The sequence below is a fragment of the Archocentrus centrarchus genome, chromosome 10 (genome assembly GCF_007364275.1).
Source record: "Archocentrus centrarchus isolate MPI-CPG fArcCen1 chromosome 10, fArcCen1, whole genome shotgun sequence".
NCBI lineage: Eukaryota > Metazoa > Chordata > Actinopteri > Cichliformes > Cichlidae > Archocentrus > Archocentrus centrarchus.
This window is the reverse complement of record NC_044355.1, coordinates 6449484-6592711: the sequence shown is the minus strand read 5'-3', so window position 1 is coordinate 6592711 and position 143228 is coordinate 6449484. Positions and strand designations below refer to the sequence as shown.

Sequence of the window (143228 nt, the reverse complement as noted above, 5' to 3'; positions counted from 1 at the left end):
CTTTTCTACACATGCAGCAACATGTCGTGAAAGCTGAAATGCGAGTTACGCCTGTACACCACATATAACTTGGTGAAAATGATTGTTATAACAATCAATTACTGTGACATGTAGTTTTCCAGAGTCTAATGCATCACCTCGAGTTGGCTATTTTGTCACATGAACTTCAGAATATGCTGTAAAACAAAAAACGCTACCAAATTTTTGCATTTGGAAAGATAAAAAATGTTATTTATAGACTGATACTTCACCCTGCTTTTAATAGCGGTTGTACATTTTCTGTTCTTCCACCAGTTTCTCTAATTGTTTAAGCATCAAACAGTTTTTATACAAGAACTCTGGACAGTGTTGGGAAAATAAGGTCAGGAACTTTTCTAGACATTACCTGACAGAGGCAGCAGATTCTTTAACCCACCAGAGTCTTTAACCCTACCTTTTACAAAGCCTGCATGTATCTTGGGGATAACTTGGGTAATTATGCAGTAAATTCACAGTAAACCACTGGGCATCGCAGGTCTGCCTTCTTGCAAGCTCTACCCAGGCAGCTGCCTCGTCTAAAACACCTATGGAGTATTTATGACAGTGAGAAAACGTCTGAAGCTGACTGTCTCCTGTTGAAGGCAACATTTATGTAAGAGAACTTCAGACAGCGCTCCAGTTCCTGTGTGAAAATGGCTTCACTTGTACCACAGAGACACAAGGGTAATGTCAGGGTTGTAGTACATGTATGAAAGCAGCTTTAGACTCCAGCTTCATCCCAGCTCTGCTTGAAATGGATGATCTAATAAAGCAAAGTAGGAGAAACCAAGAAACACAATAAGAGGTTATTAAATCACACATTATTATTTTTATTTGGATAGAAGATTTTTAGGCCAGGTGTTTATGTGAAATATGATTTTAATACAGTGTGGTGTTTACATCCGAACAGTGTTAAATACATGCATCACGTATTAGTCTTCCTCAACAGCTGTCTTATGACTCTGGCTAGTGTTCCCACATGCCACTAATTTTTCCCGTTAATTCTGTAAGAGTTTCTTCATATGAAGCATTTTTCTCTATTTGGACTTTTAAACCATTTAAGCTCCATTTAAATATAGTCATTGCTTATTTACTGATTTTATTACTGAAATATCTCATAGTAAAGTTGGGTGCTTATGACTGTTGCTCATGTCATTCCAGGCTGTGAAATGACAGCCACCATCAGAATATATCTTGTTTTGTTTTTTATTGTTCTTCCATGTATCGACAATTAGAGGACTAATAGTAATAATAATAATAATGATGATGGTCGGGGATCCTTATTTCCACAAGGATCTCCACAGTAGAGACCCTCGCATGTTTGATTTGGCACCAATTTTTCCCCAGATGCCCTTACTGGTGCAACTCTCTCATTTGTCCAGCCTTGGGACTGCCATTAGGAGTACACTAGTGGTTCTTAAATAGACAGTTACATGACTAATGCTCCTCCCAGCCTTGATCTGGGAATTTTTAGTAACATTAATAATAATACTTCTCACTGACATGCAAAAACTACTTACATTTTTCCTCAGAAAGCTTCGTCTTGCTAACCTCCAAAACATAGAACTAGGGGTTGGCGTATTCACCAGTGATGACCACAGGGTTATTCAATAATTTATCCATTTGTTTTGTTGCTCTCCTTCTTTTCCTTTTCCTCTTTCTTTAAATGCTAAAGAAAGGGGAAAAGGTTGTTTTGCTTGCACTGACTGAATTTCCTGCTGAATGGGTATAGCTTCAAACCTGTTAAAAAGGCCTGAACAAAGCACCTCACACACACAAAAGTGACTGCAAACTATGGATAATGGACTTGAGGATGCCAATTCACGGTGGATGTGGCAAGGCATCCAGTCCATTAGGGATTACAAAAAGAAAAATAACGCATAGTACGCACATTCCAGCAGCTCTGTCAGCCTGGCAGAGGAACTCAGCAATCGCAAGCCGATAGGCAGCAACCCAGGGACCCCTTTTCTTCTTATTCATGAGATGTGGTGGTCTCTCTGTGCAGCATCAACACAAGCAAAGTAGCTGGCCCTGATGGAGTGCATGGACATGTACTCCAGGCCTGTCCTGACCAACTGGCAGAGACATTCACACACATTTTTAACCTCTCTCAGACCTTATGCACAGTACCTGCACGTCTCAAATCCACCATCATTGGGCCTGTGCCCAAAAACTCTACAGTAAGTTGTCCCAATGACTATCGAACCGTTCCTCTTACTTTGATTATTCCCAAATGATTTTAATGACTGGTACTCAATCACGTAAAGGACTGACCAGTTTTCCTACCAAGCAAACACTGAAGATGCCATCTGTGACGCTCTCGGTACAACACTTCGATCAGGGTCATATTCATGGACTTCAATATCTAACACCATCAGAAAGCTGGTGGATGAACTTCATCCAATAGGACTGATCCTCCTCCATATGTCACTGGATATTAGATTGTCTCACCAACTGCCCTCAAACTATTAGGCTGGGCAAAGCACACTGGCGTTCCCCAAGGCTATGTGCTGAGACCCTTCCTGTATGCTCTGTACACACATGACTGTCAACCCATCCACAACACAAACACCACTGTTAAGTTTGCAGATGATACGACAATCATTGTGCTCGTAACTGACAGTAACGAGGATGCCTACAAGGAGGAGGTCACAATTTGATGTCCAGCTGTGTTGTAATCCAGGTGTTGTGATGACAACACCTCAGTAGTTGTGGGTAAGGCCTTTATTTCTTAAGGAGGTTAAGGAGAGCCAGACTGCCCCCCAGAACTGCTTATCAGCTTCTACAGATGCACAGTAGACAGCATCCTCACAGCTTGGTATGGCAGCTGCACCAAACCTGGCAACAAGGCCCTCCAGCATATTGTGAAAACGGCACAAAACATTCTGGGCACAGAGCAACCATCATTGGATCATTGTTACACCACTTGGTGTGTGAAGAGGGCCAGACAAATCCACAAAGACTCTCCATACCCCAGACACCATTTGTTCAAGCTTCTCCCATCAGTCAGGCGCTTACGTTATCCACACGCACAAACAGACTGAAACACAGCTTCTTCTCATAGGCTGTTCCACTGCTGAACTCAGCCTGTCAGTAACTGATGTGCAACCCTAATGTGCAGTATTGCTCTGCTCAGTTCTACACGTTTACACGTAGTCAACCAAGTGAGTTCTCAAAGATCTTAATCTGAACGTGCAGGTGCATCCTGCACCTGTTCAACATGCCTTTTTTTAGTAAACAGGTAAGTGTCCTTATTGTTTACATCCTCAAAAACACATATGCTATTATTATACATATGGGCAGCACAGTGGTGGGGTGATTAGCACTGCTACATCACAGCAAGAAGGTTCGAGTTTGAGTTCAAATACACGACCTGGCTGGGGCCTTTCTGTGTAGAGTTTGCATGTTCTCCATGTGTCTGCATGGGTTCTCTCCGGGTACTCCGGCTTCCTCCCACATGCATTTAGTCGTGTCCAAGACATGCAGTTAGTCATTTAGGTTAACTGGTAATTATAAATTGCCCATAGGTGTGAATGTGAGTGTGAATGGTTGTCTGTCTCTCTGTGTTAGCCCTGCGACAGTCTGGTGACCTGTCCAGGGTGTACCTGGGATAGGCTCCAGCCCCTGCAACCCTGAATTGGATAAGTGGAAGAAAATGAATGAATTATTTCTTTTCTGTAATTTGACAAATTGTATTTATGTTATTGAGCTATTCTTCATTATTTAAGCTACTTTGGTGTAGGTTGCATTTAATGTTTTGGCTACAGTAACACTGGGATTTTGCATCTTATGGGGTAAAGCAAGTGTCTCAGTAGGTGCCAGCAGCCAAAAATCCAATTCAATCCTGAATGGGATTGTTATAAAAAAATTATCAAAAATTATTATTAAACAAAAAATTTTATTGTTATTACTTAGACAAATAACACACAGAATTTTTATACCCAAATTTCAGGCTGCAAATTTAAGTATAAAAATGTAAATATTACATCTATTTTTTCTGTTTAGGAGTGCAAATAACTGTAACTTGGCTTTTTAATCAAAAAATAATAATGTGCTTTAAAATTATTTTTGTTTTTTGTTAAACAGCTAATTTCAGAATTCATGGATAACAATAACAACTATATTTTATTAAAAATTAAAAAATATAATTTAGATTAAAGAGCTTGCATATACTGGTGAATTAGCCTGCATGTTAGAGAGGGGGTAATAACTGTAATTTCGTTATGTTTGCATAATGTTGAACGTCCTCAGAGTCAATGCTTACACCGTCCCACCAGATGGCAGTAGTAAGCACTGAGCACATTCTGAGCCGACTGAAAAAAAAGACAAACAACCACAAGAAAACCACAAAACCAAGATGGCGGTGCAGGAGACAGCATCTCAACTGTCCATGGCTCTCAAAGTCCAAGAATATCCCACCCTGAAGGTAAACACAAACGGAAACTGGTGTATATTGATTGGCTAATGATTCTGCTGTTGCAAAAATACACAGTGCGTGTTGTGCTATTTGGAAAAAATCGTAATTACTCGTTCATTAGATAGCGAGACAACTCGTCAGGGAGGCTAACGTTAGCTGAATTAGCTTAGCCAGGTAGCTAGTGTGTATAAATTACTTGTATTTATGAATGGATGTAGAAGAATCTGTGGTCCCCTAAATGATATAAGCTGTGGGTTGGTTTGCTGGCTTCCGGCTGTGCTAATTCGTTTTATTATGGTGGCTAAGTCCGCCAGAGGCCCCACAGCTGATAACTTGACTTTTGGTTGGTTTTGGCCAGATTATCCTAACCACGGCTCGTCAGCTCACCTAACTTACCTATCAGCTACCTGCCTACCACTGCTTTGTCTTAAAGGTCGCTGGCTTGGTGGAAGCACGTTGATTTGTAGCGTGTGTGTGCGAGTGTACAACTTCTCTTGCGCTGTCCTGGACACTTGAAAAGTACAGAGGGATAGGATATTTAAAGGTTACAGTATATATTTTTTTTGATGGAGTCTCAAAGAACACGGTTGCTCGCCCCACCAGCAGTCAGATAAGTGACATGCAAACGTGATTGGCCTGCTAACTCGGCTGTTAGCTCGGCTGCTGTGCTAAAACCCGTGTTGGACGTCTTTAACGAGCATCCTACCCGATGCATAACCTCAAAGCATGCAAAATCCGTGCATGCAGAGGTGGGTTGAAATCGGTCGGGGGAGGAGGAGGAAAAGCCCGTAACCCGGCGCTGTCAGGCGGAGAAGCAGCACTGAGAGTTAGCGCAGTGTCATCAGATTGCTACTGTTCACTCTCTGTACTTCAAAATGGCCAGTGAGAGAAATCACAGCCTGCTGCCGCCGCACACACGCACGGTTTTCCTCCATTCCACATAACGCTGCTGCTGCTGCTGCGACACCGCTGCTAAAAGACGAGCTCAAACAAGTCCGGGCTGCTTCCTGTGCTCAGGAGAGCGTCGTCATATAAAGAAAGCACGGCTGTGAGTACCAACGCATTGACTGCTTTTGTGTGGTAACTAATTGCGTAATGTTGCATGATGGATAGAGGCATTTCGTGCTGCAGCTGATGTTAAAAATGTCTGTGTTGAGCATGAATGGCTGTGGTTTGGGAATGTCTCTGGCTGCTATGGTTGGATGCTGCAGTGAGATGATGGGCACCATTTTAAGACAGGAGTGATGGTTATAATTGGCATCAAATGGGAATCTACAGCTGCAGGACAGCAGTGTTGATCACATTTGGAGCTATATTGAGCAAAATGTGGCACACAAACAGAGGAAGCTCCTAATATGCATTACCACATTAGCAAATATATATATATATATATATATATATATATATATATATATATATATATATATATATATATATATATATATATTAGTTACTAAGGTATTATTATGTTGGAAGCGCCTGACTCTTGCATCAGTTATTCAGTTATTACTGTGATTATTATTAATATGTAATGTTCACTGTTTGAAGTGGGGTTGCTGCTGTCTCTAACAAGGCCTGACCTAAAAACAATTATGAAAGATAACCACCGTATTCATTTCATGGATAGCTTTTGCTGTGATAACAGTCTGTTGTGTGCTCATGGCTGAAGTACATGTTCACTCTTGACTAAATCAAGGTCACATAACAAAGATTGACCCTAACCTTAACCATTATACAATCTAATAGCCAGTTACATTCAGAAAGGAGATATTTCAGTTTTCTCAAACTGCAGCTAATTTTATTGCTCTTTCATGCAGATGTGGACCTCATATATTAATTAAGAATTTTTGATAATTATTTATTTTAAGAAAATGGATCTGAAAGCTGATAATTGGTGAAGCACTTGCAACATTTCCTGAAATTATCAGATAGTTAACCACTTCCACAAAGGAATGCAGTTTTTTTCCTCTAAAAAAAGATTTTGGTATCCATCAAAGGGAAATAATTGTCACCAAAAATGATCTTAATCACTATTTTTTAAAGTATGATTAAATTTACTTGGCTTTAAACTATTTTTTTTGTTTGTTTGTTTGTTTGGTTTTTTGTTGAGCAAATAATCTGAAAGAACAGGAAAATGCATAGGTTGGGTGCTGGTTTAGCTCTCTAGGTTGAGCAGGTGACCCATATATTGTAAGGTTATTGCAGACACCGCAGTTCGAATGTACCCCGGGCTATTTGCTGCATGTCTTCCCCCTCAAAGTCTCAAGAAATATTTAAAAATGTATAGGTTTCTCTTAAGTAAGGTGACACAAACTCTTTGGCAAAGCCCTCTTCTTGAGCCAGAAAAAATCCCAAAGTAGCACAGTCTCTACCAGCCGGGATGCCATGGACATGACCCATATACAGATAAATGTTTGTTTTTGAGTGTTTGAATTGCCACAGGGGTGAATCTCTCACTGAAAAATGATCTAATAATTTCCATGCAGCTTTTAAATTTAATTGGGGGGAAAACAGCACTGAATTTTGTAAAAGTTGGATTGGAACATTCCAGTTTAACATTCAGCTATTATATTACTATATTGCCAAAATCTACTACATTTTTTCCTCAAAAGAAAGCCACAACACTGAATACACTGATGTTTTTTAATCAGTATTGTGTTTGCCAAATGGTCAGAAACAACAGGAAAATGCGTAGATTTCTGTTAAAAATGTAAGACAGACCTAACATTGACCTAATGTGAACTAATTATGCTTACATGTATAGCCACTTCCCAAAGACCCATTCTGAGCCAGGAAAAGCCCTTTACCTACTTTATAATATACCTTGGCTTTTCCTTACAGCTTGCTGAAATCATCACCGTCTGTCTTGGAAAACCTTGAGTTATGAGTACCGGTAGTTATTTGTCCTGCTGGACAGGACAGATTATTAAAAAAAAAAAAAAGATAAAAATAATGACTAATAACATTGTGGCAAACCCTGACCCTAATGTAGTCACAGGCACACTTTAGGGTGTGGAGGCTAAAGGTAGTGCCCTTTCACTGTTATACACTGATAGGACCCATTAGGGTAATAAAAAAAAAAAAAAAAAAGGACAGCAAAGAATTTTTGAAGTGCATACCAGTATGTGGTACAGTAAGATATCTGAGAAATGAAGCCCATTTGGATTTTGCATCTGGTGCTGCATTTTCCAGGTTTTTTCCCATGATTCTTTCCTCGCCATCTTAGTAATCTGTGACATAAATTTGGCTCTGTATTAAAAGAAACAAATCCTTTGAATGGGTCAAAGCGCTCCTCTTGTTTATACAACATGTCAGCAGAGGGAATCACAAGGATCACGTAAAACTAGTTAAGTACTTTATTGCTGATCAAAGAAAATAAACACATAATTTACAAAGCAGGGTTTCTGTGAAAAGGGTGTAGAAATGAATGCTGTTTTTGTTGCTTTTTTCAAGCTGTGTTTTCAGACGAGGTCTCCAGATTCTGGCTACATGCCAGCGTGTGCTAACTGGTTAGGGGAAATAGCCATTTTATTTTCCTCTCTTTGTGCTCTGGATGAAGTTTTTGAATCTGTTGTGAAAGATAACTTGCTGTTATAAAAATGTATGTGCACAGATTGATAGATGAGCTGTATTTAAACTGAAATCTTTGAATTTCATTTGTGGAAAGTAACTTTTTTTTTTTGACTCATATTGTTGAAACTGAAAGGCATTATAGTTCCCTCATATGCCAGTATGGAGGAGTCTGCTTATATAAAGGGTCAGTGACATAAATGCATCAGTAATTTGAATTTGTCCGTGCGGGTACTGTAAATTATTTAAGCAGGAGTTTAGAATTATGTGTATGGTCTTGATTCAAGCTGGTGCAGTATAATTCAGAGAAACATCTCAAATGAAAGGTAATGATGGCGAAGCACTCTGTAGAGGAGGGAAGAGACTTGAGTATTTAAACAACCTTCTACCTTTATCACCTTAAGATAATCCACATGTTGAGCTGTGATTGCACTGAGATGCATTAATCCCCTTTGCCACTGCCAAACATATCTGTCTGAAATGGCACATTTACGATCTCTACAGGTGCCATATGAGACTCTGAACAAACGCTTCAGAGCGGCTCAGAAGAACATCGACCGAGAGACGAGTCACGTCACAATGGTGGTTGCAGAGCTGGAGAAGACACTGAGCAGCTTCCCTGTGGTCGACTCTGTGGTGTCCCTGCTGGATGGAGTGGTAGAGAAACTCAGTGCCCTGAAGAGGAAGGTAAGGGATACAGACGTACACATTTTCCAAGTGTATCAGTCGAGTCCTTCCAGGCTGGTGAGAGATTGCCAAGTTTCCTTTTAGTTTTAGTGAGGGAGTAGAGTTCACAGCTCTTCAAGATGATGTTTTTGAAAGCTGACTACCCACGCTTAAACAGCAAACAGACAAGGTTCAATCTCACCTTCTTTCAGTTCAATTAACAGTGAAAGACAAAGTCGAACTTTGCCACCACCTTTTATGATAACATTTCATTTCATGAACAAACATAGCTTTGCACATTTTCTCTTCGTCCTTAGCAGAGTAAATCTCTGACACCGTTGACTGTGGTTGCTAATTTTGTGTTCCAGTGAAGCTGATCTCACAATAGAGGTTTTGTCAGTGTCAACTTTAGCCCTTTTCTGGAAGCAGTCTGGAGCAGTGCTTTTGTACAAAAAGGCAATTACAGAGATAATCGGGGCCAACAGGAAGATGGCTTACACATGTAACTGTGCCATCTGTATTTATGAAAGTTTTATCATGTTAGTCATCCCTGTGTTTTTATATTCCTATTGCTACTCTTAAAGGCCAGTGTTTTCAAATGTTTTGGGGATTATTTCCAAATCTGGCTTTGGAAAGATAGGAGACAATTTCCAGGAGGCCAGGGAAATCTCCACCTTCTTCACTTGGAAGCTGTTTGAAAGTGATTGAGGAAGGAAATCACTTGGTGTTTTTTGGAAAGAGATAAAGTGAATGCCTTAAACTCGGTACTTCAACTCATGCAGCTGAAGTTTGGTCATTCTCTGGAGTTATAATGTGATCCTTTCTGAGTTACTTACCTCAAGCATGTCCCTTTCTTAATGATGCACCCCTCATTTTTCCTAATTTGTAAAATACAGTGAAAAGGGTAAAGCAGAACCAGCCACCTAAATCTCATTAAGCTGGAGTAGAAAAGCAACATGTAGTATCTTCTTTCAAAACAAGATCTCACTTCATGTGTAGCCAGCTGTGGAAAGCTACAATGACCACCTCTTTTAGTGAAAGCACCTCATTAGGTGGATTGCATTTGTCTGCCAAGGAATGCTGCAAGGTTGACTTTTGTATTGAGCTATGAAATCACACTTTAGGATTTTTTTTAGCCTCTATGTTGACAAGTTTATCAGGTATTAGAGGTTTGTGAGGAGGAAAATAGTGCCTCCATTGTGCGTAAGACTATGTCATACTAGACACTGCACTGATTTGCCAGGGGTGCGACAAATCTCAGGAGTCAAGAATAAAACTTTGAAATTGAGCAAAGCAGAGTCAGCCTGGAAAACAATGCTTATTTAAAACAGTGTTACACAATTTTGTATTCAAAAAATTTACCTTAAGAGGACAGGATGTGCTGAAAAGTTAGCCTAGGACTGTAATTACGTGCTGAATGGTCACTGTGTCCTTACTGGAGCCGTGGGAAGAAAGTACTCCTTTGTGGTTGCGATGCATATTTTATATCCTGTCCTGTCTGTGGAGCAGGAAGCAGCAGTTTTATTCCAAACAAACTTGAACACTGTCCAAGGTTTCTGACCGCTTAGTTTCAATGTTCATGATTTGTTCCTGTTTTACAGTCAGCCACGTTATATGTCATAAATCTAAATCATTTTAGTTATATTTCTTAAGAAAACAAGAAAACCTCTTTTAGGAAGTATTTTGTAACTATCATGATTGCGTTTGTGTCCCGTAGGCTGCAGAGTCCATTCAAGCAGAAGACGAGAGTGCCAAGCTATGTAAGCGTCGCATCGAGCACTTGAAGGAACACAGCAGCGACCAGCCTGCTTCAGTTAACCTATGGAAGAAGAAACGCATGGACCGCATGATGGTGGAGCATCTTCTGCGCTGTGGCTACTACAACACGGCTGTAAAACTGGCCAGACAGAGCGGCATAGAGGTAATTATAGGGGTACTGAAGTTCATGTACAGTAGAAGGCAAAGGTTTAAGGTTGTTTATATTTCTGCGTAAATGTGATCTGAAACAAGTTGAAAGAGAGAACCTAATTTTAAAAAATTGTTAAGTGTTAGACTTACTTATGAAGAAGAAATTGTTCAATATTACATCTGGGGGGGTGGGTGTTATTAACCTTTATTTCCAGTATGTAGTGTGAGTCCTTGTGCAGCAATAATTGTAACTTCTGCAGTAAATTCTGCACATCAGCTTAAAGGAATTTTAACCGCTTCTTCCATATTTAATTCCAGGAGGGGTTTCCTCATACAGGCCCCTTGTACAGCTCTATGGCAGATCCTTGCTAGATCTCCATCTGTTCCTTGGCTGTTATGAGATTTAGTGAATGCTGCCCTGACTCGTAAGGCAGAATTTATGGTACTGCCCTTGTGTTAGTTTGGATAGGCTTTTGGCTACTGAAAGTGAAGGATTATGGATATGCAGCCAGTGGAGATGTCCTCGCATACGGTCGTCCAAAACTGCAACAGCATGCGGCAATACAGTGTTGATGCTAGGCTAAGGTGGAGTTCAGCATAGAGAGGAAGAAACATGAAACAAATCACCAAAGAGCAGCTTGAGAAGCAGTCTGTAGTTACACTGGACAGTTTTCATTGTTTTTAACACTTGGTTTCACTACACTATAAAAAGTTATTTGACATTATGATTTAGACTTCTCTGTAGCAGAAGGTAAACAAAAAGGACCAACAGCTTGTGCACTAAGAGGAGCCCACATACTGTTTTGTTTTTGACGCTGCCCTCTGGTGATGGAAACAGCTAAAACATGTAGAGGACAGTCTGCAAAGCTCTCCCAACACAACCATGCCAGTCTTTGAAAACCCCTAAGCAGGAAAAAGAGTTGCATTATTTTGTTTATGTGGCAGGTAGCGCAGTGATAATGGAAACGCACATATATTCCTATCAGCAGCTGTATTGATACGGTTATTTTTTTGGGAGCAAATCTAAAGAGGAGGTAGTTCAGAGTGTGCAAGGCTGAAAGAGATCATACTGCGGAGTACTGCTTCTGTAATGTTAAAGGACCAAAAATATTAAATGAACTGCACGATGTTTTTAACAAAAACATGAGAGTACAGTTTAACTAACTGTGAATTAATTAGTGTTTTTATATGTGATTGAAAAAGAGAGATGAGAGCGAGTGCTTGGATTGCACAGCATGTGTATTCTGCAAGTAGCTGTGCTGTGCATTAATCAAATTTTTATTTCACAATTATTAAAGCAAGATAATCGAGATTAAATCATTATTGTGCCACTTTCTGTTTTACAATAATTTGCTCATTTTGCAGTTTAGGACAGCACTTTACTGCCCCGTAGCAGTCTCTATTCACTCCACATCATACTATGGCAGGTTTACTTTAATTTTCTATATTGAAACGACAGCCTTACTGCTGGCCTTTCTTTTTTCCATTAACATTTTAACGGTTTTTACCTACATGGACAGCATTATTTGCTCTAACTGTGCATGTCTGTGTATAGCACTACTGAAAAACAGGAGCTACAAGAAAGGACACATAATTAAGAATATCGAAGGCTTCTGTTTAAACTGTGCCTAATCTAGACAATATTTTGGACACACCAGAACCATGATTCTACCAGTGTGACGCTTTTCAGATGGGATGAGGTTCAGATGCTGGAATGCCGTCTTTTTCTTTCTTCAAATGTAACAAAAAGTATCCGTGTTTTTCAGATGGACAGCTGTGTTCTTTTTGAAGAGCAGTGGCCTCCATTAAATCGTGACATGCGTAACATTGTTGTTCAGTGTTGTCCTTAATACTGATTCATATTTGTAAACCAAGTATTGACAGAGAGAATAACAATGAATTTCCCTCAGTTGTGCAGCGTCTGTCAGATTCTTTAGAGATCGCTGAGTAACCTCTTTCCAACCTAATGAGCATCAAACCCCCCTTTTCTGAGGTTCTGGTGATTTCCTTTGTTTAAGCCATGATTAACTTCCTGAAAAACGTGTCGTGAAGATCAGTCTTTAATAGATCCCTCCCCTTCTTTCAATTCTCACACTCATAACGGTTGATTGAAAAATTCAGTTTCTCATTTCTTCTTTAAATTTAATTTTAATTCTTGTGGTTCACATATTTTTCCCACCTCACAGATGTGTAATATTGGAATGTAATATTGCCTTATTTATTGATCAGATGTGACCTTTTAATTTCATTAGTTTCATTTGATTTTCTTTAGCAGCTTTAGGACCATTTTAATTCATATTTATCAAAAAATGCAAAAAAATCTCTAATGGTTAACAATTTCCTGCATCTGTAAAATAAATAAACACATGAAGGCAATTGATGGTGTACATGCAATACCATGAATGTGAACATTGTAGATAGAACTAAATAAGATATTCAGGTAACCATAACTTGATTGGTCACTTTCCTTGTGCTTTTGTTTTGGATCGCTTGATAAATGCTTTTTTTTTTTTAAATTAATTAATCACATCTGTATGGCACAAAAAAGTAACTGGGTTTCTTTTTCAGTAATTCTCCAGCTGTATAATTACATGTGCTGTTTTGATGTTCTACAACATGAATAATTGAAAAGACGCACTTCATGTGACCATCTAACACATTCCTTCTCTTTGATCTCCATCTTTTTTTTTTTCTTTTTTTCTTATTCCTGTATTTGTTCTGTTACCACACTGACTCTGTTGCATTTTTAGGATCTGGTGAACATTGAGATGTTCCTCACAGCCAAGGAGGTGGAGGAGTCTCTGGAGAGGCAGGAGACGGCCACTTGCCTGGCCTGGTGCCATGACAACAAGTCCCGCCTCCGCAAGATGAAGGTAGAATAATTAATGATTTTTCAAGGCATTGTTATTATGTACAGCTGGGAAGTAAAAAAGCACTGTATAACCAGCGTAGCATCTAATGTGCTTTTTAATGGTGGCTTTGATACCAGTAAAATCTATAAATCTGTGAACCCTGAAAAAAAAACACTGCTGTTTATCTGTATTACATCGTTCTACCTCTAGTAAACAAGAATCAGCAGTCCAGTAGTTTCTTGTGCAAGAAATTAAGTCTTAATTGCTCATCTTTTAGGTTTTGCCCTGCTGAGAATGGCAGAAAGTTGCCCTTTTAATCCTAAGATTATTTTACCAGGATGCCTGTTGTGGAAATTTTAGTGCATTCTATTAAAAAAATTAGTTTACTGCCTGAGTTGTGTTTAGAAAATGTATTCTTGCAAGAAGGAATTTGGTCAATACAGAGCATGCAGTGATGCAATGAGGAATTCAGAGACACAAAGGACACAGACCTTACTAATAGAAAATCTTAGAGTATCACATTACATTGTTCAGCCCCTTCCAGTCATCCTATACAGGTCACACACAGTTCAGAAAGATATATGCAGCACTTTTTGCAAACCGGTCTCATTGGCGTTGGAGACAGAGGTACCAAGACAGAAACCAGAACTCCCTCTGTTAGGGAGGCCCCGCAAGCCTGCATCTCCACTACCTGCAGGGTCAAGAGGTCAAACGCCATAAAGCATGAGAAAGGAAAAAACCTGAACCCTTGGACATAACAAAATTATCCTTAACAATGCCCTCGGTAGAATTCATAACTGAAACAAGAGTCAATAATCTGACCTGTTAGCTGATAATTTGATTATTTCTATGGATGTGGCATTGGTTTTCTTTCTCATGAGCACATTAGTGAAATTTGGTTTTGTTTAGCTTCAGTTTCTTGCCAGGTGGGCATTGTGTAAATCAGGGAAATCATAGTTCCAGGTGGTACAGGATGCCGTTTGCCCTGTCTCAACTCTATGAACAGTAGAAATTAACCGTGGGGTTTAGTTGTTTGAACTTGATGGCATTTTTCTCTTTTATTTTTTTGGTAGAGTTGTCTTGAGTTCAGTCTGAGAATCCAGGAGTTCATTGAGCTCATCAGGCAAAACAAACGCATGGATGCAGTGCGGTACTTGAACCACAACACACACAAATTTTCACCTGAAATCCCCATAGTTGTGTATTTCTAAATTTGCAGTGTGCGTCTTACTGAGCTTGTGGGTCTCTTTGTGTGTATTAGACATGCTAGAAAGCACTTCAGCCAAGCAGAAGGAGGACAGTTGGATGAGGTTCGGCAGGTGATGGGCATGCTGGCCTTTCCATCAGATACACACATCTCCCCATACAAGGTAATATTAGTGATCTTCATCAGTGTGAATATCTGCAAGGACGTCATTGTATTTGGTCAGACCCCTGTGGCACACATACAGCAGGCAGGAAGAATAATGAAACCCTAAAAGTGTCTCACATAAATCTTGACATATGGAAATGTTGGAACCATTTTGGGCAGAGCTGTTAACAAACCATCCTGACTTCTCATGTGTTTGAATTAAAGACAGAGTGTATAGCAACAGACCAGCCACCAGAGGGCCCCTGTTGTCTTTGACAAAAATAAACTCAATTCCCTCTTTGTGCAACGTTAGGCTTTCAGTAGCACCGCTAATTTTAATTTTCCACTCCAGCGTCCTCTGAGTTGTACCATGGCGCACTGTTACCAGTGTTTTATCTCAAAAAGCTTTTGGCTTTTTCTGCTTTTAGGAAAGCCAGACTAGTGTAGTGTTTTTGCCAGCTACTTGTGCCAGTATTACAGAAACATAAGTGACAGCCTCGCTCCCCTGCCAGTACGCTACTAAAGGGAGCTTTCATTATTATCATAGTGCAAAAGACTGCCTTTATTTCTTCTACTTTATAGTCCTATATAATGGTTGCGTTACATGTAAATATAATAATTCTCAATAAAAGCACACTCAGGGTAAGTAAAAAGGATTAAACTTAAACTGTAACTAGTTCAGATAAGTCTTATCAGTACTCAGATAGGATTTTGTGGTGAAAGCACCCCTCCCTCCTACAGCCTCAGCTATTCTTGGGAAAACTGTTAATCACAATTCACTCCAAATCAACATCGCTGATTAAAGAGCACGTCAGCGTCTGAATAGGCAGATGATTTATAGCAGGTACTCTAAACTCGAGGTACTGGTGTAACTACTCCTAGACAATATAGTTTTTGATCTTTATCATTACATGGTTAAATGTACTTCCTTATATGGTGAAAATATGGTTAAAAAAAAATCATTTCATTTACCATGAACCAATTATTGTAGTCTCAAACTGAAGATTTAAGTTTTAAATGAGCTATTCAGGTTATACAGGTTGCAGTGGTGAGTCACACAACCATTTTCCAGAACTTCACTGTGTCAGAATCATGTTAAAGGCAGGTTGTTACTCTGCACATGACATATCAGAGTTGGGCAGTCTGATCTAGTACCGTCCTGTCTCTTGTTGGTGTGCCTGCTGGCTGGCTGTTCCCACAGCATAAACCTGGCTAATCTGCAGGGAGAGCAACATGAGCCTGGACCGGATGAGCTGGTTCTCAGAGGCTGAAGCAGCAGAGTAAAATAGATGCATAAAAGCACATGACAAATAAACACCAGAATTGTCAAATACAAATATGATTGGTTGTGACCTCATTTGTAAACAGAAATCAGCATGTTTAAACCCGGATTCAGGCCTCATAACGTGGAACAGCTGATGCTCCTTCTAATGTAGCTTCTGTTGTGTTTTATGACTCTGTGCTGGATATTTATGTACTCTTTTGAAGCTGAATTCACCATGTGATGGCTGGTGACACATTTATGCCTTGTACACACAAAAAGTAGACAATTTTTGTTGTTTTTTTTGGGGGGGGGGGGGGTCATTTAATTTACAGACAGTGTTGTATATTGTACAAGAGAAAAAAATCTGATGATGGATGTTATGGACTTTGTAAAAATCTTTTCTCTTTTCTCTTGTTTTTTTTCCTGATCCATCAGGACCTTTTGGATCCAGCCCGCTGGAAGATGCTGATCCAGCAGTTCCGATATGACAACTACAGACTGCACCAGCTGGGAAACAACTCTGTCTTCACTATCACCCTGCAGGCTGGTCTGTCTGCCATCAAGACACCGTATCCTTCCAGTGTTTGGTTACTCCTAACACTGTCATTTTAACTCCTTAAACCTTTTAACTCCTTTCTTATTTCTGCTCTAAGAAAGGTTTCTTCTGTGAGAAATGTTCCCTAAATTGCATTAATCCTTAACTCCCATGTTAAATCCAGTCAGTGCTACAAGGAGGATGGCACCTCTAAAAACCCAGACTGCCCAGTGTGCAGTAAATCTCTTAACAAGTTGGCCCAGCCTCTACCCATGGCCCACTGCGCCAATTCCAGACTAGTCTGTAAAATCTCCGGAGAGGTCATGAATGAAAACAACCCTCCCATGATGCTGCCTAATGGATATGTTTACGGCTACAATGTGAGTACACTTCACAGTGCCAGCTGGGACTGTTTAAAGCTGTTTCTGTCCATGTTAAAGCAATTTAAATTGCAGGATTGATGGGTGATAGTCATATAAAACTCTGATATATTTTATTACTATCTATTCCAGTCACTTCTGTCCATCCGCCAAGATGACAAAGTGGTGTGTCCCAGAACCAAAGAAGTCTTCAACTTCTCTCAGGCGGAGAAGGTCTACATCATGTGATTGCTCAGATGACGCTTCTGAGTATCAACCACATCAGATTCGGCCCGTCACCCATCACCTGTGACCTGGCCTGCTCAGAGCCACCTGTGGAGCTGTGATCCAGTGCCCTTCTTCCTCCCACAGATGCAACCCACGACGGGTGTGTCCGTGGAACCTCCTGCTCCCCCTTCACTTTACATGATCAGCTCAAGTTAGCCCATCCAGTCCCCCATGGCCCCCTTCCCCCACTTCCATTTTATCTGAAAAACTGGGCTCTTCTCCTTTCAGACTCTGTTTTAGATGTGGCTAGAAGTTGTTTAATCTGATCCATTCAAGCACATGGACTGTCAGCATTGTCATTATCTTACAGGCCTTCACACTGAAGATTAGAGAGTAGAGAAAAGGACTGACGAGTGAAAAACTGCTAGGTAGATGTTTGATTTTACTACAACAAATAAAATCCTGTTGAGGTTACTTTGACTTTTTCCTTTTACAACTGATGTTTGTTTGTTACATGGCAGAAATGTGTTAACTCGCTGCTTTAACCACATTAACACAAAATTTAAGCCTTTTTTTTGTAAACAGACATGGCTGCCTGGTCACATCTCATCATGTGGTGCATGCTGTCAGCATCCTTTGTCTTAGCCATGTTTCTGGTGGTTGTTGGGGAATATTTTTAAATGCTTCCTTTAAACTACCTAACTAGATTAATTTTATCTCCCTCCTGATTCAGACTGGAGCCTGGTTTGGGTTACAAAAGGCTCCAGCTTTAATGTAAATATTAGGTAGGAATTGATTATCTTCATTTATAGATTCAAGAGTTTTAGGGACATAATTTAAAAAAAAAAAAAAAAAAGAATTTGCCTTCTGCAAAGTTTGCTCTGTAAATTGAAAAGTGTTTTCTTGGTTGTTATAAACCTGATATAGCCTTCAATATGCTCAACTTAAACAGCTGTTGAGTATATCATAACTGGAGAAGCACATAGTTTCACAGATGGTAATATGAGTTACATGGTACTATCTCCCATAAAGAAATTTACTCAATTTTTAAACAAGAAAACATCTCTGATGGTTTTCTGCTTCCAAATGGAAAAACTGTCTTCCCGTTTTTTGATGTGAGAGGATTCGTTGTTAACACTTCATTTCAGTTAATGTTTGAAACTTCTTTTGCTTTAAAAAAAAAAAACACCCTGGGTGATTTTTAGTCAACTGGGCGTTGTCCACATCGTCTGAATTTCATAACTATTTTCTCAACGAAGCTTCGATAATAAAGAGGACTGTGTCGATGTTTTTCCAGTCTTGTACCCTGTGTTGAAGCTGCTTGCAGCACCAATATTACAGGATTTGCAAAGTGTAGAAGACCATGAGCTGCATTTCATTTAATGTTCATGCTTAGGCTTTTACTGAGGGGAAAAAAAATCTCCCCAAGGCTTACTGTCTATCCTTGCAAAGTCAGACGGAGGAGAAAAGTAACCTTCAATCTTTATGGTTTTCAAACATACTGTAAGGAGGACTATCATAAAATAATGTGGATAAATGGAGCAGGATTTAAGTAAATTTCAACCGTGAACACCCAGAGCAATCCAAAAATTCAGGTTAAAGTGATTGATTTTTGTCATCAGTCGTTTTTTTTCCATCTGTTTATTGACAAACCAAAAGTTGCCTCATTTGTGTCCATCTATGGTTTGGAGCTGTATCTGTGCAGACAGACTGTCCTGTGTGTTTGTGTTGGTAGAGTAGAAATAGGGATTGTTTCATGAGCAATATGCCTCATAAAGGTTTCAGTAAACTTTGATTTTGGTGTTTCTTTGTTTGCTGTCTGCTTTGCTCTGTCTGCTCTGAAATCTGCATTACCATAAGCTGCTGGTAGGTGTGGTCATTCGCTAAGCGTGGTAATTAAATCAAGTGCTGCCTTTCACCTGAAAGTACACCTTCATAGCCCCAGAAGGTCAGGATTTAGGGGCGGGGTTGCTTTTCTGAATGTTTGATCACTTTCAACAGCAAGTTCAGGGCTGCAAAAAAGTAGGCAGTATGATTGACTTATCTTTCATTGCGCTTTCTAAAAGCCAGAATCTGCAAAGAACAAATCAGCCGCTTACAATTTTGCTTCTCTGGATTAATAGATTTTATAGAGATGCAGCTAACTTTTTCCTCATTTACTGATTAGTCTGTTAAATTGAAAAATTCTCCAGTCCTTGGCAGCCTCTTCAGTTTGCTTCTCTTACTTGGGTTAAGAAAACCAAACGATTTTATTAGTAAATCTTCCACTTAAAAATAACATAAACACTCATTTTTGTGGTGTTTTTCATCAGATTTTGCCTCAAATTTTTTATTTTTTTTTAATAACGTTGGACATTTAATCCACATGTGGTTAAATTATCGCTTAGGATGCCATATAACACTTGCCCACCTCCGTGTTTTAAGGTCAAAATATCTAAGATGGTGTTTTGATATCTCGTGAGACAAAAGGGTAGCATGACCAAAACCATTTATTTTTGTTAAGTGCCAATCATGGTTCATTAATGCGTTTTCATTCTTTTTTAGTGGCTTCGTTCCTTTTGTAGAGAAAAAAAAAGAAAAAGTGGACCGGAAAAGGCGGTCCTTTATCGTCAGCCTAGCGTGACGTCAGAGCGCATAGAATATAAATAGAGCTGCGCTTCTCCCCAACCTCCATCTTGAGATTAGCGCATTGTTGAGTTCATTTGGCAGTAGTCGAGTCACCATTTTTCAAAAATGACCGACCAGCTTTGTAAACTTTTTGTCGGCGGACTCAACGTGGACACCGACGACGATGGTCTGCGCAAGCATTTTGAGCAGTACGGTACACTCACCGACTGCGTTGTCGTCGTGAACAAGCAGCTCCAGCGGTCACGCTGCTTCGGCTTTGTGACCTACTCCACGCCGGAGGAGGCCGACGCAGCAATGGCGGCTAGGCCGCACACCGTCGACGGCAACGCGGTCGAAGTGAAGCGAGCTGTGGCGAGAGAAGACGCCAACAAGCCCGAGGCCCTCGCTAAGGTGAAGAAAATCTTCGTTGGAGGTCTGAAAGACGACATCGAAGAGCAGCATCTGACCGAATACTTCTCCCAGTACGGGCAGGTCGAGAAGTCCGAAGTGATCTCCGAGAAGGAGACCGGAAAGAAGAGGGGCTTCGGCTTTGTGTACTTCACTGATCACGACGCGGCCGATAAGGCTGTTGTGGTGAAGTTCCACACGGTCAAAGGACACAAAGTTGAGGTAAAGAAAGCTCTGACCAAGCAGGAGATGCAGGCAGCCAACAGAACCTCTATGGCGCCGAGAGGAGGCAGAGGGGGTAGAGGCATGAGAGGAAATCAAAATGGCTACGGCGGCAGGGATTATGGCGGAAACTACAACTACGGTAATGGCGGAGGTTACAACTGTGGCGGCTACGGAGGGTATGGCAGCGGACCATATGGGGGTGGCTATGGAGATCAGGGAAGCGGCTATGGCGGAGGTAACGGCTACAACGAGTTTGGTAGCGGCTATGGCCAGCATCCGTCAGGCTACGGCCCCATGAAGGGGCCACCCTTCGGCGGCCAGAGGAGCGCTGCTCCCTACACCAGAGGCGGCGGCGGTGGCGGATACCCAAGAGGGGGATATGGCGGCGGCGGCGGCGGCTATTAAATGAGACTGTACAACGGAAAGCGACCATCCCCGCCCTTTTCCACAAATCTCTCCCACAGCCCGGATTTCGACTCCAAAACTCAAAGCCAGTAACGGGGCGTCTGCCGTGAAATCCAACCATGAGATACGGACACAGACCCCCCCCTCCCCCCTAATCATTACGAAGACCTCCAAACCCAAACAGGTAGGAAGGTCACTTCCCAGAACACCTGATAATAACGAGAAGTGGTTGTTGCCGTTCAACTAGGACACATTAAGACGGAAGAATAACATCGCTTTTTATAATGTACCCACGCCTCCGGCGTCTAGTTGTCGTCTAGAGTTGAACTTATTTTTTATTTGCGTTCACTCGTTGTTTTGAATTTTTCGATGTAGGATTGTTTTGCTGACAAGTTATGATTTATTTTTAATATTTGCATTTTTAAAACAGTTCGTTTCGAGTTTGTTTTTTCCTGGAGTAAACTTAGTGTGATTTTTCAAATGTATGAGGATGAGAAGGCATGTTTCTGTTCATGATTTTTTTTTTTTTTTTTTTTCCTCTTCTCCTTTCATAGCTATGTCATTAAGAACAGACATTTGTATAATTTACTTATTGGGTTATTCAGCGAAGGTGGGGATGGGATACAGGATCTCTTGTTTCCTTTTCCCATATTGTACCAAACTCCTCAGTCAGTCTCAGTCTAAATATTGTTCATGTTACCTTTACCTGTAGCAATATCTAATGTATATTGTATACTTTCATGTCTGGAGAACAAAACCTACTGTTAAAAAAAACAATTTGCTATGCTCATGTATGTTCATTTTAAATAAAACGTTATACCACTTAGCTTAGTTATTTTACTTATTTAACCAGGCTTCCTCAAGTTTATCCACAGGTATATAAGTGACATCACCTTGTCGCTCTTTAGTTACATGGCATCATTCCCACAGTTTATTCCCTTACACTCAGGTGGGTGAAATGGTTAATGGTTGTAGTCTACCCACAGCCAATGCATGTAGGCTTTGTAGGGTGTGACGTTGTTTTTAAAATTATGTGGTTTTTAGATATTGCTAATGACTCTTTATATTTTTCTTCTGAATACATTTATCTATGTGGACATGAGGGCTCTGATATTTCTTTGATTATTCCTACATTTAGGTGTTCTTACTCTTATTCCAGTAGGCTATCCCAGCCAAAATAGCCGTAGCAGTTTGTTTGTAGGCTACATCAGGACCCTGTTGATTACCTGGGGTCGATTGTGATAGGAGTCTGAAATATCTCTTTAGGATATCCACATCCAGCAAACTAGGTATGTAAATCAACCTGTCTTCACTCTGTGTTGGTCATTGTATGGAATATCTTTGAGATGGTGCACACGTGTGCCATTATTTAATCTTAATTTACCAGCGTCTTATATAGCTAATCTTAAAATAAAAAGGAAGTGGGGGTGGGTTACTTAATTTGTTTTATTTTCAATGGGGGTTGGAAGGGGACCCAAACATTGTTCCATAATTAAATGAAATAATGGAACAAATAGATTGGCGTCTCCTCCAGAGAAGCTTTGCTTGGTGTAAAATCTCACCCTGTTTTTTTTCTCCCATCTCCTCCAGGTTGCTTCTGTAACCTGGGCATGAGGACAGTCACCCCCGAAACGTTGGGGGTGTGTGTGTGTGTCTCTCCACGCTGACGGGGGGGACCAAAGAGTGGTTGTGCCTTCTTCCCCCACAGGTGAAGTCAGTTTTCAGAGGATTCCCCTGGTGTGATCAAAGGCAATTGCAAGAGTCTTAATGTGGTTTTTAATTGTGAACTGTTGTTGGGTTTTCAGTGAATTTTGATAATGCAGTGCCCCAGTGCTATCGTGTTCTAGCCTTTTTTGCCTGGGGCACCTTCTGAAATAAATTTTGTACTTGTTACTCCTTAGTGTTTTCTTTTTTGTTTGCCCTCTTCAGGGTTTTTAAATCACAAAATGTACAGGATTTGAGAACATTCAGTCATACAGAGCTTTAACAAAAGGGAAACTAAAATGTGTTCCAAATGGCTCTTGCCATTTTGGTTTTGCTTGTTTTGCAAGACCAGTGTGTTAAAAAAAAAAAAAAAAAAAAAATCCAGTCAGTCTTGATAAACGCCATCTTTGAACTACATTTGTTCAGCATTTGGCTGCAGACTTGAGCTCATCCCTATATGTTGCCTTTTTTTTTTTTTTTTTTTTTTTTTTTTTTTTTTTATTTATAACTTCAAAATAAAGTGTTATGGTAACAATGGGGGGGGCTTTTAATGTGATACTCAATAGTTGAAACGTGCTGATGGTTACCATCTTTAAATGCAGTTTAAAAAGGGGAATGCTGATGGCAGGTCTGCATTTGTGTTTGGACTTCACTGCAGTTGAATGCAGCTTCTCTTGAATTATTAAAAATGGCTCAACAGCTGCAGAGTGCACTGATGGGGGAAGATAATACCATTTGGTGTCAGATAAAGGCTATTAATGTACTCAGAATTTGCATAAACAAATGCAGGAGACCAAATTCAACAAAACAAAGTAGGCAGTATGTTTGAGGTCAGTATTCAGTTGTATGGTTTGGTTTTTCCATCACTCAAAAAGTCTCAAAGTCTGCTGACCACTAAGTCAATCTGTTGTGGTCTTTGTTGTGTAAATTTTGTAGATTGTGTTCTCTCAAATGAGGCTTATTTTTAAGATGTCAGAGCTTTAATGGTAAACTGCACACATACCAGAAGCTGTAACGACGAGCACTAAAATCTCAGTTCAAGACCTGACTAAAACTCCCACAGTAATCTTCAGTGTTTGGTTTGCTTTTTTTTTTTTTTTTTTTTTTTTTTTTTTTTTAAATCTAACCCATATGTGTGTATTGTGGTGCTGCAGTGTGACTGAAGTTACTGTGATTTTAAATGTTTTAACTGCTGCTTTATGTGGTCATAAGTGTAAATTATGCTTTTGTTCTTACCCTTTTATAGGATGATGCTGCTTGGCGATTTCTGATCACCCTGTAGGAAAAGGAAACTTATGTTGGCCTTTCTTTTTATGAATTCACAATAAATCAATATATTTTTATATAACGACATTTGTTATGTTTATTTTTGTTTTGTTTTGGTTTTTTTACACTGAGGGCTGTCTGTTTTCTGTTGGGCAGGAGGTTTGCAGAGATGGTGAGACAGACGTAAAGCTGGTGGATGTACTTGTTTTAGGGAATCATGCACAGAGTGCATTTTGGGGTCAAAGTGTCCTGTGATGGTGTCAGTTTTGTCTCTTGGCTGACACCAAAGGATTTATGAAAATGCCCCTCTTACTGTCCCTGCCATGTGTCCCATTGTACAGCCTGGATTGCATGGTTTTTAAATATGCATAACACATACTGGCAGTTTTGAACATGCCATGTGGAGTTTTCCTTCATGCATAATCAGCATTTTTCTCCATTGCTGCATATTTTTGCACATTTCAGCTACCAGTCTTCAATCATAATTACAATAGGACTAGTTGAAACAATAGTTCAAGAAGCCTGCAGTAGTATTTGAAGGGATATCTTGGTGGAAATTGACTAAACATAATTACATTTTCAGATTCAGTTTGTTTTTAATTACATTTTTACCAATTAAAATAATGAAGTTTGTGTTAAATAAATGTATCTAATTGGAATTATCACTAGTGAGAATTCACATGTAGTCAGAATTTAATTAAAATTATCAGGAATTTACATTTCAGATGTCCACAACCAGTAATGGTGAACTTTAAAGGGCTTGCCAAACTATCCCCAAATGGGACCTTTTAGTATGTCAAATGTTTGGCGGGGATTAGGTGCATCAACATAACTCCCAACATGAAGCAGTTCACAGGAAGTAGCTTTCCTGTGTAAGAATCTGCTCAAATGTGATTAATGAAGTTACTCACCTCTTGTAGCAGCATGAGGGGATGGGTACTGAGATCAGTTTCATTTATTGTGAAGCAGCTACCTCCAGCTCACCTAAATTATTAAAGCTGTGTACCCCTTTTCAGATTTGCTCAGATCAGGATGGTTAAAAAGGAAAATAACTACATTTCACAGCTTTAACTGGTTGTGCTTATTTACTTTCGGTGAAATAAAGCAACCAGCTGTGCAGAGATAATATAGTTATGGACCGTTTTTATTCAGTTGTTGACTTGATGATTAAATAGTTTACACATTTGGAAAAAAAAATTTGTCCCAGTTAATCTAAAATTTGCAGTGGTTAAATAAAAATCCTGCTTAACGTTTTATGTGTTTTTGCACCAAAGTAGAGGGCCAATGATATAAGAAAAACTAATTTATCAGGGGTGTAGCTTTATTAATGAGTTTTTAAAAACTATTCGAAGAAAACAAAAGTCGAAATTCACGCCGCCTTTTTTCAGGAATTAAAGATTTCCGATGGGACTTGAAGGCAGCGGGAAAGTGACGCGATCGCGCGCCGAATGTGAGGGGGTGATTTGTTTTCAAGGCGACCAATCAGCGAGAGGTACGTCTCGGGAAGACGGGAGTCAAACGGCCCGCCCTTACGTTGTTCATTGAAGAAGAGGGCGATCTGAGCTGCGCACCATCCTCCGGAGAAACCATGACATCCAAACTTTGTAAGCTTTTTGTCGGAGGTCTGAACGTGGAGACCACCGATGATGGCCTCCGCAAGTACTTCGAGCAGTACGGTACCCTCAGCGACTGCGTCGTAGTCATGAACCAGCAGCTCGGACGTTCCCGCTGTTTCGGTTTCATCACCTACTCCACGCCGGAGGAGGCCGACGCAGCAATGGCCGCTAAGCCACATGTCGTCGAAGGCAACAACGTGGAGGTGAAACGGGCCATAGCGCGAGAGGATGCCAACAATCCGGACATACTCGCCAATGTCAAGAAAATCTTCGTCGGAGGCGTGAAAGACCACATCGTGGAAGAGAACCTGACCGAGTACTTCTCGCAATTTGGCGCGGTGGAGAAGGCCGAGATCATCTCCGACAAGCAGACCGGCAGGAAAAGAGGCTTTGGCTTTGTCTTCTTCGAGGATACCGATTCCGCCACCAAAGCGGTCCTGACCAAATACCACACCATCAACGGGAACAAGGTGGAGGTGAAAAAGGCGCTAACCAAACAAGAAATGTCCGCCAGCGGCCGGGGAGGGAGAGGTCGAGGGCGAGGGATGCAGAGTTACGGCGGCGGAAGAGGAGGAGGCGGCGGCAGCTATGGGGGAGGCTATGGCGGTGGTTACGGGGGTGGCTACGGTTACGGCGGTGGCTATAACGGTGGGGATGGCTACGGAGGCTACGGGGGATACGACGAATACGACAACCAGATGGGGGGTGGGTACAGTAATGGGGACTTTGGGGACGGCTATGGACAGCAGCACTCCAATTATGGAGCAATGAAGGGGGGCAACTATTCTTCTTACAGGAGCGGGGCTCCTTATAACCGGGGCGGTGGATTTGGCGGTGGCTACTAATGGCGCCCCCAAATTATGTGAGATTCATTTCTAATTGAAATGGACTTGAATTTACACACACACACACACACACACACGCGCTACACATGTCCAGGTAGGGGGTGAGTGGAGGTCTTTGAGCTGAATTAAAAGGAGCAGCGCCCATCACCCACACAGCCTGCTTTCTGGAGCCCATCCACCCCCACCAGGGACCCCTTCTGTCCTCTTATTCCACACATTATGGACTTTAATACTAAGAATTGTGAATTACTGAACTGTATTTTGTTATGTTGAATTCTTTAAGTATAATCTTTGTCAGTCACTGCTTCAACTGAGAAGAAAGAGTTTTTGTTTGTAAACCCGTCAGTTTTGCCTGTTTTCGCATCATGAACTCAGGGTTTTAGTGGAGTTTGTGGCAGTGTCGGGCAGCATGGGACTGGATTTCTTGAGCTTCTTGATCCTAAAACATACTTTTTTTTTTTTTTTTTTTTTTTTTTTTTTTTTTTTTTTTTTTTGTTTGGCTTTTTTTGAGAAATGTCAGGGACTGTTTTCACTGTACTATTTCCCCCCCACACACACACACTCTCCCGTCCCTTTTGCAGTTTTTGTTTTGTTTTTGTCTAGATTAAATACTTTTGAAATTCATGTGTTCAGCTCACCCCCTATGTTTTATTCTGCTTTTATTAAAGTTTTTAATGTTTTAAAAATCTACTTAATCTCGCAGTCTTAATTCAAATCTGCAGATAATGCTTTTAAAACCGCCAGTGTGGCAGTTTGGGATTAATGATTTATTTCATCTCGTGCTCTTCAGCTTTTGTAACCCTTTGAATTTAATTCAGGAAGCGACCACCAGGAGGGAGTGTTGCTTGGAAAACGTGTCTTTCCAGTACATCGGCCATTTTATCCTTGTGGGGTTCAGTTTGGAGGTGGTGAATAACCAAAACAGTATTTCAGTTTTATCCTCTTATTGGACTTTTTTTTTTTTTTTTTTTTTTTTTTTCTTCTGACAAATTTATGGGGAATGAGCAATTAACCCCCCTCCCCCCAAGCCTATATCCTGATGATCTACAGCTGGGGGGGGGAGTATTTTATAGAATTTGATTTCATTTTTCCTCCATACTGAATATTTACAGAAATGCTTGGATGACAGGTTTTTCCAGAATATCTGGTTTTGTTTACTGTCATAAACCCTCACACATGCAGCCTGCTGAATGAGTATTTTCCACTAGAGTCAACCAAAACTAAATCCACTGAGTCTGTGTTAGATATTAGGTCTAAATAACAGCCATGGTGCTAAAATAGGTAACATAAATTTTTTTTGTAAGGGTGGATGTCATCAGCACACCTACAACAGAGATTTGGAGGAAAGTAGGTGAACTGGTGGAAAGGAAGAAAGAAGAAAGGGAGAACTCTCACTCTGACCCTGTTTCTGTTTGGGAAAATATCCAAATACTGGGTGCTTTTATATGGATTTTTTTTTTTTTTTTTTTTTTTTTTTTTTTTTTTTTAAACATTGAGTGTTGTGACCTGATTTTGTAACCCACTCCTGCAACAGTGTACTGCATTTTTTCACTTTAATGCCTGATTCTGTAAAGGAAGTTTTAGTAGCTTTCAGTACAAAATATTGTGTTTCAGACATTGGTGGGCGGAGGGAGCGCTCAAATGCAAAAAATATGAATGGTTTCATTCAATTCGGTTGGCCTTGAATTAAATGGAATCAGAGTTGGCGCAAACACAAAACTGAATGCTCCTCTTCCGTCGTTAGCTATCGTACTCGGGAAGGCCAACTGGCCTGAGAGACCTGGAAGGTTTGTAGCTGCAGATGAGCATGTACGTTTCTAGGAAGGAAAGAGGAAAACTGGCCTGGAAAACCTATAATTTTCAAATCATGCTTCACAAGAGGTTTGCACATTGTTTTGTCTTTAATAACTGTTTGGGAAAGTATTTGGACCCTTGAGTACAAGCTGTCATCCTACTTAAGATAAGTACAATGCAATACATTAAGTACAATATAGTGGAGCGGAGACAGAAAGACGATTAACATACAAGAAACAACAAGGAGCAGATACACTGAAATTTGGCTTTCTTTCAGCATTGTCAGAATGAATAAAAACTGCTTAAAACTCATAAATGCAGTTACTTTACTGTTTCATTTTGTAAATGTACCTGTAAATATATATATTCCACCACTCGTTCTGTCTATGCTTTCATGCAGTGGTGTTGGGAATTAAAGATTTACAATACATTGGTGAGAAGAGTTGTCTGTTCAAAAATCTGGAGCCAAAATTGTGGCTTCAGCTATTTAGATCCCATTAAAAATTTAAAAAACACAAAAAAGATCCTTTGTTGGGTTTTTGGTGAAGCAGTTTACTGAGCTTCCAAAAAAAAAAGAGCAAAGTCAACAAAACAAAGGAGCAAAAGCAACTCTGGGATTTTTATTACTTTGATATTGATATTTACAGTTATTTGTATATCATTTATTGATAATTATATCAGTCACTTACACTGGATTAATGCACACTGTCTACTCTAGATTAGTAGGATAAAACTGATGCCTGTTATATTCACTCATTTATGTTTCACTTTCATCCATGTACACTTTTGGTACACATGACATTGGATCACCTTTAGGATATAATTCAGATTATTTTATGACCATGTGCCTCTTGAAGTTTGGTTCTGTAGACCCACCTGTGTTGGGTAATATGAATTAGTGTGGGTATAAATTCTATCCAAGTGGAAACTGTCCAAAAAGTGTTTTTATAGCAGAGGTTTCAGATGGAAGAGGATCCATCATTATGACATCTACCAGAGCTGTTGTAAACCATCCGGTACTCTGGTGACGTGCGTTTTTTAAGCATGTGAAAAAGGAGCTGTTAGTAGAGCCCAAAAAGGTGATTGATTGGGGTTCAAGGTTCAGGGGGAGGTGACACTTTATGCAAATTGAAAGAGGTCGAAGGCAAGTGGGCAGTTACCATCCTCAGGTTATAAAATAATGTGCCCGCTCTTTGTCTTTCTCATACTCCGCTCTTCCTCTTCTCTTCCTGTCTGCATCTTTCTGTCTCTTTGTTTCTCTCCTTCCTTTTCTCTTCTTTCTTCTCTCTTCCTCTTTGTGTGTTTATTCTAGTCTTAATTCTGTTACTGTCTGTGTTTTGGTTTTTTTTGTCTGTGTTTTGTGTAACCAGTATGTCTAATAAACAGCCTGCATTGGAGCTTGCTCACTTTGGATTTAATTGAGTTTTATACAGGATTGAATTCACTTCTTCTACTTACAGTATGTTCAGCGTGCTTCCCAGTACATGCTGCTTGTAGACTTCTTGACAACCTCCCTTTAAGGTCAGTCTACAGTGATCAAGGTACGCTGCCCTGAGGTCACAGTTCTCAAAGCACAGGGTTGCAGAGTTCACGCACTCAAACACACACTAACAGTAGGGTTTTTTTTCCACACAGGTTACATGTAGGATATTACGTGAACTTCAAAATATCTTGAGTGAGACTGCATATAGTATATTAACTTAAAATCAAAATAAAGTGAGATTAGCATCCGTTAGTTAGCTAGCATCACTGGCTGCTCAGGTGGTGCAGTCAACCAAACCAGAATTTTGCTTATCATTTGCTGAATCATTCACAACCAACATGTAAAAGAACTCATACATAACCTATTAAGCGTTTTTATTTGACCCTCAGTGTAGAGAAGTGTTCTGCAAATAGATTTCCCATAGATTTAATACTGGGATTCTGGTCAGAAGGGTGAGCAGATGTGACCAACTGTTATCGAGTGCCTCTCAGGCACTTTTCCTTTAGGATAGACTAATGAAAGAAATGCAGACCCCAGCTGGAAAACAACCTTCCAAAAAATACATGACTCTTCTCCCGCAGTGGGCTCAAGCAACCTAAATGTTTGAAATCTAGGCATATTTAAAATGTGATACACATACTAACAACAAAAAATGCTTTTCTTTAGGCCTTCAATGTTGTTGCATTTGTCTGTCATATTATCTTAAGAAGCTGGAAAAAACTCTTTTGTGCCAGGAGTGTGATGGATTCCATGTTTCTTTTCTAAAGCAGTCATTTGATTAGCCCTCTCACAGAAAATCAGCCATTCTCATGCGGTCCTGCGAATGCCAAAACATCTATTGATTGTGTTGCGTTTCTGCTGCTGTACAACAAATGGACACAACAGGGATCTTTCTCATCATTTTTTTACTTTAGGAATTCAGTAGCCATGGTCATGAGCTCTGGGTAGTGACCAAAAGAATGAGATCACGAATACAAGCAGCAGAAATGAGCTTCCTGCAAAAAGTGGCTGGCCTCTCCCTTAGAGATAGGGTGAGGAGTGCAGCAATTCGGAAGAGGGTCAAAGTAGAGCCGCTGCTCCTCCACGTCAAAAGGAGCCAGTTAAGGTGGTTCAGGCATCTGACTAGGATGCCTCCTGGGCACCTCTTGAGTGAGATGTTCTGGGCATGTCCTACCAGGAGGAGGCCCCGGGGCAGACCCAGGATATGCTGGAGAGGTTATATCTCTCGGCTGGCCTGGGAACACCTTGGGGTCCCCTCAGACAAGCTGGAGGAGGTGGCTGGGGAGAGGGAGGTCTGGGCTTCTCTGCTTGGGCTGCTTCTGTGACCTGGCCCCGGATAAGCGGAAGAAAATGGATGGATGGAATTCAGTACTTACCTAGTTAATCTGGACTGCAATCAACAAATTAACTTAAATACAAAAAAAAAAGATTTGTCAGTTTTCTTTTTGATCAAATTTAGCGTGGGAGGGAGATCTAATAATTTCAGGGAAATGCTGAGCCCTGTTCTCGTGTATACTGGAAATGAAAAAGGACAAAAACAAACAAACAAATGAAACAAAGAAAGAAACAACCGCTGACCTGGACATTTACTCTGTCAGTGTCTCCGTCATGTGCAATACCATCTTGACATTTATACTCTGTGCAGTACCTATCAAACTACAGCTACTGTTGCTAATATCCAACAAATTTGCTGCACAGTGGGAGAAGCACCTGTAATTTCATGATATGCAAATTATAATGACAATAAAGCTATTCTAATTCTAATTGTAATTCTAAAGAAAAAAAATTTAAAATGACCAAAAGTGACTTGTAGTACCTGCAGGAACATGTGATCTTGAAGATAAAGCTTATCATTACTTACTATTTTTCAAAGGTTGGCATTCTGTGATTTAATACAGCTATGTGAATATTTCTTTAAAAATAAACTCTTTTTTTTTTTTGTAAGAAGTGAGTCACCATGTAAACCCATCTGTGCGAGCCGCTTTCGCGGAGTGGCTCATCTTACAAATAGACGATCTGCGTGCAGCCGGCCGCTCGCGCTCATGCCCGCTGTGCTGTCTGACTCCGGGAGGATGGACGGTGTGTCGTTGGGGTGAGTTGGCTCAGCGGTGGGGATTATTTTGGTAAAGCTGCGATTCAGCCTGCTTCTGCGTCTGTTGGATAGCATTTGAGCCCAACGCGATGTCTTGGCCATAAATCCGCCGCGGAGAGACCGCGAGCTCGTTCACAGCACGCGAACTCAGGCTAGCGGTGTTGACTAGTTAGCGTCCGTTAGTCCGCTAGCATCACTGGCTGCTCAGCTGGTGCGGTTAACCAAACCAGACTATAGACCGTTGGCTGGATGTGGATTGGTTTGTAATTCTTATAAAAGTGGCTTCTGCTGTGATTTCAGCTCATACTCATGGTTGTCATGGGGTTATATTTTGGTTAGCAATGCTAGGAGCTAGCTAACAACCCACAAAAAACTTAAAATGAATTGAACAGCTTCCTGTTACGTTTTGTTTTTGGACACAAGAAGACAAGATTACAACGGCCAGCTGCTGTGGCTTTTCCGTGCAGCATCGCAAATTCCTCGAATTATTTGATTATCTGTGGGTTAAGAGACGGGTTGTTTGGAGAGTTAAGATAGCACATCGTACAGTACATGCACGGTGGAGACACCCAGGCATTGTTTAGTTTCAGAAAAAAAACCCGCTATCAGATGTGCTTTAAGCCCGCTGCAGTCACATTTGGTTGTAAAATAATATTCTTCGAGGTTTGGGCTGAAGCTTGTGGTCTGTGTGCTCTTCCCCCCTCTTTGTAAACCTCTGCAGCCTCCCTAGAAGACCATAAGTTACCAGTAGTATGCACACCTACCGTCTGTGTAGCAGATGTTTGTTAATCTCACAGCAAATTGGCCCTAATTGCTTACCTTAGCCTGTTTAATAATAAAAAAAAAAAAAAAAAAAAAAAAAAAAAAAAAAAAAAAAATGAAACCCCATATATTGTGACTGGTTTTAGTCTTTTCACAGGGTTTGTTGACCGCAAAATTCATCCAGCTTAAATTCTTAATAAAGGAGATGGGTGAAGAAAAACTTTTCATGCAGTCATCTTGAATACAGCAGGGATCCTCTGTCATATAGGCATGCGCGAATGGTTATTTAGTGCAGTTAGAGCATCAGGAAGATGGCATCCATCAGTTTAATGGATCAGCTTTGAGTATATTCAGTGTGCTGCGTATTGAAGTGGGCGATAGAGAGTGCAAGTACCAGTCAATGATCGTATACAGTCATTGTACCATTCCCATACTTGAACGATTTTTCCTTCAACTAAAAGTTGTGCAGTGCTGTGAAAAATCTTGACTCACCCCCTCATTCCTTTGTAGTTTGCTTCTAAGGAGCCAGACTTTCTTTTAACTTAAAGTGGTCTTGAGCTTTTTCACTCATTTTCAGTCCAGTTCTCATACTTGACCATTTTCAGAGGGATGTTTTGCTTGTTAAACTACTTAACACTGACCTATGAATCATTCATGCATTAAAAAAGGCACCTAACTCAGGGGATGAACCAGCGCTCAGGCAACTGAGCAAAGAACCAATTTCAAATTATATCTTTAGGTGCTTTGTTACAAGCAGTCTGTTGCAAAAGCACATTTATTCTGGTTTTTTTTAATCAAATGTACAAAAATGCCAAAGATAAAATAATTTGATGGGCATAAAATTGTATTTTTTCACAAACAAAGAGCTAGTAGCCAAAAACGCGGCATATCTCGAAATGAAGTGCAACATGTCCTGGACAGGTGGAGGACAAAAGAAGTGGCAGGCCTTAAAAAAAAATCTACAGCAGGAGCTGGAATTCATGTCCTTAAAAAATGGGACAAAATCCAGCAAAGATGTGACACAGGTCCTAGGCCTTCAGTTGAGCCATCTACTGTTTGCCTTCATCAGAAACAGTCTCAGTCTGAGGTATGCCAAATTACACAAGAACTGGACTGAAAATCAGTGACGACGGGTCTTATGGAGCGATTAATAAATTTTTGGTTTAAGTCATTGTCGGTATATACAGAAGCTACAGCTATCTGTAAAACATGGAGACTGTCATGTTTGGGACTGCACTATTTTTTTTTTTTCCCCTTAAACTGCCCGAAAAATCAGTTTAAACTTGAATTTGGCAAGTACAGTGAGTGGTGAGCAGTGATTGTGTTGGTGTAAAAAACACTTTAGGAGATTAGAGTAAAAATCTGCATCAGGGAGAACGCAGTGACTGTCAAACTAAAGGACAGGTTCTTGATGACACACCTGATCTGATTTGCTTTCTTTGGGCTGAGACCCCATGGGCCCTTCTCTGAAGACTGCTGTTTGGTTTCTGGGTTGAAGCCTACAACAGGCTGGTGACCTGTCCAGGATATACCCTGCCTCTCCCTCAATGGCCAGCAAATTAGTATTTCATATTTTTTTCCCCCACTCTTCCATCCTCCTTTTAAAAGAAAAAAAAAAACAAACAAAAAAAGTCAGATTAACCATGAAGTAGCCTGTCCTAACTGCTAGGTCATCATTGATCGCCACTGATCCAGACACTGCCTCTTCTGTCTTACCAGTCTGGTGGCCATACCGGCCTCACCGCTTCCAGCCTGTACCACCGAATCAGAGGAGGACACGGTCAATGGAGGGATGCACACCTTCAACCAGACGCACATGAGGAAAGCGTTTCAGCTGATGAACGACCTAAGGAGGTGTGTTGCTCAAATTGTGCTTTGTACCACTTTCTTTTTTTTTTTTTTTTTTTTTTTATGAGAGTCAAGAGGCTGTAGTGAGCTTTTTAAGTCAGAAAACAACACAAGTCTTCCCGTGTTCACTTGGCCTGTTTTAAAATGTCAGTGCAGCAGTGGATTATTTCTGCCTGAACTGGAACTGCTGTATTTTTAAAGAGGAAACTTCATCTGTAAGTTGCTGTCAAACAGTTAGTGGTAAACCACTTTTATTTGGTGGGAATGTGTTCTCCTGCACATGTGACAAAATCACTGTGGGCTTGTTAATTGCTGCCACAGTTAACACCTTTAAAGTATCTTAAGTGTTTTAACCATTTTAGTGAATGCAGTGTTCAGAAACTGCAAGACATTTTGCTTTTCCTGTATTTTCTTTGCTGCACTTATTTCTTTCATACAGCTGAATACAGCCAGTCAGAACCTTTTGAAGGTTGCTGAAAGGTATCTTGCATTTTGGGCAAATTTGCAGACAGTTGATCTGATGATTGACAAGTGATTGGTTAGCTTTTCCTGTCCTAAAACTTATTAAAACGTGAACCTCAACATAACTGGACCTGATGAATGTATTTTATTGTGATATTTGAGTGCAACTCTGGGGATGAATACCATATTTCTTGCTTAAAGCAATACTGCTCACACTTGACTTCAAAGATGCTCCTCTTTCCTGGCTCTTGGGTACATATTTAACTTTACATTTGTCAAAAACATTTTTATAATTTTTATTTTGGACACAATTCATATAATCCCTTCAGAAAATAAAGTTAAATGATCTTTGTTTCAAAACCAGGGAGAAAAAAAAATTCAAGTGTATGTTTAAGTGACTTCTGTATTACAGTAATGCTAGTATAATTTTTGAAATACTTGTTTGAGTCACAACAAATTACAAAGAAGTCTCATAGTGAGGATTTTTTCCCATCTCTATCCTGTTACTGCCACACTTCTGTTTCAAATCAGCGTCTTGTTTTTAGATGTGCAACATTAAAATTTTGAGTGTTTCTGCACAAAATTACTGAAGTTTCTGAAAACTGTAAATGTCAAAATCAGATGTATAGTTGTGGAATACTTAACCACAACAATAAAATAATTATTTTTACTGTTAAATACCCCAGTGGCACGTATAAATATACAGCTGGGGTTATAAATGGCCCGGCTCGCTCAGTTGAAGGTTCTCAAACACAACACTGCTTGTTTGTCTGTCCTCCAGTAAAAAAATGCTGTGCGACGTCCAGCTGGTGGCCGGAAGTGTCGAAGTGCCAGCTCACAGGGTGGTCTTGGCATCCTGTAGCCCTTACTTCTGTGCCATGTTCACAGGTACACGCACACTATTGTTTGTGCATTGCATTGTATGACGCTGCGTATGGCTGTGCATGCTTAGCTGTGCGTCTGTCTCTGTGCGTGCAGGCGATATGAGTGAGAGTAAAGCTCACCAGGTGGAGATCAGAGAGGTGGACGGTCAGACCCTGAGAAAACTGGTGGACTACATTTACACAGCAGAGATAGAAGTCACAGAGGACAATGTCCAGGTGAGAATATTTTTGTCCTCCTGTGCTGGCATGCATCTTCTTTTGAAGCCTGGTTTTGTTTTCAAAATGACTGTGGTTATATATTAGCAGCAGTAACAAAGTCACCTCTTGCTAATAATGGCTGTTCATTAAGCCCTTTAAGTGCTTCCTCTCCTCTGTTTTAAGGGTTAACATTGAAGAAGTAAATGCGGAGCTGCCCGGGGAGCTGCATATTAAAACACCCGCTCACTTCATATTGTCACACTTTCTTTTTTCACACTTGTTTAACAGGTTGGATAATTATATCAAAGTGGTGCTGTTGCTCCCAGCAAAATGATCCCAGCATTAGTCTGGCACTTACAAAACTTCCTTTGTTTTGAGAAGGAAATTTGTAACTCATTGCCCTTTTTCTCTGTGCTGACCTTCGTTTTTGTTCACCAGTTTAAGCACAAGAAAGAATAACAGCATGTTAACCCTGTTTGTAATGGATAAAAACACTTTTTTGCTAAATTATTAACCCAGAACACATATTTTAAACTGTTCTGATCTAGAAATTGTAAATGAGGAACAGTTTGAGAACGTGCCTATTCTTCACCTGTTCAGTATTTTTAGAGCACATTTTAAGAATGATTTCTCCTTAAATTAACTTTTAAAATGTGTATTTACTAGAGGGAAAAATTCTTCAGAAAAGCAGTTCAATAATATCGTTGTTTTTGTGTATCGTAAGAAATGCATTTCAGGCACATAACTTCATAATGCACAAAGGAAGTTGCCCTTGAAAGCCTCTTCACTTCAAGGCCTTCCACTTTTTATCATGTTGGTCTGATTGTAGCTGTTTGAGGAGCAGGTGTTTACTGCAGAGGAAATATGTGAGCTTGCTGTGTGAAAGCACAGCACCGAGGCTTCGTTTAGCTCAGTGGCATTAACTTGTGGTAGCTGCATGGCCTCTCCTCACAGCTCAGCTCGATCCAGCTGCAGGCAAGATACTTCCTCTGATTATTAGTGCAGGAAGTGTGCATGGAGAGGGGCAGGAAATCCTCCCACTGTTAGCAGCGTGCCTCTGATTGGCTCACTTGTGAATGTGTAACTTGTGTGTTTTGACAAGTAGCTTATATTCAGTAAAAACTTGCATTTTTACTTTTTCTTCAAGGTCAGTGTTTCTCTGTACTAAAAATGTTTGTGTCTTGCTCGCAGCATTGTGTGTGTGTGTGTGTGTGTGTGTGTGTGTGTGTGTGTGTGTGTGTGTGTGTGTGTGTGTGTGTGTGTGTGTGTGTGTGTGTGTGTGTGTGTGTGTGTGTGTGTGTGTATACGCTGATGTTGGTGTGTCACAGCTGCTGTAAACAGAGTTTCATTGGGACTGATGCTCTGTTTTAGAAGACACAAGGCTTCCAGGCAGCTGTGCACAGGAAACAGAGGACACAGTGGCAATACTCATTCAGAGGGTGTGTGTGTGTGTCTGTAGATACAGAGAGGTGTAGAGGCAGGCAGACACTGACCTACTTAAACTAACGAGTAGCTTTGTTAGCATCAATTTTCAGCAGTATACTAGATGCTTGTCATGAGTGTTGAGATAGATTTAAAAACATGGCCACTTATTCCAGTGAAAGGGAGTGCTGCGTGGCCCAGGAAGAAAGTTAAACTTAAAAATTAAAGTTCTGCTTGATTACAACATCGATCAGGCAGTAAGTGTCAGTTGTCAGTCAAATCCATGCAAAGCTCCATTTCCAATGTTTAATGATCATTGTTCTGCTTTTATTGCACCACTGGATTTGATCTAAATGACTGCTTATGCTACATTATTGTGCAAATATATTGCAGTTTTGGTTTAAAAATACTTTTATGGAACCTCGTGTATATGTGGTAACAATCTAGAGACAGCTGTTGCAACATTTAGCACAAAGAGAATACACTTTTCAGGTACCCTTGCATGTCACATTGAGTTTTGCATAATATCAAGTGTCCCGACAATGTGTTGGGAATTAAATTACTTGCAATACAAACAAAAGCTGCAGAAGGGAGATTGGCGCCAAAGGCTGCTGACATCCGATAAATCCTTTGACAGGTTCTGCTGCAAAACCTTGAGATTTTTTTATTTATATCTTGTTGATGGAAGGCTCTCCTAGTTACCTTGATTTGAGCTGCACTAAAGAGCCACTGAGTTTGGGCTACTTAGGAAGTAGCCCAAACTCTTCTGTAAAGGACAGGGGTGCATGTCATTTGTAATGCAGCAAAAAGATGGCAGCTTAACAGTGAAAATGAAGGCTAATCTGCTGTACACCCACTTTTACTTGACATATTTTACCTTAACAAACAAAAGCGGTGCTACAGATTTGTATAATAAAACAAATGTTAGGTAACGGAACATCAACCGTTTTCTTTTTTTTCACTTTCCTTGTAACTGCTGTGATCTGTTGCTCATACCGAGGCTGCTGGTTTGTGGCTGGCTCTGAGCTCTGGATAGCTTTAGGTACTTTGCCTTTATTAGCTTCTTTAAAATGTCAATGAGGGTGATTGAAATGTCTGATTAGGTTTGTTACAACCTAACAACCGCAGCGGCTCCCCCATGGTTTACTTTGTCGATCTTTTGTGTCATCACTCACAGTGAGGAGCTTCCATACTAACATGCGGCTGTCAGTGTGTGAGTGATTGCTTGCTTGTGCCTAAGTGTGTGTGTTGTGCATGTATGAAACAGTCCAGCTGTTAATCAGACACTTGGTCAGCACCAATGACAGTGGAAATGGGCCGATTTTAGTCTCTGACCGGTCGACGGCTGCGTCTCTAGTTGGAAGCCAAAACTAACTGAGATTAAAATCCACTAAACATGACCATGTTTCAGTCAACCATCAGTATATCTTGCTGTGGATCTCTTAATACCTGGTTAAAGCATGTAAGTCTGGTAAAATTCCTAAGGCTTAAAGATCATTAGGGTACCAACTCAATGGGAAATGCATCAGAATAATTGATTGATCCAGTCATGTGTATTGAAAAACAGAGTTATGAACTGTTGTGACAAACATAGCTGACGTGTTTTCGAGGAATGTGGCACAGCTGTGTCACACCTGTCGCTGTCACATCAGGTCTTTCTGTCTAGAAGTACTTGCAATGTTGGAAGTCGTGCAGGAAATGGTTTAGTAGCTGCTTGTGCAAACTACAGAGATCAAAGCCAAATGTGAGGTTTGGGTTGAAGGTTTAGTTTCTGTATAAGCAAGCCTAGTTTTCTTTCTTTTTTTTTTTTTTTTTAAGTCTCTAGGTATTGATCATTTTAAAGTTTCTTTTTATTTCCTTGACTGATTACTCTTTCTACAAAATATCTTAAAAGGCAGGGGGGTATATTCTGTTTTTTCCAGATCCATTTAACAGTGAAGAGTTTTTCTTCTTTTCTACCTATTTGTCTGTCCATTCCTTTAAGCTAAACTGTCCCTATGGCCTAATGATAAACTTACTGCGTACCAGTTGCTACAGAGGTTTATAGTTTGCTTTCTAACCTGAATCATGAGTTGCTGGAGCTTGTTTGATTAGCTCACTAAATAACAGACCTGAAAGGCTGATGAAGTCTTGAATTGTTTACACAGGGAATGGCTGCGCAGGTAAACAACTAACTCCCGTCCCGCTACCTGCTATGACTCCTTTTAAATCTCAGGTACTGCTGCCTGCAGCCAGTCTCCTCCAGCTGATGGATGTCCGTCAGGTTTGCTGTGAATTCCTGCAGTCTCAGCTTCATCCCACCAACTGCCTGGGCATCAGAGCCTTTGCTGACCTTCATACATGCACGCAGCTTCTCAACCAGGCCCATGCTTACGCTGGTAAGCTTTTTTTTTTTTTTGGCTGTTCACACTACAAATCTCAACTCGTCGTTTTTCAGTTGATTGGTTTATTAAATACATGGTGTTTTAAAATCTGATACATGTCTCGGATGTGGATAGGAGACAGATTTTATTAACTGTGTAGTTTGTAACTGTGGATGTTTGTGTGTCTCTCAGAGCAGCATTTCACTGACGTGGTGCAGGGTGAGGAGTTTCTGAGCCTTTCTCTCCAGCAGGTGTGCAGCCTCATCTCCAGTGACAAACTCACTGTGTCAACGGAAGAAAAGGTCAGGCCCCAACATGTGCATGCATACTTGAATATGTTTTTTATAAAGGATTTTGGTGTAAGAATTAAATCAGAGGATTTTCTGCAACCATAAAATCACTCATTTCAGAAAATAGGACAAAATTGGGACATTTTAGTTACCATGGGTGTTTACTATTTTTGTACCTGTATTTAAAATAAGAATCCTACCCTTACTTGGATAACTTCAGCAGATAACGGAACATAAACCCCTTTATGATGGGCTGAATCTGACTGCAGACATATTCCTGAGGATGGCACATCTGCCTGCAGTTAACCTGTCAAACAGCAGGAGTTTGATGTAGCAGCTGTGTGACATGCTGCTGTCAGAGCTTTGGCAGTCAAGGTTGAGTCAGACATGAACACAGAGCGAGCTGGATGCTGTCATGCTAACTATGAAGCACCAAACTGCATCAGACAGTCGGTTACCTTCGAATTACCTGCTACAGCTGTTTTGTGAGTGGATAAACCGCTTCAGTTTCTTTGTGTGTTGTCCCAATTTTATTTTGTTCTTTTGTTGTGTCATGATTTTTAGCTGTCCCCACGTTCCTTTTAGCCGAAAATTCAAACTCAATTAAAACCAAAGTTTCCAAAAAAAAATCACTGGGATGAGCAGGTTCTGGCGCAGGCTGTTTATTAGACATATTGGTTACACAGAACACAGACAGTAGTAGAACTAAGACCAGAATATACAGAGAGAGAGAGAAGAGAGAAACAAAGAGAGAAAGATGCAGAAACGGGAAGAGAAGAAGAGGACAGGAAAGGGAAGAGCAAAAGTAAGAGAGAAACAAAGAGCATTTTTATAACCTGATGATGATAACTACCCACTTGCCTTTGACCCCTCTCCATTTGTCATCCCCTGAAACCTGATCGCTGACCAACCCACTAAACAGCTCTTTGCACAGTTTCAAAGACACAGTTTATCGGGGCTTTTCATAATCTACAGCAGTTCTAAGAGCTGTCAAAATGAAGGACTTTTCCCAGCTGAAACTACCCCTCCAAAATACTCCCACTGACAGCACTTCTAAAACTTCCGCTATAAAAAAAAACTCCTTAGGACAGTTTTATCTAAGTATGCAAAATTCCCACACTTTATTCATATTATCCAAACACAGGTGGGTCTACAAACCCAAATTTCAAGGGCACACTGTCCTAAACAACTTGAATTTTATCATGAAGGCGATACAGTTTCATGTGAACAAAAAGTTGTGCATTAAAATAAAAGTGAAGCTCTAAACATAGATGAGAGCGGTTTTAACAGGAGATAAAAGTGAGGCCCTGAGCATCCAAGGGAGTGAATATAACAGGCCTGTTTTACTGATAAAGCATACAGTGTTCATTAATCCAGTGTGTGTGACTAATATATTTGCTAATAAATTATATCAAAATAGTAACAATAAATACCAATATTAAAGTGATTAAAAATTCCCAACATTTCCACCATGTGAGCATTCATGCATCATTAAAACAGAGTTCCCCCGCTTTCAATCTCATAATCAAGGGGAAGAGAACCCTAAATTAAATGGTTTTCATTGCATTACATACTTTACTGTGCAAAAACCTAATTTGCTAGGAAAATGGGAAATGGGTGCAGTGATTTATTGAAACATGCAAACCTATGTGAAAAATGTAGTGTATATAGGGGGGGGGGAAATGAGCCTGAAAGTCAATATTTGGTATGAGCACTTTTATTCTTCAACACAGCCTGAACTCTCCCAGGCAAATTTTCCTGTCATCTATGTGAGTCGTCAGGAATAGCTCTCCAGACTTCTCCCCATTCCCCTTAAGAATAACTTCCTGGTGAGTGGTAGGTGAGTGAAATACGAAAATAAACTAATGAAATTCACTGAAGTGACTGTATCTACATTGACTTAGGACTAAATTAAAATCTAAAAGATTAAAGCATTATGATTATTTTGCTACTATTTATTTTGTTTATGTATTTTTCACTAACTCAGACCTTGTTAGATGATGCTGGTTGTGTTCTGGTTGAATGCAGGCAGCAGGAGTCTGCATTTTGTGCACTTACTCACAATGCCATTGTCTTGCAATGTCGTACTTTATGTCTGAGGACATTTGAAGCGGTTTTAGCTTCTGCCTTGGAAAAGGTTTCTAATTTTATTTGTGAAATAAAATCCTTTTTAACCCTGGAAGATAAGAGTCTGGAAGGGTTTTGAACAATTGTCCTCTTTATCTCAACTACCATTGCTGGTGTCGTTTGTGCAAAGTGAGGGGCACTCAGTCCCTCCTTTTGCTCTTGTGGGGCTGCTCTGCAGGCTATCAAGAGATAAATGTGAGTGAAGTAGAATAATGAATATGAAATGGCAGATGACTAGCAGGGTGTGGCGTAAAACCAGTATCTGCAACCTCTGTTATGTTGATTCTTCTGGGAGCAATCAGTGTTGAAATTTCACACAAGAGGAAAGTCGTTGGGATTTTGAGGTGTGTCATGTACTGACTATACACTGGTAATATCAGAGTTTCAGTTTCAGCCTGCTCATTTAACATCCAGTGACTTCCAACAAACATCTGTCACACCCTCTTAACGCTCTTCAACATGGGGATGGGATAAAATTGGGCTTGTGCCCGCTTGTTTTGTTCTCAGTTTTTAACTTTTGACCCCAAAAGGTTTCAGGCTTTCACAACAAAAAAAAAAAAAAGCACTGACATTATCTTCTTACTAGATGCTGTTTCACTATATCCTTCATGTTTTCCCCAGGTGTTTGAGGCAATGATATCTTGGATCAAACATGATAAACCAGCTCGTCTGGAGTACATGCCCAAACTAATGGAGCATGTCAGACTTCCACTGCTGTCCAGAGATTACCTGGTACAGGTAAAACAAATTCTGTTGTGCTCTACCTTTTGCTTCTATCTCTACCATTGCTGGCATCCATGCCAAATATTCAGAGCTGCTCTACTGCTGCCACTTTCAAACTCAATGCTACCACAGCCCCGTATGTGCTCTAAAAATCTTCTAGCCCGCCCACAAACTTTGGCATCACAAGCCTGTCAAGTATTTCCTTTGTTATTGCATTGATTTTGATTTGCTTGTTGAGACTGATTCTCCATCAGCGTTACCTTTGGCATCTGACAGGCGCTGCTCTATTTAGGTTCTTTTCCCATTATTAACATGATATAGGATGAGTACAGGATTAAAAACGGGTTAAAAAAAAACAATTTGTAACTTAAAGCCTATAGCTTTATTTTAAGCTTTATTTTCAATACATTGATGATTAGAGAAGAGTTGATGTAGAAATAACTGTTTGTTCATCTGTGTACAGTACATTAGTCATGTTTATGGGCCAGCTGCCATAATCAGTGTGTCTACATGCAAATTTTTGGCACCACCAATTTTTCTTAATGTTACACAAACAAGAAAACCTGCTTCTTATTTTTTTTCCTCTACAGAAAAAGCTAATTTCTCTGCCCCTGAGCAGGGTACTTTTTAGAAATCCACACTTGCAATGCTCTTTAAAGCGGGTATTCTAACATCAGAGGGCCTTGATGAAAGGATAAGTCATTACATTTAGTGACACCACCTTGTATCAAAATGAATTCACATCCATCTTAAACAGAGCCTCCTATAGTGTAGCCTCCAGAGATAGAAAAGGCTGATGACCTAAGTACATGAAAATCCACTGTGTAACAGAGTCCTGTACCTTTCTTGAGTGAAATGTTGTCCCTGTTTCAGATCGTCGAGGAAGAAGCTTTGATAAAGAACAACAATACCTGCAAAGATTTCCTCATAGAAGCGATGAAGTATCACCTGTTGCCTGCTGACCAGCGTCACCTCATAAAGACAGACAGGACACGACCACGAACTCCAATCAGCATCCCAAAGGTACATAAAGAAACACGCCAACATAAAATACAGGGTGTGTGCACTTTTATTTAGTCCTATTGTGGCTCTGTGTGGACATCCAGGTGATGATTGTGGTGGGTGGTCAGGCTCCTAAAGCCATCCGCAGTGTGGAGTGTTACGACTTTGAGGAAGATCGTTGGTATCAAGTGGCCGACCTGCCTTCAAGACGCTGTCGGGCAGGTCAGTTTCTCTAAATGGTACAGTGTGAAACTACTTCAGCACGCTGCGTTCTTACTGCAGGATGGATAATGGCACAGTAAAAGAAATGCTCTATGGTATAATGCAACAGTACTCAAACCTATGTGTATGCAGGAAAACTGACTCTGTAGTAGGAGCTAAAACAGCCCCAGAAAGTGAGCTCTGAGGACTTTTTCTACTTTTAAATCCTACAGTTGATCTTAATGTAACATGCGCATATTTTGATAAAAGCGTTTCAGTTTTTGGAAACCTACATTCAAATTTAACAAGCTATGACATCATCTTTAAATCCTTTGTCTTGTTTCCCAGGTGTTGTTTCTATGGCAGGACGAGTATACGCAGTCGGAGGGTTCAACAGTTCGCTGCGGGAGCGGACGGTGGACGTGTACGATGGAGCGCGAGACCAATGGAGTGCGGCGGCGAGCATGCAGGAGAGACGTAGCACGCTGGGAGCTGCTGTGCTCGGCGATTTACTGTATGCTGTGGGAGGCTTTAATGGAAGCATAGGTACGCATAATGCACAGCAAAGACCTGTTTATTATGGCTATTAGTAGCATTAGGTTTATGCATACTGTGTCCATTCTTGGTAAACACAAAACACATTTTTAAAAACTTCAGTGAGGAAAAAAATGCTAACATTTGATCACTTGTCATGTGTCCTGTCACATTATTGCAGTTTGAGTTGAATATTTGAGGATTATCACACTTCCAGTCACTGCTCATGGGGGGGGGGGAAATACGAATCATAATTCTGGATAAATGTGGGACTTAAAACAAAAAACTTGTACTCTTAGAATCCTCAGTTTAATACGATTTATACTGACCGCACTCCCTTCATTAATATTACAGTATACTGATTATGAACACATACTGAAGCAAATTGGAGAAAATTTCAATGCAGTACAAAAAAACCCCCCAGAACATTTCTAACTTTGAAAAATGTGCAAAAATGCAAGAAATCTGATCTTTACTTTTTAAAGTTTTTTCTCATCAGGTTTGGTATCACCATCTGACTTTTTGATACATTTGCTTATAGTGGCACAGCTTTCTTATGCACTGTTAAACCCCATTAAAACACAGGGGGCAGGAGATCCATTTTGTTCTCACAGCACATCTACCAGCTGGATGTAGAACACCCACAGACTGATGTGGAAACGCTCTCAGTAACCCTTTATTGCAAAGCCTTGTTTTCCTGTATTTCAGTCTTTCCCATCTACATCTTTCCTTCTTTCTTTGCATTTCCGCTTCAGGTTTGTCAACAGTCGAGGTGTACAACTATAAAACAAACGAGTGGACATATGTCGCCTCTATGAACACCCGACGCAGCAGCGTGGGGGTAGGCGTGGTTGATGGTAAGAATGGGGTTAGTTACCTCGTGTGCCATTAAGAATGAAAATCAAATTTTAAAATGCGTCTATGTGCTTACACTGTGTTTACCTGCAGGTAAGTTGTATGCTGTAGGGGGTTATGATGGAGCATCACGCCAGTGTCTCAGTACAGTAGAAGAATATGACCCGGCTTCTAATCAGTGGTGCTACGTAGCTGAGATGAGCACACGGCGAAGTGGTGCAGGTATACATGCACACACCCACACAAAATCCTATTTTGCCTAGCAACACAGCTCGGCTTTAGCCCTTACTGTTGTCTCTTTAAGAGAAGTTACACAAATGTAGCCCATGAGGCCACACCCATTTCTCCTTGAAGGAAAATGCAATCAGATTTTCAAAAATCTTCTTAATTAAAAACGTATTCAAGAAAATTTCCAGAACATGTGACACCCGTATGTCATTGAGTTTATTTATCCTGTGATTAATAAAGCCATGTATATTACACATAAACCAAGCCAACACAGTCATTCCAGTTGATTTAAAAGCCTTAGGCTGGGATTATAATTGCTTGTAGACGCACATACAGAAAGCTACAGACACCATGGAAAAGTGGTTGTTTTTAATTATACTATTTCCTTTTCTGCTTGGAGCAGCATTACTATAGTTTTGTTATTTTTCATTAGTTTAGATTTTTCAGCTCTTCCAGTCAAAGCACTGATGAGCTCCTGCCAGGATGAGGTATTAGTTTATCCACAAGTCACAAGAATTGCTTCTCCTCCTACAGCACTGATCATATTTTAGTGAACCTTGCACACAATGCATCATTGACATTCTGGTTATTTATATTATATATGTTAGTTATTATATATTGCCAAAAGCATTCACTCGTCTGCCTTCACACACACATGAACTTGAGTGACATCGCATTCTTAATCCATAGGGTTTAATACGATGTCAGCTCACCCTTTGCAGCTATAAGAGCTTCAGCTTTTCAGGGAAGCCTTTCCACAAGGTTTTGGTCAAAAATTCCCACCATTCTTCCAGAGGTGCATTTGTGAGGTCAGACACTGATGTTGGACAAGAAGGCCTGGCTCACAGTCGCCGCTCTAATTTATCCCCAAAGGTGTTCCCTCAGGTTGAGGTCAGGAAGGGGCCATCCCCAAACTGTCCCCACAAAGTTCGGAGCATTAAATTTTCCAAAATGTCTTGGTGAGCTGAAGCATTAAGAGTTCCTTTCACTGGAACTAAGGGGCCGAAAAACAACCCCACAGCATCACCCCCCCCCCCAGTGAATACTTTTGGCAATATAGAGTAAATGTTCTTATTTTTTTCCCAGTTTGGTTTAGTTTCCAGTGTTGATTTTCTCATTTCACTTTAGTTTTTATTGTTTAAAAAATGTTTACTTTCATTTGTTTACTTTAGTTTCCACCATAGTTTGTTTTTATTGATACAATGGTAAATGGACTAGTTCTTATATAGCGCTTATACAACCTGTTTACATTTACCCCATTCACACAAGCACTTCCATGATTAACTAAGCTAAGTGCTTTTATTATCTAACATTCACACTCCAACACTTGCGTCAGAGAGCAACTTGGGGTTAAGTATCTTGCCCAAGGATACATTGGCATGCAGTCTTGAGTAGCCAGGAATTCAACCGCCGACCTTCCGATCAGTTGGTGACCCGCTCCACCTCCTGAACTCCAGCCAATGTGGGTGCTGTTTATCAGGGACAAGACTTAAGAAGTTCAGAATGGGTATTAAAATACAAAAAGTTCATATTACATAGACATCCGGCTCTTAATAAACATGTACACCGGAGCTTCCTGTTTACAAGTTTGATCACACTGACTAAAACTAAAAGATTATCTGTATATTTTTAATTTATTGTAAGTTTGTGAGCAAAATTAAATTGTTTTGGATTTTAATTTTATTTCAGCTAACTAAAATGTTTCTTCCACACTTAGTTTTATTTTTTTAGTTAACTCCAAGCCAAAGTTATTAATGTTGTATATGTGTAATTGGTACCCTTGTAGTGTTTCCAACCAGTTGGAGAGCGTGCAGACATCTGCATGGAGGCTCGTGTTCATATGCTGATGATGACGATATTTACATCAGTCTGACCTCCATGAACCTTCACACACAGTGATCTTTGACCTTTTCCAACCATTTATTTTGTAGCAACATCGCCCCCTGGTGGACTTTGGCTGCATTTGTGAAAACAATCTGAGAACAAAACAATTTCATGCTGTGTAAACGGTACTCACCTGTTTACAAAATCAGAACAGTTACCTGTTAAATCTCTTTCTTCTTAAATCTCAGATGTGATGAATTCATACTGTATTTGGATTTATGGACAGTTAATCAAATAAAATTGGGATTTTAATACATTCCCTCCCGCTTTGTAGCAGGTCACTGTCACTTTTTCTGACGTTCACTGGCCAGAATAATAAATCAGCTTTCATTCACTTGCAAAAAAAAAAAAAAAATTGGCAGCTCAGATGACAGTTTGTGTTTGTTACTCTAACTCCTTTATGTGTCCCTATTTGTCCAGGTGTGGGTGTGTTGGGCGGCCAGCTATATGCAGCAGGAGGACATGACGGTCCTCTGGTGAGGAAGAGTGTGGAGGTGTATGACCCACAGACCAACATCTGGAGGCTGGTCTGCGACATGAACATGTGTCGACGAAACGCAGGTGAGACTGCAGCCACAGGAGCACAGCGTCAATCAGCCAGCGTGTACTGATTGGTTTATTTTTAGCTCATTCGTCTCTTTGAAAGCTGATGTCTTCCTGACTTTTTCACCCTACAGTCGTTTAAATTTTCATTACTAATAAAAACCCATTCAACTCTCATTTATAGATAACTGTGCCATTTATATACAATATTTTCTTCCAGGATGCTCAGATTGGCTTTGAGGACATTTATTCTACTGGCCTATGCTATGAAGATTTTACACCTGTAAAAACCTGTTGGTGGTATAGTACTGAGATTAGGCTTAACCCTGCCTGAGCATGTCAAGCTGTGACATTACCTGGCTTTTGGGGCTCAAACATGCCAGGACACGATACAAACTGCTCAGTTTGAGAATAGCCCAATTCTTGGAAATAACCGGATCTGAAATAGAAAATGAACAAAATCAAGACAGGTTAATTTTGAACTGGCAGAGAAGTGTAAAGGTGTTTAACTGTCTTCTTCAGGAGTCTGTGCCATTAACGGGCTGCTGTACGTGATTGGTGGAGATGACGGGTCCTGCAACCTTTCTTCTGTAGAGTTTTACAACCCGGCCACGGACAAGTGGAGCCTCATTCCCACCAACATGAGCAATGGACGCAGCTATGCTGGTAGGTCTCGCTGCAGGCAGTATTTCTACAATAGAGGGAGGAATAAACGTGACTGGATGGGCACATTTGACCTGTTTGTAAATCTCGTTTCTCTGTCCTGTTCTCGCTGCTTCAGGGGTCGCGGTGATCGACAAGCTGTTATGACAGCATCGGCTCCACGTCAGCAGTCAGCTTCAGAGACTCTCGCTCTCATGTCAGAAGCTCAGCAAGCAAACAGGAAAGTGATGAAAACATGAGACACCCTCAGTCCTCTGTTAACACAATCAGATTTTTTTTTTTTTTTTAATTAACCTTAGGGGTGTAAACCCAAACCTGGCTCCCCCCCACCTTGGCATTTCTGTTCAAGATCCTGATGTTTGCGGACCCTGTTGCACTGGGAAAGAAGCAGCAACCACAGGACAGTGGGCTTTTTCAAATGCTAAGCACATAACTAGCAAGCAGCTGTATCAGCTGTATTAAGACTTACAGGAAGGAACTGATACTAGTGGACCAAATGAAGAGATTTTTAAATGCTCAGTGTTGTGCCAGGACTGAGTCGGACCTGGAGCTTCAAAACGCCAGCTGGGGGGAAAACGCAAAACTAAACACTGACTTGATCGACCGACTGCACAAAGGCTGCTCACAACATTACTGCAATAATCTACATGCTACAACACTCGCCTATGATTGGATGCTGCAGGAGCATTATTCAAAAAAGTCTAATCTGTGAGCAGCTGAGACTTTTTTTAAATTTTTTTTTTTTATTTTAATATCAAGTCTTGTCCCTGCTTCTTATGGCAACTCTTCTCTCGGCTTCAGTCTGAGCACTGAGTTGAGCCGTTGGATTCAGTGGTTAGAAACATGGCTCCAGGAAGCCTGGACCAAGAGAGCTGCAAAGATGGTGTAAAGAATGTAGAAAATATGCAAAATAAGAATCATATTTAATATTTTTGGGGCTGAGAACCAGGCCGCTTGATCTGGATCGACATGCTGGGACTTTGATGCTGTTGTCAACACACTACTGAAGCACTGATCACTTGCACTGACTGACTGCAGACCGGCGGGCTTACGTACCAATGGGCCCGTCTCTCTGACTGACCGATGAACTTTAATCGCTGACCTGCTGTTACAGACGGCTGCTCAGCTGTTTGTTCCTGATCGTACTCACAGGAGCTTTTTAAACTCACCTCTTAAAGGCCAATAATTGTAAAAAGACAGAAAATAATGTGCCAGTTTAGATCAGAATCAGAAAAATGCTGGAGATGTTTTTACTGCTTAACTAAAATTATGAACTGTGTCAAAATGCACTGTAGTAATTCAGCTGTAAAGTGTAAAAGATGCAGATTTAAGGTTTTTTTTTTTTTTTTTTTGGTTGAATTTTATCACATAGCATTTAACCACATCCAAGTCTTACCCTGATAATGTCACTATACCCCCATCTGGATGATGGTGGGTATATTTTTCGATGTAGTTATTTAGCTAACTGACTGGTGCCATGGCTTTGATTTGAAGCGTTTTATAAAAGCAGTTTTATGAACGGTCAGTCTTCTTAATTTCTGTTTTTTCCCAGGAATGGTGGATCTATGGAGTCATTTGGTTATCATTTCAAAGCAATCTTACAGAGAATTATAAAAGTACTAAAACTTTTTTTTTTTTTTTTTTGTTCGAGTTGGTTCAGGTTCTTAAAATTTCAAACTTGGTGTGACTTGAATTTGCTTGAGATACATGAAGAGATCACTGTGACATGATCTGGAGAGCTGGAGTTAGATCTGGACACCTTTTTAAATACTGTCGTACTCCAGGTAGATGGATCGAGCTGTGAGGTGGACTTAGGAGTCCATCTTTGTGCAGGTGCAAATGTGCTGACATGCAGAAGACTCCCCGTGATGAGCAGCTCTCTATTTGTTCATGTCTTGCACTGTTTGAAACCATTCACCACTTCCCACATTACACTCCAAGCTGGTGCGATAGGTGAACTATGTTTATTAAAAAAAAAGTTTTTAATTTTTTAAAATCTTTTAAGGGCACTACTTTAAGCACAGATTACACTTTGAGTTTTAGACACTTAAGAGTTAAAACTTTAGAGAAACACTGTTGGCAGCAATAAGAGGTGATTTCAAAGCCTCCCATCAGCACTTAAACTCAAAGGTTTTATTTTCTTATTTTTACCACCTTTCTAAGCACTTCACCTAAAAATGAAACCTACCCGCACTCTCTAACATCTATCTCGAGCAAATTTAAGTCTTTTTTTTTTTTTTTTTTTTTTTAAATGTTCACATTTCTCTGCAGTAACCAGAAGCACTCGGAAGAAAAAATGATTTTTTTTGTTTTGTTTTTAGCCTGAATAAAGCTATTATAACAATATGCAGTTTCCTGTAGATGGGCTGTGTCCTGGCAAACTAAATCCATTTGATTGTGATGACTTTATTAAAGCTTCAGGTTATAATAATGTTCTTACAGCAGATGTTATATTTTTTAATATAAACTGTGGATGTTTACTGAAATGGCTGTTGTGAGTTTATTAATTGTTCAGTATATTTATAACTTAAGTGCTGCTGTGCAAAAAGCTTAAAACTGTCTCTTGCTTTGTGCAAAATTTAAGGATGTTTGGTATGAAGTGGACTTCCTTTTCATCAGAGGACCAACATAAAACGAGGAGTTTCCTTCAACAGAGACGGAGTTTGACTCTGTATCTGTGTCGAGTTTAATTTGTCTTCTACAGAAGGGCAAACCTGGATATGTCCTGTCATTAACAGCCAGTGTGAAGTGAGTAGGAGCTCAGTGATGGTTTATATCAGCTCAAATACAAAATATTTATAAGAGCAGTTCTGGCTGCTCCTTTTTGGGGTCTCCACGGTGGATCGTCTGCCCCCATCTCACCCTGTCACCCTCCTCTATCACACTTCCCTCTGCATGTCCTCCTTCACTGCATGCATGAATCTTCTCCATGGTCTTCCTTATTTCCTCTTGCCTGGCGGTTCCATCTTCAACATCCCTTGTCCAGTATATCCACTATCTCTCCCTGTACATGTCCAAACCATTTCAATCTTACATCTCTAACTCAACCTGAGCAGTCCCTCTGATGTACTCATTTCTAATCCTGTTCAGTCTGCTCACTCCCAATGAAAATCTTAGCATCTTCAACTCTGCCACTTCCAGTTCAGCCTCCTGTCTTTTTGTTAGTGCCACTGTCTTCAAACCGTGCATCACAGCAGGTCTCGCTACAGTCCTATAAATCTTTCCTTTCACTCTTGATGCTATCCTTCTGTTACAATCACACCTGACACTCATCTCCACCCTGCCTGCATACACTCCTTCACCTCTCTTTTGCGCTCTGTTGTTTTTCTTGGCTGACCCCAGGTATTTAAACTCATCTACCTTTACTATCTGCTTCTTGCAACTTTTAATGTTACCTTTCTCCCTCATTCACACACATGTATTCTCTCTTTTCCACCTGCTCCGTTCTCTCACTGCAGATCACATCACGTTATCTGCAAAAAACATATCCCACAGAGACTCACTGCAAACAAGAGGCTCAGCTGATCCCTGATGTAATCCACCCCCACTCCTTACCACTGTGCTCACGCATGTCCTAAACCCGCCTCACGTACTTCTCTGCCACTCCTGACTTCCTCGTGTAATAGAGCCACAAAGACGCAGTGCGACTCCTTCTGACCTCCTCTGTACTCAATCAACACACTCAAAGCAAACATTACATCTGTAGTGCTCTTTCTCAGCATTGAAGCCATACTGCTGCTCACTGATCCTCACCGCTCTTCTTAACTGGGCTTCAACAACTCTTTCCCATGACTTCATGGTATGGCACATCAACTTTTTCCCTCTGTAGTACTGCGTTACAGTACTGCACATCACCCATTGGTACCAGTACACTACTACAGTCCTCTTGTCAAAGCACTTGATACAAAACAATGACCCATTTTCAACAGCCCCTTTTCAACAACTAGGCTTATGTTTTGTCGAAGGACAGGTGTAATTTACACAACAAATCAGGGCCGGCCCAAGTCTTAAAGGGGCCCTAGGCAAAATTTGATTTGGGGCCCCTCCCTCATACTACTTCATGGTCACATGAGCCTAATCATTATTAATGCTGGAGGGTTGAAGTTGAAAATGACAGCCAGGTCTACTAGTCTATCCGTGCAACCTGACCACAGTGTGAAAACAATAAAACACTGTCACTGGAGGAACAGTGAGTAAACCAGTTGGATTAAACCACAGTTATGTCTGAAAATAACATGCACGAACAAAGCCAAGATATGCTCACCTAGCATGTCCGTCCAGTGAACCTTGTAAATATTCAACAGCCCCGACTTATAAGTGTCACGATTCTGCAGTGTAGCAGGCAGGATAAGGATCTAAACACAGGACTCAGGAGGGAAAGCATGAGCTCAGAAATACACAGCTTTATTGCTGGTCGCACATCAGGTAAAAGGAAACTAGGAAACATAATATGAGAGATGACATGAAGGGCACTGGCAAAATATACACGAGGTAATCAGGGAGATGGGACACACCAGGGAGCACAGCTTAACAAAACATGGGAAGCAAAACTGAATACAAAAACACAAAGGACTGCCAAAGGAAAACAGGAAGTAAATATAGAAAGAGAGATGCTGACTTGACACAACACAGGGAAGCAGACGCACAATAGGGACTACAACAGGCACACTAGAAGAACAAGAGGAAGGAACGCCGAGGACTTAAACTAAAGCACAAGGAACAGAAACCAGGACGAAATACACTTAACCAGAAAGTAAACCATAAACGATAAAACACCAGACATGGGAACACAGGAAGCCTGAGAACTTAAACACGGGATTTAAATATTAAGTGAACAACAACCAAGAACAGAACTCGGATAACAAACAAACACAAAACCAACCAGGAATGACCAGAAAACGGCACAAATTTAAAAACTGCAAAAACACAACTAGGAATCAAACAGTAACCTTAAACGACAGAAAACCGAAAGTCCAAACACTGAAAACGTAAAGAAACCCAGAAGCATGACAATAAGATCGAAGCAAAAAGTATATTAAGTAGAAACACACGGAGGTCGGTGACACAGGCTAAAGTGTTGTGCTTTTTTCATAGAGATCTCGTGAGATGATAAAGACCATACCTAGCCAGCTAGCGATAGCTAGCTACACAACCGTTTGGAGTTGTTTACCAACTTAACGTATTGTAACTACTCATAGAAACATACCTTTATCTTTTTCCTTCCTTTAATCTTATTCTTCCTCTTCTGTGGCTCAGAGGGACAGGTCCTTTCTGTGACATTTCTATTTTGTAGCTTGTGACCAAAAGACCATCAAGTCACGCGGAGCACTGCCGATGCGCATGCCCGCCCAAACTACCTGAATGCACTCTGACACAGGAAGTCGGTCAGCAAGTGGCCTGTAAATTAAATTATTATTGCTACAACTGCACAATTCTGGAATGTTGTAATGGTTTATAATAGTAATTCTTTGTTTTAGGACGCTGGCATGTAAGAAAAAAATTCCATTACATGATGTAGATTAAAGTTGGAATCGTTTGGATGAGCACACGTATGAAAAGAGCATAACAAGGTTTTTATATTTTAAGCTTGTACTGCTGTTGTCCACTAGAGGTCACTGATTACTAAGCTGTTATAGTACACACAATCAGGTTACAGGTTTTAGTGAACATCAGTGATTGGTTATTTGTTTTGTCCCCTGATGCCAAAATCTGGGAAAACAATTTGTCAAATATATATATAAAAAAAAAAATCTAATATTTGGAGTGTAGGGAGAGAGGAAGTTTGATCTCAGATGGCAAACTTAATCTTTACACATTTAGCACTATAGGATTTTTAAAAAAAATATCGCAAAGTGCAGTCATGGACACATCAAATTACGACTAAATGACAGGCAAAAACCTGTATTAGATTCTGCAATTTAGTTTAGTTTAGTAAAAGGATATTTTAAGATATTTTTTCCCCCATTACGATTATTAAACTTACCAGTTGTTGCAGTTTACCCTTGTAAACTTCTTTGTGGCAAATTTGGCAACTTTTTTCTTTTCATATACTGATAAATGTTAAGTAACAGCAGCAATTTGAATAATGGGAGGGAAAAAAATGGTCATTTCCACATCAAATTATGCCTGCAGCAACTTATTTGTGGGATATATAGGAATGATAAATAATTATGATAATGTTTGTATTTGCTGTTGCATCACTCAAGTTATGCATTGTTTCAAACACTACACATTTTTTTTTTTGGGATAGTTAGCTTCACACACTGACAAATAAAAATGATTATAGTCAAGTGACAAGTGTGTGTGTATGTATCTGTAATATAAAGTGTGTGTATGCTCTACATAATAATGAAATTTAAATAGTAACAAATCTGAATGCGCAAAAAAATTTTGTAGATTTGTGAAAAATGTCTGCAGAGTGGGCAAAAATCTCTTGCTTGTCACACACTACAAAAGAAGCAGAAATATCAGTATGAACTTTTCATCTGTTTTGTACATAAAAACTGAAAAAGCCTTAAATATGTAGCATTTAAAAATGGGTTTAGAATAAATGCAAATGTGTAACATCATAATTTGGATGGTATTTGCATTCATATTCAAGGATTCCAGCCAAAACCTGTGCGAACTTCATCACTGGGACCAACTTCAGATCAACACCAAATCAAACCCAGTTTTGCCGTTTTACTAGAAGCTGTATAATAAATGGAAATACTCACACAAGAGTTTTGTTCTTTAAACAAGCAGAAACATTGTTTCATTTGGTCCTGGCTTAAGTGTATTTCATTAAAAATAAAAGGTCAGGAGAAGTGGAGTGGCAAGCTTGTAAATTTTATTTTCATGTGTAAATGTTTGTTACTGATTGAATTTTCTCATTTTTGTCAATGAAGAAACAACTGAAAAAGCATTCACAAAGTAAGAAAACAGTTATAGATAACATACGATATATTGATGTGTAAAAACAGCGTCACGTGTAGGTCGACTGGAGGAAGCAGGAGGGTGCGGCCTGCAGCACATCCCTCCTGAAATCCTCTGTGGTCGAAGGAATTTGACGCAAAATTCAGTCTCAAAGATGTCCTGAGGCTTCTCTCTCTTTTTCTTTTGCCTTCAGACTGGTTGCGGTTAAAGCAAAAAACAGAATTTCTATCTTTTAAACCAATTTCAAGGCATCTCTTTTATTTAAATCCCTTTAAGTTAGTAAAAATATGTCTTCTGATCTCTAAAATATTTCCAGGAGGACCTAAGAGACATCTTTGAAGAAGACTTATGCTGTGAATTCCTGGCGTGTGAAACAACCATGCACATCAGACGGGTAACTGTGAGATGAAGCATACTGTACACCAACAGAATACACTTACAGTTTGTGAGTTTTACCGCTCTGCTGCAGGCACAATGAAAAACAAGTCGACAGAAATAAAAGCCCTTCAGAGATTTGACGGTGGACCGTTTTTCTTCACTTTCTGGGTGATGATAAAAACTGGAATGTTTTCAGATGATTCATCTGTCATTGGCTTTTCAATCCCTGTTAATTTCACAGACTTATTGATACGTTGGTTTTCAGCAGTGCCGACATGAGGCAGAGGTAAAAACACACCATCCAACCCCGAAAACATCGTACCGCAAATGTTCGCACGGCATCGATCGAACCCAAGATGTTTTTTTTTTTGTTTAAAAACCTCCACATAAACTTATTGCTGCTTCTTCATGGCACAAATAATGGAAACAATACATCTTTTTTTTTATCATATGATTATGTTCTCATTTGCCATGCAAGCTCACTACAGTACAGCTTCTATATTAGCTTATATTACACAGAAACGACAAAGTAATTCAGAAAACAGAGCAGGTTCATGTGCGTCTCGCCACACAGTGCCAGACTAACGTCTACAGCTGGTTTTACGGTTAGTGAGTACATACAAAAAGATTATTATTGTCGCTACCACACAAAATAATGGTTATGATACTATCAGCGGTATTTATCATCAATAATAATAATAATAATAAAAAAGCAAACAAACAAAAAAAACCCACACACATTATCAGGGCATCACAAATAACAAACCAAAGGGGGCCAAACTTAATGTTTGAAATAATTTAAACATTTCTTTTGACATTCATTCCTTCGGGTGTTTCTTTCTTTCTTTTTTTTTAAAAAATGTACAGTATATATTTATCTGTATAGAAGTAGTGCTTCATTTCTAGAAATACAAATGAAAAAAATAATAAACACAAAAGGGCTGCATTCTGTGAATGCTGTGCAAATAACATCTTTTTACATCAAACCTTTTAACTTTTACCGTCCCGACAAACTCACACACACATCCTCGTAAATCTTCACAAACACAAAAAAAAGTTCAACTTTAAGTTCAATCATAGCTTTGATTTCAAAACGTTTCATCTTGCCGTCCACTGACGGACTGCAGCCAACTTTGAACCGAGTGTACATCAGCTTCGTCCTGTGCGCCTGAAACAAACACAAATAACCGTGCGAGTGCTGAGAAAAAACGACAAACAGTCGACTGATGAGCTTGCAGCTAAAACCAAAATTTCAGCGACTGCCGGAGACTTCTTTGTCCCGCTTTTGAAAGCACACTTGACACCTCAACTCTAATCTGAAACAAGAAAAGAAGAGCTCCAATCAGACTCTCTCCTCCTCACCTGTCCTACTTTGACCTGCCAGCAGGAAATCAAACTGCAGATGTGACAGAGAACAGAGACACACCTGAAGACCGTCGACTCGTTAAAAACAACCCTCACTCTGCTCAGCTTCAATCAAATATCAACAACCTCCAAAGGTTCATCACAAGACTACTACTGCCCGCTGGCAACGTGCTTTTGGATTCACAGATGAAGAAGCAACACAGACGTACTTATCATCCATAATCCCTCAGGAACTACAACGTGGCAAACTGAACAGAAGACATCTGACAAACAAGGAGTTCTACAACAATCCTTTGCATCTCAGATTAATCTGAGAAGAAGTGAGTTTCCTGTGAGCATCTTCTGTTTAATGACGCCCTGGGAGCTGTCAAAATCAAAAACACAGGACTTCAAGCGGTGTTTTTTCTTTTTAGTGAGATGCTCCCACGAAACTAAGCTCAGAGTTCCCCTCTGCAGGAGGGGAAGGAAAAAACAAAAAGGTGCAAACACCTCTGATGTATTCCACCTTCTAAAATACAAACAAAAAAGTAAAAGAAAACATCTAAGGACAGAAAATAATTAATACTTGTTGGAACACAACATGTACTGTGTAACTCTTTTTAAAACAAACTTGTTTTGAAATATTGTGGATGAACGTTTTAAAATCAGTCTGAAGGATCCGAGGATGTTAAATTATTATTATTAAAATGACCACTTTGCATCGACGGAGAGAGGTTGAACCACAGTGGGAGGAGTTTCCAGATGAATCAGAAGTGGGATGAATGAAGAAAGTCTAAAAAGCCAGTCCTCGAGCTGTCCGATGAGATTCCTCAGAAACACAAAGATCAACAAAAAATAAGTTCCTGAAATCAAAAAGTCTGAATGTTTTTGCCTTTTTTCTTCCTGGTCAGAAAACCAGAGCGTGAGAGACGAGTGCAAAGTCTTGATTCAAGTTGGTGAGATGATGATGGTGATGATGATGATGGTGACGACAACGATGACGACAAACACAGCGAGTAGTTTTTCTTTGTGTTTTTAAGATGCTGTTGTTTTCAGATGATACGCAGTCAGACGGAGGCAGCAGGGATCAGCTGTGGCTGATGGGAGTTGTTTTGAGTCTGACCAGCGGCCGTGCTGCATTCACATCAGGGGAAAACAGTCGTAATAATGCGCGTTTAACTTTACTTTAAAATGCTTAAATAAAACTGGGGTTGGAGATATTTGGCAAAGGACCTCAATTTGGCCACACATTAAATTCTGACAAAAACCGGCTTTAAATACTCGATAATCAAAAGTGGTGTTTGTCCTCAATGACTTGCACACGTTTGGCAAATTGGATCAATAACAAGTTTAAAAAGCATCTGTGATGTCTTTGCCTTTTGAAAGCTTCCTAGAATATTCTTCTGCTTGATATGTGGCAGAGTCATTGATTTGTTTCTCTTGATGACTTCTCCCTTTGGAATATTTGGAATTTTTCATGCCATTTTAATATCTGTGACGCCTTATGTAACTTTGCTAAGAAAATGGAAATTCTGAAGATCTGTAACTACAACCAATATGTGGCATTTACAGTTTCAGTGGCACTTTATTTGTTGTTTAAATAAAAGCGGTCAGAGCTAGCTTGGTTTCCCCATGACGTGGCTGCAGCATACCAAGAGGAGGTCATGTGACGTGTATATGACTGTTGGCTGCAGTCCAGTTAAACCCTCCCAGGCGCAATGAGTGACTGATGGACATCCTGGGCGTGGCCTCGCTGCAGTGATGACAGCTGATGACGTGTGCGGGAATAGCGGATATTTGAGGGGGGGTGGGGGGTCTAGATGGATTTGGAGGAATCCTGCTTGCTGATGAGGACCTCCAACAGGCGGAGTTTGGCCTTGATCCTCTTGTACTCTCTGTACTCCTCCAGCATCGGTACCCGGTCCTCCTTCTGAACATTTCTGTGTGGGGAGAGAGAAGGAAGAGTTGTGAGGTTTTGCCGTTTGCCTTTCTGCGTTTCTGGCCTGAAAACTCAAAAGTTCTTTATTTGTTCAGCTCTCAGTACTTTTGTAGCTTCTACCTGAAATGCTGACTTTTATTAATAGTTTAGTTTCCCTGCTGTTCCCACCAGTTTACAAATCACTTTCAGCCGTGTCGAACTTGCTAAGTTACTGCTGTGACATCCTGAACCCGATCCAGCTGCTGCTTCACATTAGCTGTTTGGTTATTGGCAGGAAATGCAGCGTGTTTATTACCGAACAGGTGGAGCTTCAGCACAGATATTTTTCTTCAGTAAAAACTGTTTTAAGACCAACTTCTGCTCTTTCTAGTCAGTGGATCTCTTATCCTTTCACTGGTCCTCACTGTTTGTGCAGTTATGTGACATCTTCAATATGCCGTGAAGGTAAAATGATTTTGCCTTGCTATATAATGCAGTGAACCCCCCTCACAACCCATTCATTTTCATGGCTTGGTGAAATTACCTGACATAGACAGGCTGGGAGACTGTGATAAAGGTGTTATATTTTTTCCACAACAGAGAAGCTGTGAGAGACCAAAAAGATGTGTGGTTGAAATCTAAAATCACTGAAAACTCTGTGTGTGTGTGTGTGTCCCACCTACCTTCCATTATGCTGATAGAAATCTTCCTCAAACTCTCGGATGGTCTTTCTCAGTTTCTTCTTCTCTGCTCTGGCCTTCCACAGTTGTTCCAGCAGCTCTGGCCTGGAGGGTGATGGGATACAAGAGAATGCTGTAACCACACATAATACTACAGTGGTGCAGAGACATGAAGGATAGCTTTATTCTCAGCAAAACTCAAGCTAACTTGAGTTAACTGGCTTTGGATTCAGAGAGAAAAGGAGGTCAGCGTGAGCAGGAAGTAAACTGTGGCATGAGTCACAAGCCATTAGAAACGTGTCCAAGTAAGACACCTGGGCTTAAGAACCTGAGCTGATTAGAGGTGTGTGTATGTATGTTAATTCCAGGTATTAGCCTGTGACATGTTAAACAGATTACACACAGAGAAGATGAAACTGGTGTGAAAACTGTGTCAAACTGTTGCTCGTAACTGCACAGTCAGCAAAGCAAAGAAAATCAGAGCGGATTTTCCTCCCCAGGGTTTAGTAAATGAACACAGTAAGCTTCTCTTCTCTTATCTTAACGCATGTCAGTCAGTTATTAGGCATGAATGTTGCATGAATGCACGCAAGTTTGTGCGTGTTTTGTTCTCACATGGACGAGGCGTTTGAGCTGGACAGACGCAGGTCCAGCGCCAGCCTCCCCGACCCCTCCTCCATCTTTTCTCTCATTGAACAGTCGCTCTGTCTGTCGGGCTGGTTCTGGCTCCTCACGGGCCCGTCACTCGGGGTCACTGGGTCGATGGCCATGATGACCTCGGGGCTCTGCATCTCTCCGCCGCTGCTCTCTCCCTCCTCCTCCTCTTCCTCCTCTTCCTCTTCTTCTTCCTCCTCATCCCTCTCCTCTTCTCCCCCACCTTTCTGCTCTTGCTCCTCCTCCTCTTCTTTGATTTCCTCCCAGAAGTGAGCAGTTTCACCCTCAATGATTGGCTGGAGGATCTGACTCCGCCTCTTACTAGAAGGTGATACCTAGAGGAGGGAAAAAGAGGACAATATATTTAATCCATACTTAAATGCTATAAGAAACACTGTAAGAAGAACTATAAGAAGAACTTTGTGTCTCTGGTGTGATTGCATACTTACTGCAACAGGTGTAATGCTGACTCTGGTGAGCATTTGTTTGACCAGTCTGTAGCGATCGTACAGAGGTTTCACTACGAGACGCTCCTCTCTAGTCACCTAGAAGGGAGAGAGAAAGACAGAGCTGATTAGAAAATGTCTCTTTTTGGGTTTTTTTTGTTTTTTTTAAGTCACAGACAAATAAATCTCTGCAGAATTTCGGTTGTTTTTGAACGCACTGGTCGACCATGCAGCCCTTCGTAGTGCAGCAGATTCTTCTGCAGGACAGTCTTCTCACAGGATAACTGCTCCTTGGTCATCTTCTACAGAGACACGAAGACAGTTACCACTCAGTGACTAGGGATTTTCCTGACGACTAATTTACTAGTCTTTAAATGTGAGGAAGGGGAAAAAAAAAAGACTTAAAATCTGAGAGGAATCTAATGGATGGGGTTAAACGCCATACAAATATTTTATGTGTGTTTAAGAGCAAAATGAAAGCATTAATCACATTCCTCAATAATGTGGCCCTTCGCGCCATTTATAATCTTCTGGTCACAATCAGATGACGACTCCTTCCTTGCAGGCTAGTGTCCACATGTCCCAGCAGAATGTGGTTACACATCACTCTGTTCATGTGCCTATATGTCAGTTTACTCTGAACCAGCCTACATACAGCTGCTTACAGGAAGTTGCTCGTTTACAACTTCCTGTTACAGTGGAGACGTCTGCTGGGGCTGGAGCCCCGGTTAGTGGCAGGTGGTGCCAACTTTGAACCAGCAGGTAACCGCCATTGTACATTAATAAAATAAGAGTAGTACATTTAACCAACTAGTTATTCTGGCGTCAACTAGCAGTCGACTAGTCTTTCAGTGACAGGTTTTAGAAGTCCACAAAATCCATCAAATGTTCCCTCTTCAAATGGTAGCATTTAAACTATTAAAATTACCCTTAAAGATGCAGTAAAATGATATACGTACAGTACTGTTGTAATTTTTTTATATATATATATATATATATGTGTATATATAATATAAACTGGAATGTGTGCATATGCATCAAAAATTTGTGATCTCTTCCTGTAAAACTTAAAAATATTCACAATGATTTGTAAACAGACTTGGCCATGATAGAGCTGCCGGTCTCCAGCGGCTTTCAGTTGCTATCAAAGTGATATCACTGGCTGTGTGCTTGGATGCCTTTTTCGAGTTATTTTGAGGTCTAATTCATGTCCTACATATCCCATGACCTTCATGTCCTGTATTCAAATGAAGGAGCCACGGGGGTGGAAGTAGACCATCCTCTATGGGTCTACACTGTATTTTCTAAACACCCATATTTGTTTAGCTTAGATCAGAAGGATTTAATAAATCCAAAAGCCTCTGTAGGCGTGTGCCTGTTCTTTGCCCATCGTGACAACTGTGCGTTTGATCCACTTCCATCTTGGCTGGCATGTTGCTGGAGACCCGAATAAGTGCAGTGCACAGTTTGAGGCCAGTTGTTTTCTCTTATGTGAGACTGTTCTCAGTATGGGTGAGGGATTGGTTACACAAACAAATGCACACAAACTTGTCTCTATTCATATCTTTGTTTAAACAACACTTCACATAAAGCATTTAAAATGACTGTGCCCTTAATTATTGAGCCGCTGCCTCGTTTAGCTCTGCTCCTCTGGTTCACTTCATGTTTATTATTGTTAGCAGCAACACGCCTGTATTCAGTGACTGTGTCCCTTTCAGCTGTCAAGCACCGGACCAGTTACATAAAGACACTTTAATGGCTGTGAGTTGAATGTGTGCTCCACTCCTTACCTTGATGTCATCGGGCCAGCCGTCCTCCTGCCTCTTCCCTTTGACCCTGCGCTGGATCAGCTCCAGTGTTTCCTCCCTGGTAGGCCGCAGGCCCTTGACCTCCCCTGCTGCATCATGAGCACCTTGATCCAGTGTGGAGCCGAAGCTCTTGGGCAAGGTGTTGCTCCGGGGCCGAGTCTGAGGGCCGAGCTCGGTCTCTGCACGGTGTTTGGCATCTAGGGAAGGAGAAATACGTGAGGATGAGGAGAGAAGAAAGAAAGGAGGCCGGGGATAGAGAGTATAAAAGAAGAAAACGGAGAAAGATGGCGGATAAAAACATTGAGATAATTAGGCATGCAGGAATTTATCTATCGTGATTACAATGAGCCAATCAAAATTAAGGAGAAAGAAGAATGTGCTTTGACAACACAAAAATATGCCACCACACAAAGTAAAAACCCAAAGACAGAGAGCAAATTCTGTTTCCTGCCAGACAGTAAAATGCCCCTGGGCCAGTCTGATGGCTATAAAGGTCAAACAGTGTAAACACTGCTGCCTCCTCAGTATTGTAGCACTTCTAGATAAGGTATCAATCAGTAATGCTTCTAAAGGTCACTTCAATTGTTGTTCAAGAACTGATACCAGCAGTTAGACCTGTTTTTCTGCGGTTTGTCAGCGTTTTTTTTTAGCACGTCAGCGCCTCAACATGTCTGAATTAAAAAAAAAAAAAAAGAGGTGGCTTTGTATTTTGAAATCACAACCATAAATATGTAATTTCATCATGTTGCTTCACACTGCTTCACACAAGCCATCTCTCCATTTATTACCCTGCGCCAACATGCTGTTTCAACAGACACTGAAACAAGGAAGCAAGATGCTCTCACAAAGCCGCCTCACTGTGACTGTCAGTAGTGTTTGAGATGTCTACTTACTGAAGGGTTTGTACTTACTGAGGTGAAACGGTCTAGAGCTGAGTAGGCCTGAGTAGGGGTGGAGCGGGGGGGTGAGTATGTGATGGGGGGGTGAGCAGATAGAGGAGGAGGAGGAGGAGGAGGAAGGGGAGGAGGGAGCATGGTGGCATCTGTGTGAATGGATCAAAGCCTGGTGCCTCAACGTGCTTCTGGGTAAAAGGTGGTGCTGGCGTCCTGGTTTGCCGATCAATCAATCAATCAATGGGTCGTTGGGCGGTAGGAGGAGGAAGGAGGAAAGTGAAGAGCGGATTGTTTATTGTTTTTCAGTTTGATTTGAAACAGTGAGAAATGTTTTGGCCACTGTGCTACTCCAAAAAAGGAGAGCCGTCACCTCACAGGAAGGAGGTGGACGAGTGTCCTGGGAGATTCGTTCAGTGCGGTGAAACATCAGGAAGACAAATGTCAGCAGGCAGGATGAAATGTCTATATATTGGATATATTTTACATATTAATATCTGAGCTTGGGCGTGCTGACTGGCAGCCAGACCAAAAGCTTCTGCAAAAACAATTTGGAATTTCTGGCCAAATATTTTCAGATACTTGCTTTATGCATTTTTCCACTGTTTCACCAGACTGAACTCACCCTGCAGGTAATGAATGTGGGTTCACAAGGACGCACCAGCACACTGTAGGGTGGGAGCCACGCATGTGAGAGCCACGTTGACCCTGAACATGTGCATGTCTGCGTATGTCTGTCAGACCGGCATACATGCCATGTTGTTACAAATGGTCAAAGGTCAGAACTGGGGTCCAACTGTCCAGCACAGAACAGGATGGCACACAGACACTAACCCTGACACACACACACACACACACACACAAATGCATGTTGACAGCAAAAAGAGCGAATGGTTGTACCTTTAATCTGCCTGCGGATCTTGGTCAGGTCAGTCATCCATTTGAGGACTTTGGGATTAGCTGCCTTGTCTGCATGAGAAGGCTGCAGAGAGAAGAGGAGGAAACCACAGAGCGAGAGTTGGTATTTTATAGAAAAGGTCAACTACAGTTACAACAGCAATTTAGACGTGACGTTACACAGAAACTTAAAAATGGAAAATGTTACATTATCAGGATGTGTGACAATGTAAGCAATTAACCACAGATCCAAAGACAACATCATATTTGAAGTTTATGCTACAAAGGCTGTTTAAAAGCTGTAAAAAGATATCACTAACATCAAAATTAAGCCTATTTTATTTTTATCTTTTTTGATTCCCAAGAAAGCAGATTTTACAGAACATATATTCACAGCATCATAATGCCGATTTTTAATACTTAAAAAGAAAGGGTAAAAAAAAATCTGTGCATCATGATAGATAAAACAACCGTTACAGCTCTATTTCCCAGGGAAAGATTACAATGATCGAAATACAAAATAGAAGCATATAAGGGAAAATAAATAAATTAAAAAAATAACAATTGAATGGTAAGAAATACAAAGAAATAAAAGAGAATACACAGATAATGATAAAGTGTATCTCTTGTTGGGGAGTGGATTATCAGAGTGGTTTTTATCAAGCTTGGTCTCTAAAAATAAAATCAGATCTTCTGAGTTTCATGTAGTCTAACCAACTTTGCCACCATAAGTTAAATTGTTCGGCAAAATTAAGCCTTTTAATGCCTATTATGACAAAAATACCAAACCTTCTGAGGACTTGCAGTAAGTAGTAATTAGTAAAACAAAATCTCTTCAGAGCCAACTGATCTTATTATACAGTGAATAAAATGTGTTTGTGTTTATGGCGGAGAGAAAGAGAGGAGGCAGAGGAGGACGACAGCGGGCTAAAACATCCTGAAAAAAGTGACCACAACTGACTGAATGCCACAGTTTGTTTTTTCGTTTCAAAATAATTATTGAAATTTGTGTTATTACAAAGATGCACTTAAAATCAATGACCTATTTCCTTTCTTTTTGCTTGACTTTGCTCCATCCCTTTTTGCCCCTTATATAAATAGGGCAAAAAATAGTGACTTAACTGCTGAGCAGTACAATTCTGTAAATACTTCAGTCACTTTACAGTTCAGATTTTACCTTGTAGTTCCTCTCCTTCTCAAATTGCTCTTCAAACTGTTTGATTTTCTTCTTCAGATGCTGAAGCTTTTTGGTGAGTTGGTGAGTCACCGAATCTCCTCCTCTCATTGCCTCTTTGGAACCAAATGATGCTCGCCTTGGCCTGTGGAAACACGGGTATAAATAGTAAATGGGCCGGTACTTTAGAACACGCTTTGACGCCAGCTCAGCACTTGAAACATTTTTTACTACAAGCCACATTCACCTATTCACACACACATTCATACAGCGCTTTATTCTATGCCTTTAAGCGCTTTCTAACTATCATACACACACTCACACTCCGACGGATGCATCGGAGGCAATTTGGGGTTCACTGTCTTGCCCAGAGACACTTTGACATGTGGACTGCAGGAGCATAAGATTTGGTGGGGGGTGTTGAGCCACCGATCATCTGATTGGTAGATTACCTGTTCAACTGTACCTCCTGAGCCACAGCCACCCCCAGTATGACAGAACTGCTAAAAAAAACCTCCACATAATCCACAAATTTCTGATCTCAGACCAAAGATAATGACTGGTGGTGCCTTTATAAACATTAAACCCTCAAAACAGAGCCTCAGAGTGAGCTACACGTCGTACCTCTGTACTTTGGTGGGTGAAGTGGCATCGAGATCCTGCTGGAGGAATCGCTGGGCACCATGCACTCCAAAATCGAGAAAGCGTCGTGCCAGCAGGTGAGGGTGGGAGCGGGAAGAGGAAGGGGAGTCATCTTGCCCTCCCTCCCCCTGTTCCTCTTCACCACCTTCCTCCAGGGGGAGCGGAGGGAGAGGAACCATGCGGCCGGCCAGCGGGGAGAGCTGCGCCTCTCCATGCTCATTGTCATCATGCCAGGATTTAAAAGCTGGAACAGGATCTGGAGGAGAAAGAAGGAAAAAAAGAGAGGGGTCAAAGCAAGTAAACAGAGGGCAAGAAGAAAGGGAGAGAACAGAGAATCTCTTTTTAATAAGTGCATGATAGATAGGTGCTATACATATCATGTTATGTACACCAACAAATTAATTTTTTTTTTTTACTTTCACACCCTGCTGACTCACTCTAAGCCTGTTTACCAGTGGATTTACTGTCAGTGCTATATTGACAAGCTGAGTCGAGAAGGAGGAGAGAGTGTAGGAGGGGTTATGACCAATAAGAGCAGCAGAGTCAGAATAAAAAGTAAAATCAGAGAGAAGAGTGAAAAAAGAAACCAGAGTCCGCCTGCTACTTCATGAAATCTGATGGAAGGAAAAATGTTTTACATGCAGGGATTTATCACGATCAGCGTCACCATGCGCACATTTGAAAATTAGAGGCTATTTGAATTATATTTTAATATAGTTTCTTGCGCTGTTGTCACCTCTGACCACCATTAAAAAAAAAAAAAGATAAGGAAGGGTGAAAGGAGGGATGGGTAGACTGGTGGATGGCCGCATATGAAATGACTTACCTTGGCCTTCCTTTTGCAGATGCATCGATGAGAAGTCGATGGGGGGGAGGTGGAGATGGGAGGGGGGTGACGCTGTTTGGATGGACGGTGGAAGAGGAGTAGAAGAAAGAGGAGGAGGAGGAGGAGGAGGGACAGGGAGAGAGATAGCAGAGAAGAGGAGTAGTGAGGTCATTCATAACTTCACTCACCAGCATTCATTCAGTGTGTGTTGGGTTTAATTTCAAACAAATCCAACCAACGTCAAGTTTTTCATCACAGAGTAAAAATATTTCATAAATTTTATATTAAATAAACGTAATTGATTCAACAATCTAGGTGAAAATAACTTTTACTGTTATGTGCTTTACCACTTTTAGTAGATAAAATAAATAAATGAATAAAAGTTTTGGTTCAAACTACTTGATGGGTCTGTTCTGGAAATAGTTATGTTGCACTGAGCATGCTGGGATATCCAAGATAAGCTGGAACTCACCTTCCCATTGGTTGTCAGGAAAAAGCTGGAGGTGGGAGGAGTCTGGTTGGCATGGCGACAGGTGGTTCCTGTTGGTCTCACTGGTGTTGGCGTTGTGATCACAGCAACATGAACTGGAGTCCTGGAGGAGTTAAAAATAAAAGAGAATGATTAAAGAAATCAATAAGGGATGGGAGGGATGAAGAAAATTGATGTAAATAATGTTTTTCCAAAGCAACCGGTAGTTTCCAGCAGGTCACTGACTGGTCTTTGGGCTTTAAGCAGATTACTTAGCACGTGACCCACTCGTCCAAATGTGGTCACTTTTGGCTCCCAAAAAAAAAAGAGGCGACAGCCATTGTTTATATACAGTCTATGAGGAGTATATTTCTACATCCTGATACTTACACAGGTTATGGTGACTACCTGTTCCATCGTCACAAGGGGCTGACTGTCCTGCCTGAAAATATACATTAGAAACCAAAATAAAATTAGAAAAATACTCACAAAGCATTAAGGAAATAAACACATTAATATTCCCTCAGAGGATGGACATTTTCAGTACTCCATGGTCCAATATCAAGAAATACTAACATGTCACTGTTGCACAGTTTAATCTGGGTAAGTGTACTTTTATATAAGCTGTCCAGTCAGACCACTGTCACCATATTTAGAGTCTTCCTGAGACCTTGTCTGAATAACAGCTGACCAAGAGTCACACTACAGTCACACAACTGAAAATCTTTCCGCAGCATGAATAATCTGATGAGGGGATAAACTCACAACGCTGTTAATTTAACTGTAACTAAAATCAGCGCTTTGTCTACTGATTATTTCGCCCCTTTTGTTATCTTTAGCCTGTTTTAAAGTAAGAGACATGAAATGCCATTTATCACTTTTAACACTGCACACCACAGTGACGACGATGCACCGACTAAGCCTGTTAACAACAGCAAGCTGGGGGTGTGATATCATAGGACGGTGGGAGTTAATACATGTTACGATGGAGAGAGACTGAGATAAAGATGCGTTTCAGATGCAGCATAAAATCTGAGCTCTGCTGTAGACGGCGTGTCGAAACAATTTGCAGATGGCAAGTGACTGATCATCACACGACAACACTGCTGCCTCTCATTCGCTTTGTATCGAAACTAAAGCCGCTGAGGGTAAATCCAGGCAGCTGGTGTTTGTGAAGCAAACAGCTCACCTGGCAGTGTTTAAGTTGTTCTTTGCATCTGTGACAGACTCTGCATCCAGGTCCATTCCTGAGCTCTCCTCCAGGGCGGGGACAGAGTCCAGTGAATTCTGGGAAAGGACAACAGCCAAAAAAAGAAAACAGGAATTAGCAGAGCAAGAGACAGGAAAGGGCAAGAACAGAAATGCTTAAATTGGGAGTCTAACATAACTAAGTGAAACACTGGGATGTTTCACTTCCTCAGTAAACAAGGCAACACACTTCCTGTTTTCTGTCCTATATGGTAGAAAATCCAGTGGACACTGAAATGCGGCACACCTACAGATCAGATATTCATAAAATGCCCAGAATACAACAAAATAATCATAAATACATAAAATAAGTCTCTTCCAAATTAGAAATTACATATTTCTTATTATTCAACAGTTAATGATTTAAGGTTCTTAAACACCAACATCAGAAGGCAAAAGTGTGCTCATCAACAGCTCTGTAAGAACAGAAAAGTCTTCATGACGAGGAAGTTGTTCTAACTCTAGAACGAATGAGCCACAATAAAGAGGTCTAAGACATTTAAATGCATATACTGAACACATATTGAACCTATTGCACATGAAATATACAGTATCTTCCCCTCTCAACATAAAAGCAGTGTGAATGTAAGCATGCATGCGACTGTGTGGTGGTTTGGTACAGCGGGGCAGCTGTCATTCTTTGGCTGTCGGCTGATCTATTTAAAGACTGGGATCAAGATTATTGTTTCAAAAAGTGACAGCTTCTCCAGCTGTGGGACACATCTCCCTCTCCACCATGTTGTCTCCTCCTCACCTCTCCATCTGGAAGCTAAATGGTTCTTGGGCCAAAAGCCAATTAGGCTGGGGGGGGGGGGGGGGGGGGGGGGGGGCATTAGCACTAGACTAAAAATAATTTGTGCCACTTATGTCTCCCTAAAACTAAATCTTAATAATAAAGAAACATTGCTAGTTTTCAGAATATTGAAGCGAAACACACAGAAACAGATGTAAAGGTGAAACATTTCCCACAAACATTAAATGCACCACAATTAATCATTATCTGAGTAATAATTTTACCCATTCTAACTAAAATGTGAAGAAAGTAAGGTCAAAGCACTTTGAAGTAGCCCCCACCCTGGTGTGTGGTTGGTACAGAAATTATTACATTAACTTATTAACATTTAGTTATGACTAAATTTAATAAGAACAAAACACTGCCTGTATGTTATTGTGTATTCACTGATCTGTGTGTGTCTGTGTGTTTGTATTTGTGAAACAACCCTCTTGTCTCTTACTTTCCCAGTAAAATTCCAACTATTGCAGCAATCGAAGCCGAACAAAGATGGACTGTGCTGATAATATCAAACACATTTGGCCTTGGAATGAAGCAACACGCTGAGATGGGAGGGGGGTTAGCTATGGGAAACATGCTGTGAGCCCACACAGCAGCTTGCTACAGTTTTCTTTTGTGTGTTATCTGATGTCACTTTCAATTTGAGCACGAGGGAGCTCCTGTTCTGCCAATGTTACAGTAACAGGCAGAGCGAGAAACCGAAATAGAGATTCTCTTTCTGGTTGTGATGCCAGGTGTGTGTCGAGTATGACTGCATGTGCGTTAATTGTGTGCCCCCCCCCACTGACCTGCGCGTCTCGCTGATTTTGTTGGATGTGCTGATCAGGCTGTGTGAGTGGGGTCTCCCCTTCTGTGTCGCAGGGACTGTCTTCAGGGTCAGTCTGTTGCTCCTCGTCTCCATCACAGCCCTGGTCTGCAGGCTCACTGGGACTCTCCCTAGCATATCAAAATGAAAATGTTAATAAAACAACAAAAGCACCACATTTTAATACAAATTCATAACTTGTATCCATGGGAATGCTATGCAAAGCTGAAGTAAGCTATGAAAATCCTTGATGGTGATAACCTACAAACTGATTAGTACCAATGCTCTTTAACATATTTACCTCTAATGTGAACCATCTGGGTGGCTTTGTACTCAAGATTTGGTATCTCAAATATGCTTCTTTAGAGTCATCTGATGCCAAACACTAAGCAATCTCTAAAATGCATGTTTGTACCAGCAGGTGCAACTACAAAGAGTAACAGACATTTAGTGCGTGTCTGTGTCGCACTCTCACCCCTGGTTGCCGTAGCCGCTGAGGTCTTGGTCGATGGAGGTTTTCAGATCAAAGAAGTGCTGCTCCACTGCAGCCCTGATGGTCCGCTGAATAATACTGGGGGGGGGGGGGGGGGGGGGGGGGGGGGGGGGGGGGGTTAAAATGATGTTTAATAAAGAGCAACTGAGCAAAGAGCTTAGTGTCCATTTAAAGAGGGTAAGATGAGTTTACATAATTAATTTGCATGAGATCCAGTGACCATGTTGTTTTTTTTTTCCTGTTTATTCGATATCACTACTTCACACAAAAACAAAAACCTCAAAACTCAAAATAAAAATATCCACATAAACAAGCTGCTGGACGCGCTTCTTTACTTTTACGGAGCAGATAAAAATTCACTGACGTCAAACTGTTTTGATAACCAAAATGAAAAGAAAAAAAAAAACTCGAGCCACGTGCACAGTCGGAGCTGCAAACTGATAAGTTCCTCCTGTCATCCACCGCCTAGAATAACAAACACTATTAGCATTTGGTACATGTATTATTCTGAACTGCAGTTTGACACTGGAGCTCCATGTAGGAACCAGACACAATATATCTAAAAAATAAAGAGACATTGTTATAAAGCTGATTTACAGACTGGAAACAGCTACCCATTACTATTTGTTTTCAATCCTTCAAATAAGCATATTTTCCTTTAGTGATCAGGGTAAAACTAACCAGCACAATGTTTTAATGCTCACATAACACTTAAAAACTGTTGCCATCAACATGACATCCTCAGCTCAGTTCTACTGATGACATTAGAGGGCTGTTTTGTTTTTATTTAGATTTATAAGATATTGTTTTTAGGCTATAGTTTGGCACTACCTCTGTGTCTGGAATCATCTGCAAAGCCCCCCCCCCCTGCTGTTCAATTAACAGACAAATGACACATTTATATCTTTATCATCTTTGCTGGAGACAGAGCATATATCAGGTAATTAGATACAGATGAGACACATTTAAAGTCTAACAGTGAATAATATTCACTATTTTCACTAAAATTCTTCCTTTCCCATTCTGAGCAATTTAACAAGTCCTTATTAAGCCAACAGTGTGGTCCAGTTCTAAAAGAATTAATATGGAGCCGGGGAGAAGAGAGGACAGGATGTTACAGCCTATAAAAGGTAACATCAGCAGTCACACTCTGACCTTTTTTACACCGACATGCAACGCTCAACGCTTGATCCCCCGGCTCTACTGAGATTCCATCTTTCTGGCTTCAATTACTGGACCATGTTTGTTTGATCATAATGTATTCCTCCCTCATTTACTCTGGCTTCATGCAGTCTGTGAGTTTTGTCACCGTTCCAGCTTAGACGGCAGCAGAGTTTGCAGAGTTGGTAGGAAAAAGAAAAAACGGACCTGAATGGGAAAAGACCCAACTCCTCCATACCAACTGTTCACTCACTCCATCTACTTCCATCATGTGTTATTCCAACTCTTTCTCCATTCTGTACATTTCTATCATTTAACTTCTAGTCCTTAACTGTAGCTGGTAGGTAGTGTCAGGTACTGTGGATACACAATAAAGCCACACATGGACAACTTAGTGCTGGAACAATAACTGGACTTTGTCTACTATGTCCATTTAAGGCAGAAACTTATAAAGGTATTGGGCGGAGGTAAATTAAATTTAGCTGTCAATATATGAACACGCACACACACAGACACACACATACTCAAACTTCCCCTCCACCTCCACCTGCAACATCAACTCTGCCTCTACTATAATACCTACACTGCAGATCACACACAAACAGCCACTTCCATAAACACATAAGCAGTAAAAGATGATGCGTTTGTACTCTTTCTTACTCACATGGCCACATAAAGAAACTCTCACACGTCTTCTGCTGTTGCCTAAATTTCTACCTCCCAACAGAGACGAGGCCTTTCAAACGCATCCTAGTAACCAGAATGTGACGGCATTAATGCCGCTCAGAGACACGAGACTGTCAAGGTAACCAAAGCCGTTGCACTTACAACGCACTGCTGGAAATGTGCTCGGGTGACGCCTCACCGAATCTCAGAGGGAACTACAAGTTCCCTTTTTTTTTAAATTAAATTTAAGGGAAACCATTTTTATTGGCATGTGTGCTTATAAATATAACTTAAGTTACAAATTGAACTTAAACTTTCTAAACCCTACAGTCACATGATTGCTGAGTTCATGTCCTTGAGGGTGTCAAAATGCCACGCCATGCAAAATGCTTTAGTTTAGCTTTCCTAATCAAAACACAAGGTCGGCGCTCCTCCTTCCTGCTTATCTCTTGCCTTACACTTGTACATTTTTTAAATTCACTTGTCTCAGCAGTGCCTGCGCATCCATCTTAATTTCTGTTATTTTATTCGCCTCTTGAGAAAAGGGTATTTGGCTCCCTCATCACACTTGACCTCACATGGCTCTATCTCTCTTATTATTTGTTATTTGATTGATATTATATTCTTACATGACATGACTTGGGAGGATATAATATTAAGATTTCCTGACTACATATTTTAGTACAAATCTCTTTATGATAGAGTTGTGAAACTGTAATGCAAATATGAGTGGTTATATCTAGATATGTTATTGTGTGTGTGTATCTGCAGACTTACTCAGCAGAGTCAGCAGGCAGGATGGATATAGGGGAGAGGTGGGAGCTGTAGAGCCAGAGAGGGCAAAAAGGACAACATGGTTAGAACATCACGTACGCATCGACTCCTGTCCCATACCGACCTTGGAGGAGGTGGGTGTCGGGCCGCAAGAGTCAAAAGAGGGAAAAAAAGAATGGCAGTAATGATGTTAACAATGAGCATGTCTGTGTATACTACACATACATTAGTGAGACATAGCAGAGCTCAAGTGCTGAGGCAGTAGAGGTGATAAGGATGATAAAAGTGTAAAATTCAAGATGGTCAAGTTACGTTTGCCGTCTCCTAATCTGAGAGCCCTTGAAAGGACAATCTCAGCAAATTTATTACATATACAAACACACACGTGCACTCAAATACACAACATTTTAGTCAGTGGCGCCACTCCGGATCGGGAGATTGTTATTTAGGCTACAGAGTTCTGCTGACCCTGCTGATCAGAGAGATGGCTGTGTGCAATGTCATATTTGTTCTTCCATGTTCCTCCATAAGCGGGGAAAGTGTTTGTTAAATGTGTGTGTATGTGCATGCCTGGCATGAAACAAGAAGTTGGCTGTGATGTGTCCCGTCACTGGATTCACAAACACACCCAGTGACGGGCACGCCAGGACTCCAGATTTATATAACACTCCTACACAACATACACAACATATACACACACACACACACAGCAGAAGGTCGTTCACATTAAGTCCAAGAGCACAGACACATCTCAGATATATGTGTGTGTGTGTGTGTGTGTATCTGTCTGTCCCAGGCGGTCAGACTCAGCTCATAGAAAACAACAGCTGACGTTATGCAAGCATTTTTGTGCATGTGTGCGCTGGGTCACAACTCCACACACACACACACTTCTAATGCTGCAAGAAGTGCTCAGGTAGCTCAATAACGACTGAATTATTAATGGCAGATAGGAAACCATAATGCCCTCTCTTTATTCCTCTCATTCTTGCTCCTTTTCTCTTCTGCCTGTTTTTTTCTTTCTCTGCATTTTTACTTCCATTACCCACGTTTTTAAATCAAATCTGCTCCCATTATCAATTTACTTCATTGGTGCTCATTCAATCCAAAAGGCTTTTTAATAACAAATCAACCCCCCCCCCCCCCCCCCCCCCCCCCCCCCCCCCCCCCCCCCACCCCCCCCACCCCCCCCACACACCACCCCCCCACCCACCCCCCCCCCCCCCCCCGCCCCCCCCCACCCCCCCCCCCCCCCCCCCCCCCCCCCCCCCCCCCCCCCCCCCCCCCCCCCCCCCCCCCCCCCCCCCCCCCCCCCCCCCCCCCCCCCCCCCCCCCCCCCCCCCCCCCCCCCACACACACACACACACACCCACACCCAATATTACTGACTGTGAAGGCAACAAACATCTGAGATTCCTTCCTCAGAACGCAGCCTTGATCATGCATGAGTCAGCACAGACAAAAGGAAGATGTCAGTATTGTAAAGATCTGATAATCAATCTCTCTCAAAAAAGGTACTAATGCCAATGTTTGAGTATTCTGATGATATTATACTCTCACTTGTTATAAACCCAACGATCTATTTTGTGACTCTCCAACATGACTCCAACTGGACTGCGTTTACGTCAGCTCATTTGTCATGTGAATCCCTCCTCTCTCTCTTTTTTTTTTTCTTCCTGTTAGCAAACATAGAAAACTGCCCTTTGAACAGAGTCACATCCTGTAGGCTCCCTACAGCAACAAGTATCCCTTCAACATACTGATATAATCTGACAGCAGGCTCTGCCGCTCAGTTGTACCCTAAAGGGAGGCACTAGGTGGCTGCATCTCTAACAATAGATCCTTGATGGGGCCTTTAAGGGCGTTACATAATCGCCATGGGCCCTAAGTAGCAAATATCTCATCTTGCACCATTATGTCCCCAAGAACATGAATGAAAACTGCTGTCCTGCCCTCTTTGTCCTCCCTACGGGGGAAAGGAAACTTTTCTATCACATCAGTTGAGCCCTGAAGGATTAGCCATGAAGACGGCCTTTATATATGCAATCTGGTCATTTTTTTCTCAAAAACATGAAGGACACACAGGAGTCTGCTATAAGTGGATAGTTTCATAAAAACAAAGCAATTTCTTAGCATTAATACAGAAGGAAACCACTCTGATTCAATTTTTGATTTTACTAATTGCTTTTTTTTACGTATGCCTTAAAGGCACCGAGACGAGCACGTCAGAATAAAATGGATGCTTGCCAGAACCCCTCAGATCACATCAGGCTAACCTGCTGTCTCCTAACCACATAACCTCGGCACGATCAAGGAAGAAAAATCTGCAGCAGGGTCAGTGGACACAGGCCAACAAGCACTCGTGTTGTAAAGTTTACAACAAGAAGTGGTCTTATAGTAATCTTTACAACCCTGCTCTTAACTAATAATAAGCTATCACGCTGTTATTAAAAAAAAACAACCCATAAATGGTTACAAAAGGTGGACATAAATGTTTGTTTAAGAATTTATTCTTGAGAGACTGTATTATGTGGATTTCATTTGTGAAGAGTCATTTAAACATTCACATATTTACCACAAATTTACCATTAAAGGATCATTTCAGTCGGCCCCACCACAGTCAAAACATGACTGTTATTTCCATCTGTGTGGAAAGCTATCCTTCAATTTACTGCTCTGCATGCTAATGAGGTAATTAAATCATTATTCAACAAAGATGTCCTATAAAAATATATTGCTTGGTTTCAGTAATGGAGAAAAACTTGTAAGATCCAGTTTTTGTCCTACAATCTAACATTTTATACCTGCAGCAGGGGATGTGACCTTCATACATTAGGAGATCAAACCGTTCAGAACATTTAGAAACCTTAATTTCACCCTAGTGCGGTATTTAATGAATACATGAGCCACCCAAGCCTTTATATTCTCTGCTGTATTTTGATTTTGTGTAATTATCAGATATAAAATATTATAGTACTGTGTTTGTATCACAAATATAGGACATCAGTATGAGTTCCACACAAACAGGAGTATGAACTGCAGAGGAGAACCACTGTGCTGTGTATCAGCGACATCCAGTCAGCTGATGGGTGACTATACAACAAAAACATCTCTGGAAGATTGTGGCTAATTGCATCAACTGACAAAGTAGAGCAGAGGAACTCTGTGTTATCAGTGATGATGCTAAAGACTGATCAGCGGCATCTTCACATTATTTTCATGAGTTATTCTGATGGAAAAGCAGGAGTATATGAATGCGTGTGTGCGTATGTAAGTTAGAGGTTAGATGTGGCTTTAAGGAGTTGCTGTTGTCAGCAAATCTGATTCTGCTCTGCTCTGGCTGGGAGGTAATAGTGACTGCAGCAGTCCCCACGCACAGACATATATATAAACCAGCATGTACAAGACGACGTAGCTCACTGCTCTGGCTCGTTACCCACTTCGGACATAAATACACATCGTCTGCCTTAACCTTTTGCTTCCCCCCACACAACCTCCTCAAATACACAAACACACATTCACTTACACACACTTCTTCATAAGCTTCATCTTACATCTCATAAACAGCTCTCCTGGCTGCCTCTAAAATTGCAAACATTTATAATCCTTCATGGAAGTGCCAAAAATCCACAGATGTTTGCGTTCAGACCACAACTTAAGCACAGACCAGGTCAAAGACGTTACATCTGTTTCTCTGCCTCGATGTTGCTCATTTGTTTGAGTCCATCAGTTGCTTTGCACAGCTCTGCTTCATTCATTTTCTCCCAATTATCCCACAGCAGTTTGGCCATCTGAGAGTACTGATTTGATTTTGTTAAGTTGGCTCAACAAATCCTCCTCATTCCATCGTTAATTCATCATTTCTCTTGCAGAGTCATGTGGAAATGATGCAACATTTACCAACACTCTCACCATTTGGGTTATTTTACATATGACTGCGTTATTTTTTCAACACACTGATGGTTTAATCCATATTTTTTTTCCTCACGTTAAAAGATGATGTTAGAAAAAGCCAAAAAAAATCATTATTTATCAATCAGTGATTGTTTTCTTGTGAAATGGATTTGCCTGTAAAATGTCAAAAAAAAAAAAGTCTATAATTCCACCGAGCTCAAGGTCACGTCTCTAGATTGCTAATCAATAGTTGAAAAACCTCAAGACATTCACTGCAGTGTGACATATTTCAAACAACACCAAATCATTACATTTGCGCAGAAGGAAAGAAAAGGTTTGGCATTTGGCACGTCAGGACTTGCTTGACTAATCATTTACTAAAATTTATGTCAAACTTTTACACACCTAATTACTCCCTACGCAGTATCAGTTACCTTCTCCTTCCTGCTATGGTGCAAAATGCTGACACATTGTCAGCCTGCCCTCCTCTTCGTTCTTTATATTCAGATTACATAACCAAAATAAAATAAAATAAATCAGCCGTGAAGTATATACTTATTACTCCTTGCTCTTCGCTTCCTCTGCACTCCTATACATGCCCCTTTCTCCTCTTTCATCTCTCTGGTAAGTAAACACTGAGCAACAACCACAATTCATTTTTATTTCCCTCCATTCTTCCATGTATGATAACGCTTCGAATCACTCAACATGCAGGTTTCCACCAATTTATCCGTAGGTCAAAACTTAAAACTATCCCTCCAGCTTTTCCCTTGTCATTTTTTTTCCTAACAATCCACACTGATCACTCTTTTCTTTCCCCAGCTCTACTTCTTATTCACTTCATCAATCATTCAACCACATATTTGCTTTCTCCTCCATCCACCCATGCATGCATTCATCCATGGAATAATTCATTCCAGTCAGACTACAGGAGTTACATAATCCCTGATGTTTACCTCTGCAGCAGAATGTCACAGGCCATTCTCATTTTCCCAGCTGTGTCTTCTCTCACTGCGATCTATACTTTGGTTTTGTTTGGGGGTTTTTATGCCACTGGATCGAGCCTGTAGGTGGTTCTGTCAGTTTCTCTGTCGTGTATCTTCTTTCTCCTCTTTCCACTGCACTCAGCGAGCCAACCTGTAGGTTACTGAAGTCCAGTCTGAGAAGGGAGCTTGACTTTTAGCCAAGCTCTGCACGATCTCTGTGTTTCTCTTCTTTTTGCCTGTTAACCAACTGACACATCTCCCGTGGCAGCAGTATCCAGCTGTTAAGCTTCTTCTTCCTGAACTCTCAGTTTTTTCTTCCTTCTTTGAGTATCTGGCAGGTCTGTAGATCAACCTTGTATTCACAGGTTATCCCAGTTGAGCACTTTGAGGTGTCAGTGTCAGTACAAGAAGGTCTAGCAGCAGAGCCAGGGTATCAGCAGGGTGCATGCTGTAGCGTCCTCTGAACCAGTGTGTGTGTGTCTTGAATGTATGAACGAGTGTGAGTGTGTCTCTGTGTGTGTGTCTGAGTGAGTGAGGTTGCCTCACTCTGCACTCTGTCTGCAAAAGTGCTGCAGTAAACATCCAGAGCTCTGCTCAAATATATGAGTTTCTGATGTAACCAGGCAACAACCCCGGGAGGACCAATGGGATGGGAGGGGCTGAGTTTGGGAGCCAATTGTAAAGAGGGAACGAGCTATGTGGGCCAATCTTGAGGCAGAAACTGAGAAAGAGGGTTGATTTTTTTTGGTCCACTCAGTGCCAACTATGAACTCAGCAGTTTACAGTCAGTCCAGTGAACTCTGTAATGGCGCGCACATACACAGACACACAATATGCACAGAAACTGACATCTCATAGAGGATGTCTTTTATAACACCCTGAGTTTTTTTTCCCCCCAAAGGAGAAGCATTAAAATATTTAGGAAATACAGACCACCAAGTGGCAGAAAGAGTTTAAGAAAGAGGGAGGGTCTGACAAAACAAAGAGGCACAAATATTTATATCAGCGAAAGAAAGAAGAGACAAACGAGGGAAGAAGGGTATGAAAGAAAGAACCTCCATTTCCCATGAGTGTGCTGACATTGACTATTCATCGACTATAAATAACCCTGATAATCGTGACTCAGGCAAAGCAAGTAAAACTGAATGAGAGCAGCCTCAATTAGAAATCCTAAAGAAATGTCTGGGGAACCCTCAAAAGAGAGGCGGTAAAGAAAAAGTATATCTGACAGGAAGCAAATAAACATCCACTGAAAGATCAGCCAAACTAAACTGACAAAAATCAATTTCTTTTTTTTCCTGGAAGGCTTTATTGTGTTTAGTTAACATTTCTAAAGACCCCCAAATTTTTCCAGCTATTTTCCTTTTTTTTTTTTAACCCAGTCAACTAAAATGTATTTTTTTCTTTAAACTTTGTTAGTTTTTAAATTATGTTTCACTTAACTATAATTATCGTGGTTAAATTTATTTATTTATTTATAGTTTTTAAAGTCTGAGGTTTTCAGAGAGCTTTACCATCTCACGGTAAGAACAGAGAAAGAAAACAATAGACCGAAAAAAAAAAAAAAAAAATCACCACCCATGAGATTTAGAGACACGGTGCTTAGTAAGCATGACCTCAGCAGAAAAACAAGAGCAAACACATGAATACTGAAAGCACATTACATATATATATATATATAAAAGTCAGTACTTAACAAAGGGACAGGTAAATATTTTACAAAAAGAAAACAACTAAACACTGATTTGGCCTCCTCACACTGTTTATCAAAGCATACCTAGAAAAATAACTACACTTACAAAATAAGCATTTTCTATTTGGGAGCTTCAGCGTGACTATGAGCACCGTGTGTTTACATTCAGTGTGCGCCTTTTCTTCTGTTCTGTAAGAACTGTAAGGTGAAACTTGTGGAAGGTTCCAGAAGGAACACTGAATGTTGATAAATTCATGGCTGTCCAAGCAAAATTTAACCCTCACATACAAGTAAAACAATGCTGATCCAAATTCTTGTTTTCCTCCATTTTTTCTTTTTTTTTTTTTTTTTTTTTTTAGAGGGAGGAAACTGCCCTTAAACTGCCCAATAAATCCTGGTATACACTTTTTGGTAGCCAGTTTCAATATATCAGGCCTGTTTTAATACTGTTAGGTAGTTTTTCAATTAGTAAAGACAACTACAAGAATTTGTTTTTTATAAATTACTTAAAAACCTGTAAATGTGAGGATTTGCTATTATTTCATATAATTGTAACAATCAATGTGAAGACCTTGGACTCACAATTTAATGCAACTTGTGCAACTGATCAACCACTGACTGTAAATGTGAGGCACGTATATATGAAATGTCCTTTTTCATGAATTAGAACTGATGCAATACACCAAATCAGCTCAATGGTGTTTAAAAACCCTGCTTACTCCAAGCTTCCTAAAGGGTTTGACTTTGAATTTTGTTATTTCCATCTGGGATACACCTGTCTAAACTTAACCTTCCCAAAATTCCTCAAAGGAAAAAACAGAGGACAAGAATGTGTAAATGTTATGAAGCTGTCATCATGAATCATTAACACTACTTTGACTTTCAGCCTGCCTGGTATTACTGCTGGCTTTGCTGACCTCTAAACTAAAATTTTATCCTCTATTAATAACACAAAGCCACAACAGGGGCTCCATGTTGACAAAGAGGCTTCGGTGCCAATCAGAATAACTATTTTATCTATTGTGGATTTAAAAACGTGAGCAGTCTCCGGAAAGCCTGATAGAACAGCTGTTCCAGAACTGTGGATGAGCACTGATAGCACATGTCGATGAGTGGTACTATTTGGGTCAGCTGCTATATAATTTTAAACACTGTGCCCAATGCTGGTGCCAAGGCCTTTAACACAGTCTGGAAATAAAGGGTGAAGGGAGCAGAAAGTGAATCAGAAGGGACGAGCTAGTGGGGACCTGTTTGAACGGTATTGATGGGCTTAATTGTACTGACCAATGAGTCTCAGGAACACGATTCAGCAAGCCATAAGAAACCAATCCCATCAACTTAATGCAGTGATGTAGCAACACGTAATTAAGGCCAGAAACACAGTGTTGCTGAATGGCATGTGCCAAAACAGTAGCTTCTAATGTTTTCTATCTACAACTAGAAACCCTGCGGTGGCCAGATGTGCGATGGTCACGACACTTCACACTACTGTGAGAACACTTCACAGGTTCCTGTAGCAGCTTCTCTCTACTCCCAGCAGAGATATCTCCTAACTTTTTGCAGAGGCCTGTGGATGAGGAGTGGAGTGGAGTGGAGTGACATTACAAAGACAACAGCAAAAAAAAGATCTCAACTTGTAAGGCGTAGCTCTACAGGCCAGCTCTAAAGCTAAGAAATCAACATTTAAAGAGTGGATCCACGTGAGATTTTAAGCTAATGTTTGCATGTTCAACTCATCCATGTTATATTCTTGTCCCACACAGAGAGGCTGCTCAGTGTTGTCCAGGTGACACGTGGCCCCTAATTTTGCCACTTGACACACGTCTATGACATGTTGCAGTGCTGCGGTGCCTGTGCGATTTCTCCTTCGGGTGTTTGATAGGAAAGTCAAGCTAAAGGCTTGTGTTATCTTTTCCTATTTCCTCTAATCTCTGCTCCATGAGTGTCACAGTGAAACAGACACACAGAGACTGGAATTGACAGCAACTCATTACGGTACTCTGAGTGCAGGTAAAGCTTTCTATAAATTTACTATAAAGACAGTTTAGTTCCCTTTAATTTAAAGAGCTACAACCTAAGCACTGTCCAACATGCTCCAGGCAGTGTGGATTTTGTTTATGTTTCTCATTTCTTTTTCACTTCCCTGACTCACTGATCCAGTACCTTCCATTTTCCAGACCTCTTGGTTTCGAAATACCTCTCCCGCTGAAGAAAACAAACTACGCCAGTGTTGGGTGGTGCTGTGTATCCCAAATGATGAAAAAACACACACAGTTGCTGTAAAGTTACTTACTGTAAAGTGTGGGATAGGGCACAAGTGACAACACTAAAGGAAAACCAAAAGGAGAACAGGGGCAACACGTTCCTATGTACTGAAGGATCAATATTAATGGAATTCATGGAGGTAGAGTACAGAGCAGAGAGAAAGTGTAGAGCAGATTTACAATATCAGTATGCACCAGGTAGCAGGAAAGCCCTGGAAAGCGTAGCTAATTATGTGTTGGATCTGAACACAAAAACTCCTGCAATTACCTTTTTTTGTTTTTGAAAAACAAAAACGGGATGGTTTGAAATGAAAAATAATCTCTCCTTTTTATATATATGATGGGTTTCTTTCAGCATATGCCATAGATGGTGCTATCACAAGCTTTCAGCTCTGGGTGAGGATAGAAAACAAAGCATTGTTTTTGTCTCTTTTCTGTTCATAGAGACTTTAAAGCCCCTTTTACACTGTGCAATGTTGGTCTTACTGGCAGAATTGTGAGAGAAATGTGGTAAAATCTATGGCTGTTGGTCCAAAATGGTGGCTATGCATGGCACCTTTCCTGGTCAGTATGGAGATGTTTTTGGACCAATCAAACATGTCATGAAATGATGCAGAAAACACAACCAACGTAATTTTTTTCCAATCTCCTCCTGCATGTTCTCCTCGTGTCTGCATGGGTTCGCTAAGTGGTGATTCTAAACTGCCCATAGGTGCGAATGGTTGTCTGTCTCTCTCTGTCAGCCCTGCAACTCGCCCTAAGACAGCTGGGATAGCAACCCTGAATTGGATAAAAAAGATAGATAGCTATCTGTGTCAGGTGGTGTGTGTGCACATGCAAATTGTTAGCACAAACAGAAGGAATAGAGCTTTCTAGCATGGTGTGGTGCCTCACTGGAATATATAAATCATTTCCACTGTCACAGTAATCTCATGTGTGAGTGTGCTCGTATCAAGGGATTTTAAGAAGTACACAGATGGTTATCTACTACACAAGAAGGTACACAGGTCAGTCATGCTAGGCTGGTATATTGGTCGCACAAAGAAAAATGGAGGCTGACTTGTATTCACAGATAAAATTGAAGACAAGACTTTGCTAATGTGTTTAAATTCTTTTGTCTGGCTGACATTTTTCCTCCTGATGTCTGTTATTGCATTATCACTCAGATTGAAAATCGATAAATCGTTCACAAGTACCGACACTTTCCAGTTCTTTACTCCCTCATGGCTCTTTTAGCCGTCTGATTCTCCATTCCCTCCATTAATCCATCACTGTCCTCCTGCCCTTAGCCTCCTTAGCGAGGCCAAGCGTGCTTTTGAAGGGTGATGCTCCTCAGGCTGCCAGAGTATTTCAGTGGCCCCATGAAAAATACTTTCCACCCACAAACAGAGACCACAAGCAAGGGCAGAGAAGTAGGGATGGGATAAGAAGAGAGATCAGAAAAAAAAATACCAGGGAATATATATAGATCTGAAATGAGTAGAGGCTGTCAGAATGTAAGGTGTGTGTGTTAGCCGTCAGAGTCTATTAAGAGAGCACAGCAACAGCCACAGAGGACAGCCTTCCCCGTCTGTCAAGTCTAGACAAACAACTCAGCCACAGTTAAAGCTGAATCAGTAGATGCGAACTTTCTTTTTTGGAGCCTTGTCAAAAAGTATGGGATATACATATGGAACAGCAAGCGCAACTCAAAACAGTTTTGAACACACATACACACACAAAAAAAACAAAAAACAAACCCCAACTGATTTTCAGCAAAAAAGCTTTTTGTGTATTTTAACTGAAAATTAGAAAAGTAAGGTTAGGTTGATGTGGCAGCCTGCACCACATATCTCGAGCCTGTCTGTGGAGCATCTGTTTGTCTGTCTGCGTTGTGCCTGCCTGCCAGCGACACGTGTTCTTATGCTTAACATTTTCTATTTCCTATCTAACAACTCTATAGAAATGATACCATTTGATAAATACTGTTTATTGTCTACACCTCATGTTGTTGTGCCCCAGAGTGCTTATCCTTACTGTTTTTAGGGAGTTAGGATTGTAGTGGGATCACTGGGGTGCCTTGTGTAACTGTGTGGCAATAGTAAACGGTTAAAATGGCTCACGGATCTGCCAGGAAGATCCCTTGGCAGAACTTTGCTAAGGCCCCAGAGAGGTCAGGACTGGCTCTGGATCAAGCATGCTTTTGAAATTAATAGACTTGACTGTAAGTGCAATAAGCATTGCCAGCTTGCTTCCAAAAAACGTGGTAGGGATACTGGTAGAAAACCTTATAAATAAATAAATAAATAACCATCCTATAATAACCACTACCATCCATATAGATCAAATTATAAACATTTATACATTTATGTGTAAATGCAGATTTTGACAACGTAAAAAAACAAAAAAAATAAAATAAAATAAAAGCAGGACTGAGACATAGTTGAATATTTTTTAAATTTCACATGATTAGATCTGGATCTAAACTAAATAGAATTAAGCATTAAAAAACAAACAAACAAACAAAAACCCAACTGTAGATGGATTCGCTCGTTGTGGGGTAGCTTGGATGCTCCACGGTCTCCAAATACCACAATAATCCCTCCAGACGAGACAAAAGGTTAAACAAGGTCAAAGGGATGATGGCTGCAGGCTAGCCATGGATAAGAGAGATTTAATACCAACTCTATCAATCCCATGTGACTTAAAGATCAAAACCAACTGACCAGCATTGTTTGATTCAAATAATTTACTGCATATAATTCCCCTACCCCCCCAACCCCTTCACTGGCAGTGAGTGCACCATTGTACAATAGCTGCCACCTTAAATCCCTCTCTAATAAAGCACACACAAATATAAACACAATCACATGAAACATTTTGTGTTAAACCACAAACATTAACTCCTAAACCACTCAGATACCAAAGATGCAGACACACACACTCACACCCCAACTTGATCTTTGCTCAGTGACTTCATATACGATGAAACACTGTTAAATATGCACACACTGGGCTGAAATTGGACTGTAGCACAAGCCACATATCCTCTACTTCACTTCAGAAGCATACACTAAGCTAAAAACAATAGATATAGTCTAGGGCATGCAATGCACCTGCACAAAAACTAAATTTTCTCTATCAGTGCACATCAAAAGAGTCTGAGTGACAGTGAGGAGGTAAAACAGATTGCTATCCTGTGTGGAGCAAGCAGCAGCTAAACTGTAGGTGTCACAGTCCAGATGCTGCAAATGTGATATAAAAAGTGCCTGCTTCTGACAGTATATAATTAAAGGAAGAACTGCTATTTCACGTGACATACAAACAATTTTCTGCACGCTGGCATGCAGGTGTGTCTTGAAATTCTGGCTTGCCCTCTGGCTTTACCGTGGGCACAAAATGTTTGAAAAAGATCACTCAAAAAATGAACACTGCGAGTCTATTAGACACCAAACAACAGCCCTGTAAATCAGACTGAGACAAGCAGCTGATAAAGTTACTGCATTGCTGGTTGGCCTGAAGGGCTATCAATGAATAACACAGAACTGGAACATCTAGGTTTTTAAATCCAATCTGGGACCTTTGTCACATGTCGTACCCTCTTCTTAATATGATTCTGACACATCATCTTATCTAATAACAAAAATCAGACAGAGCTGTGACGTCGCACCTGGCTGCGGGGTCGTCGTTAGCGTGCGTGCGCTGCGGTGAGTCGGAGGTGGCAGGCCCGTCCTCCCCGTCCTGAGGCAACTCTTCACATTCTGCCTCACACTTCTCATCATCCAACAGCTCTGTGATCTGCAGACAGAGTAACAGATTTAAAAACATCATTACGTTACAGGACAGAAAGGTACAGCAGAGATAAGCACAGTCCACATGTGCTCGTGCTGGTTTAATATAACCCGGAAATGCTTACCTAAGCGGTTTCTTAAAGGGTAATACGATTCATGTTTATTTTGCAATAAAATTTTCAGGTAGTTACATGAAACATCACTTTATTTATCTGTTTCTCATTCAGAGAGGAAATACACACACTGACATTTACCAGCCTCATGAGAGAGTCCAATGAAGAGGACCAGTGTCTCTGCCAGATTTACAGTTAGCTGCATTAACAAAAATCACGCTCATGTGACCATATCTCTGATTTGGAAGACTATTCCCTCAGCTATGGGAAAACAGTCCTTTCTGCCAGACTCAGTTTGAAAGTATTACTGTATATGACTTTACATTCATAATTCTCTTTCAACATTATTGTGACTTTCAGTGTCTAAACATAAACGGCTGTATACAGAGTATGCAGAAAGGAAAGCATTTTATATAAAGCTGTGGATACTCCTGTGTTTTCAAGACAGAGTCAAGATATTACAGTTTGTTCCATCTAAATATAGATGACGCTAATGAGTAACACACTGACAGCACAGATGTAGAGTTCAGCAAGGAGATAGAAACTGAATAAAAAAAAAACATTTCATTGAAGGACAGATGGAGGGGATGAAGCGGGGATGAGAGAAGTAAGAGGGATGGGAAGGAGTGTTTAAAACGGGGCTTGAGGATATATCAATTTCATGTTGACTTAGCAATGTACCCATGTAGGATAGTCACATTACAAACTGGAAAAAGGAAAAACAGGCCCACCAGTATATGAAACTTTGCTGTTTGACATAAAATGAAAATAAATATTCAACCTTATTTAAATATGTCAAACTAAATCCACCTGCTGTGGACAGACTGAGCACACAGTTGGTCAAAAAGTGATTACTATTAATAAACAAAAATAACTACCAGAAGCAGTTAAATCTAACTGCAGTTGCACTTTTCCCCCCCTTACACAGTCTAAAGTAGTCTCTGGATGTTAATTTAACCATATCACACAAACTCTGTGAAAACCATGTTTCACAGCCAAAAACTGAAGACACAACACACTCCCAGAATGAAAACTCGCTGTCTCGTTGTTCCTCCGACTCACACAGAGCACACGTCTTATGTAGGTGAAGAACATATATATAAAAAAGGAGAATTCTAAGAACGGTCGGCATAAGCAACATATTCAGGGAAACTAAAGCTTAAAGGCAGAGAAAGATAACAATGAAAACCAAAGTGTCTCTTTGATTTTTGAATCTACAGTGTGAGAAGAAACAGGATGATGGAAGAAACAGGCTGATACCGCGTGCTTCTAGTGCAATCTAAATTTGACAGCAAACTATTGAGATTCTTTTTCAGTAGCTCTAGTTTGAAGGCAGAAATAATGTAAAAAGAAATGCATTTGCCAGTTAAAAGAAGGAAAGCGAGAATGGAAGGAGATAGATCTAGGAGAGCGGGTGGGAGGGCGGAGTAAATATGTTGACAGAAATAACTCATCATCATTCTGGTAGCTGACAGCATGTGAACAAGACACAAACAGAAATCCGTGAGCTGCACTTGATGTTCCAGCTCAGTGATTTCTGTTGTTCATATGAGACTTTTAGAAAGAGATTTGTTTGTGCGTGTGTGTTTAAAATCATCAGCTGGACTTCCTCTCGGTTATTCAGGTTGCACCTTACTCACAATTCATTAGTTGGTGCACAAGTTGAACCTTAACTGCAAAAAACCCTGAAAGAAACATGGGTTAAAAGGTCAAACCGGATTCACGATCATGAGGTTTTTTCCCCAACATCACTCAGTTTGTCCTTTCCACTCAGTTTTCCCCTTCCTTTGCCTCTCTCCTTTACTCTTCTCAGCAGCAACCCCATCTGCTCCTGTCACTGTACTGTCGCTATGGAAACACCTCTGTTAAAAAAAGCCCTGATTGGCTGTTGGGAAATTCTTGCTTCGTCATATGAGCAGATCTAAGAGGATGACTCACAAGATTCCCTGAAGAGTGCATGTGTGTGTGTGCGTGCGTGTGTGTGTGAGTGAGAGAGAGAGAGGGAGACTGAGTTAAGAACTTAGATTTTTAGGCAGCTTCAGTCTCAGTTTTTTCCTCTTCTCAATGACAGAGCTTCAATTACGAAATGAAAATATCCTTTATGCTGGCATGTGGCTAACCTCAGTCACGCTCTGATATTTATCTGTACGTGTAGGTGCGTGTAAAATACTGATTAAATTATATGGATACCTGACAGATAATTACAAATCTCCTGAACCTCTAAAGTACCCTTTGCTATTAATACACATTAAAAAAAAGGTGCAGTCCGATGCTGCCATTTTACAAGAGCTATAAAGCTAAGCAGGAACTCGTGTTGATGTTGACAGGAGACTGTTCATTTCCAGCTCCATATACACTCAGACTTTTCTAGAATTGCTTCTCATGAGTGACAACTAAGCTAAACCTCTGTCTAAAACGAGCTGTTTTAGCTCATCTCCCTTTAAGGGAACTTTGTTCTTGTCCTAGTATTTTTTAGTTTTAGACTAGTTGGTTGGTCTAAATTGGGTGGGTGGCGCAGTGGGCAGGTGCTCACCTTGCAACCGGAGGGTTGCTGGTTCGAGTCCCCGTCTGAGCTGTCATTGTCTCCCTGGGCAAGACACTTAACCCACAGTGTGAATGTGGTTGTGTGTTTGGTGGTGGTCGGAGGGACCGTAGGCGCAAATTGGCAGCCATGCCTCTGTCAGACTGCCCCAGGGCAGCTGTGGCTACATTAGTAGCTTACCACCACCAGGTATGATTGAAGTGTGCATGAAATTGTAAAGCGTCTTTGGGTGTCTAGAAAAGCACTATATAAGACTAATGCAGTATTAAATTTCTTTTCCTCTTTTAGTCGACTAAGAAATTAGTCTGCAGGAGCATCTCTATTTTCTACACTTTGTAAACACAAGGTTTGAATAACAGCTGGGTGGGGCTGCTGTGGTCACATCCAGAGCTTTATGCCTGACATACCCCCTCTAACTGACATCATACAGATCCAACAGTAGGAAAAAAAACCCACTCTGAAACCAAGCATTTACACCAGCCCGAACTCTGAGCTTTTGACTCACAGGAATTACTTACTTGCATATATGCTGCCCTCATTATTTGAAATAAGAAACAGTGAAAAGCTCATTTTGCAACAACCAACATTTTCAAAATATTTATTGAACATTAACATTAAAGTCACGTAAAACTAACTAAAAATTATTGGTAATATTCATATTGAATTCAGTGAACATGACCTTTGATTAAACAGCATTTAACAGAAGCATATTCTGTCAAGGCTACTGGTTGTTGACGTGAAAAATCAGTGTGGATATGCTTTAACTACAAAGCCCCTGTATATCCACATTAACATGCAGCTGTCGATATAATGAATCTTGATTGTATAACTTCCCCCTGGGCTAGACGTGTTCATTCAAATGGCATAAACGGGGTTATGAACATGATCAACAATGTGCTGAGTAAGTTATCAGAAAGCCTTTGAGGTGACATAACAATATTAGAGGATCAGAGAAGTTAAATCCCTGTGTCAAGATGACCTTGCCTGGTCATTCATGGGGTTGGATACACAGTATTATCCTCCTATTTGGGGCTGTGGAAAATGTTAAGCATGCTAACTTGACAAATCAGTGTTTAAAAACAGGAGCCTTTAGACATTAAGTGCCAATGATGACACACAAGTGCATCTCTGTATGGTGTGTGTGTGTGTGTGTTGGGCTGAGTGTGTGAAAAGACAAGGGAGAGAACACCCTGGAACAAAAGGTCACGACACTGGCCCTTGTTTAGCGGCCTGGTCCAGAGTTTCAGGATGGAGAACAAGCCGCCCTGACATCATTAGCTTGGCTGTTGTACTGTTTGTGGGCCAAGAACACAGAACAATGGCAAATGACTGGGATGGCATTACTGATCCCAAACTGTGGCCTACATTTATGTTGTTCAGGGGGGTCATTTGTATGCCGCCAGCGATTGTTACTGTTTGAGATGAAAGAAAACAAAGATGACAAACTGCTCTTTCTCATTTTCAGATTTTCAGATTTATCCAATTGCGGAGAGGAAGCTACACTGCCAAGTGGACTTTTTTTTTTTTTTAGGTGCTGGAAATGTGAAGGTCCAAACTGTTCAATTTCATCTCTTATCAGTGCTTTATTGCTCATTCTTGCTTGTAAGACTGCACTGTTTACTTCCAACAGTACCACTGGAGAACAGCCCTCTGGCCTAATGTTCCTGCAGCGAGTGGGCTGTGTGATCTAGAGCTCAAAGTAAATAAATCAAGGATGTAGCTGTGTATTTCTAAGAAGTTACTGAAAAATGTATAGGTGTTTGTGTATTCATACTATATCTACCTGCACAGTTATTATAAATCTCCTCTGCCATCCGACTAGGCCATCACCTCCTCCTTAAATAACTACACATTCCAACTTAAATAGGTTACTGTGCAATAATTTATCACTAGTGTCAGAGGTTCATGCAAGTGTGTGTCCTCCAACCTGAACAGGCCGTTCCCTGCTGCTGAACACCGTGACATTTATGAATTCACTACATCCACCCAACTGGAGTAACTGTTCAAAGATCCCACTGCTCCTGTGCTTCCATTAAGAGACAGGCAGGTCTTTTCACATAATTCGGGTTCATCTAGGTTTTAAAATTATAATTCACACACACACACACAGGTATAAATTAAATAATATTCTTCATGCCTTCCTCAGACATGACAGGACATTTACAATAACAACATGTTTATGCTTTCAACGATGCAAAATGACAGCTGATGCATGAAAGGGGTGTACAGCACTGCAGCAGGGAGTAGAAAAGTAATAAAAGAAATTCTGAACAATGCTCTCAGTTTCCTCACAAGCTGCCTAACAATTGGATTATAAAATGTATGTTTCTGAAGCCCTAACTTATGTCCAATGTGGGCACAGGGGATGTACTAAGCGATTTGGGGCCTTAATCAGACATGAAACAGAACAATTATGCAACAAGGAAAGAGCTCAAAAAGAGGACATCTGAGGTTTAGTGGTCAAAAGGACTTCAAGCCTACGAGCCACATGAAATCACAGATATTATTATTAAGATGGAACAGTGTGCACACTTTTTATATTCATAATACTGCAGTGTGACTCTTTTTCTAAAAGGTATGAGTCAGAACAGAATTTTAATGCCACAGGATTGTGGTTGATTTGAGCTATATATTTTCAAGCTGGTGTGCATCCAAAGAAAATGTGGGCTGAGGAATCAAAACAGACTCTCAAACAGTCCAGCTTTTGTGCTAAGCTACACCAAAAATGTCACTGTAGTGAATGCATAGAAAAGATTAAACTTTATACTCTTATCCCTAACAAACCAATCAGAGAGAATACATGTAGTATTTTTCTCCCACACTCCAGGCAGAAACCCTGAAATGAAGAAATGTAAATCAAAAAACAAATTTGCTAGTGCACTCACAAGCTTGGACACACCCTTCTCACCTTAACAGTAATTCAGCTGACTCCTATTGTGCACTAAACAAGTTCAAATCCAGCTTTATATTGTTAAGCACAAACGCTACGAAACACCTGTTTTTCCTGTCTGCTTTTTCACTCGCTCTATCTTTCATGTGCGTCTCTGTTGAGCTGCTTTTACAACGTCTCTCCATTTCTTAAGATGAATTTGTTCATTTTATTTGTGCTGGCTAGGCTCAACGCAGCATTTTTAACTTGTTCTTTAGTCTGTAAGCAGGCTTGATTCAAGGTCTCCTGTGTGAAAGCAGGTGTGTGTGGGAGATAATCCCCTTCATGAGAGTCATCCCCAGTGTAGTGCAGAGTCTGGAGGTGTGAGTTACATGGTTACATCATCACCAGCTTCTTTTCTTGTCCTCCTCCCCTGTCTCACCACCCTTTCTCTTTCCCATCAGTTCTTCCTCTTTTCCCTCTGCACTCTTGTCATTTCTCCCCTATCTTCCTGACTGCTTTCTCTCCATCTTTAAACCACCCACTTTTTCTTTTTTTTTTTTGCCCTCTCTGTTACATAAGACAGATGGATCAGCACACAGATGTCTATACTTAACCCCCGGAAATATTATATTCTCATTCATCTGACAAATCAGACAATAAAACTGAGGACAATTGGAGACTGAGGGGAAAAAAAAACAAAAAAGAGAAAGATATAAAAGAATTTGTGCTTTATTTTGTTATTGTTCTGAGCTCAAATTCAATCCAATTAGCCTTCTCTTACAAAGCAGAGCCTTTGAAGAGGTTAGATTTTTTTTTTATTTCTTGAACAAAGGAAGGATTTGGCATTAATAACTCCAAGGACTCAATATTACAAGGCAAGCAAAGTTTCCTGCAAGGTTCAGTTAAGAGCACACTAAAATAGAAGCAAAAACTCCATGAACATAATTAAAGATAAGGAGAGGGGAGCTAACAAAGCAAGCAGTTGAAACATTTTGAATAGGTGACTTCATGTAGATATAAAGCAACTTTCTTTTTTTTTTTTTTAATTTCTGGTCAGTCTTTCAAAACGACAGGCTGCCCTTTCACTCCAACATTTTTAGGTTATCTTGACAGCCTCCCCGCTGCGTTTAACAACGTACTACTAAATTAAAGTAGCATGGCATGGGAGATACCGATCAGGAGTTGCCGCTTTATTATTGTGTTTTTGTTATCCCATAAAAGCACAAGGCCACTGTACAGTTAAAGGTTAACTATGCCTTTCTTTGTACCGTGTGCTCTTTGAAAGCAGAGGAAAATGTTTGCTTTACACTCAGGTGTTGTTATAAAAGTACATTCTTTTAAATGTAAAGTATGCACGGGTGTGCCAGTATCCTTGGATGTGGTTCTTCTAAATTAGTCTGAGAAAGATGCTGCTTACAAAAGATAATGCTGCAGTTTTCCTTATAACCCTGCTTACAGTACATTACCAAGAGGGTGCAGCTGAATATCAGTATTATTTCCATTCCTTTACAGAACAACTTCAGTCTGATCTACCAGCTAATTAATAACTCCCATTGGAGTCTCTCTGGTTGTTATCACGGGAAATAAGTCATTTAAACTCTGTAAATGTGTATCCAAAAGTAGTGTCCAGTGTCGTGACTATCACTGGAGTCAAAACAAAGCAGAAAGGTTATTCTCATGGCAACTTTTAAGGCTGATCATTTATTAAATCTACTGTACTGCTGGTGGTGCTAACAATAAAACGTTAATGATTTCTAAAAATGAAGAATTCAATCCAAGACAGAACATGCTTGTTACCGCAAAACAAATTCTTGGAGAAGGAAAAAGGTAGAGCGATCACGTCATGCCTTTTTAAATTCGTTTAGGCAGTTGGGTAGCATTTATAAATTTCTTCATTTCACAGGATTTGACTGCTTTCTCTGTGCGTCAGCCCTGAAAAAATTTCCCCTCTGACCCTGGCAGAGCTAAATGCCACATTCTACAGCCAAATGCCACCAGAGACGAAGAAGAAACAAAGAGGAGGAAGACAAAGAATCTAACAGCTTTTGTAAAAGGACATTTTTGTTAATACATAAGGGTTAATGGAAAATTTTTTTTTTCCTCACAAAATTGCAAATAAATTGACAAAAATCTGTAGACTGTCTTGTTTTTGATTTTCTGTACTTTGTAGTTGCTTTTATTTTTTGCAAGTTTCTGGTTAATATATCACAGGTTAAAAGTCAACATCAATCTCTAGATTTACAGACTGTGTTTATGTACGGATGAAAGCAAAGCTACGAAGACCCCCTATGGGAGGCCAGCTGAACAAAAATAGATAAAGAACACTTTATTGATCCCAGAGGGGAAATAATCTGTTACAGCAGGAGGAAAGAGATGTGTGGGCTGAAAAGACCAAAAACTGCATTAACGAGTAAGCTTAAAAACAGACAGCCCCGTCTGTGGACTGTGATAAAATGTTTTGCTAAGACAGCAGAAACAATATTTCCACCATCTTCCCTATTCATAGTCTGACCCTAAGGGTCACTAATAAAATCATAAATCTTTGCAAAAGCAAGTGTAAAAAAGTGTGGTATGTGAACTATTTTCATATTTTTGGATAATGATTTACAGTATGCAAAGACAGAAACAGTCACATCGAGAAGATGAAGAGGTGTGATGTAAATGAGATGGGTCAAACCTGTTCATTGATGGAGCTGTAGTCGTTGGTGGTGGAGACGTCGTCGTCCTCTGAGTCAAACAGGCCCTCCTGATTGTCCAGCAGCTCAGCCAGGACTCTGCTGACAGACTCCTGGTCCCGAAGGTCCTCTCCTTCTGTTGACAGACTGAAGATGGAAAATGACAGAAGAGTTTGAGTTGGCTGCACACTGCTTCCCATGAGAATTCAGTACTTAGTGTAGCATAATAAACTCCCCTCTTTTTTTTTTTAGCTTCTGTGCTTAAGTATGTTCCTGCAAGTGCCAAAAATAAATATTTCTTTTATATTTTTTTTTTTTTGTATGGACATTCAGCTGTCACTTCATTCTGTGGCTGCATTAAATGTGGTGTGGTGTATGTCTTCATCAGTTTCCTTCCAGTGATTTTACAGCTACTGACGATGTAACAATAAAGCTTTTTGATACAGTAGCAACAATTAGAATACCAGTTCTGATACTGTAAATTTGAATATACTGTAAATTGGCAGAGTCACATCATCTTCATTAACTTAAAATTAAATATTTGTAAGATAGATTTGGTAGCTGAAGTTGGGACTATGTGTACAATGATCATGATTAGGAATCACAATTGTTAAATAACTGTAGAGGAAGCTTACTGGAAAATGTCTGGTCCGAAGACGGCAGCTAGTGCCCCGACGTTCCAGCTCTTCTGCTGAAGTGATGCCACGCTGGCCAGGAAACGGCACAGGAAACGCAACAGACCGTAATTCAACTGGGGAAGCTGCTGAAGCAGATACTTCAAATTTCTACACAGCTCTTCTTCGTTGTCGTAATCTAAGAATGGTAAGGAACAGAAAACAAGATCTCATCACTGCAGGCAACATCCACTCATTTGTTTCCTTAATAACTTCCAAAAGGGGGGTCACCATCACCGGGCCTGGAGCCAATCCATTAGGTGAGAGGTGGGGTAGCCCCTGGACAGGTCACCAGTCCATCACAAGGCTAAGAGGATTCACACCTATGGCTGATTCAGAGTCACCAAATAACCTAATGCGCATGTCTTTGGACTGTGGAAGCTCAAAGTACTCAGGGAGAAACAGGAAGTCCTTCTTTCTATGAGACACCAATGCTAACCACTGCTCCACCCTACATTTTATTTTCACTGAAAAAGGGTGTGGGCTTATAATTCAGAATATGATGCTGTCTGTGTTGCTTATAGAGTCCATTCTCATAACTGATGATAATGCCGGGTGAATTATGGGTTATCGGGTCCTTCACAGATAGCCTAATAAATCTTATCAAGAGAAACTGCACACAGACTCAGTCCTCACTGTGAGAGGTGAAACTAGGTAAAACAAAGGGTGACATTACATAGTGCAAAAAAGGTAATCCTTTATGTAGTGTGGTGGTGCCATTATAGAATACAACAGACTGAGATATAAATGGCATGACATGAAGACTCCCTCGAGCTCCCTCCCCAGGCCTGGCTCCAGGGTGGGGCCCCGGTAACCCTATCCCGGGCAGGGTAAACTGTTCCCTTGTTTTTTCACTCATAAGGGTCTTCTGAACCGCTCTTTGTCTGGACCCTCACCCAGGACCAGTTTGCCATGGGAGACCCTACCAGGGGGACAAGCCCCCAGACAACATAGCTCTGGTGCTTGGCCGGGCGCAGCCCGAAGAGGTTACATGGGCCCGCCCTCCTGCAGGCCCACCACCCGCAGGAGGTGTCGTAGGGGTCGGGTGCAGTGTGTGTCGGGCGGTGGCCGAGGGCGGAGGCCCTGGCGGACCGATCCCCGGCTATCGAAACTGGCTATTGGGACATGGAATGTCACCTCTCTGGTGGGGAAGGAGCCTGAGCTAGTGCGTGAGGTTGAGAGATACCAGCTAGATATAGTTGGGCTCACCTCAACGCATGGCCTGGGCTCTGGAACCAGTCTCCTGGAGAAGGGCTGGACTCTGTTCCAGTCTGGAGTTGCCCTCGGTGAGAGGCGGCGAGCTGGGGTGGGTATTCTTGTATCCCCCCGGCTTGCTGCCTGTACGTCGGAGTTTTCACCGGTGGACGAGAGGGTAGTTTCCCTGCGCCTTCGGGCTGGGGAACGGGTCCTGACTGTTGTTTGCGCTTATGCGCCGAATGACAGTTCAGGGTACCCACCGTTTTTGGAGTTGCTGGGTGGGGTGCTGGAGAGTGCTCCATCTGGTGACTCCATAGTCTTGCTGGGAGACTTCAACGCTCACGTGGGCAATGACAGTGAGACCTGGAGGGGCGTGATTGGGAGGAACGGCCTGCCCGATCTGAACCCGAATGGTGTTTTGTTATTGGACTTCTGTGCAAACCACAGTTTGTCCATAACAAACACCGTGTTCGAACACAAGGATGTCCATAAGTGCACATGGCACCAGGACACCCTAGGTCGCAGGTCGATGATCGATTTTGTAATCGTATCATCAGATCTGCGGCCGTATGTTCTGGACACTCGGGTGAAGAGAGGAGCTGAGCTGTCAACTGATCACCACCTGGTGGTGAGTTGGATCAGGTGGCGGGGGAAGATGCTGGACAGACCTGGCACACCTAAACGTATTGTGAGGGTGCGCTGGGAACGCCTGGCAGAAGCCCCAGTCCGGGAGATCTTCAACTCCCACCTCCGGCAGAACTTCGACAGCATTCCGAGGGAGGCTGAGGACATTGAGTCCGAATGGACCATGTTCCGCACCTCCATTGTTGAGGCTGCTGCTCAGAGCTGTGGCTGCAAGGTGGTTGGTGCCTGTCGTGGTGGTAACCCCCGAACCAGATGGTGGTCACCGGAGGTGAAGGGAGCCATCAAGCTGAAGAAAGAGTCTTATCGGGCTTGGTTAGCCTGTGGGACTCCGGAGGCAGCTGACAGGTATCGACAGGCCAAGCAGAATGCAGCTCGGGTAGTGGCCAAAGCAAAAACTCGAGTGTGGGAGGAGTTCGGTGAGGCTATGGAAAAAGACTTTCGGACGGCATCGAAGCGATTCTGGCAAACCGTCAGGCGACTCAGGAGGGGAAAGCAGTGCTTCACTCACACTGTTTATAGTGCGGGGGGGGTGCTGCTGACTTCAACTGAGGCTATAGTCGGACGGTGGAAGGAATACTTCGAGGACCTTCTGAATCCCACTGACACGCCTTCTGTAGTGGAAGCAGAGTCTGGGGATGAGGGGGATGACTTGACCATCACTGGGGGTGAGGTCACTGAGGTAGTTAAACAACTCCTTGGTGGCAGAGCCCCTGGGGTGGACGAGATTCGCCCTGAGTTCCTGAAGGCTCTGGATGTTGTAGGACTGTCTTGGTTGACACGCCTCTGCAACATCGCGTGGAGATCTGGGGCAGTGCCATTGGATTGGCAGACCGGGGTGGTGGTCCCCATCTTTAAGAAGGGAGACCGGAGGGTGTGCTCCAACTTTCGGGGTATCACACTACTCAGCCTCCCCGGTAAGGTCTATGCCAGGGTGCTGGAAAGGAGGGTGCGTCCGTTAGTCGAACCTCGGATTCAGGAGGAACAATGCGGTTTTCGTCCTGGTCGTGGAACGCTGGACCAGCTCTTTATCCTCTCAAGGATATTCGAGTGTGCGTGGGAGTTTGCCCAACCAGTCTACATGTGCTTTGTGGACTTGGAGAAGGCATTCGACCGTGTTCCTCGGGGTGTTCTTTGGGAGGTTCTGCGGGAGTATGGGGTGTCTGGCCCATTGTTGCGGGCCATTCAGTCCTTGTACAACCACAGTGAGAGCTTGGTCCGTATAGCCGGTAATAAGTCGGATTTGTTTCCTGTGGGTGTTGGACTCCGTCAGGGCTGCCCTTTGTCACCGATTCTGTTCATAATTTTTATGGACAGAATTTCTAGGCGTAGCCAGGTGGCGGAAGGCTTCTTCCTTGGTGGCCTCAGAGTCTCATCTCTGCTTTTTGCAGATGATGCGGTTCTGTTGGCTTCATCAGGGGGGGGCCTCCAGCTCGCAGTGGAACGGTTCGCAGCCGAGTGTGAAGCGGCTGGCATGAGAATCAGCACCTCTAAGTCTGAGGCCATGGTCCTCAGCCGGAAAAGGGTGGAGTGCCCTCTCCGGCTCAGGAACGAGTTCTTGCCTCAAGTGGAGGAGTTTAAGTATCTCGGGGTCTTGTTCACGAGTGATGGGAGAAGGGAACGGGAGATCGACAGGCGGATCGGGGCTGCTTCTACAGTGATGCGGACGCTACACCGGTCCGTCGTGGTGAAGAGGGAGCTTAGCGTAAAAGCGAAGCTCTCGATTTACCGGTCGATCTACGTTCCTACCCTCACCTATGGTCACGAGCTTTGGGTAGTGACCGAAAGAATAAGATCGCGAATACAAGCGGCAGAAATGAGTTTCCTTCGAAGGGTGGCTGGCCTTTCCCTTAGAGATAAGGTGAGGAGTGCGGCCATCCGGGAGGGGCTCAGAGTAGAGCCGCTGCTCCTCCACATCGAAAGGAGCCAGTTGAGGTGGCTCGGGCATCTGATTAGGATGCCTCCTGGCCGCCTCCTGGGTGAGGTGTTCCGGGCATGTCCCACCGGGAAGAGGCCCCGTGGTAGACCCAGGACACGCTGGAGAGATTATGTATCTCGGCTGGCCTGGGAACGCCTTGGGGTCCCTCCGGATGAGCTGGAGGAGGTGGCTGGGGAGAGGGAAGCCTGGGCTTCTCTGCTTAGGCTTCTGCCCCCGCGACCCGGCCCCGGATAAGCGGAAGAAAATGGATGGATGGATGGACATGAAGACTCAATAAACCCCCAACCAGCCTTCTGCTGTAATCTGGATGACAGCAACCGGAACAGCCATCATTGTGACAAGGGGATTAAAACAGATTATCTGTGATAGAAACAGAGGGGAAAGAGGACAGGCCAAAGAGCTGAAACAAAAAGGGAAATTAAATCCATGGGGAAAACGGGAGATTGGTGGAACAGATTAGACAAAATCCCACCTCACATTTTATCATTTCAATAAGGAGGAAGATTGTCACAGCCTTTGTGAGGTCATGTTTCATCTTGTTTGTTTCCCAAATACACAAAAAAAAAAACCTCAACGGGAAGAATTCATGATTAATAATTAATCAATAAAGAATTAATAACTACTGAAAGGTGGGGGACATTGCTAACGCAACCTTAAATTTTGAACTTGAGAAGAGCATGGACAGAACAGGCCAGAACAGGCCGAGGCACAAAAAATATAGAAACAAAAAGATGAAGAACGAGCATCAGTGTTTTTGCAAACACACAGATAACTCAGGTGCTTGTTCTGAAAGAGTTTGTTTTAGCCAGTTTTCCTTTCATGTAGTGATCAGACCACTGTACTGTGTATTCACAGCTTATATAACCAACATCGGCCTACATGGGCACAGTCTTAACAGCTTAACAATAAATCAACTTGGATGAAAACCCAGAAATTATGCAAAAAGAGTGCGTGCTTGTGTATGATTTTAGAACAGCTATGATCACCTCTCTTTTGATAGGAAGTAGATTTACAGACTATGCAGTTTGGAAAACCAACTCCAAGCTCCACACTGGTTTTTGGATTAAAGGGTGGAAAAAGGAGCATGCATGTTAACTGGATTACTGTGGATGAAAAACAAAAAGACTGGTTGAGTGAAGAAGAAACTCAGTGTGGCATTAGAAGAGGAAAAGCAGTCGCTGCCACACACCTTGATAAAGCTGTAGTATGTGTCCTTGTATAGCCGTTGGGATAACGGGCTCAGGAAGCTCCTGCAGGAACAGTCGGAGCAAACTGACCGCTGACGCCAGATCGGCCTCCTTCTCTAGCTCCACCTCTTCGCCGCTGTCATAGCGCTGACGCAACCAATCCACTCGCTCTGCATTGCCATTAACCAGGAAGAGCCCCTCCAAGTCCAGGTGACCTAAAGACACAGACAGCGGCAGTTATGAATATATGGATTATCGACTTTAACTACTTCAAAAAGATTTATATTAATATATACTTCTATTTTCAATAGCTGATAACCTTGGTTTGCTTATTCAGCTAATGTGCTTGTTTGTTTTTTTTACCTGACCTAAATCTTAAAAATAAGAATGAATTTAGATTTTTTTTAAATTATATAACAAAACAGACTTTCATATTCACATCATTGCTAAGATAACATCATAACAATCATACCCTGTCAACACACCACCTGCTTTTATGCTTTAGCCTAGAAGGCTTGGCTGTAGCTGAGGCGTGGCACTCTTTGCAATTAAAGGTTTGCCAAATGAAGGTGTTTTCTAGAAGTTATCAGGAGGGATTGCCAGGTATTACAGTCGTTTTGCAGCTATTCTAAGCATCCTGGTACAAGGACTCCATCGCATAATCATAAACTTTGGTTTGTGCCACATTTCTGTTTGCTTGTTTTGGATGAATTTGCATGTAAGTAAATGTTTTAATAGTTGCGTTTAAAAGTGGAGCGAAATAGAGACACTGGATCCGATCAAGGATGCCACTCATAAACTCATATCTGTCAGAGAGCCCTTTAACATAATCTGTTATTACAGAATCCATAACTGATGGTGCACTCGCACGCTTATTGTCACCTCATAAAGTGTAACAGCCAAGTTTATCATGGAGAATGATATTATATTGACAATGGTGTTTTCAAAGGGTGACGATTTCCACACAGGGCATGTTCTGCTGAATATGCAATAAAATATAACTTGCTCATGTGATATTTCCAAAATCAGGAGTTGAAAATGACCTGGACTTTGAAATAAATAACTGACCTATAAGGGAAGGATAAACTGACTGAGTGCTCTAATTTTGTTGACACAGAAAGATCCAGATCCTGCTACACAACTTATGTAACATCAACAAAGAATAGAGATGTGTGTTTGTGCGTGCGTATCTATACAAAGAAATTTGACTATGTGGATTCTTCCGTTATCTGTTAGAAAAAGCATGACCATGCTGTTATATCATTAACATGTGAGGCAACATTTTTTTTCTCCCGTTTACAAAACGTACATATCAGTTCATCTTGTACAATTTTATGCTGGTGTTATACACTGAAATGTCCCGTGAAGCTGCTGCAAACCAGGTTTTTTTTTTTGTTTGTTTTCTGGATGTGTAACTACTACTGGTTGTAGCTACCAGAACAAACACTTGTAGGATCTGCACCAATAAACAAAGAGTATTTGTGCTTATTTACCATAAATGTACTAAAACATATACAGCAATAAGATGCATGTCATTCCACAATCTTGCCTTTAAAAAAAAAACAGATAGCATTATTTTTAGCTAATTGTGCCTTGCCAACAAGGCTGTCCGAAGATTGACCACACCAGTCAGTCAGACTGAGAGGGGAAAGAAAGTCAAGAGAAAAGCACAACATGTTTTGATAAGGCTCAACCCGGAATATTTGATAAAGGAATAAAGAACAGAGCTCAAAGTAAGTTCACTGCCTGCGTACAAAGGTGATGGTGGCAAGTTTGTCACAAGTTTGTTGGCATCACAAATGCGTAACACATTTGTGATGAAACACTCTGATGTCTTTAGTGAGGCTAAACTGATTTTTTTCTGATTACCGCCAAGTAGTGTTGCTTGCTATTACCGTATTTTTCGGACTATACGTCGCTCCGGAGTATAGGTCGCACCAGCCAAAAAATGCATAATAAAGAAGAAAAAAACATATATAGGTCGCACTGGACTATAAGTCGCACTTTTTTGGGGGGGGGGGGGGGGGGGGGGTGATAGAATCCGAGACCCAGAGCAGAAATTCCATCTTGAACGGCAATTTAAAATAATAATGGATTAAAGAACAGGACGAACATGGTTACGCCTACATTATGCTAACGTAACACATTCAGCTACATGACGCACAACGAACACGTGTTCGGTATGTTAACGTAACATTAAGTTATTCAGATAACCATAGCATAAAGAACATACTAACAAGTTAACCAAACCATCAATCCATTGAATTCTTCATCCTCGGTGTCACTTCTAAACAATTCCGTACACTCCGTAGACGAAGCGCCGCTTCCTCTTCTGTGTCGCGTTAGTCAGACTCGTCGTCAGCTGCAGTTCCAATTATTCCAGCCTGTCTGAATCCCAACAGGATGGTTTGGTTGTCACTGAAGCCCATGTTTTCTTGATCCATCCAATGACTTCCAGGAAAGTTGGGTGGCGCATTCTCCCAGTTGCCGTTAAGCTGTGCTCTCCATCCATCATCCACTGCGCCCACAGGTTACGCAAGACTGCCTTAAAGCTCCGGTTCACGGAGATGTCAAGTGGCTGGAGTATTTTGGTTCATGTGTTATAAATGTCACATATACGTCGCTCCAGAGTATAGGTCGCACCCCCAGCCAAACTATGAAAAAAAGTGCGACTTATACTCTGGAAAATACGGTAATCGGGTCCTAATAGTAAAGTAAATATTAGTGTGATGCTTTAATGACAATAGGAAACTTTAAAAAGATATTTAAGTGGTTAATGGTGTGATGTGTGGTTTACATGTGATTATGGCCTCTGTTCACTCCCAGTTTCTTAACTGTTAATGGGCAACATTACAAACTAAATCCAAATGATGACAGGAGTCCTGCGGGACCTGCTCCTTTTTATAGCCCCACAAAGTCGTCTACAGCAGAGCAGCAGTTACACTGAAACAAAATAAAACAGTCTCTCTGACTTTGCTCAGCCTATACAACACTCACTCCCTAGACATGCCTCTAATGTCTTCTGCTTTTGGCCACTGTCTTCTACCAAAATGACACTTCACGTCATCCTCCTGTTTCAAGTACAACCTCGAGCATCACAGACAGATTAAGGCCTTTTCACTGTCTAAGTAACTTCCTGACAGCCAGTGCTGCTCTAATTATTGCTCCAGCAGACCCTGGAGACTTATTACGTAACCCCCCCCCCAGTTACACAAATCACCAACCTGCTTCACCCCTCACTTGAAATCATTTGAGGTGGTACTTCATTTCAGTAGCACTTAAAAGACAAGTCCAGTGACTTGACAGGATTTGCAAAAAGCTTATTTATGCAACACTTATTTTCTTTAATGTGAAAATGTGTCTCTATTGAGACAAAGTACATCAACTGATCTTTACATGCTATCCAACATCAAACAAAATAATTTTGCACAGAGTAAGGATAATGACTTTAAAGGAAACAAGTTTCTAGTTCATTTGTAATAACTCGAGGGTCAAACGACATCATATCTTTAGTATAAATAAGACTGTCTGGTTAGGCGCCTGGCTGAGGTTTTAAAGAACTATAAAATAAGTACAGACACTGTTATTTAATCAGCACCATTACCATAAAAATTCCGATAAATGCTTGCTATGGTTAGTTTGAAGAACTTAGATCTGGCTACTTCTCATCTTTCATACTGAGATGTCTCAACTGCCAACCTCCTTTTTGTAAGAACCTAACAGAAGACTGAAGTTACTGCTCTGTGAAGCTTACTGAGAAATGTTCCAGGGGGCTGTAGGAAAGATCCAGGGTCAGCGGTTACTCTCTTCAGTTTTCACAAGTGAAGCTGAAGTCGACAGAAGTGTTATGTAACACAGAAGGAAGCCAGCCATGGAGCTGTCTGCCAGTGCTTTCAGAATTTATCTTATCAGAAACTGGATCCCACTAACAGCATATCTTAGTTTTATCGTGATGAGAGATAGGGTACTGTGGCTGAACAGCAGGAGGGCCGAAACATCATAGATAAAACTGAACATGCAACATTTTGTACTGAGAAATTGTTGAAATTTTTGGCTCTGCATCTGTGGTTAAATAAGCTAAATTACATAAAGGAGAAAACCGTGGAGTCAAACTGTAGCTTGAACAGAATAATAGGAATTTGACATTATCATTATTTCAAGTTTAAGTCAACTATCATTACAGGTTATTATATAAAATTATGTAATGGCTGCACCCTGCCAGAAACTGAATTTTTCCATGTAAATACGATCCATATCTTTAACTAAAGGAGATGCAGCAGATCCTGACCAAAAGCAAATAAGGTGAAAGATCTGTTTTAGTCACACGCAAGAGAGATAGCAACAGCACTAAGGCAACATTTAAAATTTAATCACAAAAGATTCAGAGAGGAGATCTGGCCCTATGTGAACCGCTCTGCTTCTTTTTTTATACACTGGAGGTATTTAACTAGCGTTAGTTGAATTCAGAGCGTAACTCCTCTGGCTGTTTTCATGTTGAAAAAGGAACTGAATTTTAAAAAATGCCTAGTTAAAGCATCGCTGTGAACGCTTTCCTTTGCTACTCTCCTTCACTTTTGAGTTGTTAGAATTAAGAATTCACAAATGTGTTCAAGTGTGAATAAAAAGAGAGAAAACTTAATGAACACTTGTAAATATTTTGTCCTGTGCCTTATTAGTTGCCTGTGCATTAGCGTGTGCTAATCACTCACCGTGCTCCTCAATGTAGTCGACAATATCTTTAACTAGTGCAGGAACCTCATGGCCGCTGATTGTGTGTGTGTGTGTCACATCCTCCAGAGGAACACCAAAAACCCGTGTGGTGCTGGCTGAGCTCCCGCCCTCGTTGCCTGGCAACGGAGACACGCTCTTCCTCATGGCCTCCTGCTCCTCCTCCTTACCACAACCCCGCCAAGACCTCACGTCTTCCAAAAGAAGAAAGGAGGGAGATTAAACATAATGTGAGAATGTGAGAGTTACAAAATAACAGCTATAGTGAAGAATGAAGCCTGGCTTACAAAAACCATCATCATACTTGATCATGGATGGAGATACCAAGAATAATTATTTAGAGGCACCAGTAAACACTCTCACTCATACATACAAGAGTGACTGGTTTTACTAACTGTTAAATGCCTGTGAGTGGGAGGGGACAGTGACAATGGGCTGCAGCTACAGGTTACTGACCTGCAAAGGTATTTTGTAAAAGAGGGGCAGGTGGGGGGGTAGGACTTCTACTATTCCAAAGATTGCAGATTTAGTCTACCAGCAAATAAAGAAATGTTCACATTTGAGAAGCTTTTACCTGCAAACAGCCTAAAACATGCAGTCAATAATCAGATACTGACTGTCTGGTTTCAGTTTACAATATTGCATCAGCCTTTCCATCCTGTAAGAAATGTTTTAAATGACAAATATGACAGGTCAAAATGGCAGAAATAGATTCCCTTCCTGCCATCGCCTACTATGTCTTCTGTGGTCCTCACTTCTTGGTTTCTTTGCAGAGGTGATGACACCCAGAGCGGAAATCAATGCAAAATAAGCAAATGAAAAGTCTGATATTGACGCTGGTTGTTTGGTGAGTAATCTGAACGCAAACATTGACAGATGGTATCCAGTCCAGCCATCACTGGGGGAGGAACATCGGTTTATCAGAAATGTAATCTCAATTTGTTCCATTGAAATTAATCTTACAGTATTATATAGCAAATGACAGTGGTCTTTAAAATGTAACCAAGTATCACCATTATTTATAATAACTATATACAGTATAAATACAAATTTTAAACAGTTTTCAGTTAAAACATTTTGATTTTCAGAAGAAAACAGAAAACTATCAGCACTGGAATAAAAAATAATGCCACAAAATACAAAAAAATGCACTGAACATATGTACACAGAGCTGTGTATATTCAGTTCTCTTCTCTTTTACTCTCTTGACAACCAGTTTCTTTTGCAATATCAGAAACTACTGTGCACTACGCACGAGCTGTTTAGAAACATTATGGTGAATTTGCTTTGGGAAACTAGTTGGATTACTTCAATTCTGTGCATCTTATTTATGATCACTGTTTAGGAATCACAGATGTGGCTCACTGAGTGTTTTGCGTGTGCATACTCACCGTGTAGCAGTGAAAGTGTGTTCTAGCCTCTCCTCCCCTGACCAGTGAACCACTGAACCATCTATGGCTGCTTCAGGTTGTGGCAGAAGATGAGCCGGTAGTTCCTCATTGACAGACCGCTAATCCCTCGAACAGGATTCCCTTCTAGCTGCACTGGGAAAAGACACAAAGGAAAGGAAAAAAAAGGTTGGAGGGGAAAAAGAAAAGGAGATAAAGGCAGAAGAAAAATACAGGATGAGGGTGGAGAGAGAGGTGAGGAGAGGGGAAAAAGATGGAACATTTTAATTAACCAATCACTGGTGCGTTAAAAAACATGATTATTTACTTTCTATACTAACAATGGGTTTTATGTGGTCTACAGTTTTCTATTTCCAGTTTCCATTCTCAACCTATTTACACGCGCTGGGCCCAAAACCAAAATTGGAATCACACCAATAAAAACCCACAAGAGCAGTTTCAGTCACACAGTAACGTTTCCTTTTCTTCTTCTTTAGTATTTCTGCTGTTAAAGTGAATTCACCCTGTTTGGATTTCTGTGATTCCCCTCCAGTTTTTGTTTTGTTTTTTTAAATCTTCCATGCCCATTTTCTCTTCTTTCTTTGTTAACATCCTTTCTTTTCAGTGCCCCCCCCCCCGCCCCCCATTTCTGTTTTTCTCTTTTACTTGCTTTCTAATGAATGTCCACAGTTTGATATCAGGTTGTTCAAAAGTCAGCTGGAGAGCTGAATACAATAATTATACCAACAAAGCTGTGCCAGAGTCTTACAGACCCGTGTGCACAAAGTGTCTGTGTATATTAGGTGTGTTCCTATTCATTTCTTTCCCTTCAGACTGCGCATACATGCCTCAGCACCGCTATTGTGTGAATGTAGGCTATTATTTGCCCAGACAGGACACGGGTGCACGTTAGACTACGTGCAAAATGAGATGCAGCTGTTGAGTGTATGCGTCTCAAAGTGCATTAAGAGAAACTTTTTACTTTTACTTAACAAGTCTGTGTGGAAATTTGGCCACAAATTTTACTTCATATTGAAAGAGCAAAGGAAATGTGAGCTTGAGAGCAAGAAAATTATTTTGTTTTTCCAAAGAAGTATTTCAGTCTCTTAAAATGCCCTTCAATCCCAACACTTCCTAATGCATTTCAACTTTAAATTTGTATTTTCATTTATCTGGCTAAAACTTTTAAGTGCTTGATAATGATCAGCAATAGCACATAATTTTTGTTTTTATTAAAAAGAGCCTTCTTATTCATGGGGTGGCTGTAGCTCAGAAGATAGAGCAGGTCACCTACTGATCGGTTCGATTCCTGGCTACTCCAGGCTGCATGCCAATGTATCCTTGGGCAAGATACTTAACCCCAAGTTGCTCTCCGATGCAGCCGTTGGAGTGTGAATGTGTGTGAACGTTAGATAATTAAAGCACTTAGCTTAGTTAATCATGGAAGTGCTTGTATAAATGGGTGTGCATGGGGAAATGTAAACATGTTGTAGAAGCGCTTTGAGTGCTCAGACTGAGTAGAAAAAGAGCTATATAAGAACGAGTCCATTTACCATTTATTCATATCATCTGAACTTCATCTTGTACTTTTAAGGTGGCTTTGAAAAAAATTTAAGGCAAAATTTGAAATAAAGTGTACCTGCCTTTGGTTAAAAGGCAGGTACACCTATTTAGGCTTCAGGCTCACACAACAGTGTTTAAAAACACCTTTCTATGTTACTCCTTTCTTCCTTCTTTCCCTTTATTCCCTTTTTTTTGCTGTGTGTTACGCAATCCACCTGACCTACTTAGTTTCAACACTCCTAAATCAAGAGAAGCACAGCAGTAAAGATGAGCAGGAACAGAAATTGGCACGACAGGAAAATACAGACTTAGTTAAGACAAATCCACACCGAGTTCCCTGCTGTTTTTTGTGTCTCGCTCACCAAAGCCAGCTTTAGTAGTCTCAACAAATAAAGATTTACCAACTTGTGAAACATCTACGAAGTGTCTGTTTGCAAAAAGAGTAAGATCACCAAATCATAGCAGTACCCTCCTAAACAGTCATCAGGATCATGTAAGTAACATCATCAAATGTAGCCAATAACAAACCTTTTTAAAGAGCTTTGGCAACAACCACAGGGAAATAAAACCCTGTGCTACATTATAAAGCTGTAAACTCTGAAAATTATAGTCTCAAACAAGGAAAACAGTGACTAAGCTCTTATAATAAAATGAGCTCTTTAACATTTTTAGTTAATATAAAACCGAATTTGTTGTTATGACCATGAAATTACCCAGAATGTTATTTTTTGGGGTTTTGTGGGACAAAACTGAAACAGACTTATAATTCTCAGGCAAAGCCACATGTTATCAAATGGAATATTTTAGGACTCTTATGTTTGCTCACAGTTATTAACAATAAAGAGATTCTTCAGCCTCTAATTTCTCTAAAATCAACTGACCTGGCACTGCTAAGGTGTAAGCCTCTTTAAAAGCCAGGGAAAAAAAAATCCTGCAGTTGCAGCTAAAACTCTTGTGCTGGGTCCGAGCCCACGGGCCTCACTGCTTTGATCTCAGAAAACCAACTCATTACACAACCCTAACTACTGCATGCTGTTAAATATTGTTGTATCATTATTAATTCACCAGCCTGAGTGCTTTAATAGTAGAGCATTAACAGGCAGGTTCAAAACGCTTGAGCATTATCAGACAGAGGAACAGACAGATAAGGACAATGACACTCAAGAGATTAGACAACTCAGTCAACTAAACCCGGACTGTGTCTGCTAAGAACATTTACTCTGAAAGGTCTCTGCAGTGAGGCTTTGGTCAGCAACAGAACTGCTCTGTGTGTTTCTGCCTGTTTGTCTTAAGCCCATATATCACATTTTACAACCTACTTCTCAACAACGAGGGGCATTGTTGGAAGGTTAAGTGCCCAAGGAGAGAAAAATAACCTTGAATAAGAACCAGGAGGGAAGGTGTCCAGAGGCACAAACATATACACAGAAAAGTGCACAAGCAGAGACAGAGCTCAACAATAAGATAGTAAAAAGGCATGAGCTCCCACATTTCAATTAGGAGGCTCCATTCTTCATTAAACCTGATGGTGCCATGAGAAAAAGAGTGGGAACCTGAATGCATATCAACTGGGAAATGATATATTCCTATTGTTTACCTTGCAACAGCTGCGACAGAGGAAGAAATGACTGGAATTATTTTTTTTCACATTTGCTTATTAGATGCCAAACCATCATACTGTTTTGGCATCTAATAAACATCCAGAAGTATGGCTCTAATAACCTTCTGGCATTTTCCAATTGCACTACATCATCTCACCTGAATAAACACTTGTTTAAAGTGCTAAAGACAGCACAATCTAGATAAGCTAAATGAAGTGTTTCACCATCTGGCACTCAAACACTGCTAATGAAAAACTCAGTTGTTTAACTGTGAGAAAGTCAGGTTCTTCAGTTTAAGGGGCAGAGGGGACAGAGTGAATCACCGCTTATATAACTGAACTTTAAAAATAAAATGAATGAAAGCAATGTGCAGAAACTTATGAGCGGGGCTCTTAGTCTTGAGTTAAGGTGACAGGTTGTTTATCCAGGTAACTATATTCACAACTAATCAAGTCACTGAGTCAGTTCAACTACATCTATGCAGAGAATCACGATCAGATTGAGGATCTTTTGGCTAGCTTGCCCTTTATCACATTTCAGTTTGGCAGCACCTGCCTGCACCCAGATATGAAAGCTGAACAGAAAGATCACAGGTGTCGCAATATGCACATACATAATATTAATGAACGATAAGATAACCACACACTCCACTGTCGTGGCTCAAGTGATAACAGCAGCAAAAAAGAAAGATAAAAACTATAAAAACAAAAACCTCAATTAGTCTGAACCTCTGATGTGCAAAATAGTCTCTGTTCCATCAAAACAGAGTCCAAGACCACCATGAAGATAAAATATTTACAAGGCATTATAAATAAATCAGCAGATTTCCCAAAAACTTGCACCATGGTGTGAAAACTAATGAAGAGAGATCAAGGTGGTTCAAGTCTGCAGTCTGTCATCAGCTGCCAAACTATCACGGTCAAACTAAATCCAGAAAGAAGTACAAAGTGACACAAGGAAGGTCACAGGAAGTAGTTGGGTTAAGAATTCTCTTCAAATCTAAAAACCCTTCCTCTGTTTCAGCATTTCAATGTTTCAGTTTTTCATTCTCAGCGATTTGCTGCCTTAAATTTGTGAGCTCAAAAAAATTTGCACAGAATGGCTTCCTGGATTCAAACTGGTGTCGCTCTCTAAAAGGAATATATATAGACTTAAAAAGCCAAAAATCTAAAGAAATAAAAAGCCTTCATTCTCAGGGAACAGATATATTTAACCTAAAGTACTCCATTCTTCATTAAACCTGACAGTGCCATGAGAAAATGAGCATTTTAATTCTTGTTTAAAACGGAGTGCCTGGGAGTTTTTATTTTTAGCACAACACTGATCTTAAACCAAAAAGTAAAAGGGAAAAAGGCCTTTAGTGTGCCCTGGTGGCCCACCTGGTAAAGTAAATGCATCTTTTACTAAGGCTCAGTAAACCTTACTGCAGTGGCCCAGGTTCAACTCCAGCCTTTCCCTCTGTGTCTTTTCAGCTTTACCTTTATAAATTTGTGCATTTGTGTCTATTACAGTAAATAAAACACATAACTGTGTTATTTCACTTAACTGAAATAAAAGGTCTTTGTGAATTTGATTAAATTTGTCAGCGTGTATTAAGAATTTCTTGAACTTTGGCCCTAACACATAATTCCATCTATAATACTGAAACTCATACCAAAACTAAAGAAACTAAACTGAACTGAAACATTTTGAAACAATAAAAAACCCAGTCTGGAATCTAGTGACACATAAGCGCATTGATAAGGTAAATAAATGCATATGAAACCATATGGAAAATACAATAAAAAAAATAAATCAAAATCACTCTGGTTGAGTCTCTTTCCTAAAAGTCACAAACACAAACCAAATGAACTTCATCAGCTTTTATGGCCTAAATTGCCATAAAACCATTATTATCGCCTTATATTTCTGCACGTCTCTAGCTGCCCCATGACCCCGAGTTGCATAAGAGGAAGAAAATGGATGGATGGATTTCTGCACATATCTCCTGTGTTAGCTCTGTTGGGTGTCACATCATTTTTAACACGTGTCCCATGGTTCTTACATAAGACAACTTTTTAAAACTATAGTGTGAGAATAACCCCCACCCCCAAAAGATAAAACACATGCATCAGTCACTTAATGTGATGGAGAGCCTCAATCAGTTTGTCACAAAAGGAATGAAGACATCATGTCACTTTAGCACTCATTGCACGTCTCAGGCATAGGCATTTGTCATTCGGGGTGTGTATTCTTAAATACCAAAAATTCTCTGATTTACAGTACGAGTTGCTGAGCACAAAGTGATGGCTTTTAAATTTACTCATAGATACCACTTACAACATACCACCTCACAGACATGCTGTTAATTTTCTACTACCGTCAGTCCAGTTAGCCATTCATAATGTTTAACCACTTTGCAATAACCTGCATAACAGGAAGCACATCAAAAACCTGCTCAGTAGAGCTGGTGTTTATGTAGATCCCAGCAGCCGAGATGTTTTTACATTATACACAGCTGTATCAGCCTACTACATCCAAAACATTGATAGATAAGGGTTAAAAAAATAAACCGTGTGCAAATGAAAGCCCATAAAAGAGCGTACTAACACAAATATAAAAAATGCTATATCTAGTAAAAACCCATAAATACATATACACACAAACACACACACCTAGCAGGCCTGAACATAAGGTGGTGTGAAAGCTGACCTAAAACCTGCTTGTGCACATTTTAAACTGTCTTCATTTATCTTGTAGCACTAAACCGTCCTAACTTCACACCCTGTCCCATCACAAGGAAATGGGGTGTAATGACTTTGATGTCTGTCTTCTTATACAGCCGCGTTCTTCAGTGGCATGTCACTTGCAGATAATCTTTACTAGTCACCTGAGCCACTTCTAAAGCCTATATTACTGTCCTTTGTATTAAAAAGCCTAAAGGTTAAGCAGAACCTGAGTTATTACAAGGAGATTCTTCAGTGCAACTGTATGAAGCAACTGACTTGAAGGATTAAATATAGCAATCTGATGAAAATGTAGAGAAATACATATTTGTACTAAGACTCAGGCAGATATAACAGCTCTGTCTAGCGTAATCTGTAATATTTAAAGATGAACAGTAACATTTAGCATTTAGTCATTTATTAATGTTAACATTTTTAATTTTAGAATAATTTTATTTTACAAATTTGAAATTATAGCTCTATTTCTTGCAGGCAGACAGTAGAAGGAAGGTCAAGTCAGGCTAAGAGTCTAAGATGCAGACAGATGGGGGAATAAAGCAGAAGAGTTATGGAGAATGAAAGAGGATCATAAAGAGAGAACGGCAAAAGAAGAAGATGAGGAAAAGCAACAGGGAGAAATCAAGCAGTGTATTCCACATAAAGACTTCGTATCATTTTTACCATTTGTCATTTTAGATTTTTCATATGCCAAAGGAGGAAGACTAGCAATTACCTTACTCAAACTGAATCCAGTTTGTGCGGAGAAACACTAATGAAGTCACAGAGAAAAGGGGAACTGAGGTAAGGAGAAGAAGATAAGAGGGAGAAAAAAAAAAAAGGCAGTAAAGCTGGTGTTTGCCCTTGAATCAGCAGCAGCAGCAGCAGCTCACTGCCCTAGCCTAGTTTAGCCAGTCCTCCTGTGATAAATTAATAAGCACATGTCTTTGGGGGACATCTTTTCAGGCCTTGTTATCTCTTCCCCTGAAGAATCAGCCACAATCTTTCAGTTACTTGTTTTAAAGATGCAGGGAGCCTCTAACAAAAATAACTGTTTCAAGACTTATTTTTATACTATTTCATATGAAATAAAAAACAAAATATAAGTTAAAATACAAGAACTAATGTGCCTTTCAAGGGAAACAGTAAAATAACAACCTTTATTTGCTTCCCAAACACGCTCTGACATTGAAAAAAAAGCTCTAACGCCTACAGTGGAAACACAAGTGCGGCTCTGTGTTACCAATGTGGGAGTGGAAGGAAAGCAGCATTTTGTTTGGGACATTTGCATAAAGTTTGATTGGTTGCCATCTGGATAAACAGACAGGGTTTTTTCCACTTTGATTTTTTTTTTTCCACTTTACAAACAACCACACCTAAATTTTTCTTAAACTAATGAAAAGGTTTTGATCATAACAATCTTTTATTTAAAAAGAAGATTAAAAAAGAGCTTATAAAAAGTTAATTTAGAAGTAGACTGTACAATACTTTTATTTAAAAAAAAATGGCTTAACAAAGTATGAAACGCTATTGAGCAGAATGAGGTGTAAGGCGCAGCAAAGCCAACATGTAACGCGGGCACAGGGTCTTAGGAGGGTATGTGATTACTTTAGCAGCCAGCAATGTTACATATAAAGGGACTTTTGATTGTGTATTATCAACTGTTAGTGCAGCTGTTATCATGAGGATCCCACTAGAGTAACTGCATTGTTACAGACATGTTGTTCACATGACTTACATCATAAATGTTTAATTATTTTCCTCAGCACTTCATAGATGAAAACTGTACTTTAAACCCCCCCCCCAAGAGGGCACACTAATATATCCTTAGAAGATTAAGTAACAAACGAGTGTTATTCGATCAAATGATCACATCTCCAGCCACAAAGTCATGTGGAGTTGGCACATCTAAAATAATTACCCTCCAAATTAAGCTAAAAATTACGAGCAAGAACTCCAGAATTACTGTCTGCGAGAATTACTCCAACTATGGTGTTAAACTCCATCCATTTCAAACTAGCACTGTGATGTAAACATGGTTGTCATTTTTAACATTCAGGTGTGGGTCACACTAAATGCAGCATGTGCATAAAGTTTCTAAGTACATGTCATTTGTTATCTATTATGTTGATACTGATATCTATTTTGACAAAGTGTACCAAAGGTTTCCCAAGAGTGTAGCTGTACTGCATGTCTGTTGCCCTGACAGGCATAAAGGTGGTAAAGGCATGGTTGTGCACTATTGCAGAACTGAGAGCAGAGACCCCAGTTTGAGTCATAAACATCACAGATGTTCACACATCATTTGTATCATTTTTAAATACATTATTAATTACAATTATGTTTCTTGGTTAAGTTTAGGCATTAACAACAACTAGGTTAGATTTAGAAAAAAAAAGATCATGGTTTGGGTTAAAATGCAACGGCTGCCATGACTTTTAAAGATGTCTTTTTTCTTGTTTGCCATGGTGACACCTCACCAAATACGTCTGATGTGAAATATACTTCCTACTGAAATATATTACTTATAAATTTGTAAGTAATGGTTTGCTTCCCGAGCTTTCATGTACCTCAGCACATACAGATACAGTATACACATCCATGTATCTAGACCTTGCATCCTCAGTAATAACTAAATAGGGTAATTACTTAAAGTGTTTTCATTTGTTAATTAAAATGTAGTGATGTAATTCAAATTGCAGAGGTACATTACATTTAATAAAATAATGAAAAAAAAGCTTCATTTCCCCCTGTAGTTATAAAATGTGAAATAAGCATAGTGTGTTACACACTTCACGTATTTCAGGGCACCATGAAAGCATCATAGATGAGGTGTTAGCCCGACCTTAGCAGAGCCTGCAAGAGTTACCAGACCCAGCCTCCTTTGAGGCAATGACGTTGAGCTTTATTGATTTAGCATCGATCTGTATCACCTCTTTCTCTCACTCTGTCTCATATTGATGGAAATTTCCAAACCTCTGCACTCAAAATACCAGCCAGTATTCTGCTGGTATTTTAGTATACTGTTGCCTTTAAATACTATATATGCCTATCATCTCTATGAAAGCAATGACGGTGCAATGAGAATGTGAGACTGACTCACTGAGGAATCCCAAGCCTGTCGTCCATTATCACAGAATAAACAGTCTTTGCATTACTATACAAGGACTGAATGAGGCTCAATTAGCGCAGATCTAATAGCTTACACAGGATAGTACAAGTCTTGTCATTCCCATCTGTGTGTGAGTGCCTGTGGGTAAACAATGGATAAAAACACCAGCTGTGAGCACAAGCTCACAAATGAACAGACAGAACAGCGACTAAGCAAAACCTGATCAGAGTTTAAACTGCAGTGTCACAGAGAATAGAGGAAGTGGCACCTTATTATAGCTTTTGCTGCTTCCTTTCACTTCCTTTAACTGTCTCTTTTAATATTTTAAAGTATTTTTGAGTGAAGAAATCAACATGATAGTAAGCATTTAGGCTAATTAAGAGGCCATTAAGTTTAGGAATTTTGTGTTCTCACCAAAAAGACAAATGAGCTTATGTCAGTAAGAATTGGCTGCTAAACTGTTGCTCTGTAGCCAGGAGTCAGTGCTTGTTCTCCACATGCATCAAACACACAGTCAATTTTCTGTTTAAGATGCCTTTGCTAAATTTCCTTTGCTTTCTTTTACTATGGTAAGTAAAGGAGTAAAATATGTGATTAATGTCCGAGTAGGTTAATGTATCTCTAGTGTTATACAAGAAACTGAAATAACAATTTTTGCCAAAAAAAAAAAAAAAAATGCCATTGGGAATGCACCATTTTACATTCTTTACTCAACTTCTTCCAGAGTAGTGATCTCATTGTTTTTAATGTAGAGACCTATGTAGGAAAACTGAACAGCACAACAGAATCTATAAATACTGTGCACTTCAAGTGTGATGTAAACAGATTAGGGGTGGGAAACAATTCATATTATTGTCTGTGGAGTTTAAGGGAACCGTTTTATGATATTATAATCATGTAATTATTGTTGTTCAACCTAATTATTCAGTACTTAAAAACTAATATAAATAATTATTAAAAAATGTTCCCATTCATATCTAGTCTTATGTAATGTATGCCATCTGAATACAGCTTTAAAACAATAGTTTGACCTTCTATGCATTTTCTAAATGTTTATAAATATTGATTTTATTTTTATTCATTTATAATAAATTCAGCCATATTACCCAGTCCTACGAAGTGTAATGGACAGTATCCATCCTATTCACGTGCACTGTAGCATAAACCCCTAATATGCCGAGATTAAAATCTCTACACAAAAGCCAGTTGTGAACAACTCAGCTGGAACAGCTGTTCCGAGATCTAGGTAAGAAATGCCTTGACCGTAAATGGCTCCAGAGCAGTGTTGGCAGGTTTTAATCACTGGGTTTTCTGCCAGCAAACTTACTTTACCCTTAATCCAAGCCAAGCAGCACTACTGCCAAATTCAAGTCAGGAAAACTCACTTCTGAGGCCAAGGTCGAATTAATGTATTAGCTATTTGCAAAGCCGTGGCTTACCTATCACTAGGTGAGCATGAGTCAATAGGTTTTAAAGCAGACGGTAATATCTGATTGACTGGTGGCCTTACTGACTAGAATTTGGCTAAAATAAGGCTGAATCAAAGTTTTGTTTTGCGAGCGTATCAGTCACTTGCATAAATTATACAGTAACAAAAGTAAACCATTATTTTTTCTATTAACAAAAAAATTATTGGTTAGGCAACTAAAACTAAAACAATCTACAATTTCTGGTAGCTTGTAACTTTATATGGTGGTGGTGGTATTCGTGTTTTTTTGGGGGTGGCGGGTGGGGGTGGATTATTGACAGTGGAGCAGCAAATCAAGCAAACCAAAACCAAGAGTAGATCTAAAAACTAACATGTGAAGAGATATTAGCAATTGGGGCTTTCCCACACAGGAAGAAAACCAGACTTTATGGTCATTTTCACACCAGTTATCCGACCTTATCATCGCACAATCTCTGTAACTGTCCAACACACTCAGCAGATGCTATACAGTTAGAACACTGCCCTTAAACCTACTGAGACCGTGGTGTCACCCCCAGATTACTTAACCTCAACCAGCTGCTCAGTACAGGATTTCTCCATCTGCCTAATTGAATACTCAATCTGTGGCCCTCTGCTTCTCAAATGAAACGCTTGAATAATTACTGGTGACAAACTATACCAAAAATGTCAAAACCGAAGAGAAGTATGCTGTTTCTCTACTAATAGATTAAATGGAAATAATTATTTTAAACTAGTAAATCTAATTACTGGTGTGGCATTTTCACTATAACTATATGTACATTTAATGCTAGTAAATACAAACTGCCACAAGATTATGACCACTCCTGCTTAACTATTGGCCCATTGCTGCTACCAAAACAGCTCTGACCCTCAAAGGCCTGGAAGCTACCGGGCCTTTTAAGGTATTTGGCACTCAGACATGAGCAAAATGATCCTTCAAGTAGTTCAAGCTGTAATGAGGATCTGCCATGCATCTTGTTCTACCTGCCCCAACTCCATGTCTCTGTTTCATAGTTTGTTCCTTCGTGGCACTTATCACCGCTGTTCTAATGTTGACCTGACCCAGTTGTCACTCAGATCTTTACACCCATCTGCTTCTGCAGCATTCTCCATAAATCTGTTTATATGAGCAGACCTAGATGAATCTGATTACATTTATGGCCAATCCTGAGAATTAAACACAATTTGAAAAATGTCATTGCATTTTGAACAGTTGGATTTTTTTTAACAGTGACTTTCTTTTACAAAACCTCCATACTCAAGTTAACGATAATGGCTGTGCTGTGATATCAACTTTATTTACAAGTAAAATAATCACCTAGAGAGAAAGTTAGAAGCAACAAAGAATTTTAGTTTGTTTTCCCCCCCTTTTTCTGTAGCCTACAAACCAATCAAAACTTAAAAAGAGTGTACTCATACTCTGTGCTGTTGCTATGTTCCAGGCCTGAGGGCTGTTTATCCCACTTCCCTGCTATCCTTATTGACCACTTCTGCAAAGTGTTATTACACACCACAATGAGGCTGATAATTTCATGTGTTTTGCGTTAATTTTTAGAAGCTGTGATAGATTGCACTTTCACATGACTTGCAGATTTCATAATTACTGTACACACCGATTTTCAGGGAGGAAGCTGTCGCTGAGGAAGCGTTGGGAGTTCCACCTTTGGGAGCAGTTAGCGATCACGGCACACGCAAACCAAAAGGATCACACTAGTCATATCTGTTGGTAGAAATATGTACACTTTTGGTATTTATTAAACCCAACGATGAGCTTCATCTATTCTCTAGGTGTAGTTAAAGTCCATGAACGCTGATATTCTTTGATATTCATGGGTAAATGATGACATATGGAAAAAATAAATAAATAAATAAAGCTTCTAAAGGGGGATTTTTTTTTTCCCCCTCTGTAGAAGCTTTTGTTACTTTAGCCACGCAATGAACCATCTCCATTTACACAATCTTTGAGCCAGGTCAGTGACACACAGCATGACACTGCCTTTGGCTAGTTTTGGTTTAATTTACAACAGAAGGCAGTGCTTTGGATTTCCTCAGCTTGTAGTTACATATTTTGATCTCTATCCCTTTTCATGGAAGTTTGTTGTTTTCCATCACTGAATAATTAGTCTTGTGCTTACCCTTATCTCAAATTTACAATTCTCAATTCCTACTTACGGTCAATTTAGAATCACCAATTAACCTAACCTCACTAACTGAGAAGAAACTGGAGTACCTGGAGAAAACCCACGCAAACAGAGGAAGAACATGCAAACTCCCCTCAGAAAGGCCCTGGCCAGGTAGCGGATAGGAACACAGGACCTTCTTACTGTGAGGGAACAGTGCTAACCACCACGCCACTGTGCTGCCCTGTAATAACATTATGACGCATATTTTCTATTCAAGTGTTAACATAAACAAACCGGTATTCAATTTGGTTATTTTCTAGCAGTTTGGGTCCACCTTTAGTGAAATTTAGGCCACATTTAGTTTGGATTGGCCCCCATCCAAAGCGTCTTTAAAAAAAAAAAAAATTATAATTCAGTGACCTGGCAACAACAGTTTCACACTGCAGGCAGCTGTGTGATTTTGACACTGCTGTGACTGTTGTGTGTGCGTGTGTTTTCCTTCCATATAAAAACTACGGGTCATCTTACACATGTCTTATCTAACACTGCAGGAGGCTGGAGAGCTCTGACTCTGTTGGTATGTGCACACGTGAGATTCTCCACATGAAGGGCTGTGGGTTCAGCTTAGATACACTTAATGAGAATTAAAAAAAAAAAAAACGTACCCGCCTTTTATGTCTTAATGACCTCCATATTTGCAATCAGATCCAAAACAGGCCGAGAATCTGTATGGAGTATCCCATGATTTCACCACGTCTTAATAGTTGCCTCTAGGTAGCAGGTAACTTGCGGCAAAATGATCACTCTTATTAAATTAAAATTCCAGCTGTTAACTAGGGATGGGCTCATCACAAAAAACAAAAACAAAAAATACTATTAAATTTTAATGGGGACTTAGTCAACTATTCTTCAAATATCACCCCAAATAGCTTTCAAATGACTGTGCAGAGTTTTGGTGAGTCAGCTTTACCTGGTGCACCATGCACTGTAATAATCAGTATTAGTAGTACTAGTCTAGTGAATGACTATTTGATTATTTGAAAATCATGCCCTTTCAGCAGTGGACATAGGCACCCTGACTGGATTGTGGCTATGCAGCCCCATATACAACAAACTGTGTATTCTGACACCTTTCTATCAAAACCAGAATGAACTTTTTCGGAAATTTGAGCTGTAGAAGCTGGTCTGTTGGATCGGACCACATGGGCCAGATTTCACGCTCCACATGCACCAATAAGCCTTGACTGTCCACGACCCTGTTGCTGGTTCACCGCTGTTCCTTCCTTGGACCATTTTGATAGATACTGACCACTGCAGACTGGGAACACCCCACAAGAGCTGCAGCTTTGCTGCTCTGACCCAGCTGTCTAGCCATCACAATTTGGGCCTTGCCAAACTCGCTCAAATCCTTACGCTTGCCCATTTTCCCTGCTTCTACCACATCAACATTGAGGACAAAATGTTCACTTGCTCCCTAATATATCCCACCCACTAACAGGCTCCATGATGAAGAGATTATCAGTGTTATCCACTTCACCAGTCAGTGAACATAATGTTATGTCTGATCGGTGTAGTTACCTGATTAAGTTTTATAACTGCATGGGGAATACAGCAAAGTTAGGATATTTTTATATCTGACGAGCTCAACACAAAATATATTATCTAATCAGAACAGAGTACAGATGCATCAGAAGTTGCTGCCAGGACACGTTTGTGACATAAATAACTTGTGATTAACATCCTGTATGTCACCCTCAAACTAAATTTTTTGGACATTTTTCCTATAAACTCATATTAAAAACAAAGATAATGTCAGGAATGCACCATTTGTGAAATTCTCAGCCCATGACTGAAATGTTATAAGTCTCTCAGTTCTTCACTACCAATTAACTATTGGTGAATATTTACCCATCATAAAATTAACAACATTGCCCACTGCGACTGATAAAGATCAATGCAAATGTTCTGCTGATATATCTGTGTATCCCTAGTTATCAAAAAAGCCATCCATATCATTAGGATTGTTGATGATGTTGGACAGCAAATTACAATAATTTTAACTACAAATCAAATTAATAGCATTGCTTTTTATATTAATTTCATAAAAAGCTTTTCAGAGCATGATTTTAAATCTAGTTAGCTTATTTTTATCTGGCAAACAGTAGAAATGTATCAATTTACTACAAAAGAAAAGCTGTGAATTGTTACAGTTAAAAATCTGGAAGTCTGGTATGAAAAACAACTGTCAAATTAGCTGCAGAATAATTTCCTGTAAATTAACTAGAGTTGGGCAGTATACCAGTTTTTAATAAACACTATACCAGTGAACAGATACAACGCCCACTGTGTCTTTTCAAATGGCTTATATTATTATTTATCTTATTACTGCCATGGATACTGCTGAAGAGCATGAAAAGGGGGGTTGTTATGACTATACACTCTTCTTACTCACAGTTTCTGTCATATGAATCATACACATAAATAAAGACAACCATTAACAATCCACAACTAACTCTCTAATTCTCTCCAGCAGGGAAAACATCATGCGACACAGTTTGTGAAACAAACTATTTCATTAACAGCTTTATATTTACACAATTATGCTGCTGAAGAGCATGCTGGGTAATGCTGGGTAATGCTGGCTAATCAGGTAATAGTGTGTTAACAGCTGGTGGAGGCTCTGTGCTACATTCAAAAATAGTACAGACAGATAGAGGATGAAGAATAGAGAGCACCAAAATAACTGGTGACCAAGAGAGGAGATGCCTGTTGGATGTTGGTTTTAAGAAATGCAATTCATTTTGCTTAATTTCTGCTTGCAGTGCTTCTGAGCAGGACTCTCATTGTGGTGGGTCTCAGGCAGCTCTGCCCACGCACAAGCACACAGAACCAGGTGAGACAAAAACATGGTCCTCGAGGCCAATAGATGTTTTTCCTGACAACAGAAAAATTAGTGCCAAAAAGTTTGGAAGAGTAGGTCAAATGGAGTTTCAAAGCTTTACTAGATATTGATTTTGCTAAAAAACAGCAGCAACAAAAAGGTGACATTACAGCTAACAATTTATTTGAATTTGTTATTTACCATTTAAACACCATTTTCAGACAGTTGTGCCACATTTTGGGATTTTAGATACCAGAATATAGACTCACCTACCACATTATTAGGTACACTTTGCTAGTACCTTGCACCTCCTTTTGCCTTCAGAGGTGCCTTAAGAGATCATTAATAATCCACAGATCTCTGAGGAATTTTTTCCAGTAACTTGTTGCTGGAAACATTCCTCAGAGATTTTGGTCCATATTGACATGATTGTCTCACTCAGTTTCGGCAGCTTTTTTGGTTGCACATCAGTGATGCAAAAATCCTGCTCTACCACATCCAGAGGCGCTCCACTGGGTTGAGATCTGAAGGCCACTGTAGTACCAGGAACTTCTCATGATCAAGAAACCAGTTTGAGGTTATCTGAGTTTTGTGACATGGCACGTTATCCTGCTGGAAGCGGTCATCAGAAGATGGGCACACTGTGGTCATAAAGGAATGGACATAGTCACCAGCAATACTCAGGCAGGCTGTGGCATTTAAACCTTGCTCAGCTGGCATAAGAGGGCAAAAGTGTGCCAATAAAATGTCCCCCCACACTATTAAAACACCACCAGCCTGAACCTTTGATATAAAGCAGGATGGATCCATGCCTTTATTTTATTTATGCCAAATTCTGACCCTACCATCTGACTGTTGCAGCAGAAATTGAGACTCATCAGACCAGGCAACATTTTACCAATCTATGGTCCAAATTTTTGTGAGTCTCTATGAATTGAAGCCTCAGTTTCCTGTTCTTAGCTGACTATAGCAGCAGTCAGTGTGTACGTCTGCTACTGCAGCCCATCTGCTTCAAGGTTTCATGCGGTCTGCGTTCAGAGATGCTTTCCTGCATACCTTGGTTGTAACAAGTGGTTATTGAGTTCCTGTTGACTGCATATCAACTTGAAGCAGTCTGGCCATTGTTCTCTGACCTCTGGCATCTATAAGGCATTTTCACCCAAAGAACTGCCACTCACTGGATATTTTCTCAGTTTCAGACCATTCACTGCAAATTCTAGAGATGGTTGTGTGGAAAAACACTCAGCCCAGCCCGTCTGACAACAACTATGCCACGTACAAAGTCACTTAAATCATCTTTCTGATGCTAAGTTTGAACTTCACAAGGTCGTCTGGACAATGCCTACATGCCTAAATCTATTGAGCTGCTGCAATGTGATTAGGTATTTATGCTAAGGAGCAGCTGAACCGTTGTCCCTAACAAAGTGGTCTGCGATTATGTATTATTTAGGTGCACTGAAAATGTATTCAAACTAAAAGGTTTTTATAGAACAAACTACAGGTCATTGAATCCATTCTTTTAGAACAGAAATTACACAAAGAATAAGCATGTCACAACTCATTTACGCAGAAACAATTTCACTAATAATAATATAATATACTTGATATACTGGAAACTTTCCTCTTAATTAATGCATTATTTACACACCAAATTGGGAAAATATTTATGAATAATAATTAATTACATTCTAGTTTTCACATACATAGCAGTTGTTTCACTTATGCATACTGGAGACCAACCCGTTCTAATTCTTGAGAGGTGGCCGGATGTCATGATTATGCAACCTCCAAGACTTCAAAGAGCCCAGAAATAAACATCAGTCTGTCATTTCAATGTAACGCCATTGCTGAAGCAATTATTACACATATAAATTATCCTCTGGATCAGCACAGCTTCGCATCCTTCAAACCCTGTGCTACAAAACACCAGAGAACATTCCAGCACACACATTAAAACGCAGCCGAGCAGGAAGCATCTGTGTCAGTGATGAAGCTTTCCAGAGATAAACAGAACTGAAAACGAAACCACCGGCTACAGCTCAGGAGAACAAGAATTCCAGGAACACATATTTCAACGCTTTTTGCGTAAACTCTTGTGCAAAAACACCCCGTCACAGCCAGGTGATTTTAAACTACCGTACTGCATCTCATATATTCCTGATTCACAAGCATTAACACATACAACTCCGAAATGTAGACATCTTATCATATGTATACAAAACTTAAAAAAAAACAAAAAACAAAAACAAATTGAGCAGTTTTTTGTCGTGGCACTGATAAAATCCTTAAACATTTAATTATTTATGAGTTTCTTTTTCTGTACCCCAGTTAGCTTGCAGTGGCTGCGGAGGAGCCACAGATGTGATGGAACTGCTATTCGCTGCTATCCGTTAGCCGCCAGCTCCCAGTAACCGCAAATGTAGTCGCAAACGGTTTTAAACCCGCTGTACGCTTTAATATTAGCCTCTAAGTAAAGATATAACTACATCAGATAAATCACATAAGTTACACGAGAAGAAATTATATGAACACGTAACAAAAAAGCGTCAGACAGAGTTAGCTTAGCGGGCTAGCATTAGTTAGCGTCTAAGATGCTGAGAGAACCAGAAGAAGCGCTGTTAGCAAGGCGAGCTAATCAGACGCTCCGAGGTACCTTACCAGGTCAAAACAAACAGGAAAGCGGAGCGAGATGCATTAATTTCTTCTTTCGTTTGTGAAGCCGACGTCTGTGGAGACGTTAAGTTTGACGAGATCAAAGCAAACGATGTAGAAATATCGTCGGGAACATTGCAAAGACACTCGAAATTAATGTGGTTCCTGTTTTTTTAGCTCAGACTGGCTCGGATGCCCGTTCGCAGGTCGTTGCTTGGAGAGACTCTCTCTCTCTCTCACACACACACACCCTCCAGGGACGAACCTGCCAAATACTGACCACGCCTCTTTTACAGTGAACACAGCAGAAGACAGCTGCCAAATACTGGCCCCGCCTTACAGACCGCTGTAGACGAGCAGAGACTGCTTAAAACGCATCTGTGGCTGATTTCTTTATCTACTCATGACATTTTAACAAATTCAGTGTCTGTACCATCAGTGATGTAGTTGATTTGTTCATATATAAAGTTCTGTGCAAAGGTCTCGAGGCATCCTTCATTTCTTTACATTTTGTTAGGTAAATGTTAAATAGATGCCGCGATTTATTCAAACACATGCAAACACGAATGGGAATACAATATGTAAGGCAAAAACCGAGTTTTTGCACTTTTGAGCCTCTCGTTTCTTTAAGTAGTCTTCAGGTATAGTTGTCTTGCTTCTTGAAGGATATCCCAAAGCTTTTCTTTGGATGTGGCTGCTTTTTGTTCGGTTCTCTGTCAAGATAATCCCACTCAGCTTCAGTAATATTGAAGTCTTAGGCCTGTCACCTTATTTTGTACTCTGCTTGGAGGTTTTTGGCCAATATCTCTTTGGGAATCACCTTGTTAGTGCAAAAAAATATTTGATTCTTGAAAAGTACGTTATCTGTGGCATTTTCTTGCTTTCATTTGTAGAGTCAACTAAAGAAATGGGAACAAAATGGGTTTTTTGCAACATACTGCTTGTAGCAAAGTGCCTGAAGATACAATTTTATATCTTGTTTAGCCTATGTTGTGCTATTGTGTATGCATAACTCTGGTTAGGTGCCTTTTTAATGCTTGAATGGCTTAATAAATAGAAAAAAAAAAAAAACATCCCTCTGAAAGTGGTCAGGTGCAAGGAGTGGCCTGAAAAAGCAGCCAGTATCCAAAGGAAAACTCTGAAAGACTTTCAGAAAGCCTGGAGAACTATTGCTCATGACCACTTTAAAGAATCACAAGAAAGTCAAAGCAAAATATAAAGAAATGAGGGCTGGCTTGAGACTTTTGCTTGGCATTGTAAGTTTACTCTAATACCTTCTTATTTATAAAAAAGTGGGTTAACTACTGTTTAGTTGATGATACATATATTTGTTACATTTTTTTGCCTAATGTTGCGCATTTTTATTGAATAGTGAGCCCTCATTTATAGGTACCAAGAGAAGGAAAGTATCAAAAAGGAGGATGGAACCCTTATCAACACATGGCACCATCATTTCCTACTATTACTTGTGTCTTGGATATGTGTTTGAATTTTATAGTTTGCATGCATATACATGAAAAAAATTTAGTAATAAAGATCAAATATATTGTTATGAAAGCTTAACCATTTTTAGGGGTTTGTTAGAGACTACGTTTAAAGCACTGCTCAGTATCTCAGGTTAAATCATTGCATGCTGGAGAAAAAACTGTTTAAGGTTGACACAGAACTCTGAAGAGTATTTCATGTATTTGCTATCTGGCCAGTTCTCAAGTACTGTACTGCACCTAATGACTTAAATGAATGTATTATATTAGTTAGGTATTGTATTAATTAATGAATGTGTTTTCTGTATAAACATAGAGCAGCATGCCTTTGATCCACTAAGAAGCAAAGTCACTTTCAGGATATCAAATGCCAAGATAGTCAGTGGGTATTTACTGCCACCTGGTGGAATATTTAGGAAGAAACAACGTTTTCCTTCTTCATGTGCAAAGATTTAAAAAAAAAAAAAAAGTTTCTTTGTTGTTTCAGTTTAAGTACAGTGGTTAATTCAATTAATTACATGCAAACATGAGCCGCTCTATAGACACTTTATTGCTGTGTTTATTGTTTTACAATCTAAGGAAGGTCTAACAGTGAGCTTGGTGGGCCATTCCAAACACACACCCTCCAAGAATCTGTTACCAAACCAAGATTTAAATAGCAAAAAACAGCTATAATGCAGTAATACAATATACATGATGCTATAAACTCTTAAGATGAATTTATTTTCAGTAACATATAGGCTATATGTTTCCATTTACAAAATGCTTCTTAATATATATATTCATACAGATATAGATATAAAACAGGAGTAATGCACATTTTTCAGAAGGTAAAGGAAATGTGGTGTTTTGTGTATAGTTTGTGCACAACATACAAAAAGATAACTCAAATTAAAGTGTTGGTCAGAGTATCTACTGGAGTCATCCATATATGACTATAGAAGGCAGTGAAATAATCATTTGCAATAATACATAATAGTATGCCATATTTTGCCATATCGTGTGTTGTCTTTTGTGTGGGCAGTAATTGTGACTCAGACTGCTGGAGTTTTCAGCCAAATCATCCCCTGCAAGGCCTCACTTTCCCAATGTGTTCCTAACAGCAAAATAACACAAAGTCCATCTTAAATGACAATTTCAATAACAGTCATAATAAAAAAAAAAAATAAAAAAAATCACATAACCAAAAAAGCAGACATACAAAAAAATGATTTTCTGTGTAGCCAAAGTCTAATACAGTTTGTGCCACTGAGCTCTAGTATTGTCCAAAAGCTATCAAGGTTTGTAACCTATTATATGTAGCTCAATTTAAAAATCTTTCAGCTAGTGTGTAAATGTACACATATAGTCCTTTGTCATAAGCTGCAGTGAGTTTTGCCTTCTTAGCTTATTTAAAAGTCAGCTTTTTGAACAAATTCCAATAAACAGACTGTAGTAGCAATGGGACAGATAATCTATTTGAAGTTTTAAAAATATGTATTGAATCTAAACCCTGCAGATTAAGTATGACAACATTTTGCAAAGTGGTTTCGGTTGTCCTTTTGAAGATGCATTTTTATTAGCATGGACATGGCCAAAAATGCTCAAAGATGCACGCACGCACACACACATGTACACACAGAGTGTCGGCTCTCCTCAATCTGTGTGAATAAAAATAACTTCGGTATAAAATATAATCACACATTGACTGACTCTCCTCTATAGATACAGAGAATCTAATCCACTGAGAACCTTTACCATGGCATTTCAAATACAACCTCATAGCCAGACCCTATACGCTGATTATACAAATGTGCCCGTCATACTGAATAGTAGTGGGAATAGTGGAAACTGCAATAATTAAACACCAATACACTGTATTTTTCAAAGAAACATTTGTCTTTCTTGAGAATTTCTTTTTCTTACACATTTTTTTCACCAAAGCCAAAGCAAAAGAGAAGCCCCTTTGAATAACAACCAAACAACCCTGTACAACTGTATGGATACAGATGGTGTTGTCCACTATTTTACAAATATAACTACAGTTGTAAAGACTGGAGCAATGAGTGACTGTAACTACATTGATGGCCAACTAAAGTGAGCCCACCAGCTTATATACAAATTATAGATATCTCTTGATGCACTTGACAGATCTCAGGCAGAGGAAGTAGAAGTACAGCTTCAATGTAGATTACATCTGGTACTTCACAAAAGTAGCCCTGGTGGAGTTGGTGTCCTTTGTTTGTCTCACATGATCCTTGTGTTGGGAGCGATGGTTTTAAGCTTCATACACCCTGTGAAAAACAAACATATATCTCTTAATATCTACTCCAACAGGTATCTCTGTTTGAGTGGAGATCAAATGTTTACACGGAGTAAAAATATGACTTTGATTCTTTTGCAACCCACAGAGTCCCTTGGGAATGTTGTTTTTAGCAAAATACTGATCTCTGCCTCCCTCGGAGGACTTTTGACTATGACTGACCCTGACCTTTGACATCCACATCACAGGGGGAAGTTAGGAAGACTAGTTTGAACAAAACAAATCGATAAAGCGCCACTGAAAAGCCGCTGGACATGGTTTACAGCCCAGAGTCAGTGATAAAAGAGGTTGGTACATGAAAAGCTGCATGTGGATGTGTTTATGAGTCTTTTAGAGGGTTTGTGGTTTGCATCTTACTGAAATGACAGAGACGATATAACATGGTAATTATTACACTCACCAGACACTTTATCAGGTACAACTGTTCAACTGATTGTTAATGCAAGTATGTAATCAGCCAATCACATGGCAACAACTCAGTGCATTTAGGCATGTAGACAAGGCAACCTGCTGATGTTCAAACTGAGCATCAGAGTGGAAAAGAAAGGTGAGTCTGAACAAGACATAGTTGTTCTACTGGCATTTTCCCACACAATCATCTCCAGGGTTTACAGAGACTGGTCCAAAAAAAAAAAAAAAAAAAAAAAGAGAAAATATCCAGTGAGCAGTTCTTTGGGCAAAATTGCCTTGTTGATGCCGGAAGTCAGAGGAGAATGACCAGGCTGCTTCGAGCTGATAGCAAGGCAACAGTAATTCAAATAACCACTAGTTACAGCCACAGCATGAAGAAGAGAATGTCTGATTGCAGAACAGACTGATCCTTGAAGCAGATGGGCTTCAGCAACAGAAGACGATACCAGGTTACTTCTGTCAACCAAGGACAGGAAACTGAGGCTACAGTCCTCATGCACTCACCAAAATTGGACAATAGAAGACTGGAAAATGCTGCCTGGTCTGATATGACTCTTGAGTTCTCGTGCAACATTCAGAAGATAGGGTCATGTTGTTGACCCATGTGATGTTCATGCTGTTTGGCTTAAAGAACATGAAAGCACGGCTCCATCCTGCCTTCTATCAACAGTTTAGGCTCCTAATGGTGACGTTACGGTGTGGGAGAGATTTTCTTGGCACACTTTGAGCCCCTTGAGCATTGTTTAAACACCACAGTCTACCTGAGTATTCTTACTGATTATGTCCATCCCTTTATGACCACAGCGTGCCCATCTTCTGATGGGCTGCTTCCAGCAGGATAACACACCATGTTTCAAAGTTAAATCATGCCAAACAGGTTTCTTTTACCAGTTGGAGATGTACTAACATGGCCTCCATGGATGCACAGCTGAGAAATCTGCAGCAACTGCAGGATGCTGCCGTGTCAATATAGCCCAAAATCTCTGAGGAATGTTTCCACCACCTTGTTGAATCTATGCCCCAAAGAATTAAGGCAGGTCTGACGGCAAAAGGTGGTCCTAGCAAGGTGTATCCAATAAAGTGTCTGGTGAGTGTTGCATTTGGACAGTACTAGGCTGTCTGCACTTGTTTTAAGGGGCTAAGCTACGCAGTTGTTAACAGAAGTGTCACATGTACCACGCAGAAATGAGAGAAGAGAGTTTCTTTACGAGAAAGCAAAGAAGTACATTTTGTAAAAATGTAAACAGTTTCTTTAACATTAAATATCTATTAATTCTATTTTAAGTCTGCTAAGCACAATTAGGTTAGCTCGCTCACAGCATACCGACTAAAACTACTTTCAAAATAGTGGCATTCATTCGTTCTGTTGCAACTGATAACATGGAGGGTACACCTGCTTTTAAACTGTCTATTGTCTTTGTTTTAGAGACGTTAGACTGTTACCTGTGCTTGTCCTTCCAGATGCGGAACCATTTGACCAGGTTCTTAGTGCTCTGAAGCTTGGGATGAAGACAGTACTCCTGCCCTTTGAACCGAGACACGTTCTCCATCGTCACACTAAGAACAGGAGCGGAGAAGAAGCAAAGTTTAATCACTGGTTAAAGAAAATATGACAGGTTTTCCAGCCTGTAATGAGTACGCATGCATTCTTAAAGTAACATTTAAAAAAAGTAGTTTTTGCACCTTGTGTGCGTTTACTTTTAGACTGCAGTGCTGCCAACTATTGAGTAAGATCACTTTTGAAAATAATAATATAGGCCAAACACTCATATGTCATATGACGACAACAAAAATGGCTAGTGAGGAAAATAAAAAGATTGCACAATGAATGCTTGAGTGAGTTTGACTGAGAAGGTTAAGTTCAGCTTCAAGAGCCAGAACTTCATTGGAGTAAAAACACTGCTGTGAGCAATGTCAAACCCTCTGAAAGCCAGTCTGAGTCTGCTGAATAGAGTCTGGTTAAGTAGTAAGACATCTGACATGTTTTTGCCCCAAATCTTAGTGGCTATTCTAAGCTGCCTCTAATAACATTTCCACAGCTGAATGCCCTCATCATTCAGAAGATCAGTTTGCACAGCTTTGCCAGCTTTTTGGCAATGAAGCAATATTATGGAGCTGCCACTTAAAAATGTGACATCTAGGCTCATTGAATCAGTTCATCTGTCTGCACCTCTCTCCTTTTGGCAACGACAGAGACAGTCTGCCTGTATGTGGCGTATTCAGACTACAGAAGTGAGCGTGGTAAAAATAAAAAACAAAAGGCCCACCATGCTATGGGGCCTCTCCATCCTGCGACACACTCAAAGGCTCAGCAAACCATGAATGCTAAATGACTCGACTGAAAAGGGACTTGACTTTTGATAAGAAGGGTGTATTCAGTGGCTATAAGAATTAGATTAAAGAGCTTTTCCTCTGTTTTCCTGCCCATTTATTTGTCCCTTTGCTTGGCTATTGATGCCATAGTTGGATAGCTCTATGTGCTTTGTTTTGGAAGAACTGAGCTATGAATGTGTGAGTTTGATGGCGAAAACATGAAACTTCCTGTGTATATGTGCATTTAATCTAATTGCTGTGATCAGTTGAGCTTTGGTTCCTACTCATTATCATTCACCTGGGCAGCTGAAGCGCAGCCATTGGCTCTGAAAGCTTCCCTGAGTTATGAAGATTAAAAAAAAAAAAAAAAAAAGAAGAGGGTGAAAATAAAAGAAGTCCAAAAAATTGAGAGGACAGGTAGGAATAGGGAGAAAGAGTGATATTTGGGGCTCCTAGGTTGTGTGTGTGTTTGTGATTAGGAGTGGCTGCTCAGAATGCCAAACTAAGCGCTGTAAGCCTAATGACCAAAGAGGGGACTCTCTTGCTCATTTCTCTCCCACTCTCTTTCTTTCTGTGGCTTTCCGGAGCCTGCTGAGACTCATTTTTCACTGGGCACTAACGGCTGGTGGGCCCCATCTCATGCTAATAGAGCAACCTTGAATGATGACTGTGTGGCGGGTAACACGCTCACAGAAAAACAGACCTGTGAGGTGATGCACACCAAATACAATATAATGCTTCTGAGAGGTTTGTTTTTTGGAATGCACACACAATTTATTTCTTGGTTCACTTGATGTGTGACTACATATCATTCTGCATTGCAGTTGCATTCTTCCACCAGCCGGTCACGTCTGGACTCATAATATATGCACTGAAGAAAGGTAAGAGTCACGAATGCAAAAGCTGATCAAACGGGAAATATGGTCACGATCTCTACTTCTTTTCTGAGTAATGGAGTTAACAGGGTGTGAAATTTATTAGCATTTACTGTATGAATTCTTGGGTTAAGGCCAAAATTGTGACCTTAACTTTTGACCACAAACATTTAATCAGCTCATCCAGGTGAACGTTTGCTTCGATTTTTAAGAAATTCTCTTAGGAACTATCTCGTTCATGAGAATATGGCATTCAGATGGATGGAGACAACATCTAACAGCAATTTTGCAACTATTCATTCATTGGAAACTTACACAATGATTGACACACTAAAACACAAGTACTGACTTATTTGCTATAATTAATGATTTTGACAATTTAAATTTACCAGTACTTTAAATAAATTATCAATGATATAACAGCAACAGAGCAAAAGTAAATCCAAACTCAAACTAAGAGTTAAATATTCAATTACCATAATCTGGGGAGAAAAGCAGCAAATTCTGACATGGGACTAAACAGACAGATATTATTTTACACTTCTTGTAAATGGCAGAATAAACTTTGAGCATAAGAATCTTTCCACGCCTTCACACAACCTGTTCACTCTATGTTGCGTGTCCTCTGTGTTATATTGTAATTTGGCAGCAGGTGGCAGCAGAGATTGTGCCTTAAACACAGAACAGCCTCCCAGGAGGTTGACATAACATCCCTGTTTGCTGTTCCTTCATTGAGCTTTGAAACGAAAACTTATGCACACAGCATTTCATTTTTTCCTGGCTTTGTGAAGCTTTGTTCACATCACTTGAATTCACGTTATACAAACTGCATGCACAATATGAGCGTATTTATATGTTCAAGATGAGAGCGTCTGTCTCCAAGCACCACATGTTGCTTCTTTTGAAACATCTTTAGAGGAGAAGGATCTATTATCAACTGCGAAGTTCATGCTGCATTCCACAGTGGCTCAAAATGAGCGCAGTAGCTGTCTGCGCATTTGAACTTCGACCTGAAAGGTTAAATGTCAGATGACAGAGAGAGGTAGAAGGATCAAGCACAGATCCATGACTGCGGCCAAAGTACAGATCATCTTTTGAACATACAAACATTATATTATTCTTACAGAAACAATCATGCAGTCTATGTGATGCTTGCATATCAAACCCCCATTATGTCTGAATTTATTACTAAAAGTCAGGAAGGTTAATGATAAAGTCATGTTAAAGCTTGAGTAACTGAACATCCTGAAATGTTCAGGAAATCAGTGCTTTCTTCCTCCCCTCCTTTTCAAGTAATAAATCATCCCCACCTCCTGTCTGCAGGGAGTAATTAAATTATGAGTTTATCACGCCGTAAATCTTTCTGAGTGTTTTAGGCATGGACAACAGGGGGTTCTGAAAATGTGCACGCAGCTGCTGAATATGATTACAGTATTTTGGAGTACCGTTATGGTACAGGAACAGCTTTAAATATGCTGATAATCTGGTAATTGTATGATTTGTATTCAAAGCATGTGCCGAGTACACACTGGAAGAAAGAGGGGATGAATACCTCAGGAAGGAGGATAAAAAGGAAACACGGAAGGCAGGTAGGAAAATGTCAAGGGATTAAACACAACGAAGAACGCAAAGAAGAAGAAGAAATGAGAAAAAAGCCTAAAGTCAAAGCAGAGACAGATACGAGCAAGGGCAGAAATGACATATGAAGAGTGACACACTGAAAGAGAATAAAAGTCTGACTCACAATATCATCTTCTCTTGGCAGAATGGGTGTTTGGGTTTGATCTCCAGCTTCTGTACATCCTTATATCGGATCTTGGGTCCTTTTCTGGTGCACCTGCACTTGTAGGCTGTCGGGAAATATAATGCTCACATTAGACTGCTAAAACACTAATCTAATAAACTCGTCATGCAGGCTCAATTACTTCCAGCGAGACTGACAGACATTAAAGTGACAGGAAATTTAATTCTTTGTGATGTGACAGCAAACTGGGCTGAATTCGTGATGAAGTACCCCCTTTATCTTTGAATTATAATTCAGATGACAAGTGGGTGTTATCTTTTTCTATATTTATATCTGGCAACATGCAGCTGAAATTTCATGCTTTTACTTAAGTCACAGTCAAATTAAAGGCACATTTAAATAGACATTTAACTTGGCATACAGTTAGACCCCTTTTTTATATTAAGCATGACTAAAATGGAAACCTCTGAGTAAAGGAAAAATTGGCTTAATTTCCACACTGTATGAGTTTTATGCTATTGCTGATTGTTTGCTGCACATCAGCAGAAGTAAAGACACTATTTTTATCCCATTAAGCTCAGATGATTTATGGGGTCCTAAAGAGCTTCATGCCCTGCAGGGAGAACTGGAGGCTTCAACTACCCTGCAGTCAACTCACTATCATGTTGCTTCTTTATTAGTCATATAGCTTATAAAATTCCTGCACTAATTTTAATCGGAGCTACATGTATTCTTGCTTCTATAGTGTATGAAGAAGACTGATGGATATATATATATATATATATATATATATATATATATATATATCCATCAATCTTCTTCATGGTCAGTTTTCTAGCTGTAGTACTGAATATATTACACAGAGGAAATTAGTTTGCCGGGCTGTATATTTGTGATGGGAGGTGATGACCTGGATAGTCCAAGGTTTCCCTCATCCATCATGTGCTATCTGTCCAGACCGCCAGCCACTATATCTGTCACAAGCCCCCACAGTGGAGCCAGCACTCAGCACTAACATGCCAGACAACAAAGGCCTATAAAATTGGGCAAACACTGAGGTTACTATATTGTGATGAGGCAAACGGCTCCAACACTTCACACACAGTGAACTGAAACACTGTTAACCCTGTTCTCAAATTAGGCACTTGTTTACTTTTATATGTTTTTTGCATCTAGGTGATTATTGAAAAATAGTTTGACACTTGCAGACACAAGAGGATGAAACTACAGTACAGAGAGAAATTTGCCTTTTTAAAAACCTGTTTCACACAAAGACAAAAACTGATATTGGAAATTTCTAATGATAATTCAGTTACATATGGTGACTTTGCTTGTCTTGCCAGACACTGTGCGTCCCAGAGGGCTGTTCAGGGTGCAAGGACGCTTGCCAACATAAGGCTCATCATGACACCAGATTTTTACACCAGAGTGGTATTCATCATTACAGTTCAGCTTCATGTTAATGGATGTAAGGATACAAACAAACTGCTTCACTGAGTGTAACCACATTTAAAAAAAAAGGCATGCTGATGTCAACCTAAACTCGTTTTGGCAAGCGAAGGCACCACCGAGTCCCTCCAGCAAAGTTGACTTCAGTCGTTGCCTCCTGTTTGAAACAAACTCCGCGCAGCATGAGTTAATTCTTCTATCTTTCCCTTCACAAACACAACAAAGCAAACCAGGCGTGAACTCCCACCTATTCTCCACCTACTGATGATTGTTCAGCTATCACAGCTAAAGTGCCAAACATCCCACTGTTAGAAAGGACAAACTTTAACTAAGATAAACATAAAAAAGTGTTTACCTTCTGCGCTCAGGCAGCATAAGGCCACCGTTAACAAAAGCAGCACCGTTGTGCACCGACGCATGTCTTCACAAGTTCAAAAAAGATTTTTTTTAAGAAGTTCCTCAAAGCCCGAGCCTTCCAAACGGAGTAAATACTAAAATATCAACAAAAAGTCTTTCGACATGTAGATAACATCCACTACTGGGAGGCAGACGTGAAGGAGCAATGAGGCTTTCAGCTTTTTGGGGTTCCTTTGGAGCGCTGATTGTGCAACTCCGTCTGTGCGTCCTGGGCGCTTGGATGAATCTCCAGCCACTCGTTTAGGTCTCTCTCTCTCTCGCTCTCTCTCTCTCTCTCGCTTGCTGTGGAGAAGCAGGCAGCAGCTCTTTTAAAAGCTGCCCGCTATCCCATTCTCATTAATATGCACGGCCAGACAGCGAATCAAACACTTGTTGTGTCCTGCTCGGGAGAAGTGGAGAACGTGGAAAGGGAGGGAGGGAAGGAAAAACACAAAAATACACGTACTGTTCACCAAAATCCGGATGGATGACGTCTGCTAGTCTGTTACTTTCTTGTCCTGATTTCAGACGGAAAACTTGGTGGGATGAAGAAAGACGCAACAATGACACAATCACAGCAGAGAAAAGACACGTGAAAAGTTTCTCCTCACTGACAGGACAGTGAAATTAAAGGCTGACGTGTACGAAACTACATTACCTAACACACACATTGTAGGTCAGTGAAGGCAGCACTTAAGCGCCAGACACCTGACTAGCAGGAAAAAAAACAAAACAAAACAAAAAAGCCCTTCTGATTGGCTGTAAACTGTCAGGTAAAATCACACGTTTAAGATTCCGCAAGCGCAAAGGTTTACGTTCATTTGCTGATTGGAGACTGTTCGATTGAAAGCAGAGACAAGCGAGTAAGAAAATCTTGAGATCTTTTTTAGGCATACATGTACGCTGAAATTGTATATATGAGTATGATATTTTTCTTATCATAGATATAATTTGTAAAATAAATAATTAATTATGAAATTAAAAAAAAATGAAACTTGGACTGATTAGTTTCAAAGGGCACACTGTCATTAAAATGCACTGAAATTCTTAAAAACCTCACATTTGTGACATACTAAAAATCAAATTTTTTTAATACGTTTGTGTCCCTTCCCTTTTTTTTTTCCTTTTTTGTTTGTCAATCAGTAAAATTCAGAGCTGATATTGTTTTTGTGAATGCGTTTGAGGTTTATTCCGTTCCTTGAATATGAATAAATGCACTCATTGTATCTGGGGATGCCATCAGGCTGAACCTTTGGCCTGTAAGAGATAGCCCTGAGAAGAAGGTCTGACCCCTCCCACCTGGGACGCTCTAACCACAGGATTAAACCACATTCATCACCCACCATCCAGTGTAATGAGATTTGTTTGTGTGTGTGTATGTGTGTGTATTTCCTCTGCTCCCTCTCCACTTGTGTTTGTGTTCACCTCTTTGCCCCTTGCACTGATGCAATCAGCTTCTGTCATAACTCAAACCAGCAGTCATGAAATGTCTGTCCGCACCGTGTACCTGTGTGCGTGCATTTGTTCGTGTCTGCATGACTGTATTTGTGAGTGTGTATCTACATGAGTTCTCGCAGCATGTACATCTGTCACATGCTGCAAGATTACATGAGTGCGCCGCCAAAACAGTGTGTAAGTCAGCTGTGAACCTGTCTTAATATTGCCACCTCTTTGCCAATTTCTCTTTGTTCCCTTCATGAACAGCAGCAGGACAAGATGCCAGCTATCATTTTCAGTGAGCTGTGACAGATTGGGACGTATGTGACCCCTACAGGACATCGGTGCTGTGTGAATCCATTCTGTCTTTCTGATCTCAGGATAAAAGACAACGGTCAGGTGTCTGTTTCAGTCTCCAGCTGTAATGACTCAAAATAACTTGGACATGAGTTGTCCTCATCCATTAGATCATTTTAACTACAAGAAAGAAGAAAACGAAGTGATGGCAGAAGTTAAAACACAGGAGGATCTTAACCAAACTGAATCCATCTTGAAAAGAAAATGACATCATTTTTCAGCCTTAATAAGTTGAAGTTGATGATGCTTTGGAGAAACATTTTTGAAGTTTAGCTAATGATTACTAACCAGAACCTAATTAAGGACATTGACAATATATCAACGGTTTATCTTTGTGTCCACATAAAAATAAACATTGACAATACTGGCAATGGGGCAGAGATGACAGTAATAGAAAATGTAATTAATAGACCAAATTTTCCACAGATGCTACATTACATTGCCAAAAGTATTCACTCACCCATCCAAATCATTGAATTCAGGTGTTACAATCACTTCCATGGTCACAGGTGTATAAAACTGAGCACCTAGGCATGCAGACTGCTTCTTGTCAAAGAATGGATCGCTCTCAGGAGCTCAGTGATTTCCAGCGTGGTACCATGATAGGATGATACCTGTGCAAAAGTCCAGTCATGGAATTTCCTCAAAACTAAATATTTCACAGTCAACTATTAGTGCTATTATAACAAAGTGGAAGTGATTGGGAATGACAGCAACTCAGCCACGAACTGTTGGGCCACGTAAAATCACATGGCAGGGTCAGTGGATACTGAGGTGCATAGTAAACAGAGGTTGCCAACTTTCTGCAGAGTCAGTCGCTACAGACCTCCAAACTTCATGTGACCTTCAGATTAGCTCAAGAACAGTGCACAGAGAGCTTCATGGAATGGGTTTCCATGGCCGAGCAGCTGCATCCAACATTACATTACCAAGCACAATGCAAAGTGTCGGTGCAGCAGAGTAAAGCACACTGCCACTGGACTCTAGAGCGGTGGAGTTCTCTGCAGTGATGAATCATGCTTTTCTGTCTGACAATCCGAGGGATGAGTCTGGGTTTGATGGTTACAAGGAGAACGGTACTTGGCTGACTGCATTGTGCCAAGTGTAAAGTTTGGTGGAGGGGGGATTATGGTGTGGGGGTGATTTTGGGCTCGACCCCTTAGTTCCAGTGAAAGGAACTCTTAATGCTCCAGCATACCAAAACATTTTGGACAATTTTATACTCCCAACTTTGTGGGAACAGTTTGGGGATGGTCCCTTCCTGTTCCAAAATGACTTCACAGCAGTGCACAAAGCAGGTCCATAAAGACATGGATGAGCGAGTTTGTTGTGGAAGAACTTGACTGGGCTGCACAGAGTCCTGACCTCAACCTGATAGAATGCCTTTGGGATGAATTAGAGTGGAGACTGTGAGCCAGGCCTTCTCGTCCAACATCAGTGTCTGACCTCACAAATGCAGTTCTGGAAGAATGCTCAAAAATTCCCATAAACACTCCTAAACCTGTGGAAAGACTTCCCAGAAAAGTTGAAGCTGTTCATGTAGCTGTTCATGCAAGTTCATGTAGCTGTGCAGGCAGATGAGTGACTACATTTGGCAATATAGTGTACATAGCAGTTGGCTTAAACAACAACAACAAAAAACCCCCACTCTATATAGCACATCCACATCCACCCTCTAAAGAGAAAGGCCCCAGCTGGATGGTAGATTTGAACTCAGGACATTCTTGAGTCCTGCAGCTATTAATATTATAAAAAAAGTTTTAAAAAATCTAAATTTCAGAAAAATCATGTCAACCATCTGTTTCCTTTAAGATGGCAAATATTCATCAGTCATTTTAGCAGTAAGCACTTCATATTCTGACATTTTTCAGAGTAGAGAAAAATTTTCTTCACTTGATCAAGCGAGACAGCTGTTTTGTGAAAGTGGCTGTCAAAATACTGCAGCTTCACTGCCTGCCTGCAGCTGTGGCCATCTTCAGTGCTTTGAAGTTGACTGAAGGACTACATGTAGTTACACAGAACTGTACTGCTTGCTAGATTGCAAACTCTATTTGTCTGTGAGCTAGCTTGCACTGTGTCCAGTGGCTTTTAATGAACCTGGCAGCAGTGCAAGCACAGACTTAATATGGAGGAAAACTGTAAAGTTTACCCCAAAATTAAACATGGCAGAGGGTGTATAAAGTTAGCTGAGGTTGTTTGGTTTGGAATGATATGTATTTAAAGTGGGAGAGGGAGAGAAAGCAGTAGACAGAGACATGTTGTCGGGAGCCAGATTGAGTGTCTCACTTAAATGCAGGCTTCTGTTTGTGACTAAAAAGCACAGAAACTTTTAAGGTTCATTGCATCTGTCTGCACATCAGCTGTTACAGATGCATCTACAACTTTCTAAAAACCTGAGAACACATGTTTTAAAATATACATACTTTTTAAAAAAATTGCTGTGATCAGATCAGACTGCAAATGAGGTAATAAGCTGCTCGTGCTTGTCACAGAACAGTGGACATGCTTTTTATCCTCAAGGGTATTAGAGGGTGATTCAGAGTTTGCCCCATGAGTGTAGATGTGTTTTGTGGACTTGGATAGGGCATTTAACTGTGATCCTTGGGGTGTCCTGTGGGGAGTGCTTTTGCAGTATGGGGTCTCTGTCCCGTACCTGTGTAAATGCTGTGAGAGGTTCACTTGCATTGCAATAAGATGTATCAGCTCCCGGTGTGAGTTGAGCTCCTCCAGGGCTGCCCTTTGTCACTGATTCTGTTCATAACTTTTATGGACAGAATTTCGAAGCTCACCCAGGCAGTGGAAGGTCTCTGGTTTTGTGGCCTCAGACTCATCTTTCTGCATTTGATGATGCCGTTCTTCTGACTTGATCAGCCGGTGAACTCCAGCTCACAAGAAGCGGTGGGAATGAGAATTGGCATCTCTGAGTCTCAGGCCACATTTCTCAGTCACCTATGGACATGAACTGTGAGTCGTGACTGAGAAAATGAGATAGCGGGTGCCCTGTGTTAGAGTGATTTATGAACATATTGGTTAATGAATACAAAGGAAGTGGTGTATCTGTTTCTGAAATGAACATGCAAATTCCCCACAAACCTGGAGAGTCAAAACAGGAGCCTTCTGGCTATACCAAAAAAGAATATTATAAAATCTGTAAATATATACATTTTGCTTAAGTAGCTCATTCCAAACTTCAAGAGCAAATGCAACAGTTAATGCCTGTTTTCTTGTTTAAATTAAAAATAAAAACATGCATATTTGCTTAAATGGACACAAAACAGAGGAAGGACAAAGTTTCCTTTGTCTGAGATCTGAAACATTAGAAGTCCAATCAAGGTATTACTTTGTCTTCTGTCTGTCCAGTGTATGCCTGACAGTCTTTTGAAATAATGAGTGTACAGGAAATAATTTTTTTATTGGCTTAATTTCCTTTCAGTCAGCTATTTTATTTTACAGGAAATAAATGTTTTAAAATAATAAAAAAAAAGATTCACAGAATTTAATGAAGTTTTGTGAAAAGCTTGATTAAAAATGCTGATAGCTGGATCACACCTCACATTTCAATTTTTGTAGAAAGGTTTGCTTTAACTCTGGGAAAAGTCAGTATTTCTACTGCAATTAAAAAGTTCTTAATGAAAGATAGTAGTCAATATACTCATAAGGTCTCATAAATATTATAATACAATACAAATTTATTTCAGCTAGTTTCCCTAGACCTAGTGCAATGAATTGCTTTGCATTAGCAGACATGTAAAGATGTGGGTACCAGAGGGTTCTTTCTGTAAGAAATAATGATTGTCTTTTTGTGTTTAAGCAGTACAGACATGTAGGAACACTGCCTGCACACACAGTAAGTCAGTAATTAATTGCTCAGGAATGGCTGTGTTTTGCCATCTCCCTGGAACAAATTATTTGTGAAGTCATGAATAAATCAGTGAAACCAGAACGTTCTTGTATGTATGGCTTAACATTGTTGAGTTTCTGTGCAATTAAATGTATGTCTAAATGTGTCTGTATTTGAGGAACTGAGCTTCCAGTGGACGTGCAGAAAAACTGACCGAAGGGTATGCAGAAAGGTTTGTTCAGGCAGGCAGAGAGAAGGTAATTCCTCTCAGGTGGCTGAGGTGGAGTCCAAGGTGAGGCTAACTGCCCTGGGCAGAGATGTAATTGGTGTTTAACCCGTCATGTTAACATGGCAAGATTTTCATTACCTTACACCCATCGGGCTAAACAGTGATGGCCACGTTTGTAGTGAAAGAATGATTAAAGGTTTGATCTTATTCCTGTTACTCCACCTGGTGCACTGGGTCTTCCGTTGTATCATTTATCATGGCTGAATAAAGAAATGATCATTTGAGATATTATTTTTCTTTGAGATGCAATTTTTTTTAAGCCAACTGCTCAACCTGAGCTGTCCCTCTGATGTACCCATTTCAAATCCTGGTCTTCCTGGTCACGCCCAATGAAGATCTTAGCATCTCCAACTCGGCTTCCTGTCTTATTGTCAGTACCAAATCATACATCATAGGAGGTCTCATTACAGTCTTGTAAACCTTCCCTTTCACTCTTGCGGCTATCCTTTTGTCACAAATCACCCCTGACACTTGTCTCCACCTGCACTCCCTTCTGTACTCTCTCTTGTGCACTGTCCATTGCTTTGGATGGTATTTAAACTCATCTATAGCAAATATTTTATAGCATTTAAACTGGCAACAAACTGCAATGAGCAACACACACTCAGAGTGAAGCAACCTTTGCACTGTCATCAACTGTAGCTAGCAAGTGTATGCCTGCTGCAATTATGAGACAGCTGCCTGAATTCTATGGACTCCATTAATCACTTGTCTTTTTTGTTTCAAAATCAGCCTTTACCTTCTGCATAAGTAGTATACTAAAATACTTATTAAATATTACACAGGGTTGTTTGTGGCTTGGGTGGTGAAACAGGTCGTCAAGTAACATTTGATTTAGAATTTTGATTCCTGGCTCCTCCTGTCTGCACACCTTTAAAGAATTGACCTAATCTGGGTTAAATAAAGGATTATTTTGTTAACTTTATCTGAAGAGATCAAGTTCTTTCAACTTGGCTGTTCAGTGCCCAAATAGCTTTAAAGCTATTAGTGTGAATGGGAGGTGAGACTCGACTTTATCCCTTGGGGTCAAACAAGTACAACAATAAAACAAACAAAAATAACATGCAGTCGATTCCCCGAGTGTCTCTTTAAAATAATGTGGAAGTGAATTTAGATCTGCAGTCTGCGAGGCTCGACCAAAAAAAGCCTGAACTTTCTAACATCACAGACACTTCCAAAAATATTCTCACGCTGAATTATTGCTTTTGTATACTTTATCCTTCCTTATACAGCCCTTATGTTTAAGTGAATTTTATGAATAGCTTATGCTTCAGTGACATAAAATGACCTGCTGGGACATGAAAAGAACAGAGATGAGACAAGCACACCATCTGTTTCAGGTTGTTTGAATTTGCATGGCTTTTACAAGAAAAGCCTTTCATGAAAGTCTGTTAATGCCTTTAGAGGCCGTGAGAGCATCTATGCAGGTGTGTACTGTATGTCCATAAAAGCACACTTAGGATTGCTTAAATCAATGCCACTTGGCACATAAACAGAGTAGGCCATTAGTGCATAGCAGAGAAACAGAAAGACTGCTGATCTGTTTTGACATATTTCTGCAGAGAAGTCTTTTGCCCAAAGCCACAATGCTGAAGGTACATGAGAGGTCACAATGGGAAGCATAACTAAGTATTTTAGTAGGAATTCTTTAGCAGAAACAAAGACAACTGCTAATAACTGTGAAAATAACTAGAAAAAGGAAAAAAGAAAATAGAATTTTAAAGCATGAGTGATCGATTGTCAGTCAAATAAAAATGATCTGACTGTAAACATGACGGCAAATCCAGCGTTTAGATGTGTATCGAGGTCCCCGGTGATAGGAATGGTAGGTTACCAAACTGTCATGTGCTCGCTCCAACTTCTATTAAATTCACCATGAAAACAGCATATGTTCATTCCCAAGACACGTCCTATTTTGAGGTATTTAATGACACTAATCTTGGCTTATGTTGATGTTATGTAACTTTTTTTTTTTTTTTCTAACACCATATTAAGGTCAGTTCTAAAAACGTTACAGCTCATTCTACTTACATGGGTCACAGATCATTCAGAGGACAAATAAAGAAAATTAAAACTTAGATATTTAGATATTATAGATA

At 40.4% G+C, this 143228-nt stretch overlaps 5 protein-coding genes and 1 pseudogene across 11 annotated transcripts; 4 read left to right on the top strand and 2 right to left on the bottom strand.

Annotated features, from left to right (window-relative positions):
• Positions 1-4255: 4255 nt before the first annotated feature.
• Positions 4256-17642, top strand: maea (macrophage erythroblast attacher, E3 ubiquitin ligase). Its single transcript, XM_030740139.1, has 9 exons — positions 4256-4444; positions 8510-8692; positions 10389-10592; positions 13330-13452; positions 14505-14581; positions 14693-14801; positions 16482-16615; positions 16766-16961; positions 17094-17642. Exons 1-9 carry the CDS (start codon positions 4376-4378, stop codon positions 17187-17189), a joined length of 1191 nt encoding a protein of 396 aa, XP_030595999.1. The 5' UTR covers positions 4256-4375; the 3' UTR covers positions 17190-17642.
• A 2185-nt stretch (positions 17643-19827) lies between these two features.
• On the top strand, positions 19828-23868 carry LOC115786481 (heterogeneous nuclear ribonucleoprotein A0-like). Of its 2 annotated transcripts, none has more exons than XM_030738643.1 (3): positions 19828-20997; positions 22404-22521; positions 23764-23868. In XM_030738643.1, exon 1 carries the CDS (start codon positions 19902-19904, stop codon positions 20811-20813), a length of 912 nt encoding a protein of 303 aa, XP_030594503.1. In that variant the 5' UTR covers positions 19828-19901; the 3' UTR covers positions 20814-20997; positions 22404-22521; positions 23764-23868. The 2 variants fall into 2 exon arrangements, with proteins under 2 accessions (XP_030594503.1, XP_030594502.1); XM_030738642.1 differs by having other exon boundaries at positions 19828-22102; positions 23764-23860.
• Positions 23869-25170: 1302 nt separating this feature from the next.
• Positions 25171-26934, top strand: LOC115786819 (heterogeneous nuclear ribonucleoprotein A0-like; annotated as a pseudogene).
• A 4588-nt stretch (positions 26935-31522) lies between these two features.
• klhl3 (kelch-like family member 3) lies at positions 31523-51060 on the top strand. The gene is made up of 15 exons (XM_030740050.1): positions 31523-31613; positions 34095-34229; positions 35467-35573; positions 35664-35785; positions 39405-39567; positions 39745-39854; positions 42591-42707; positions 43566-43715; positions 43799-43916; positions 44244-44441; positions 45185-45286; positions 45378-45506; positions 47817-47957; positions 48462-48605; positions 48721-51060. Exons 1-15 carry the CDS (start codon positions 31564-31566, stop codon positions 48747-48749), a joined length of 1815 nt encoding a protein of 604 aa, XP_030595910.1. The 5' UTR covers positions 31523-31563; the 3' UTR covers positions 48750-51060.
• Positions 51061-55414: 4354 nt separating this feature from the next.
• On the bottom strand, positions 55415-124477 carry fam13b (family with sequence similarity 13 member B). Of its 6 annotated transcripts, none has more exons than XM_030739338.1 (24): positions 124238-124477; positions 106151-106303; positions 104741-104953; positions 100034-100246; positions 95028-95205; positions 94395-94539; positions 86070-86197; positions 73587-73631; positions 70965-71060; positions 70473-70620; positions 68833-68930; positions 68034-68085; positions 67647-67767; positions 67175-67246; positions 66331-66604; positions 65710-65851; positions 64536-64617; positions 63657-63851; positions 62728-62942; positions 61156-61239; positions 60941-61036; positions 60453-60826; positions 59841-59942; positions 55415-59179 (listed from the first exon to the last, which is right to left on the bottom strand). In XM_030739338.1, exons 3-24 carry the CDS (start codon positions 104904-104906, stop codon positions 59056-59058), a joined length of 3150 nt encoding a protein of 1049 aa, XP_030595198.1. In that variant the 5' UTR covers positions 104907-104953; positions 106151-106303; positions 124238-124477; the 3' UTR covers positions 55415-59055. The 6 variants fall into 6 exon arrangements, with proteins under 6 accessions (XP_030595198.1, XP_030595200.1, XP_030595203.1 ...); XM_030739340.1 differs by having other exon boundaries at positions 106151-106298; XM_030739343.1 differs by lacking the exon at positions 61156-61239.
• Positions 124478-126245: 1768 nt separating this feature from the next.
• On the bottom strand, positions 126246-135853 carry cxcl14 (chemokine (C-X-C motif) ligand 14). Its single transcript, XM_030740045.1, has 4 exons — positions 135165-135853; positions 133361-133466; positions 129872-129985; positions 126246-127988 (listed from the first exon to the last, which is right to left on the bottom strand). The coding sequence occupies exons 1-4, from the start codon at positions 135226-135228 to the stop codon at positions 127973-127975; spliced, it is 300 nt and encodes a 99-aa protein (XP_030595905.1). The 5' UTR covers positions 135229-135853; the 3' UTR covers positions 126246-127972.
• Positions 135854-143228: the final 7375 nt, after the last annotated feature.

Excerpts from the sequence above, each read along its gene's own strand:
- maea (XM_030740139.1), top strand. The coding sequence starts at position 4,376 with ATGGCGGTGCAGGAGACAGCATCTCAACTGTCCATGGCTCTCAAAGTC. Across the intron at positions 13,453-14,504 it reads CCCGCCTCCGCAAGATGAAG|AGTTGTCTTGAGTTCAGTCT; the intron begins GTAGAATAATTA and ends TTTTTTTGGTAG. Across the intron at positions 14,802-16,481 it reads CACACATCTCCCCATACAAG|GACCTTTTGGATCCAGCCCG; the intron begins GTAATATTAGTG and ends CTGATCCATCAG.
- LOC115786481 (XM_030738643.1), top strand. The coding sequence starts at position 19,902 with ATGACCGACCAGCTTTGTAAACTTTTTGTCGGCGGACTCAACGTGGAC.
- klhl3 (XM_030740050.1), top strand. The coding sequence starts at position 31,564 with ATGCCCGCTGTGCTGTCTGACTCCGGGAGGATGGACGGTGTGTCGTTG. Across the intron at positions 34,230-35,466 it reads CTGATGAACGACCTAAGGAG|TAAAAAAATGCTGTGCGACG; the intron begins GTGTGTTGCTCA and ends TCTGTCCTCCAG. Across the intron at positions 43,716-43,798 it reads CTCCAATCAGCATCCCAAAG|GTGATGATTGTGGTGGGTGG; the intron begins GTACATAAAGAA and ends GTGGACATCCAG.
- fam13b (XM_030739338.1), bottom strand. The coding sequence starts at position 104,906 with ATGAGGAAGAGCGTGTCTCCGTTGCCAGGCAACGAGGGCGGGAGCTCA. Across the intron at positions 66,605-67,174 it reads TCTGCAAAAGGAAGGCCAAG|ATCCTGTTCCAGCTTTTAAA; the intron begins GTAAGTCATTTC and ends TTTCTCCTCCAG. Across the intron at positions 63,852-64,535 it reads GATCCGCAGGCAGATTAAAG|GACGCCAGCACCACCTTTTA; the intron begins GTACAACCATTC and ends TCGGCAAACCAG.
- cxcl14 (XM_030740045.1), bottom strand. The coding sequence starts at position 135,228 with ATGCGTCGGTGCACAACGGTGCTGCTTTTGTTAACGGTGGCCTTATGC. Across the intron at positions 133,467-135,164 it reads ATGCTGCCTGAGCGCAGAAG|CCTACAAGTGCAGGTGCACC; the intron begins GTAAACACTTTT and ends ATTTCCCGACAG. Across the intron at positions 129,986-133,360 it reads TGCCAAGAGAAGATGATATT|TGTGACGATGGAGAACGTGT; the intron begins GTGAGTCAGACT and ends TCCTGTTCTTAG.